Genomic DNA, 142,413 nt, shown 5'->3' with positions numbered 1-142,413 from the left:
CCTTCCAAAACAAGCAGGAAGAGGTGGGCTTCCATCTGCCACCCTAAGCACGGAAGCCTACACACATTGCCACTAGTCACTGCAGAAGTGTACTGTAAGGGCAGAAAAGTGCTCCTGCATCTGTCCATGATTGTCCACTCCTCTTCCAGACCCTGAGTCAACCAATCCAGTGTGTCTCTCCCCTCTGAGTCCCCTACTTATTTTTGGTTTACAAATTTTATCTGTTATTTTTTCTCATAATAAAGCAAGTACAGGTGTACAAGTATACAAGTACATGTCCACTCAATTCATTTTAGATCCCGTTCAGGAAGGCCCCACTCTGAATGCAGGTGCGCACACATTGCCTTGATACTGCTGCCCAGAACAAAACTCATTCTGCACAGAAATGAAAAAAATTCGAGGAACCACTGTGTTGGACTACAACACCCATCATTCCCAGCCACAATGGCCATTGCTGAGGATGATGGGCATTGAAGTCCAACATCACCTGGGGACCCAAGGTTGAGAACTCCTGCGTTGTAGGTTTCCATTTAATGTTTTTGCACGCTGCTCTTATACTTTAAAAATCACTTTTATTATAAGAAAAAGGAAGGGGCAGAATGAGAGTGAGTGAGAGAGAGAGAGAAACAATGGGAGAAGCCAAGCATTAATTCCCAGAGATAAACACTGTTGCAGCCTTCATCCTCCACCAGCCTTTCTTAACAGCAGTCAAGCAGTAAAAGGAAGGGCAGCGTTCAGAACAAAGTTTAGTATTGGAGCATTGTGAGGCTTTTATTCTGATAGCCTGAAGGGCAACCTACAGGAAGAGAGGAGCTCCTCCCTCCAGCTCAGACAGCTACTCCACAGGCTACTGCCCAGGGAAGGAGGCAGTGCTTGCATGCCCCATGCATGCAAGAGGGAGGAGGGAGTCACTCTCTCTCCTCCCACTCCCCTGTCCAGCCAGTTCTTCTTTGTGTTGAGCCTGAGGCAAGCCGCTAGGTGCTGAGACCTAGATCAGAGATGGAGAGTCACGTAGTCCTGTGATTATTACACACAATAGCTGTGTATTGTGGCTGCAGCAGCCAGCAGAGACACGGGGGAGTGGTGGAGGAGACCCCCCTCCGTCTGGACTCCACCTCTGCTTTCCATCAGTGTAGACAACCAGTGCGGTACAGTGGTTAGAGTGTTGGACTAGGAGGGAAAGGAAAGGTTGTGCCATTGAGTCGGTGTTGACTCCTGGCAACCATAGAGCCATGTGGTGGGTGTGTTCTCCATAGGGATTTGGTGGAGGCGCCTTGAGCTGGCAGGCAGATGTGGTGAGCGGGTGGGGGGCGGCAGAGCCCTCTGGCCCTCTGAATTGGCTTGTTATCTACTCCATCCATGTCTGACAGTCAGTGTCGGGGTGGCAGGCATGTTCTAGGTTCCCCCCCCCGCCCATCATTGCCTCCCTCACTGAACCTCCACATTTACTCCATCCCTTAATTGTAATGGAGTAGGAGGTAGTACTTTTTCTATACTCCCAGAAAAAGTACAGTTAACCCTCCTTGAAAAAAATAAGCCTCTGAAAAAATAGCATGGAGGCAAAGCCATAGCAAAGAAACCAAAAATAAAGATTGAGGGGTGAGATACTAAAAAACAGTAAGCTGCCCACCTCCCAAATTTCACACCGTGGCAAGTCAAATGTATGAAGTGATTACAAAAAGGAGGGACGTTTCAACACAAAACAAGTCCTGTGGGCCAAAAACATACCAGATGTAACAAGGATTTGCTGGTGATTAATGTCTTGAGAAAATGGAAGAGAGATTTTGTTGTGCATTAGAAAGCATGAAAAGGGTTCATTCTTTCATGGGGTTCATGCTCTCTAAATGAAAGCATGAAAATGGGTAGTGGGGAGGCTGTGGAGCCTGTGCCAGTCCCTGGATTATTTGAGTACGTGACAATGCCCCTGACTGCCTCTGTTTCCTGTCTGTGCTGTTTTGGGTGCAGGGTTATCAGAAGCTGCTCCTACTTTTTTCCAGACAGATTGGGTCGCATTGGACCACGGTCACTGCCCACTCTAAGGGGGATTGTGCAGGAGGGCGACCAAAGTACCCATGGGAATAATCTCCACTTATCCACGATGAAGGAAGGCATCAGAAATCCTTGCCCTGAATCTTTCTCTATTTCTCTCGCTTTATTTCAGCCTCTCACACATCTTTCTCTAACTTTTGTGTCCTTTGCAGGAATTATGTTGGCACTGCATTCTCAGCTATTTCTTCTTTGTGTCGAAGTCAGTATGTGCAGGGTTTGTTTGTTGGGGGAAGAAGACCTGGGGCAGGCAGGTTTCCTCTCTTCCTGGAACATCCCCCTAGGCCTGAAGGAATCTCCCTTTGCTTTGGCTTCGGTCAAAGCTACCCATTAGGAAGGCTGTGAAGGCCGCTCATGCAGGTGTGATTCTTGCTAACTGAGCCTTTGAAAGTGTCAGATCTCAAATATTGAGCAGGGGGAGATCAACTGCGCCTCTTCATCCCAGCATAGTATCTTTTTTTCTGGTAGCTATTGCTGCTATCTCCATTGCTCCCTTTTCTCCTGCTCCCCTCACACCATCTTGCCTTAACTATTGTTTGGATTTATCTTAGAATGGAGAAAACCATGAGGGAGGAAATGTTTTCTTCCTTTTCAGGCTCTGTTGACCTTTCAGGAGGTGGCTGTGTGCATTTCACAGAGGAGGAGTGGGCTCTGCTGGATCAGGGCCAAAGAGCCCTGCACAGGGAAGTTATGGAGGAGAACTTTGCTGTGCTGCCCTCCCTGGGTAAGGCTCCCTCTTTTTCCCTTAAAAGTGAGAGCGAGATCAGTCTGGCTCATTCAGTACCTGAGAGGATGGTGCATGTAATGCCAAGCCTTTTAGTTTGATCCACATAGGCAACATGATGCACAGTGGCTTGATCCACAAGACATATTTTGGGAAAGATGCATTGGGGGAAGCATCGGAGGATGCATCTCCAGAGCAAACGTGTCTGAGTGCAAACACTTGACAACACCTCCACTGTGCTTCTGTTTAGTCCTGATGAGCATCCATCTAAGGAGAAAATTCCATTTCCCAGATGAGCAAAGAGAAAGGAATGAATGTGGAAAATAGCTTCCAGCTCCTTCCACCACTTCTGCAAAGTGGCTTCTGGGCTTCTCTCCCAAACCCATGAGTGGGATCAGGGGGCCCCTGATCTGGGATCTAGTGAGTCCTCAATGTATCTGGGGCTGCAATGGAGGAGAAATGCCACCCCCAGAAAAATGTGGGTGGGAAAAGGAAGGAGGGAAGGAAAAATTCCATCTGGGGGAGTGGGGTCCATCTTTAACATAGTTTTCTGCAGGGAAGGGCAAGTGCAGGGGGAGGAATTATTTGGGGCAGAGGTCAGGGAAGGCAATTCCATTGTGTGACCACCACCCACAGACCGAAGGACTTGGCCTAAGTGGCGCTTCGGTGAAGGGAACTAACCCCTCTCCTGTATGTTCCCCTGAAGTTATAGCATTTGCTTGTCTTTCCTGTAAGTTGTGTTTGCTTTAAAAAATAATCATCCAGGAGGAAGAGAAATACAATTCTTTCCCCCACAGGGCTTTGCCCGTCTAAATCCTCTGCTAATCTTTTACCCGATTCCTGTCTGGCATCTTCTGTGCTGCTTCAGGTGCAGGCACCAATGGAAGCAGCCACTCATTTCCCTCAAGCAGAGGAGGCTTGAATTCGACGCCAGTCAGAGCCCGTGTTGAGGGGCATCTTGCAGGAGGGTGACTGAAGGACCCTTGCCCTGCTTTTATGTTTCCCTGAGCTTTGATTCTCTGTAAATGTCATATTCCTAAATCTTCCCACCATTTTGCATCCTTTGCAGGTGCTGGAATTATGTTGGCAATGCATTCTCGGCCATCTCTTCTTTCTGTTGTGGAAGAAGCATCCGCACGACCAGATCAGGTAGGGGAGGGACCATTGGGGACGGAGGATGCCTGCTAACAGGCAGTCTCTCTCCCCTCCATGTCCTGCTGGGCCTGAAAGAATCTCTTCTTTCCTTTGGCTTTGGTCAAAGCTGCTTGCTCAGAATGCCGTCCAGGCCTCACGTGAAGGCCTGAATCTTGTTAACTTGGCAAGGAAGCACCTTTGAAAGTGCAGGCCCTCAGATATTTAGCAAGAGGAGAGCAAGGGTTGACAGCACAGCATCTTTTCCACTTCGTATCAGCACAACATCTTTTCCACTGGCTGTTGCTGGTGTCTTCCTGTGTCTTGAAAGAACTGGATCTCCTTTGGGACAAGGAACTATCACCCACATCCGTTTCTTTTGGTTTCTAAACCACTTTGAATTATATACAAATATACTTAGCAATCCTGGGGGGAATATCCCCGATCCTTCTTGCACCACCTCACCTTATCAACCCTTCTGGATTTTGCTTAGAAGGGAAAGCCCCGTTATGTGACCCATGAAGGAGAAATCGTTTTCTTCTTGTTTCAGGCTCCGGTTACCTTTGGGGAGGTGGCTGTGCATTTCAGCGAGGAGGAGTGGGCTCTGCTGGATCTGGACCAAAGAGCCCTGTACAGGGAAGTTATGGAGGAGAATTTTTGGAATGTTGTCTCTCTGGGTAAGAGCCCTTATTTTAGCAGTATAGTTGTTAATGTTAAACTTGGAGCAGGAAGATCCTGCTTCAAATATCCCTTCAGTGATGAAGTTCATTGGGTGGCTTTGGACCAGTAATCTCTCTGCGTACCTCATAGGGTTGTTGTGAACATAAAAGGGCGGGTGCATAATGGAGGAAGGGTGGGATATAAAAACAAGAAATAAAGCAGAACCCCAAAGAGGCTCTTTCTGAACATATAAAACTGCCTTTTCGGGATTCTTCTAGTTCAGCCTTCTCTACATTGTCTGGCAGCGCCTCTCCAGAATTTTGGAGAAATATTTCCCCAGGTCTACCTGGAGTTTCTACCAGAGGATGGAAACTGAGACTCTTTGCATGGAAAGCAGGTGCTCAGTGATTGAGCTGCAGCCCCTCCCGAGGAATCTGACATTCTAGAGGGAGGGGCATCTCAATAATAATAATAATAATTATTATTAATAAAAATGTTATTTGTTAGCCACCCCTTAACAAATTGTTCTTTGGGCGGCTCACAACACAGGATTAGAACATGCAATAAAAACACATAATACATAAGGGGTGGGGGGTGGGGCAAAAATACAAAATACAATACAAAGCAGTTTTAAAACTTTTAAAAATAATTAAAAATCATATTTGAAGATCAAAAAAGTGTTGTTTTTTTAAAGCCTGAGTTAACAAAAAGGTCTTTACTTGGCATCTTACAAAACAAAGAAATGAAGCCAGACAAACTTCACTGGGGTGGCTATTCCATAAACGGGGTGCCACCACCAAAAAGGCCCTCTCCCTAGCAGCCACCCACCTTGCCTCATTTGGCAGGGGCACCTGGAGCAGGGCCTTCAAAGAAGATCTTAAGGCCTGGGTTGGGACATATGGGGAAGGCGCTCTCTCAGGTCCCAAGCCATTTATTTTATTATTTTTTTATTCTATTTAACATATTTTTATGCCACCCAAAACTTACAAAGATTAAAAAGTAAAACATTAATTAAAAACAAAAACAAAAAATTTAAAAGCAAGCAATTTAAAACACAATTTAAAATTTTAAAACAATATTCTAAAAACAACATTAAAACAATCAAAACAATATCAGTTAAAAGCCTGGGTGAACAGATGTGTCTTTAAAGACTTTTTAAAAGTTGTCAGAGGGGGTCATTTAGGGGTTTAAAGGTTAAAACCAGCACTTTGAATTGGGCCTGGAAACTGGGAGCCAGTGCAGCTGATGACACACTGGCACAATATGCTCAAACTGTCCAGTCCTGGTTTATAATCTTGCAGCCCTGTTTTGTACCAGCTGCAGTTCCCAGACCATTTTCAAAGGCAGCCCCACATACAATGCATTGCAGTAATCTAAGGGAGAGGTTGCCAAAGCATGAGTAACTGTGGCCAAGATATCTCTGTCCGGGTAAGGTTGCAGTTGGCGTATCAGCTGAAGCTGATAAAAGGCTCTCCGAGCCACAGCTTGAGCCTCTATTGACAATGCCAGATCAATGAGCACCCCCAGACTGTGAACCTGGTTCTTCAGGGGGAGTGCAACCCCATCTAGAATAGTCTGAACATCATTCACCCAGGCAGAGAAACCACCAACCAGTAGTACTTCTGTCTTGTCTGGATTGAGTCTTAACTTGTTCACCCTCATTCAGGCACTGATTCAGGGCAGTCACCACCTCAGCTGCATCTGATGAAAAAGAGGGATACAGTATCTGCATCCTGATCCAATTCTCCAGCTGACCTCTCCCAGCAGTTTCATGTAGATGTTAAAAAGCGTAGAGGAAAGAATGTAACCCCCTAGCGCCACCTTTGGGAACGAGCCTCAAGGTAGGAGCAGAACCACCTCCAAACAGTGCCTCCCACACCCAACTCGGCCAGCCTATCCAAAAAGATACCATGGGCAATGGTATCAAAAGCCACTGAGAGATCCAAGAGAATTAACAGCGTTGTACGCCCTCCCTGTCTGCATAGGTCATCCCACAGGGCAACGAAAGCAGTTTCTGTTCCAAAGCCAGGCCTGATTGAAATGGATCTGGGACCACTGTCTCTCTCAGTGAAGCATTTAGAACCTGCTGGACCCAGCTAAAAATTCCCTCCCTACTAGATTTAGTAAGCCATGAAGGGCAAGGGTCAAGTATGCATGTGGTTGGCCAATCTCGACTGAACACCTTGTCCACATCCTCGGGGAGCAATAATTGACACTCCTCCGGCAAAACTAGACCAGGGTTTTCTCTGGGTACCTCTCCCAATGATCCTGCATCAGCCATAATGTCCGACTTATGGTGAATGTGAGCAACTTTACTTTCAAAGTTCTGTGCAAATGTGTCACGGCATGCTAGTGAGGGTTCTAATACATCTTGCCCAGGGCCAGATTTCAGAAGGCCCTGCATCCCCCAGAAAAGCCCTGCTGGACGACATTGAGAGGACGCAGTGGTGGATGGAAAAAAATGTTCCTTCTGTTCCATCACTGCCACAGAATAGACTCAACAATCTGTGTTCACCCAGATTCACCCCAAGTTTTCCTCTACCTACGTTCCAGCCATCTCCCAACTTGCTTCATTGCCCTCGGCCCAGGTGTTTACCAAGGCGCTGCTCAGGCTCTGCTTTGTGGGAGAGGGCACTTGGGAGTGATTGTGTCAACAAACCCAAGTCATCTCTCCATTCCAGAGAGCAACTAAAGTTTCAACAGGAGCACCTGCCATACCAGCCAGAAAATCCCCCAGAGCCCTTGGGAATCCATTGACGTCCATCATTTTTGGGGGGGCAGACCATCTTAATAGATCCCCCACCCTCGCAGAGTACTATAGCCATGGAAACTCTAAACCTCAGAAGGAAGTGATCTGACCATGACAAGGGCACAGATGACACATCCCGCCCTACACCACTTTCAAATCACCACCCTCCTGCCCAGTCAAAAAAACTAGATCCAGAGTGTGCCGCAGTTCATGTGTTGGGCAAACAACGTGTTGGGACAGCCCCGTGCTTGTCATGGTGGCCATGAAGTCTTGAGCTGCCTCGGACAAGGCAGCCTCAGGATGGATGTTGAAGTCATCTAGAACAATCATCCTAGGAGTCCTCAACACCAAATCAGAGACTACTTCCATGAGCTCAGGTAGGGAGACAGCTGGGCAGTGGGGTGTGCAGAACACCAACATAATCTTCACCCTGTCCTGAGCGCCCAACTCCAGGTACAAACAAGCATTCACATGGACTGAGGCCTAGAGAAGAAAACAGAGCTTTTATAAATTACAGAGACCCCACCACTCCAGCCTATGCTGATGCTGCACTAATACCCAGGGGGACAGAGCCGGGAAAAGACCAATCTCCCCCAGCTCCCCTACCCAGGTCTCTGTAATATAAACCAGGTCAGCCCCTTCATAAGAACAGCCCTGCTGGATCAGGCCCAAGGCCCATCTAGTCCAGCATCGTGTTTTGCACAGTGGCCCACCAGATGCTGCTGGAAGCCACAGGCAGGAGTGGAGGGCATGCCCTCTCTCCTGCTATTACTCCCCTGCAACTGGTACTCAGAGGCATCCTGCCTTTGAGGCTGGAGGTGGCCCACAGCCCTCCAACTGGTAGCCGTTGATAGACCTCCATGAAGTTATCCAAACCCCTCTTAAAGCCTTCCAGGTTGTTGGCTGTCACCACATCTTGTGGCAGAGAATTCCACAAGTTGATTATGCATTGTGTGAAAAAATACTTCCATTTGCTGGTTCTAGATTTCCTGGCAATCAATTTCATGGGATGAACACTGGTTCTAGTTTTAGGTGAGAGGGAGCAGAATTTCTCTCTCTCTGCTTTCTCCACAACATGCATCATTTTATAGACCTCTATCATGTCTCCCCACAGTCATCTTTTTTCTAAACTAAAAAGCCCCAGGTGTTGTAGCCTTGCCTCATAAGAAAGGTGCTCTAGGCCCATGATGATGGTGATGATTCTACATTTATATCCCGCTCTTCCTCCAAGGAGCCCAGATTGGTGTACTACATACTTGAGTTTCTGTTTCACAACAACCCTGTGAAGTAGGTTAGGCTGAGAGAGAAGTGACTGGCCCAGACTCACCCAACTCGTTTCATGGCTGAATGGGGATTTGAACTCGGGTCTCCCCGGTCCTAGTCCAGCACTCTAACCACTACACCACGCTGGCTCCTTTCTTCTCATCATCTTCGTTGCCCTCTTCTGCACTTCCTCCAGTTCAACAATGTCCTTTTTTAGATGTGGTGACCAGAATTGTACGCAGTACTCCAAGTGTGGCTGCACCATAGTTTTGTATAAGGGCATTATAATATTAGCCGTTTCATTTTCAATCCCCTTCCTAATGATCCCTAGCATACAATTGGCCTTTTTCACAGCTGCTGCACATTGAGTCGACACTTTCAACGAGGAGTCCACCACGACCCCAAGTTCCCTCTCCTGGTCAGTCACCGACACCTCAGATCCCATCAGCATATACTTGAAGCTGGGGTTTTTCGTCCCAATGTGCATCACTTTACACTTGCCAACACTGAACTGCATTTGCCATTTTGTCACCCACTCCCCCAGTTTGGAGAGATCCTTTTGGAGCTCCTCACAATCTGTTTTGGATTTCACTACCCAAAAGACTTTGGTATCATCTGCAAATTTGGCCACCTCGCTACTTACCCTGCTTCTAGATCATTGATGAATAAAGCACCGGTCCCAGTACAGATCCCTGGGGGACCCCACTTCTTACTTCCCTCCATTGTGAAAAAACTCCATTTATACCTACCCTCTGTTTCTTGTCTTTCAACCAGTTAGCAATCCACACATGTACTTGTCCCCTTATCCCATGACTGCTAAGTTTCCTCAGGAGTCTTTGATGAGGAACAGCCTCCACAATTAAATCACGGATGATAAAGATTTTATTCTGGACTGACCTGGCATTAAACAGCAGCACCAGCAGGCCAAAGGAGAGTCTGATAAAGCAGCCAGGAACCCTCCCATTATGGGAACAGCCAGAAGAAGGGATAAGAATATGATGTTAAGCCACTCTTCCCCTCTCCTGGTGTACAGGGTCCTATGCCATACCTTCCCCTACCCATAACCCCTCAGCCATATACTGAGTCAGACCATTAGGTCCATCTAACTTAGTATTGTCTACATAGACTGGCAGTGACTTCTCCAAGGTTGTAGGCAGGAATCTCTCTTAGCCCTATCTTGGAGATGCCAGGGAGGGAATTTGGAAACTTCTGCCCTTCCCAGAGCAGCTCCATCCCCTACGGGGAATATCTTATAGTGCTCATACATGTAGTCTCCCATTCAAATGCAACTAGAGCAGACCCTGCTTAGGTAAGGAGACAAGTCATGCTTGCTACCACAAGACCCGCTCTCCTCTCCATGGACACTGACTCCACCTGCAAGCCAGTACATTGATACGTTCAGCACATTCCCTGTATAAAGAATGGAGACAATGTCTGTAGCAAATTCCAACATTCCCCTTTTCATTGTCTTGTTCTTTAAATCATGACTCTCATTGTCTCTCACAGATTCTGAAATTGTTCTCTGGCTAGAGGCTTTGTAGAGGCTTTGTCTGCCACTATTTCCTCCGAGGCACAGTACTTTAGCTGGATCAAATTTCTCTCTTGCAAGATTCTCACCTAAGTGGTACTTAGTGTTGATATGTTTGCTCCTTTGCGTAGTTTTGTCATTTGTGAGAGGAGACTAGCTCTGGTTATCCTCAAACATGGTAATTAGCTTTGGCTCCCTTATCTCAAAGTCCAGTAGGAGGCTATGCAACCATACAACTTCTTGACCAGCCTGTGCTGCTGATACATGTTCTGCCTCAGTTGGAGAGAAAGCAACAATGGACTGTTTCTTACTCATCCATGAAACCACTCCTCCTTCAAAAAAGAAAACATTCCCACTGGTTGGTTTTCTATCCTCCTTGTCCTCAGCCCAGTTGGCATCCATCTAACCTACCAGCCTAGGTTCTTTACTGGTAGGTAGCAGTAATTCTAAACCTGCATGCCTTTTAGATATTGTCCAGTCCTTTTAACAGCAGTGCACTCTCTTTGTTGTTGAGTTCACTTTTCTGCACAATATCCCAATCACTGCTGCAATGTCTGGTCATTTTATTTATATATCCTGTATTTATATATCCTGTTTTTCCAATGATTCACTGTGTCCTTTTCCTTTCATAAAGCCCCTTTCAATTGGGGTATTTACTTTATTTGCTTCTGTCAAACCAAGACATTCTATTTAGTCTGCGATCTTTTGTTTATTATTTTGGGTAAAACTCCCATCTTCTCACCTTTTTACTAGAATTCCTAAATAATAGATTTCTCCCCATTCTTTGATTTCTAGTTCTTAAACTTTTCACTAACTTGTAGCAGTCACAGACAGGTGCAGATGTTTCTTCATAATCTTCTCCATATTTTTGTGCATAACCTTTGACAACCAATCTTGCTTTATAGCGCTGAAGAGCACTTATAGCGCTTCTGCATCACATTTAGTTGTAAAAACCCATTTGTATAATATGGCTTTTCTACCCTCAGGTAGTTACAAGAGTCCGTATTTTGTTCTTACAAAGTAATGCAATCTCTTCTTTGCTGCCTGCAACCATTTATCTGTCTCTGAATCAAGCATGCCTTCACTTTTGTGCCAGTCTGTAAGTTCTGGCATTTTCTCTTCTCTGACTGCCCATGACAAACTCTTAGGTGGAATCCCTTTATTGATTCTGCTTGAGCATCTCACTTCTTGTTTTATCTCAGTCTCCCATTTTTGATTAGACCTCTCTATCATATCAAAGTTTCCAATATGTGAAGAGTCTATAAACAGCAACCACAGCAGCAAAATAAATAAGTAATCATACTTCTTTATTTTGCTGCTGTGGTTGCTGTTTATTCTCTTCACTTACTGGAAAATCCAGGTCACAGTAAAACATCACATTGGCATTTGACTTTTGCCTCTCTTCAAAACATGCAACACTGCACAGTTTAACAGTCTCTGTTATGGGATCCAACTATTCTGTAGCTTTTGCTATTCAGTGCATAACCTATGAATATTCCTCCTTCACTTCTGCAATCTAATTTTTTTCTTATTCTTTAGGAATATATGCACCCCATTTATGGAATAGCCTCCCCAGTGAGGTTCGCCTAGCTTCATCACGTTATTTTAGATGCCAGGTAAAGACCTTTTTGTTCACTCAGGCCTTTATATTTTGATTTTTAAATTTGATTTTTAAAGAGTTTTTAACTTGCTTTGTATTGTGTGTTTTTTTTTAAAAAAAAATCTCCCCTCCCCCCCCCCTTTTTTGGTCTGTTATGATATCCCTAGTATTTGTTGTGTAGTGTGTTTTTATTTGGTGTTTTACTGTTTTCCAGACCTTAGTCTGGAAATGTCTAGAAGCATACTTCCAAGCATTTCAATCAAAGTTCTGTTTTTTCTCTCTGCCACTCCATTTTGCTCTGGAATATAAGGTATTGTTCTCTCATATTTAATTCCTTGTTCTTTTAAGTATGCTCAATATCCTTCCCAATATATTCCCCACCATTATCAGTGTGCAAAGTCTTAAGTCTTATTCCAAATTTGTTGCTTACTCTGACCACATATTCTTTTTAGCAACACTTCCCTTTTCTCCTTTAGTAGGTAAGTTGTAAGTATAGCAAGAAAAATCATCTATGAAAGTCAGGAAATAGAGATTCTTTCCTGGTGTCTTTACTGGAAAGGGCCCACAAATATCACTGTGAATCAAATCCAAAACCTCACTGGATTGCCTTTCTGTGGTTGATGAACTTTGTGCCCCTTGTTGCTTTTGCTTTAACACATTCAGTGCATTTGACTTCAGATTTCCATGGTTACTTGCAGGTTTCTTGCCATTTGTTCTTTTACTAATTTTGAAATGTGTCCCTTGCTTGGATGCTCAAATGGGTGATGCCATAAACTCATGCAATCCTTGTGTGCACACTCACTTGCAGCAACAGCTTGTTCTCTTTTGCAATCTATTTCATACCGTTGATCTTCTTTCAACATGCCTTTCATCAGAAGTTTTCCTCTTTTGGAAATAAAGCAGTGGTCTGTTCTGAAAATAACTCTACATACATGCCTTGTAGTTGTTTTTACACTCATTAAACTGTTTTGCAAATTTGGAACACAGTATGCTTCTGGAATACACACTTCATTCTCTCTCTCTCTCTCTCTCTCTATCTCTCTCTCTCTCTCTCTCTCTCTCTCTGACTTTTATTACACAACTGCAGCATAAGAGGAACTTGAGTATTCATGGTTGTTTGTTGCAAAACCTTCAATCTTTCCCACATCTGTCTTGCTGTATTTTTGTCTGCTGTATGATTAACTGATCACTTACAGTCAGATGTGTATCCCATGGCTTTCTTGTTTTAAGAATCCCATTCTCGCTATTTCTCTTCATTATCTGTCAGACTATCTTTGTTCTGGAGGAACAAAGACCAAGTGTATTAACTCTGAAGGACAATTTTCTGTAGTTTGTTTCATTGAGCAGTTCAGTGCCTCTCCACAAATGCAATTTTGTCTAGCTTTCTTGCCTACAGCTCTTTATCACACAACCTATTGCTTCACAACTGGGCCCATAACCCAGTGTTGCAGAGTAATTACTTATCCTCTTGTAATTATTTATCCTCTTTAAGTAATTGAAAAAGAAGCCAACTTTAAATGAGAAACAAGAGTTTGATATTTATTACTAACTAAACATAATCTAAGAAAACGACAGACTAATAGTCTCTTATGCAGAGAGAGGGAGGGAGAAACTGTGACTCCACCCTCAAGCCAGTACATAGATACATTCAAATAGAGAAGCATGCCCTGTATAAAGAACTGAGATAATATCTGTAGTAAATCCTAACATTCCCTGGCACCTCCAAGATAAGCTGAGATAGACTCTTGCCTGTAACCTTGGAGAAGCCGACGCCAGTCAGTGTAGACAATACTGAACTAGATGGACCAATGGTCTGACTCAGTATATGGCAGCTTCCTATGTTCCTATGTACCTTGGTCTTTGACAGGTTTGGTCATCGGTCATACCAGATCTTGCTCCTGGTCAAAGGCAACACCTTGATTTCTTCAGTCTCATTCAGCATACACATACACCCTCATGCATGCTGATATACTTCTTAGGGGTATCTGATTCACCACTGCGCCCCTTAATGTGGAACAGTGTACGTACTATGTGCTTATCTGTTTCAGGCATATTTGAGAAAAACAACCTAAAAGCTGCTTCAGGTCACACAGCTGCAGAAACAGTGTTGGCAAGGCCACTGATGATTAAAACTTTCCATCAGAGTCCTGAATTCAAGCCAGGTGCTCTCTCAGCACCAAGACTCTGCCTGCTGCATCCACCTCTCTCTGTCATACACACAAGATGTCCCTTATTGTTCCATTAAGAGAACATATAATTGGGGGTTGTTCATTGATCTCAGGCTCCCTTTTTGTTCCTGGCTCTGAACATTTTTCTTTCTTCATTTCAGCAGGTGACAGGTGGGAAAGGGACAAGGAGGGGGAAGCCCATGGAAGATTGTTGGCAGGTACCAGACATAAAAATAGAGAGCTACAGAGAATGAAAATGGAAGCAAAGCGGAAGAGGAGGAATGGGCTTTCTGCTACTCAGCATGGTGACCTCCATAAAAACACAATCCAGAAAAAAGAGGAGGAAGTAAGAGAGAGAAGTCTGTGCCCTGTGTATAAGGAAAGCTTCAGTTTTGAACCAAGCCATCAATCTCAGTGGAAAATGCACAAAGAAGAGAAACCAAATAAATGGTTGGAATGTGGGCAAAGCTTCAGTGACAGTGAAAATCTTGGTATGAGTCAAATAATCCATACTGAAGAGAAACCTTTAGAATTATTGGAGTGTGGAAAGAGCTTCCATCAGTCGGACTCCCTTACTAAGCATCAAAGAACACACACCGGAGAGAAACCATATCACTGCTTGGAGTGTGGAAAGAGCTTCAGAATAAGTTCACACCTCACTTTACACCAAAGGGTTCACACAGGGGAGAAACGATATAGATGTCTGGAGTGTGGAAAGAGCTTTTGTGATAAGGGAAATCTTACTAATCATCAAAGAACCCATACTGGAGATAAACCATATATGTGCTTGGAATGTGGAAAGAGCTTCAGTGTGAGTTCACGTCTCGCTTCACATAAAAGTATTCACACAGGGGAGAAACCATATAAATGTTTGGAGTGTGGAAAGAGCTTCTGTGAGAAGGGAAATCTTACTAAACATCAAAGAACACACACTGGAGATAAACCATATAAATGCTTGGAGTGTGGAAAGAGTTTCTATGAATCGGACTGCCTTACTAAACATCAAAGAACACACACTGGGGAGAAACCATATCACTGCTTGGAGTGTGGAAAAAGCTTCACTGTGAGTTCACACCTCATTTCACATCAAAGGATTCACACTGGGGAGAAACCATATAATTGCTTGGAGTGTGGAAAGAGCTTCAGGGGCAAGGGAAGTCTTACAGAACATCAAAGAACGCACACTGGGGAGCAGCCATATAAATGCTTAGAGTGTGGAAAGAGCTTCCATCGAGGACAGTCCTTTTCTAGACATCAAAGAACCCACACTGGGGAGAAACCATATAAGTGCTTGGAGTGTGGAAAGAGCTTCAGCAACAAGGGATCTCTTACTAAACATCAAAGAACGCACACTGGAGATAAACCATATAAATGCTTGGTGTGTGGAAAGAGCTTCCATGAATTGAACTCCCTTACCAAACATCAAATAATGCATACCAGGGAGAAACCATATCCTTGCTTGGAGTGTGGAAAGAGCTTCACTGTGAGTTCATACCTCATTTCACATCAAAGGATTCACACTGGGGAGAAACCATATATATGTCTGGAATGTGGAAAGAGCTTCAGGGTCAAGGCAGGTCTTACAGAACATCAAAGAACACACACTGGGGAGAAGCCATATAAATGCTTGGAGTGTGGAAAGAGCTTCCGTCAGAGCTCACACCTCACTTCACATCGAAGGATTCACACTGGAGAAAACCCATGTAATGGCTTATAGTGTAGAAAGAACTTCTGTCACAGGAAGTTGCTTATCTCACCTCAAATAATCTCTTGATGAGTGATGTAACTAAATCCCAGGAGAAGTGCCACATCATGCTGTGGCAAAAACAGCAAAGAAAGTGTTTCAAGAAGATTGCAAGCCTCACTTCATTGTAACGCTTTCAGTTATGGGGGGAGCAACTGAATCTGTCCCTGGAGTGTGAAAAGAGCTTTGATCAGAGGCACTCCCTTACTCCTCACCAGAGAACCCTCTCCTATGATTTCGATTGTAAAGGAACTCACTTTAGAAAGGACTAGAGCTACTTTAATCTGCTCTGGTTAAAGCAAGAACAACACATACCTTTAAAACTTGTTCTTTTATTTCGGCATGAGCTTCTATGTGTGTATTTGACAAAAGAGGTGTCTTGCCTGTGAATGATAATGCCTTCCTCTCCATCTTGATGGTGAAGCACCATCCAGCTTCCTTCACTTTAAAAATGGTGCAGAGTATCAGCGTTATCCAGTGGCCCCGCATACTGTAAGATTTTACTTTAATGATGTTTTTCATGCCTCTTCCCATAGCAGACCACACATCTGTTCCATTTTCTTTTAAAATAAGAGTCTGGCCTCCAGAAAGGGTAGTTCCCCTCTCTCCATTACAAGGTGGTGGGCTTGTGCTCCATGTTGGTACCCTTATGTCTAAATGGCAATACTTTCCACAGGCACTGTCTGCTCCTCTGGTCTATGATATGTTTCAGCCTCTGTGGCTTGAGTTTAAACTAGCATTTGGGCAGTGTGTAGAGGAGTGGTACAGAAGAATTCTCCAGTCAGACAAAAAGTTCCCTGATCCTCCAGGAGAGGTAGAAAGACATCTGCAGTCACACAAAGGCTGGTAGGCTGGGTAGCCCATACCAATTTTAAGAAAAAGATCTTGGGGGTGTGATGGATAGTGAAAATGTGGGCAGCAGCTGTGAAAAAATGGAATTCTACACCCAAAATTTACCACCATCCCACCCAGATGGCTCTTGGTGGTTCACATAAATGAAACCAATACAACCCATTGAAAACGCAAAATAAAAAACAGCTTAACCCTATTTAAAAAACACTATAAAGGCCAGGCTAAAAAGATGTGTTTTTCAGGTTCTTTTAAAGGCTTGTAAGATTCTTAAGGCTCTGATATCTCTGGGGAGTTCATTTTACACCCAGGAGTAGCTATTGATCCTGATTTGCCACTAGGCAACCTGGTGGCAGGCAGAGACGGGCCTCTATCAATGACCTTAATGTGCGATGGGGCTCATGCTGAAGAAGGTGCTTTCCCAGGTAACCTAGTCCTGAGCCATTTAAGGCTATAAAGGTAATTTCAGACAGAAAAACCTAGCCAAAAAGTGAAACAGGAGACAAAATCTCAAGGTGCTATGGGAAATTCATTGGATCCTGATCATGCTGACCACTGAAGATGGTGTCCGCGCATGCTCAGATGCCATTTCCGTGCCAACCCTGCCCCCACAGGCTACTGGGAGCATCCCTGCATCCACATGGTGGTGTGTTTAATCCAGATAGTGCCACAATGGGGCAGAGGAAGGGCCTTGGAGGAGCAGGTCTTCTCCTCTTGAAGCACTCATTCGTCCCCGCTGAAAGGTTTTGGTGGGGGAAGCTCGAAGTATTTCAGTGCCTCAAACAGAGGCACCGAACTGCTCCGTGCACATCCCTACTGCAAGAGTGGTGGCCCAAAGGTTTGGAAAACCCTGGCACAAAGTTCAGTGTATCACACACTTTATATATTTACTCCTGACTAGTATATCTTTCAAATTGTTGATTCTCTTAAAGGAAAGGACTGGCTTTTCCTAGCATCCTGATATAAAATGTGCCAATGGTGTTTGATTTTCTTTTTTAAATTATTCATAATGTAGTTAAATGTTAAGCTACAATGTACAGAAGCTGAAGATCTCTTCTTTGATGGCTGCAGAAGTTCGTCCCTTGGGACTGCTATAAATTTTCTCAAACTGGCTCAGGATAACCTCTCTCCAGAAACTTGTTTGATCACCCTAGATTCCATTCTAATCAGTGGAATTGTTATTCAGTGGAATAATGAGTTTTATTCTCAAAAATTGCCCAAATGGTATATTTTCCCTGAGGCACTTAGAATGAGAACTGTCAAAGATAAGGTTCCTATCTGTAGGTTTCCTATACAAAGATGTATGCAAATAGCCATTTTCATCCCTGATCGACAGATCCAGAAAATAGATTTCTTCTCTGTTAAAATTAACATTAAGGTCATATGAAGAGGTCTGTCTCCAGTTACCAACGGTATGTCTGGTGGCAACTCAGAGGCTGGCCTTCCCTGTAGCTGCTTCTGGGCTATGGAATCCACTCCTGGCAGAAATCCATTGCTTGAGTTCATTGTTGGCCTTCGGGAGAGCCATTAAAACCTATCTGTTTGGCCTGGACTTCCAGGGTTTTAGAACTGTTTTAAATGTTTTAATAGTCACGGGTTTTATTTTTGTTGCTGTGCACTGCCCAAGGCCATTTGGATGGGGCAGTATATAAACGTATTAAATAAATACTAAAATGTGTATTGTGTTGGATGTTCTGATCCCTGTAATTAACACAGCCAAAAAAAGATTGTAATTCTAGTGTACTACGCCTCCAAAATTTAAAAATATATATACATCAATAAACCTGTACCAAATAACCGAATTAAAATTAAAATGGTTATCAGAGGAAAAAGTGTGTATGTCCATAAGCATCCATGTACAGATTTGCTATTTCAGGTGCCATAGGACACTGCATGGCTACTTCCTGCACCTGCCAAAAAAAACAGGCCATTGAAGTGGAAATACTTTTTCTATATATATTTCCACTAAGTTGACAAGAAAATGGAGGGGTGGGATTTGAACACCGGCTGCCATATACTGAGTCAGACCATTGGTCCATCTAACTCAGTCTTGTCTACACAGACTGGCAGCAGCTTCTCCATCAGAAAGATTGTCAAACTAGTCTCCTGGATCATGTGGATAGTAATCAGTTTGTCTGATCTCCTGTTGTCCCTTTGGAACAAAATGCCTTGTTTCCTTTTTCCCTTAAAAAAAAAAAAAAAAAAGAGGAAGCCCAAGACAGTGTTATATTGGTATCACTGCTCTCCCCTGTATGTGACTCCCATTCATTGTTGGTCATCATCCTCTACTAGTAAAGATCATCCTCTACTAATAAACATGATCCTCTATTACAGATCATCCTCTACTAATAAAGATGCCTTTTTAGATTCCCTATATATCTAAGGATACATTTTATTAGACTCATAATCAGTCTCATCATGTAAGAATTTCTTATACTTGAATAGTTTTAATCATCTAAAAAGATCTTTATCTAATGAATTTTATGTTCTATTTCTTTATATTTACTCTGTTTTAACTTTTCCAGCTGTTCATCCAAAGTCTTTTGTAACTGCAAATTGACTTGTGTTGAGGTCTCAATAATAACATAAGGTCTTGTGAACACTTGGGGACAGGCCTTCTCCATTGCTGCTCTGAGGCTTTGGACTGCACTCCTGGCTGACATAAGAGCCTCCCCATCTCTGACAATGTTTTAAAAGGCAGTTGAGATGTATTTGTTCACCCAGGCTTTTATTTAGCTCCCCAGTTTTAAGTTTTGTGTTTAATTTTAGATTGTCTTAATTTGTACTGTTTTTATTTTAAACTACCCAGAGACATGCATTTTGGTTGGCTTATAAATTTGTTAATAAATAAATAAAATGGCATGCCACTTATTAATGGAATCCTCATTGTCCTCAAACATGCCAGATTTCTTTACAGTTCTTAAACCCCTGGTTATTCTTTTCACCTGACAATATTCCAGAAGGGTGAAAGCATGTAATTCACTCCTTTTTGTGTAGGGAGACAAATTCTTCCCCAGACCATCACAAAACTCTGACTTGTTTCTCAAAAAATGGAAGGTTGTTCGAATTGTTTATCCAAATAGCATAGCTGTAGATGTCCCGTTCCATGATCTCCCAAGATGCAAAAGCAAACAGGAGACAAAATCTTTAGGTGCTGTGAGAAATTTATTGCAGCCCAACATGTTTCAGCCAAAAGCTTTCTATATGGGCAATACTAAAATAACATTTAAAAATGCAGTTAAGCCACTCCATAAAATACATTTGAAACAAAATAAAAATGAAACAACTAATAATGCATCATGCTCATGGCTACCTACATGTGTAGTATTTCAAAGAGAACTTGGACACGTAGACCTTAACTTTCTCAGAAGCTTACAACATTGCAAACTAGAGAAGCAAATTTATACCATTGTCCATAGACCCAGCTGTGATTCATGAACTGTAAAGACATCAGATATTAAAAGAAATCCCACCCTTCATTTAAGCATAGCCAAAAAACCAAGTTCCTCATTTAATTCCTGGGAACCAAAGTGCTTCTCTGTTAAGTAGAACTTTATCATTTCCATGTGTAATTTTTTCAGTTGCCCAAAATGGTACATCCCTAAATGACTGTTTTTTCTCCAAAAAATGAGTTACCAAAAGGGACACCCAATTCCCCCCCCCCCCGCCCCCACACACACACCCACACACCATCACAGCACCTTGAAGTTATGTCTCCAGGTTCACTCATAAGAACATAGCCCTGCTGGATCAAGCCCAAGACCCATCTAGTCCAGCATCCTGTTTCATATAGTGGCCCACCAGATGCCGCTGGAAGCCTACAGGCAGGAGTTGAGAACATGCCCTCTCTCCTGCTGTTACTCCCCTGCAACTAGTACTCAGAGGCATCCTGCCTTTGAGGCTGGAGGTGGCCTATAGCCCTTTGACTAGCAGCCAATGATAGACCTCTTCTCCATGAAGTTACCCAAACCCCTCTTAAAGCCATCCTGGTTGTTGGCTGTCACCACATTTCATGGCAGAGAATTCCACAAGTTGATTATGCATTGTGTGAAAAAATACTTCCATTTGCTGGTCCTAAATTTCCTGGCAATCAATTTCATGAGATGACCCCTGGTTCTAGTGTTATGTGAGAGGGAGCAGAATTTCTCTGTCCACTTTCTCCACCCCATGCATGATTTTATAGATCTCTATCATGTCTCCCTGCAGTAGTCTTTTTTTCTAATTTAATAAGCCCGAGTGTTGTATCCTTGCCTCATAAGAAAGGTGCTCTAGGCCCCTGATCACTCTTTGAAGGTAATTAGCAGCACTTTGTATTTTGCCTAGAAACATATTTGCAGCCAATGCAGCTGTTTTGAAAGAGGCATAAGATGGTCTCTGTGAAACCCCAACCAATCTTACTACCACATTTTAAACTAACAACTTTCTGAACTACTAAATCGGCCCCTTGTAGAGCACATTGCAGCAGACAAGCCTTGAGGTTACTAGTGAGTGTATCATAAGTTTTGAGATCATTATCTTCAAGGAACAAACTCAGCTCTTGTATCAACTGAAGCTGATAGAGATCCATTGATGCAGACCTATTGAAATGGATCCAAATCCATCAATTCGGTGCAGAGCCACCAAAATGTGGCTCTGATACAGCAGTTGAAATATCACTCCTAAAACTGTGACTCCTGAGGATGTGGACAATTTGGAGTGGTGTTGCCTACCACCTGCCCTCCTGGTCAGTGCCTAACATGGCTTATACTATCAGGTAGGGAGGTTGTTGTAGAGGTTCTGGTAGAGATTATAAATGCTTCTCTGAGGGAGGGCAAGATGCCTCTTTGTCTCAAGGAGGCAATTATTAGACCACTTCTGAAGAAGCCTGCCTTGGATCCTTCAGAGTTTAGCAACTACAGACCTGTCTCTAACCTGTGGTTGGGCAAGGTGACTGAGAGGATAGTAGCCTCCCAGCTCCAGGCGGTCTTGGAGGAAACTGGGGGTGGGAGGCACTGCCTTGCAGTGGTTCTGCTGCTACTTCATGGACAGATTCCTGATGTTTTCTCTTGGAGATGATTATTCTTCAAAATCTGAACTTTCATATGGTGTCCCTCTTCCATATTGTCTCCAATGTTGTTTAATATCTACATGAAGCCACTGGGAGAGATCATCAGGAGATTTGGTGCAGGGTGTTATCAGTATGCTGACGACATCCAAATCTATTTTTCCATGTCAACCTCATCGGGAGAAGGCATAACCTCCCTAAATGCCTGCCTGGAGGCAGTAATGGGCTGGATGAGGGATAACAAATTGAGGCTGAATCCAGATAAGCAGTATTGTGCGAGGTTGGAACTCGGGAGATGATTTTGATCTGCCAGTTTTGGATAGGGTCACACTCCCCTGGAAGGAACAGGTACACAGCTTGGGGTGCTTCTGGATCCAAACCTCTCCCTGGTGACCCAGGTTGAGGTGGTGGCCAGAGGTGCTTTCTATCGGCTTTGGCTGATAAACCAGCTGTGTCCATTTCTTGAGATGAACGACCTCAGAATGGTGGTACATATGTTGGTAACCTCCAGGCTGGACTATGTGGGGCTGCAAATATTACAGAATGCAGTGGCCAGGTTGGTCTCTAGGTCATCTTAAAGAGACCATATTACTCCTGTGTTGAATGAGCTACACTGGCTGCCGATAGGTTTCCAGGCAAAATACAAGATGCTAGTTATTAGTACCTATAAAGCCCTAAACAGCTTGGGGGCCCTGGGTATTTAAGAGAACGTCTTCTTTGCCATGAGGTCCACTGCCCATTGAGATCATCTGGAGAGGTTCATCTACGGTTGCCACTGGCTCATCTGGTGGCTACTCGGGGACGGGCCTTCTCTTGCTGCCCCTTGGCTTTGGAATATGCTCCCTGTTGAAATAAGACCCTCCCCATCTCTGGCAACTTTTTAAAAGGCACTGAAGACCTGCTTGTTCACCCAGGCTTTTATTTACATTTATAGTTTTAATACTTTTAATGTTGAGTTTTAAATGATTTTAATGTTTGTTTTAAGGTTATTTTAATTGTAAAACTCCAAGAGACACGTTTTGGGCATTATAGAAATGTGTTAAATAAATAAAAGTTCAGGTATATGCTGCAACATAAACCTGTGTTTCAGTGGTGGGAGAGTGTTAGTCCAGTATTTCCAGAGTTTTGGCAGGACTGGGGCCAGTATGAGTCAGCAGTCCCACTGAATCACCTGCCCAGTCTAGCCAGCTCTGGGCTTATATAGGGACTCTGCCTGTGGTGGCAGGCCCACCACGAGTAGGTTTGCCACCAAAGGTGGAGTGGCTATGGTCTACAACATCTACCTTGCAAGGATCCATGTTGAAGTGACTGACCATATTGAATGTGTGTATTAAATGACTTGACTAGCAAGCCAGAGGCTGCCGGTTAGAATCCCCGCTGGTATGTTTCCCAGACTATGGGAAACACCTATATCAGGAAGCAGCGATATAGGAAGATGCTGAAAGGCATCATCTCATACTGTGCAGGAGGAGGCAGTGGTAAACCCCTCCTGTATTCTACCAAAGACAACCACACGGCTCTGTGGTTGCCAGGAGTCGACACTGACTCGACGGCACACTTTACCTTTACTATGTACAAAGGCAGCCCCACATAGAGCGCATTGCTGTAGTCAAATCTAGAGGTTACTTGCATATGTACCACTGTTTTGAGGTGGTTTATCTCAAGAAATGGATGCAGCTGTCGTATCAGCCAAATCTGATAGAAAGCACCATTGGCCACCTCCTCAATTTGGATCCAGAAGTACTCCCAGACTGTGTACCTGTTCCTTCTGGGGAAATGTGATTCCATCCAGAACAAGCAGATCAAAATAGCCTCCCAAATTCCAAACCCGCACAATAAGTGCCTCTGATTTATTTGGATTCAGACTCAGTTTGTTATCCCTCATCCAGCTCATCATCTCCTCCAGGCAGGCATTTAAGGAGGTTATTCCTTCTCCCAATGATGTTGATATGGAGAAATAGATTTGGGTGTCATCAGCATACTGATAACACCCTGCACCAGATCTCCTTATGATCTCCCAGCTGTTTCACATAGATGTTAAAAAACATTGGGGGGCAATATGGAAGTTCAGATTTTGAAGAGCAACAGTCTCCAGGGGACACTATCTGGAATCTTCCAGTGAGGTAGGAGCAGAACCATTGCAAAGCAGTGTCTCTCTCCCAGCCCACACCCCACCATTGCTCCAGAAGGATACTATGGCCAATGGTATCAAAAGCCACTGAGAGATCCAAAAGCACCAAAAAGGTCACACTCCCTCTGTCAATTCCCAATTGGAGATCATCCATCAGGCTGACCAAGGCAGTTTCCACCGCATAGCCCACTCAAAAGCCAATCTAAAATGGGTCTACATAATCGGGTTCTTCCCAGACTACTTGGGGCTGGGAGGCCACTACCCTCTCACTTACCTTGCCCAACTATGGGAGGTTGGAGACAGTCCTATAGATGCTTAACCCTGAGGGATCCAATGCAAGCATCTTCAGAAGAAGTCTAATAATTGCCTCCTTAAGTCAAGGAGGCACCCTGCCCTTCCTCAGAGAAGCATTTATGATATCTACTAGGCCTACAACAACCCCACTGCTGGATAGTATAAGTCATGTCGTATAAGGGTCAAGAGAACATGTGGAAGGTCTCACAGCACTGCTCCAAACAGCCTGTCCACATCAGGGGTCACTAACTGAAACTGATCCAACATAACCATATAAGAGGAGTCGCCAACACCTCCACATCAGATACTGCAATAATTGTGGAGTCTGAGTCGAAGTCAGCCCAAATACAAGATAATTTATCCACAAAGAATTCATTAAAAACATCACAGTGGTAATTGATGGTTCCAAATTCTGTTGCAAGGGAGGAGGGGCATACACTAGCCCTCTCAAAACCCTAAACAACTCTGCTGGGCATGAGCTTGTGGATATGATATGGGCAGAAAAGAATTGCTTCTTTGCTGCATGTATTGCCTAAGCATAGATCTTCAGATGCACTCTAGGTCACAATCTGTCAGATTCAAGTCTTTCTCTATTTGCGCTCTAGTCACCTACCTCACTGCTTCAGTCCCTGGTGTTCTTCTGTATACCAAAAAGCCAGTTTCAAAGCAGGTTGGAGAGGATGCTTAGGAGTGATCATGACTACTGCCCTGGTGAGTTTGCTGTTCCAGTTCTCCACCAGGTCATCAACAGGATCACCAGCAGAGAAAACACTAAATCCTTCCAAGGTTTTTTGGAATCCTACTGGATCCAATAACCTCCTTTGGGCAGACCATCCTAATAGGCTCCTCACCCTTGCAGAGATGGGTCGTGATTATGAATCCAACCTTAACCAGATAGTGGTCTGTGCATAACAATGGGGAAATCACAAAAGTCGCCACTTATGGAACAACATGTGTTGGTCCTGAGACAGCTTGGGATAGGCCCATAGATGTCATGGCTGCTAGAAACTCATGAGCCACCCCAGACAAATTGGTCCTGAAGTGAACATTGAAGACCCCCATCACAAGAAGCCTGGGAACTCCAATGCCAAGCCTGAGAGCAAGTCCATCAGCTCCATTTAGGGACTCTGTTGGAACACAGGGTGATCGGTACACCAACAGAAGTCCCAGTCTATCCCTGATCCCCAAACTTAAGTACACATATTCAATATGGTCAGACATCTCAGCATGGATCCTGGTAAGGTAGATGTTGTAGTAGGCCACAGCCACTCCACCTTTGTTGGACCTGCCACCACAGGCAGCATCCCTATATAAGCCCAGAGCTGGCTAGGCTGGGCAGGTGATTCAGAGGGACTGCTGACTCATCCCAGGCCCCAGTCCTGCACAAACTCCCCACAGGGTGATGGCAGGAGTGGCCACAGTCCTACGGGGCAAGCTGCAGGCAAAAATGGACAGGAAACAGACAGAAACACAAGCTCTCACTTTGGGAAGCGGCTGTCCCTCTTGCTCTCCTGCAGGGTGATGAAGGTGGGGCTTTACTAGTGAGTAAGAGTTATCCCTAATCATGAGCAGACAGCCTTCCTTAATGGTACCTGTAAGTGTTGGGTTTACTCATAAGGATGCAAGATCTACTCATAAAAATGGATGGTCTATTCATAAGTAGGTCCATGCACAAGAAAGAAAAAGAATGCAGGGTTTTCTCAGGAGTAAAGTTGTGGGTCTAGTCAAAAGGGCATGGGTGTATTTGCACATAAAGGTAAGTTTTACTTATATGCAGAAGTGGGGGTAAATGGAGTCTCATTTCTAAAGCAGCATAATATGCAAGTCTGCACCAGTCTACAGCTTATATAGTGCAGAGGTCAAGATGGGTACCTTAAAATCGTAATTCACTCGCCACCAATGCATACCTACTGAAAGTGCCCATTAAGGAAGGAACACAACCACTGCAAAACAGTGCTGCCACTACCCAACCTGAGCAGGCACTCCAGGATACCATGGTCGATTGGTATTGAAAGCCACTGAGATCTAAAAGGCCCAAGAGAGGGGCGCTACCCTCATCAAGGTCACAATACAAGTCATCAACCAGAGCGACCAATGCCGTTTCTGTGCTATGCCGTGGCCTGAAACCCAACTGACAAGGATCTAGAAAATCAGCTTCATCCAGAGCTCTCTCAAGCTGGGCACATACAACCTTCTCCAAAACCTTCACAAGGAAAGGAAGGTTGGAGACTGGTGAAGATTATAGTGAACGGGAAGTATGCAGAAAGATTAGTTCTTACAGTAACTTCTTATTCTTGCTCTTGCAGTTCTGCAAATGGGGTCATCCAATGAAGTGTTATTGGGAGGAGATTTAGGAGAGGCAGAAGTAGTGCATAGTTAAGATGTGGTCATGGACACAAATCAAGATGGGTTCCATAAATTTGTCTAACTCACTTTTAAAGCTAGACAATTTGGACAAGCCTTTTGGTGGCTACTAGTCTGTTTAGCTAAATTCCGCCTCCAGGATCAATATGCTGGCCTGCAGACCAGTTGCAGAGGAGTACTGGCGGAAGAGGGGGTTTTGCCTTTATCTCCTGTATGTGGGATTCCCAGAGGTATCTGGTGAGCTAATGTGGAAAACACACCAAAAAAATTGTATTGGATTTTGTATCTACTGGAACCCAAATAAAAACAACAACCCTCTTTTAAAGTATATTTCCAGATTTATAAATCAAATATAAACACTAATACCAATTTTTGAGAACTATCTATGCAGTCCCACTCAATAAATATTCATCCCCTAAATCCAAAAATACAGTCAATGTAATGCAATAGAGAATATGATGTAATAGAGAATGACAAATAGATTCTCCCTTGATAAAGCTGATTTTAAAATGTCTGAAGATCTTCTCATGCAAGTATAAGACCAAAGGTCAGTAGGAGTAAAGTTATGTAACAATAGTAGAAGCAGCTGCCAAACATGTTTCAGCCCAATCGGGTCTTCTTCAGTGGTACATCTTTCAAGTTCTAATGTCCTCACTGGATCTTCTTAAACCAGCCAAAGTCTAAAAATACCCCTAAATTAGAAACTTTTATTATCATCATTCAGGGAGAGAAAAATGTTAAAATCTTACATAAGCCATCATTCTCACAATAGGGAACTAACTAGATCTGTGACAATGGAACAACTATCATACATGGCTAAGATCAAGTGTAGATCGCTTCTCGGCCTTTTGGCTAAGAAAGCATTATCTACTAAAGTCATCTCTCCCTAAACAACAGGGCAGGGCGAGAAAGCAGCAGTGACAGATGACACTAGAAGACAGAAGAGAGACAACTAGCAAACACCATCCACATGCTGAGGATTCTCTCCGAAGAAGGAAGACCAGCAGGCTTGCATCCTGGGGAAGATCCTGGCGGCGGCGGCGGCAGCAGCAGCAGAGATGCTCCCCAGCATCCCCCTGCAAGTGCCCCCCTTGAGGAGTGCTCTGTGGAGGGAGCTCCAGCTGGAGTGGCCCCCAGGGGTAAGGGCCGGGGAGCAACCGACAGGCTCCCTGCAGCCCGACCCTCTGCACCCGCCGATGGGCCAGCAACACGCACAAGACGGGCCACATCTCGACCACCCTCAGACGCCCCCCCTGGACCTAGGAGGACAAGAGGAGGTTCCCAAGAAGGGGGAGAGCAGAGCACCCGCTGCCCCTACAGGCTCCCCGACTGCCGCAGGGGAGCAGCCAAAGCCCAACCCAGAGGTCCTGATCTACCCGCAGAAAGGACCCCTCAGCTGCTTGACCTGCAACCTCATCCAGAGATACACCCAGTACCACGGGCTGATACGACACATCCAGGACCACCATATACGCGACATACACTTCACCTGCGCTGCCTGCAATGCTGTCTTTAAATCCCTGAATCAGGTGAGATTGCACCACAGCACCTGCGACGCAAGACCAGGCTCCTGGGCCTCCCTGGTGAAGAGCAACGACCTTGCTCTACGCAAGATACAGGAAATGGCCAACTCGTCCCGACAGGAAGGCGACACCCCTAATGAGCGTAACCAGACCTGCAGATCGGCAACTCCCAGGGCCCAGACTGTAGCACCCTCCTGCTGGACTGGGAGCCCCACCAGCGCCGCCAAACAGAAGAGCTGCATTCTACAGAGAAAACGCTCGCCACCAGCTGTGCCCTCGCCAACCGCAAGCCACAGCTCAGCAACAGCCACGCCCCACCCTGACGGCAATCCAACTCGAAGGCTTGACAAACCCTCCTCCCTAGCAGACAAAAGGCAATCTACCACCGTCACTGCAAAGGGCCACAAGAACCAGCGCACCCCAAATGCTGGGCCCCAGGCTCCGACTTCTGCCTCGCCTGGTTCAGCAGCAGCTGGCAGCGTCACTCAGCCTGCCAAATCCACCAAGCCCGCACTTCCAACTGGTGGAGCCCGCACCAAGCCACGGAAGGACGGAGCCCCTCCAGGACAGAAACACAGTCGGCTGACGACTTCAGCTCCAGCAAGCGACCCACCCCAAGGACCAGCGGCCTCCAAACAACCTGACACCCATCAAGGCCCAGCAGAACCCGACACACCCCAGCGGCGGCAACACACAGTTGCAACCCAAGCAGCCCCAGAGGTCCCACAACCCAACTAGCAGGGGGAGCCACCAGCAGCAGATGGTGAGGATGAACAGCAACCACAAGCAGATCACCTGGCAACAGCTTGGCAGGCCGTTTGGATTGCAGGCTGCGGGAGGCCGACACCTTTGAGGACCTTGAGTGGGCTGTCCAGAGACTCACCGAAGAACTCTCGATGGCAGCCAGACCACAGGAGAGGCCGGGAGGCAGGCACACCCATGCTGCTCCCAGAGCCCCGCCGCCACCACAACCCCAGACCCGCGAGGGCAGGAGATGGCAGCAGAACGGAGCGTGCCACTATGACCCCCAAGCAGCATCACGCATCCAGAAGCTCTACCGCTTCAATAGAGCTAAGGCTGTAAGAGTGGTCCTTGAAGGCCCCTCCCCCTTCTGCACCATCCCCGGCGGAGACCTCCACCACTACTTCACCAACCTCTTCGACAGAGACGACTGAAGAGACACCCCATGTCCTGACAACCTGCCCCAGCTGCCTCGCCTTGAGACGCACGCCTCCCTGACCGGGGACTTCACCCCACAAGAGGTGAACGCCAGACTGCAAAGAGCCAAGAACACTGCCCCCGGAAAGGACGGCATCCACTACAGCCTGCTGAAGCAACGCGACCCAGGCTGCCTGGTGCTGGCCGCCATCTTTAATGGCTGTAAGCGCTTCCAACGCATGCCCACTGCCTGGAAGAAGGCCATGACTGTCCTGGCCCACAAGAAGGGCAACCCCGCCGACCCCAGCAACTGGCGCCCCATCTCTCTGTGCAGCACCCTCTACAAGATGTACGCCAGCTGCATCGCTGCCCGGGTAACCGACTGGGCCCTGGTGGGCAATGCCATCAGCTCACAACAGAAGGGCTTCATGAGCTGTGAAGGATACTACGAGCACAACTTCCTCCTCCAGACGGTGCTGGAAGCAGTGTGCTGTGGCCTGGCTGGACCTCGCCAATGCCTTTGGATCCATCCCACACCGCCACATCTTTGACACCCTGGTAGAGTTTGGCATGCCAGAGGAATTCCTGGGCCTGATCCGGGAGCTCTACGAGGGGTGCACCACCACCGTGCGAACAACAGAAGGGGAAACCCCAGACATCAGCTTGCGTTCAGGAGTCAAGCAAGGCTGCCCGCTCAGCCCCATCATCTTCAACCTGGCCATGGAGCCACTCCTCCGCCACATTGCCAACGGGCCGGGGGGCTTCTGTCTCTACAACAAGAAGGTCAGCGTGCTGGCCTATGCGGATGACCTAGTGCTCATTGCAGAAACTCCAGAGTTGCTTCAGGCCATGCTCGACGCCGCCTCTGCTGACGCTGACTGGATGGGCCTCAAATTCAACGCCAGGAAATGTGCCTCACTTCACATCAACGGGAGTCTCTGAAACAGAGTCCTGCCAACCCGCTTCACCATCCAGGAAGACAGCATGGCCAGCCTCACGGATGGAGAAACGTACCGCCACTTAGGGATGCCCACTGGCTTCCGAGCAAAGCAGACCCCCGAAGCCATCATCCAGGCCATCGTTGCAGACGCCAACAAGCTCGACACCTCACTGTTCGCTCCCTGGCAGAAGATCGACGCACTGAACACCTTCCTGCTCCCAAGAATCTCCTTCGTCCTGAGAGGCTCAGCTATCGCCAAGGTACCCCTCAACAGGGCCGACTGGGCCATCACAGCCATGCTGAAGAAGTGGCTCAGCCTCCCAAAGAGGGCCACCAACGACATCCTCCGTGTGCCCCAGAAACAAGGAGGCACTGGAGCACCTAGAATGGGGGACCTCTGTGACCTGTCTGTTGTCACCCACACCTTCCGCCTGCTGACCTGCCCCAATGGCACTGTCAGGTCTGTGGCCTTCGGTGCCCTCAGCACTGTAGCACAAAAGAGACTAGCCAGAGATCCGAGGAAGACCTGGACACATATCTGAGCGGATGCCTGGAGGGAGAGTTTGGCTGTGATGGAGGAGACTTTGCCACCCTCTGGACCCACGCCAGAAATGCTACCAGGAGGCTGCACAAACACATCGGCTGCCAGTGGGCCTGGGATCGAGGAGAGAGAGAGCTGAAGGTGGCGCTGATCCGTGGAGACCCCCCAGAACTGAAGTTGTTTGCCGCCCAGGACAGGAGGTACCTGGAGAGCACCCTCAGATCGACAATCCATGAAAAATATTGCAATGACCTGAAGTGGAAACCAGACCAGGGTAAGGTGTTCGAAGTCACCTCGCAGTGGGACGCCAGCAACCATTTCATGCCCCGCGGTGACTTCACGCGCTTTGCAGACTGGCGCTTTGTACATCACACCCGCCTCAACATGGTCCCCCTGAACGGAGCAGTCAAGACAAAAGGCACAAGAGACAAGCGCTGCCGCCGCTGCGGCCACCCCAATGAGACTCTACCCCATGTGCTGTGCTGCTGCCCACCCCACTCAGCTGCTTGGCAGCACCGGCACAACGCAGTGCTGTACCGCCTGGCCAAGGCCATCCCCGCCTCCAAAGGCACACTTTCTGTCAACCGAGCCATGCCCGGGACAGGCAGCCAGCTGCGGCCTGACATTGTGGTCTGCAATGAGGAGAAGAAGAAAATCATCATGGTTGATGTCACCATCCCGCTTGAAAACTGGAAAGCAGCCATGACGGAGGCCAGAGAGAAGAAGCACCAGAAGTATGCCCCACTCGCACAGGCACTCAGGGAGCGAGGCTATGAGGTCTCTGTCCACGCCCTGCTGGTCGGGGCCCTGGGGGGCTGGGACCCCGCCAACGAGCCAGTTCTGAGAGCCTGCGGTGTGGGAAAGCACTACGCCAAGCTCATGCGCAAACTGATGGTGTCTGATGCCATCCAGTGGTCCTGAGACATCTGCATAGAACACATCTTGGGACACCGCCAGTACCAGGAGCCAGCTCACCCCCCTAACGTCCCGGGGGGGGTGCCGGACCAGCCCGCTCCCCTAACCCAAGAGGGGAGGGGCCACTGAGCGCTGAAAGGAACGGCTTGCCCTCCTAAACCCAGAGGAAGGAAGTCACCCACGGCTTGTCCCGCTAGGCCCACAGGGGGCAAGCCAAGCCACCACATCCCACAGGGAAACAGCTCACCCTCCTAAAAACCCTGAGGAGGGGAGCCACCTACGGCTTGCCCTGCTATGCCCAAGGGGGGCAAGCCACCACACACTCCACCCTACCTTGGTAGAGAGGAGCTCCACCAGAGCTGCGGACAAGCCCAGTGAGGTTTCTTTTTTCCCCTGCAGAAGGATGCCAGACCACCTGGAAACCCCCAGAGGACACCCCGGACGATATGCCACCTCCCACCCACAAGTTGAGACCAGGTTTCCCGCTCTCCTGGTTTGGACTCTATCCTGGACTCTGTCCAGATTCACATACGCGTGGAACCGAAGGAGGACTTGCATACATTGGCTATACCTTGCAGCTCGCGACTAACTCAGATGGACACTTATTTTCTTATGGTTGTCTTGACCTGCATGTATGTGTGTACGTATGTATGTAACCTCCCGCCTCGGGAACGTGATCTATAATTTATCTGCATGCTAAATGAACCATGCCAGCACAGTGGCTGACCACGCCAGGAACTCCTGCTGACAACACCCCTGGAGGACCCCCTGGACCTGGAGAAGACCCTCCGCCGTCAAGGACCCACTCCCAGAGGGTGCAATTGGCAGAAGAAGACTGGCATGGCGCTGCCGGCCACACACAAGGTGAGGCTGGGATCTGTCCCTCCCTTGGACCTTTTGGACATTCCTCTCACAGAACTCTTTTAACCGGACTCTACCCAAACCCGTGGGAACTTGCGTACAGTGCTATATTATCTCTACCACTGCAAACACACATTCGTTAGTACGCGGCCGTGTTTTATCGGGAAATTCTATTCACTGTTGCTTTTGTAAACCGTATGTTAAACATTCTCTAATAAAAGTCAACCTGGAGAAGATGATTAAGATCATGTGTAGTACCTGGAGAAGATCCTGGCAAAGATCCTCCTCCGTCAAAGACCCACGCCCAGAGGCTGCAATTGGCAGAAGAAGACTGGTACGGCCCTGCTGGCCACACACAAGGTGAGGCTGAGATCTAACCCTCCCTTGGACCTTTTGGACATTCCTCTCACTGAACTCTTTTAACCGGACTGTACCCAAACCCGTAGGAACTTGCGTACAGTGCTATATTCTTGCTACCATTGCAACCACACATTCGTTAGTACGCGGCTGTGCTTTATTGGGAAATGCTATTCACTGTTGCTTTTGTAAACCATATGTTAAACATTCTCTAATAAAAGTCAATCTCTCCCCTAAACAACAATACTGTCCAGCAACCAGGGCTTATATACTGTTCCTACATCTGCCACCAGTTACAATGCAGACTGAATTTACCTGGAGACCTAAGTGGGACTGATTCAGTCAAAACTTAAAAATAGATACAATACCCATCAGGCACATCCAAGCCAAAATCAATTATACCATTCTAAAATGACCAAGGATAAAAAGTACTGATGACACAGTCAGTAACAAAATATTATTTGTACCTACACCATGCCATAATTCCTATAATATGATGTTGGGACTGCAGCAAATGCATGAGACCTGATATCCAGTCTGAGATATTGTAGGCTTACAAATCATAAGCATGGCAACACAATTTGGCCAGGTCCTCCATGCTCCAATCCATCACCTATGTAGGTAACAGCACTCACCATACACTCAAAGGCACGTGTTACCAAATACTTCTTAAGCAGTGTTGTCACACTGATTAGTGCACATATTTTTATGTTGCCATCAGCCTACACAGAGGGTGGATTGGAGCATGGCGTCCCTAGCCAAATTGTGCTTCCACTCTTATGATTTTGTACGCCGGTACAATATCTCAAATTGGACAGCAGATCTCATGCCTCCATGGCGTGAACATCATGGGCCCTTGACCCCGCTGCTTTTTAGAGCTCAGTTGGAGCTGCCACACCCATAATTATCCTGTAAACCAAAGGAGTTTGTTGCTCTAATTGAACTGCCCTGCAGTTTAAAATGTAGGGCGCTACAGTGGCATAAAAAGGTCAGAGGAGGGACCTGTGTTCAGTAAATGAACATTCTCCCCCCCCCCTCCATTTTTCCCGCCCGTTCCAGCAAGGAAAGAGGCCATTCTGCTCCTTGACAACTGGCTGGGGAGTGGGGTGTTGGTGGCAGCCTGGAGCAGTGCTCAAGCAGGGCCAGTGGCCAGAGTTGGGCTAGAGCAGGGCTGGCAGTGGAAGTGGTCTGGTGGCTGTGCCCGGAACAGGGCCAGGGCTGTGGCAACGGCCGCCAAAGCAGGGCTGACAGTGCTGGCCAGAGTAGGGCTGGGAGCAGGGCTGGAGTGGCTGCCAAACAGCTGAAGTACAGGCAGAATTTCAACAGGTGCTTCTTGTGCCTTCATATGCTAGCCAAAGATGCACCTGTTAAGTTGCTGCCTGTCACACAACTGTTAAATGTCCTGGTCCCTCAGGCCCATAGAAGGAACTTGGCAGGCCTTCCCCCTTAGGAGGAACAAGGTTGGAAGGAGGGGTAACAGCTGCCCTGGAGCACTGAGGCCCACCAGTTTTCTTGAGGTCACAGGGCCCCCGTGGTTCTTAATTTGTAGAAATTCAAAACATTTATTTCAACAAATGGATGAAAGTGTGTCGTATGGAAGACAGACCATCTAAAGAGACCTTTCCCAAAGCAAATGAGTCAGTCTGTGCTTCCCTAGTTGGATGCAAAAAAAAATAAAATAAAAAATAAAAATCCATTATAAAGATACAGGGGTGGTGGTGGTGTGGGGTGGTCTTGAGGTTTAAGGCCTGCTATTCAATGTTTACTCCTCATAACTTAGCCATTTTTGTCCATTGATTTGATTTTTAAAAACCAGATACAGTTGTTGAGCAGGCATTTCTGAGGGTAATAATGCCCCTTCTAGCACAAATAGTGCAAACAGAAAGTTTGGAGAAGCCACAGGAGGTTGGGTTGGGTGGTCAGGTGAAATAACATGATGGGACGCTGTTCTACCTCTCCACCCGGCAAGGAGAGCTGGTCTTGTGGTAGCAAGCATGACTCGTCCTCTTAGCTAAGCAGGGTCTGCCCTGGTTGCATATGAAAGGGAGACTAGAAGTATGAGCACTGTAAGATATTCCCCTCAGGAGATGGAGCCGCTCTGGGAAGAGCAGAAGGTTCCAAGTTCCCTCTCTGGCAGCATCTCCAAGATAGGGCTAAGAGAGATTCCTGCCTGCAATCTTGGAGAAGCCACTGCCAGTCTGTGAAGACAATACTGAGCTAGATAGACCAATGGTCTGACTCAGTATATGGCAGCTTCCTATGTTCCTAAGTTCCAACCATAATACACAAGCACTCCCATGCCTATGTGATTAGACCTCTAGTTTATAAAAATAGGAATGGTGTCCCACGAAAGATAACTACCAATGATGATTAAAAGCAAGAAACCTTTAGCCAAAGCAGATCATAAGACATTAAGGCACAGTGCTAGTGTAAATTCTGCCACAAATCATGCTGAGGGCCTTCCTTTCCCCCCCTCCCAGTGATCTATAGGTATCCCCAGTTCAGATGAGGCCTCTGTTGGATATAGATCAGTCCAGAGGTCTAATATGTGCCAGCAAGGCACTCTGTGACAAAGAAAAGAATTTGATCACATCCTGTAAGGCTTTATTTAACTAATTTATTTATTATTTATTTATTTTACATATTTTTATACCGTCTCAAACCCACGTCTCTGGGCAATTTACAAGAAGATTTTTTTTAAAAAGTAAAACATTAGTTAAAACCCAAAACAAGAAATTTAAAACACAACAATTTAAAAATTTTAAAACAATATTCTAAAAACAACATTAAAAACAATCAAAACTGTATCAGTTAAAAGCCTGGGTGAACAGATGCATCATTAAAGACTTTTAAAAAGCTGTCAGAGATGGGGAGGCTCTTATTTCACTAGGGAACACATTCCAAAGCCTTGGGGCAGCAATGGAGAAGGCCCGTCCCTGAACAGCCACCAGATGAGCTGGTGGCAAATGCAGACGGACCTTTCCTGATTATCTCAATGGGCGGTGGGGTTCATAACGAAGAAGACATTCTCTTAAATACCCCGGGCCCAAGCTGTTTAGGGCTTTATAGGTTATGATTAACACCTTGTATTTTGCCTGGAAACATATCAGCAGCCAGTGTAACTCCTTCAATACAGGAGTAATATGGTCTCTCCTAGATGACCCAGAGACCAGACTGGCTGCCGCATTCTGGACAACTGTAGTTTCCGGACTACATACAAAGGCATCCCCACATAGAGCGCATTACAGTAATCCAGTCTGGAGGTTACCAGCAGATGTACCACTGTTTTGAGGTCATCTATCTCAAGAAACTGACACAGCTGGGGTATCAGCCGAAGCTGATAGAAGGCACCTCTGGCTACTGCCTCAACCTAGGACACCAGGGAGAGACTTGGATCCAGAAGCACCCCCAGACTGCGTACCTGTTCCTTCTGGGGAAGTGTGGCCCCATCCAGAACAGGCACATCAAAATTGTCTCGCAAGTTCTGACCCCGCACAATGAGTACCTCCATCTTATCTGGATTCAGTCTCAGTTTGTTGTCCCTCATTACCGACTCCAGGCATGCACTTAGGGAGGTTATACCCTCTCCCAATATTGCTGTCATGGAGAAATAGATTTGGGTGTCATCAGCATACTGTTAACACCCTGCACCAAATCTCCTGATTATCTCTCCCAGCGGTTTCATGTAGATGTTAAACAACATCGGAGACAATATGGAGCCCTGAGGGACACCATACAAAAGTTCAGATTTTGAAGCACAACAGTCTCCAAGGGGCACCATCTGGAGCCTGCCTGAGAGGTAGGAGTGGAACCACCGCAGAGCAGTGCCTCTCACTCCCAACCCCCTCAGACGCTCCAGAAGGATACTATAGTTGATAGTATCGAAAGCCGCTGAGAGGTCCAAAAAGACCAACAGAGTCACACTTCCTCTGTCAATTTCCAGTTGGAGATCATCCATCAGGCCAACCAAGGGAGAGTCTACCCCATAGCCAGCCCGGAAGCCAGTCTGAAATGGGTCTAGACAATCAGTTTCCTCCAAGACTGTCTGGAGCTGTGAGGCCACCACCCTCTCAATTACCTTGCCCAGCCACGGAGAACAGGCCTGTAGTTACTCAGCCCTGAAGAATCCAAGGTAGGCATCTTCAGAAGCAGACGAATAATTGACTCCTTAAGACTAGGAGGCATCTTACCTTCCCTCAGAGATGCATTTATAATCTCTACCAGGCCTGGTATAATCTCTTTATTATTTATAATCTCTACCAGGCTTTACCATTAGACGGGGAAAATTCTTATCATACACGATACGAATTTGTTACAGAAGAGATTACTTGCTTCAAGACATGAACAAGTTACTGTGGAAAACTTAGCCACACAAGCAGAAGCTCTGGATCTAGCAAGTGCAGACACTCTGTTTCCCTGCAGGCAATAGGCACTTGTCTCCTCTAATTACCAGGAACATGATGCATCTCCTACACATTGTAAGGACTATTTTTTCACTAAACCAACCGAGATCAATACCACTTCAGAAGTATTGTACTAAGAGAGGTTTCAAACTTCTTAATCGGATGCATTATGCAGTCCCCTGCTTGATGCTTCTTGCAGTGTACTGGAAATGGTTTATCAGTGCCATCAGGTTATTTTTGGACCAGAGACTAGTATTCTGGTCCTAAATTTACCAAGGTAATAACTAGGAAAACATGAGCAGGTACTATATTGTCAAATAGAGATTGTATGTGAGGGGACAGTTTTGATCATCATAGAAAAAAATATTACACCAAGAATGTCTCCCTTGACTTCCTTTTCGGCCTGCTTCCTGGAAGGAAGGCTGTCCACGTGTAACTATCCACACATGCCCATGTGTGTCACACTGTCCGTGTGTGTCTCCAATGATTTCTGCATTGACAGTTCCAAACCATACAAACCAAGTTCACAATACCTGGGAGAGAAGCCAAGGGCACCCCAATGGGAGTAATTTTTATTTTATTTATGCCATATATATATATAATGTAAACTGTTCCTCTATGTAAACTGCTTTGGAAATGTTTGATGAAAAGCGGTATATCAATTGTTGTTTGTGTGTGTGTGTGTGTGTGTGTGTGTATGTATATGTGTGTGTGTGTGTATATATATATATATATATATATATATATATATATATATATATATATATGCAAACAACAACAATTGATATACCACTTTTCTTCAAACATTTCCAAAGCAGTATACATAGAGGAATAACAAACACACGCAAGAACCCTTCAATGTGAGTCATTTCCCACTGTGCTAACCTCCACATAGGCCTGCACTTTTCTCAATGCTTCAGGAGGACCCTTTCAGAGAGACAGAGAGCTCTCCTAAGAGCTCTAGGAAGAAAGCCCTGGGAAGGGCTACACCTCCCAGCATTCTGTGGATCGTTCCAAGATGGTGCAGGGGCTCGAAGGCTCAATTCCCTTACAGGAGCCCCACTAGTCCTGGGCAAAGCCCAACACTGCATGGTTGGAATGGCCATGCACAGTGCCAGGGGGTCAGCACAGAGGACTTGGCTTTAGCTGAAGATTCACCCAGGCCCCAAAGACAAGGGGTCAGGGAACCGCACTTAGGGTTGCTGGGGGCTGCCACTGGCCCCCAGGCCTTACAGTGAGGCGTGTTCTCCTTGTCTCCCTGTATCCGAAAGCAAATGGCCTAGCTAGGGTTCATGCCCTTTATTAGTAAGAAAAAAGCATGAAATGGATGTTCTGTCCACAAGACAAAAAGGAGGTACATCATCAGACTAAAGGTTCATAGAGTGTGCAGCTTCGGGCCATTGGATAACAGTGCTGCTTTGTCCCACTTTTAAATGCGGGGGGGAGGAGATGAGGGGGCTGGATGGGAGCTCCAGTCCTGGGACTGAACAGGGTCTGGGGTGGAATCACTTTTCATAGGATGAGCCTCCTCTACCAAACATGGCCCACAAAAGCACACGACAGAATAAATGTACGAATTTTAAAGGGTGCATTGAGTGTCTTTCTACTCTTTGGAAACTGCAGGATAATCTTACCCCTTTCCTGGAATTCATTTACACACTTGGTCTTCTTCACTGTGTCTTCTGGGCTCATTTCTTTCCCTTCCGAGACGTAGTGATATTCAAGATGGCTAACAATGTAATCAAGAATTAAAATGATACAGCAACAGTATTTTTTCATATGTCAGCCCCACAGAAAGGCTGTTCTCACACGCAGCCTAACCCAGGCTGGGGAGGCCCAGCCTGGGTTAGGTTGTGCATGAGAACCGCAAGCATCAGGCCTGATCAGGCGGGAAGAGCCGCCTAGCCCAGCTCCTAGTCGGGGTTAAAGGAGCGAGCACTCCCTTAAGCCAGGCGTCCTGGTCGTGTGCCTCCTTCGGCTGTGTTCAGATCAAAGAGACACAAAGATGAGTGCCTAGAGTGCCCGTCCCTTGGGCGGAATTCCCCAATGCACCACACTCAAGATTGTGGTGCATTGTGGGATAACCAGAGATGCATCGTCCCAGTTTTCCAAAGATGGATCATGTGGGAGTGCAGACAAAATTCCCAGCAACATTTCATCAATCATCTGGAGCAGGGTTTCTTAACCTTGGGCCCCCCAAATGTTGTTGGACTACAATTCCCATCATCCTCAGCCTAAAAGGCCATGTCTGGGGATGATGGGAGTTGTAGTCCTAAAACATCTGGGGGCCCAAGGTTAAGAAACCGTGATCTGGAGGGAAGGTGAGTGAAACAAAGCCTTCCCCCCATCCGCCCCACCACCCAGTCATGTGAACGACCTCACAGAGTGCATGAAAGGAATCTAAGCAGAAATTCAGCCAGGTGTGAGTGGCAAAACCCAGTCCGGTTCCTTGAGGATAGGGTGCAGCTGGTGCAGCAGCCAAAGCTGGTAAAAGGCATTCCTATTTCCCCTTTCCATTTGACCATCCAGGAACAGGATTAAATTAAATCCAGGGATGTTCTCTAACATCCTATGTTCCTTGCACTTCTATGCTTTTCCCTCTCTTTCATTGATGTGAGGTGTGCACTCAGATCAAACCTCTTTCCACATTCTGAGCAGCTATATGATCCCCCTAGTATAGATTTTTTAATAGGTTATGGGTTTGGGGCTCACACTGAAACTCTTTCCATATTCAAAAGCTGCTTATTGTTTATCTCCTGTATGATATCTTTGGTCTTTCTCAAAGCTTGCTTTACCACAAAAACTCTTGCTGCAGTCTAACAGTGATCGGATTTCTTCCTGTGTGGATTCTTCAATGCGATGTGAGGCTTGAATTCTAACTGAAGCTAATTCCACATTCCTAGCACTGACATGGCTTCTCTCCTATGTAGATTATTTGATGGAATGCAAGAGCTGTGCTCACATTGAAGGTCTTCCCACATTCCAGGCCTTTAAATGGTTTCTACTTTCTGTGGATTCTTTGATGTGATTTGACATGGTCAGCTCGACTGAAGCTCTTTCCACATTCCAAGCACATATATGGTTTCTCCCTACTGTGGGTTCTTTGATGTATAGTAAGTATAGTACTCTGACTGAAGCTCTTCCCACATTCCAAGCATTTATAAGGCTTCTCCCCTGTGTGAATCCTTTGATGTGTAGTGAGTTGTGTGCTCTGGTTGAAGCTCTTTCCACACTCAAAACATTTGTAAGGTTTCTCCCCTGTGTGTATTCTTTGATGCGATCTTACGCTTGCACTCCTACTGAAGCTTTTTCCACACTCAAAGCACTGATATGGCTTCTCGCCTGTATGGATCCTTTGATGTAATGTGAGCCCTTTATTCTCACTGAAACTCTTTCCACATTGCATGCATGCATATGGTTTCTCTCCTGTGTGGGTTCTTTGATGTAATGTGAGGTTTGCGTTCCGACTAAAGCTGTTTCCACACTCTAAGCATTTATATGGTTTCTCTCCTGTGTGAATCCTTTTATGTGATGTGAGGCCTGAGTTCTGACTGAAGCTTTTTCCACACTCCAAGCACTGATATGGCTTTTCCCCTGTGTGGATTCTTTGATGCAGTGTGAGGCCTGCATTCTGTCTGAAGCTCTTTCCACACTCCAAGCACTGATATGGCTTCTCCCCTGTATGAATTCTTTGGTGTATGGTTAGTTCTGTGTTCCGACGGAAGAATTTTCCACACTCCAAGCACTGACATGGCTTCTCCCCTTTATGGATTATTTGATGTACTGTTAAGCCTGTGCTCCGACTGAAGCTCCTTCCACACTCCAAGCACTGATATGGCTTCTCCCCTCTATGCAATCTTTGATGTACTGTTAGCACTGAGCTCTGCCTGAAACACTTTCCACACTCCAAGCATTTAAATGGTTTCTCTCCTGTGTGGATTCTTTGATGCACTGTGAGGTAGTCAGCTCGAGTGAAGCTTTTTTTACACAACAAGCATTGATATGGTTTCTCTCCAGTATGCGTTCTTTGATGTCTAGTTAATGCCATATTCCTAATGAAACTCTTTCCACATTCCAAACATTTATAAGGTTTTTCCCCTCTGTGAATCTGTTTATGTGAAGTAAGATGTGTACTCACATTGAAACTTTTTCCACATTCCAAACATCTGTATGGCCTCTCCCCTGTGTGGATTCTTTGATGCGTTGTGAGGCCCGAGTGCTGCCTGAAGCTCTTTCCACACTCCAAGCATTGATATGGCTTCTCCCCTGTGTGGATTCTTTGATGCAATGTCAGGCCTGAATTCATCCTAAAGCTTTTTCCACACTCCAAGCATTGATATGGTTTCTCCCCTGTGTGGATTCTTTGATGTTCAATTAGAGTGTCACCGCGACAGAACTTCTTTTCACAGTCCAAACATTTAAATGGTTTCTCTCCTGTGTGAGTTCTTTGGTGTTTCCTAAGCTTTGATTTTGTAAAAAATCTCATGTTGCAGTCAAAGCATTCATAGGGCTTCTCCTCTGTGAGGATTCTCTGATGCGATATCAGGATTCTGCTCATTCTGAAGCTCATTCCTCACACCAAGCATGGATATGTTTTCTGTCCTGTGTGGATTTTCCAATGAGCTTTAAAGATTAATTTACCAGTGAATGTCCCCCCACCCCCACAGTGCAATTAATTCTTTTCTTTACTTCCTCTATTTTTTCTTGGATTGGGATTTCATATGGAGGACACCATCGTGAGAAGCTGAGGATTCAATTCGCCCCTTCTGTTTTGCTTCCACTTTCTTTTTCTGCTGCCCTCCCTCTTTGCATCTGGTAGTTTTGAAGAAGCATCCAGCATGGCTCTCCCTCACTCTCCTTCTCATCATCTCCTGGAAAGAAGAAAGAAAAAGCAGTAAAAGCTGAGGAGAGCAAAGCAGCTGGGAAGCCAAGAAAGAAACCCAATAAATGACTGGTGTAACAGGAAAGAGTTAATAGGTGGTAGGATCTGACACATTCTTAAGCAGAACTTGATTGGCAGTAAGTGGCTGCTGGTGTAATGTAAAGCTGGACTGGGACTGCAGAGATGGAAGTTCAGTTCACAACTCTGCCATGTAGTAGGTTGGGCAGCCTTGAGCTAGTCAGTCAGTAACTGGGGAGGAGCCATCGCTCAGTGGAAGAGCACCTGCACTGTGTGTTCAAGCGTGTACAAGTGTACCTCATTATCTGCGGGGATTCCATTCCCACAGTTGACAGCAGATAACAAAACCGTGGATAGCTAGGCATTGAGTCCTATGGGGAGTGGTGAGCTAGGTTCTTGCAGGACAAAAAAAGGCACCAGAAAAAGCAAAAAATGACATAAACTGAAGCAAAAAAGTGCCATACTGTGCTTTGAAGGTCTCCAGTTGTCCATTGATGCCCCACCCAACCCCAATTTTGGGGATTCCTTTTTTTAAAGTTGCGGGTGGGGGGGGAGGTGTACAGAAGGTGGGGGGGGTTGTACAGAAGAGCCACTAAATGGCTCCTTTAACCAAAATGGTGGCTGCAAATGACCTCTGTGGAGGAACGAGGCCTAGACCTCTTGGTTTTTGTAAATGAGCCCTTATATTGTAATTGTATTATATTATGAATTGAAATGATATTCCTAAAACTCTTCTTTTTTGTAAATAGGATTGTATGTGTAACTTGATTTGCAAAGAAAACTGGCAGGGTCAAGAGTTCATACCTGTTGTACTTTAGTTTCATTTTGAGAATGATCAGTTTGACAGTTTGGTTTTGGAGGGAAGGGAAGTTTTGAAAAATGGAGGGAACTTTGAGTTATACTGATTGGGTGGTTTAAAAAAACTGTTGGAGTAAGTGTGTGTGTGTGTGTGTGTGTGTGTGTAGATAGATAGATAGCTAGATAGATATAAGGGTTGTTCAGTGAGATATGTTAGTTGAAGTTGAGAGTTGGTTGGGGAGAGTTAGAGTCCTGGAGAAAATCATAAGAAGAAGAAGAATGCCTTGTAGAATCAGAGAAGAGTTCAGCTTGCAGTAAAAACAGAAGACTTGGAGAAAGACAATCTGAGAGAGACTGCAGAACTGAACTGAAGAATTGCTGGCACAGAGCTGTGGGAGTAGATAGAGCTGTTTAATCACTAGCAGAGTGGTGGAATATCTGCAGAGAGAAAATCACTAAGAACTGGCAAGAACAAGACCTGAGGCTGAACTAAGAGTTGCTAAAGGTGATCATCAAGGACTCTTAGGGCTCAGTGAGTCAGGTTAGTGGATGTGTTTTTGACCACATTTCATTTGTTCCTTATGCTCTTTTGGTTGACGGTTGTTTTTTTTGTTCTGAACTTGTGAAACGACTTTTAATTGAGCTGATTGTAAAGTAAAATTTATTGTTCATTGTAAGGCTTCAAGGGGGAGGAGGTGTGTTCCTTGCTTTTCTTGAACCCAGAATCGCAGGATGGGGACAGGGTCAGCCTCAGAGTAGGCCAGGGGAGAAGATTACTTCATCACCTCAGCCGCCCTCCTGGCTTGCTGCATCCAGTTGGTTTCCTCTCCAGAGGAGCTTCCATGCTCAAGAGCAGCCCTAATCATCAGCTGCCTTGGCTTTAAATGCCTCAGTACAGAGATGAAGTGGCACAGCAGGGAAATGCTTGACTAACAAGCAGAAGGTTGCCGGTTCAAATCCCTGCTGGTACTATATCGAGCAACAGCAATATAAGAAGATGCTGAAAGGCATCATCTCATACTGCGCGGGAGGAGGCAATAGTAAACCCCTCCTGTATTCTACCAAAGAAAACCACAGGGCTCTGTGGGTGCCAGGAGTCTGAATTGACTTGATGGCACACTTCACCTTTTACAGAGCTGATAGGGCTTAAAGCCTACTCCAAGCCTCACCCCTGCCTTGGTCTCGCTTCCTGCCATGCCCAACATGGCTGCCCCACTGGAGTTGTTCCCTGCAGCTCTCCGTGCCTTGCCTGCTCAAACCCACCAGGACCAGACCTGCCTGGAACCATTTCACCCCTGTTCCCTTCGGGGGAAGACAGAAGCCCCAAAGGAGGGATTCCATGCTCTCTGCTGGACTCCACAGGTCATAGGAACATAGGAAGCTGCCATATACTTACTGAGTCAGACCATTGTTCTAACTAGCTCAGTATTGTCTTCACAGACTGGCAGTGGTTTCTCCAAGCAGGCAGGAATCTCTCTCAGCCCTATCTTGGAGAAGCCAGGGAGGGAACCTGGAACCTTCTGCTCTTCCCAGAGCGGCTCCATCCCCTGAGGGGAAGATCTTGCAGTGCTCACACATCAAGTCTCCCTTTCATATGCAGCCAGGGCAGACCCTGCTTAGCTATGGGGACAAGTCATGCTTGCTACCACAAGACCAGCTCTCCTCCCCCACACAAGCAACCAGGTAAGGTGGCATCCCAACATTTACATCTAAAGGAAAATTGTAGCTTCTGTTTTCTCCACCCCACGCCTATAGGCCTTACCACTTTATCAAAGTTTGTTTTTGCAACAGAAGCTTGAAAGGCTGTTGTGGTAGACTTGGCCCTGAGCACAAAAGTCTACTTGGTGGCAGCGGTTAAACTAGTAATTGTCAGAGATCTGTGTCACATGTTAGCAATAGTGCGGATCTGCCTCACATGGTGGTAGAGGTGAGATCGGTAAGGATCCTTCACACGTGGTTCCTCTACATGCGATGGCAGCGAGGGGATAAGTAACACGTTCCTCCACATGCTCGGTCACTTCTGGCCATCTTGCAACTGCGGATACACTGGTATTGACCCTTTGTATACCCACGAATGTAGAGGCTGGGTGGCTGTTTATGGACTACAGATACATGAAACCACAAATAGCAGAACTGTGTAAAGTGAGGTCAACCTGTAGTGAAAACCCATCAGGTTGCATCTTGGATGCCTCTTTTTTTCTCTATTATATAAAATCAATATTTGGTGTGTGGTGTTGTTGTTGTTTTTTAAAAAAATCTGTCCTCTAATGTTTTATTGCACACTGAAGATTTTTAAAAAAGAATTGTATAGTTTTATTGTATTACTGTATTATTTATGGATGTTGTTAAGTGCTGTGCCAGACAGAGGCTGTAGGTCTCAGTCCTGTCTAAAACATGGCTCTGCTTATGTTAAGAAACTGCATACGGGAAGAGCACACATTGGAATTAGACTTTTGCCCTGCTTAAGTTGTTTTACAGTAGATGATGTCGTTAACTGGTGTTCTGTGTCATAGTGACCTGTCAAAAAGTAAGAAATCAATGTACTGCATAACGGGAAACATCTGTGTGCATGACAGAATGAATGGGAATGAAGGGTAGTTAGGGTAAATTCTGAGTATAAGGCTGAAAAGCTGTATGGCGAGGATGAGTTGTGACAGCCTGGGTCTACCACGATGGTGTGGAGACAGTCTCCTGAGCATCCTGAGGTCAGAGTGACCTGAACAGATGAACCTTGACTGTCAGTTCAGGCAGATACTCATATTTACTCAAATAGAAGACGACTCTGAAATTAAGACTTAAATAGCCCTTAAAAATAGAGATTAAGTACAGCGTATACTGTATTTACACAAATGAAACGGAACTCCGAATTTAGGACGATCCTCCGGTTTCTAACATCAAAGAACTTGGAAGAAACCTAGTCTTGGATCCAGGTAAATACAGTAAGCAACTCTGTGTCAAAATTATGTTCAGTATTTGGATGTATCTTTGTTTGTTGGTTACTTATAGCTAGGAATGTGCGAGCCAGTTCGATTCGAACCGCGGTTCAAATGAGATCGGCCTGGTTCAAGTGGTTCGAGTTCAAATCGGGCCAACCCCTAGTTCTAAGAACCAGTTCGCAGCTGGTTCGAGGGGTATACTTGTAAAGGGGGCATCTGGTGAGGATTCCCCTTTACAAATACAGGGCATTCTCTATAGTAACATGGGGGGCAGGGGGATAAGGTACTTTTAACCTTTTAATTTATAGCCAGCGTGGATGGAGGAGGTGGTGGCAGTGGAGACATCAGCAGTGGCGCAGGCTCCTCCAATCTCCCCCACCCCCAGTCTCCTGAAGAGCAGCTCCAGCCAACTGCAGCCCAATTTGGGCCTCCACTCGTACATGGAGGTCCGAACAGGGCTACAGCCGGCCAGGGCTCTGTCTGGGAGGCCAGCAGGGAGTTTGGAGGAGCCCCCACCACTGCTGATGTCTCCACCACTGCCGCGACCACCTCCACCATCCCCGCTGGCTATAAATTAAACATTAAAAGTATCTCATCTCTCACCCACTCCCCATCTTACTATAGTGAATGCCCTGTACTTGTAAAGGGGAATCCTTGCCAAATTCCCCTTTACAAGTATACACCACAAACCAGTTTGTCCCAGTCCAATAGCCGAACCGGTCTTACAGTCAGCTCGCACATCCATATTAATAGCTTTGTCTGACATCGCATTTAATTTTGTTTGCTTCTAATATGTAAATATTCTGTGTTATTCATTGAATTGAGTTTTTCTGCCTTTCACCCGAACCATTATTAAAAGTTACATACACTGTGGTTAATCAAAATTCTGGTCTACAGCCTCTCTGACCCTCCAAAAGAATCCTGAACTATACAGAAATGGCCCTTTTGCCATAATATTAGCTGCCTAGGGGGTGATATGCCAACAGACAACATAAACATTTAATAAGCTAATATTTAGTTGCATGCCTTCAAAAGTTCCTAAATTGTCAGTGAATGTTGGTGGGGGGGGGATCTCTTGAAGAGGAAGCACCTCTGGGTGCTGGGATGTGGCCACTGCTTGCCCAGCTTGGTTTGAAAGGGCAACTAAGAAAGCTATCTTGGAAAAGAAGCCAACTGTTGACTTCTCGGCTGTAACTCAGCAACAGGGAACAACGAAAGCTGTAACCAGGCGTGAACCACAGCCGCTTTAGAGCATCCCAAAGCAACGAAGGAGCTGGCCTCTGACATCATCCCTTGTGTCTTAGAGAATGGACCACCAGCTAAGGGCTCCCCTCGCTGCAAAGAGAGACTCCACAATCCTGCCAGCCTGGAACACCAGGGGCTGAAAGGCAAGTGGTTAGAGTGCTGGACTAGGACCGGGGAGACCCGAGTTCAAATCCCCATTCAGCCATGAAACAAGCTGGGTGACTCTGGGCCCGTCACTTCTCTCTCAGCCTAACCTACTTCACAGGGTTGTTGTGAGGAGAAACTCAAGTATGTAGTACACTGCTCTGGGCTCATTGAAGGAAGAGCGGGATATAAATGTAATAATAATAATAATAACAATAACAACAACACTAAAACATTTGTCCCCGCTTCTGTATTTGGATTTATCCATTCAAAGGAAAGAGGGAATCTTACCAAGAGAGGCCCCATTCTCAAAATTCTCCTCCATGACTTCTCTCTGCAGGGCTCTTTGGTTCCAATCCAACAGAATTCACTCTTCCTTGGGACTGTGTCAAAAGTCACCAGACCCGGCAATAAATAATTAAATAAAATGATGATGATGATGATGATGTTTGAATGACAATGGTTGTGGAGAATCTGACTTGAATGAGCCTTTATAGAGTTTGTTTTTAAGTCTGTGTCAGGCAGGCCTGTCAGTGGCAGGGATACCATATTGGGAAAAGCACCTGCATGCTTGCATGCAGCAGGTTCCAAGTTCCCTTCCTGCATCTCCAAGATAGGGCTGAGAGAGATTCCTCCCTGCAACCTTGGAGAAGCCGCTGCCAGTCTATGCAGGCAATACTGAGCTAGATAGACCAATGGTCTGACTCGGTATATGGGAGCTTCCTATGTTCCTATGACAATCAGCTGGTGTGGAGGGGAAATGAAGGAGAGAATTTCTGGGGAAAACCAGCGAAGGAATGTGCAGTGACAGAGAAGCATCAGCATACAGGAGGAGGAGTTGAAATCCACTGTGGGTGCCAGGATGCACTGTAACAAGGATTCCCAGATGTTGTTGGCTACAACTCGCATCATCTCCAGCTGCAGTGGCCTTTAGCTGGGGATTATGGGAGTTGTAGCCAACAACATCTGGGAATCCCTGTTACAGGGAATGCTGGGCAGGAAGGCAGCAGAGTTCAAGGTAGCCTGGGGAGAAGTGGAGCCTTACCCCAGGTGGAAGCTGTGCCAAGAGCATGGAGATGAAGCCCAGCAAGAACCCTGTTGTGTGGGGAGACACAAAGAGGGGCTGGCAATCCCTCAGAGATCAATCTTCCTAAACCTGAGAAGTGTGAGCCTATTGCCACCTGCAAGATCTGAGCCCCATCTGGTGGTTGTGAATAAAAGTCAGAATTGAAACAATCTTAGTAGTAGAGAAATTTAGATCTGGGAAGGGGCATAAAGATTTTTGGCATGTATCTGCAAATGGGCTATTATTTATTTTATATCCCGCTCTTCCTCCAAGGAGCCCAGAGCAGTGTACTACATACTGAAGTACTCACAACAACCCTGTGAAGTAGGTCAGGCTGAGAGAGAAGTGACTGGCCCAGAGTCACCCAGCAAGTATCATGGCTGAATAGGGATTTGAACTCGGGTCTCCCCAGCTCTGTTGAGAGATTTGGCTTTTTTAAAACCAAATTTTGGGTTACAGCCCATTTGACTCACGAATATACCCCTTAGGTTCTGGCCACACTGCCGGAGTCCCCGGTCCTAGTCCAGCACTCTAACCCCTACACCAATCTGGCCTGTGTTTTAATCAGGGATTGGCAATCTAGCCTGAGAAACCCCCCATCATTCTGAGAAACTGTAACAAGCAAGCATGCACAAGCAAACCATAACATATCATCTATTTATGCTTTATTACACTTTAAAGACAAATATCTTATTTTACTCTATGACTTCTGTTCCTGATTGTGCCATCCTTACTCTCATGACTACTATTCTCCGCTAACAGGGACAAAGAAACAGTGAAAGGGAAGAAGAACTTTGCTAGGTTTCTTTTCCTGAAGGAATAGTCCGGATTAGGTTTTTGGTGGTGGAGGTCGAGGATTGAGAGGAAAGGAGATATTTGGTGAGTGCAAGGTTTGGGGCCATTAAAGGGGATTAAGCCAGGTGCTGCTCACCTGATTCTTCCCAAGGATAACCTTACAATGACAACTTTATTTATATAAAGTGTACCGTCAAGTCGATTTTGACTCCTGATACTCACAGAGCCCTGTGGTTTTCTTTGATTACAGGAGGTTAGAATACAGGAGGGGTTTCCCATTCATTGCCTCCTCCTGCGCAGTGTGAGATGATGCCTTTCAGCATCTTCCTATATCGCTGCTGCCCGATATAGGTCTGGGAAACACACCAGCGGGTATTCAAACCGGCAGCCTTCTGCTTGTTAGTCAAGCATTTCCCCGCTGTGCCATTAGGTGACTAGCCCATAGCTGGCCCATAACAAGTGTTCTCTGGGCAGCTCACAATGCACCAACTATTCCCCTAAAAGCATACCCAGAAAAGATATTTAAGATGAGGTGGTTAGTCTTGTCCTGTAGGATCTTCTAAGCATTTCCAGCCTTCCTGTGGGCAACTCTGACAGAAAAGGGAGAAACAGAGTTCTAAGCAGAACGAAGGACTCCCATTTCAGTTACACCCTGAAATCAAGCTAAGGCTTTAGAATGAAATCCATTCCACTATTCCCACCTGCAATTCCTTTTTAAAGGGGAGGTGCTTATGATATCTGTGACCAGGATTTGTTTTCAAAGTGGCGGATGAAAGAGAGTACCCCTATCAGGATACCCAAGGACCTGTACATAGTCTGGATTTGGTTTGTCAACACAAAAGTTATTGAGACATGCATTGCATACACATTTTCGTGCATTGCACATGCATCTCTGCACGTGTGTGTGTGTGTGTGTGTGTGTGTGCGCGCGCGCGCACACACACACACACACACACACCATTGGTGATCTCATAAGCTTTCTTCCTTTTTGAAGGTAGGCTGAAACTCAGTCTCTTTCCCACCTAGCAAGCAGCTGCCTATTGCTGTTGCATGGAGGACTCACATCTCTGAGTGGGAGAGGGGGAGGGGTTGATGCCTTGGGCAAAATCCTTCTCCAGAGCCATTAAGAAACCTCAAGTTGGCGTCATTGTTGTCTAGCTAACAAAAGAAGTAGCTAGCCAGTATTTACCTGAAATTGCCTTAAAAGAGCCCAAAGGGAAAGGAGCTCTTGGCTTCGCAAAGGGGGTGGGCATGCAGGGAAGACAGGTGCTGCAGAGAAATCTGCACAGAGAAAAAATAATTGAGGGGGTGCACAGAAGGGAGAAAGTGTATTTAAGGATGGGCAAGCTGTGTCCCACATATTATATTTCTAAAACAGAAATGGAGCAGGGAGGGAGGCAGTGGGCAAGCCACTTGTCTGGGGGACCCTTGCACCCCGTGCCCCCCCAGCTGCCCTTGGAAGGGGGGCAGGGTAGGGGTATGTCTTTTTAAAAAAAACATTGATTTTCTGCTCTTCCTCCAAGGAGCCCAGAGTACTACATACTTAGGTTTCTCCTCACAACAACCCTGTGAAGTAGGTTAGGCTGAGAAAGACGTGACTGGCCCAGAGTCACCCAGCAAGTGTCATGGCTGAATGAGGATTTTCAACTCGGGTCTCCCCGGTCACTTGCCCACTTGGCCTTTCCCGCCAACCCTCCACTGGAGCTAGCTGGGTCTCACCAGATCTTCTGAGTGGGAAAGACCAGAGCAGATCCCTCCCCGCTCTCCAAAGCGGAGTGTCTCTTTATTATTCAGGGGATTTCACCGCCGGCTCCCTAAAGGGCGGGAACGTTTATGCTCCTCCGCGGCAATCGACCTCCTCCAGCTCCTCCTCTCCAAGGAACTGCGCGCAAGGCAGGAGGGAGAAGTGCGTTTGCTCTGCAAGAGCTTCCCCCCGCCGCGGCCTCACGCCAATTCCCTGCCTCCCGTCCCCTCCTAAAAGTGCAGGCACTGGCAGCATAAGCCTCTCTCCGAGCCCCGATCTGAAGCCGACTTCCCTGGAAAGAAGAAGCTTTATCCACAGTATGATAGATTCACTCCTGAGAAAACATGCAGAGGGCACCTACCATTATTTATTTATTACATTTATAGACCGCTCCATCCAGAGGCTCTGGGCGGTGTCTATATATCTATATCCTCTCCTTCCCCGCCCCTCATAGCGAAGTTCACCAGCAGACGAAGTGGCCCGCAGTTCCCCCTTGAACTCCTCTGAGCACAGCGATGTAGAAAACCAGGATCAGGATGGAAAAGGAAAGCTACTGCAGCGCCATCCTTCCCTGGGGAGCGAAATCAAAAGCAGAATAACTCGTTTTCCTTTTCCACCGCGCTCCTCCCAAGCAGTTGTTGCCTTTCCTCTCCATTCACAAACTGAGCTGCTCTCCCGCTCAGGGTCCCTCCCTTCTTTCTTCTCACTTGCCGCCTGCCTTACATTTCTCCCCCTCTGCAGCCCTGGGACTCCCCTTCACCCAAACAAGCATTGGACTCACCAGATCCTAGAGGAGGAGGACCCCTGGTCCCGCGCGCGTAGGTGGAAGAGGCCACTTCGAAGAGGGAGGAGGAGGAGCAGGAAATGGCTTTCCCCACACATTCATTCTTTTCTTCCTCTTTGCCCTTCTAGGTGTTGAGATTCCTTTTCTTTAACCCTTAGATGGACTTTCATCAGAAAACATTGAGGACTAGCCACTTTATCCCTTGCCCTGTGGAGAAGATCAACACAGCTGCTTAAAAGTACTTGCACCCCACAAATATGTGGCCACATTTGAAGTACTGCGTAAAGTTCTGGTCACCGCACCTAAAGAAGGACATTGTAGAACTGGAAAAGGTGCACAGGAGGGCAACCAAGATGATCAGAGGTCTAGAACACCTTCTTGATGAGGCAAGCCTACAGCATCTGGGACTCTTTAGTTTAGAAAAGAGGCGACTATGGGGAGACATGATAGAGGTGTATAAAATTATTCATGGAGTAGAGAGAGTGGACAGAGATAATTTTTTATCCCTCTCTCACAACACTAGAAACGGGTCCTCCCATGAAACTGAAGGCTGGAAATTTAGGACCAACAAGAGGAAGTACTTTTCACACAGCACATAGTTAATCTATGGAATTCTCTGCCAGAAGATGTGGTGACAGTCACCAGCCTGGATGGCTTTAAAAGTGGCTTAGACAATTTCATGGAGGACAGGTCTATCAATGGCTACTAGTCTGGTGGCCACCTCCAGCCTCAGAGTCCTGATGCCTCTGAATACCAGTTGTAGGGGAGCAACAGCAAGAGAAAGGGCATGCCCTTACCTCTAGCCTGTGGGCTTCTCAGGGCCATCTGGTAGGCCACTGTGCGAAACAGGATGCTGGACTAGATGGGCCCTGGGCTTGATCCAGCAGGGCAGTTCTTATGTTCTCATTCCAAGGCAGAATACAGAGGTGTGCCTGGAAGTTTTCCATACCCAACCTTTAGCCCACATCTCCTCCGGAATGGAGCAGGCGCATTCACATATTGGGCAGATTTACCCTGAAGTCCCTGCAAGCTATCAGGGAGCACTTCACACATGATTTGGGTTTTTCACTGTAACGAGCAGTGAGTTAAACCTGTTTAGGGAGGTTCGAAGTTTTTTAAAAAAAAAAATTAGTCAACTTACCCCCTCCGGGGGGGCGGTTCTCTAAGCCCTCGGGTGGGTCTCTGGAGGTTCCCCCTCCCCCGCTGGCCTCCATTACTTCCAAAATCACCCGATTTGGGTGGGCTTCAGCCCGCTCCGGGCCTGCTCTCTGTCACGGTGGCCCAATAGGCCTCTGTGTGGGTATTCTACCTGAAATTTGTGTGTGATTCTGTCAAGAAATAAAGAATGGGAAGGAATGCTGGTGGTTTCTTATTATGGTCTAGAAAATCATTTTAGTGAAGGATTGTTTTATCACTTACAATCTTGTGGTTTATCCCTAAATTCTCTCCCCAGACTGTTACAGTCTGGGGTTTTGTGCTCATTCATAAAAAAAGCCCTGCTGGATCCAGCCAAAGGCCAATCCAGTCCAGCATCTTGCCTCACAAGTGGCCAACCAGGTGCACCTGGGAGACTCACAAGTGGGGGAAAGAGAGGAACTGCTTCCTCCTATTGTTTCCTAGCATCTGGTGTTGAGGGGCATGCCCCCTGAATACAATGGCTAGTAGCCACTGGTAGCCCTATCCTCCAACCATCTCCATTGTGGGTGATCATGTTGGAAATGAAGTTCCAATGCATCGACCTTTTGCACCAACTGTCCTAATGACCACTAGGGGCATTGGGAGTAGAGACAGTCAGTCAGGGTCTCCCTATCTGTCCCTACTCTATGACCCCTGAACTGACTCTGCAGCACTTCCTGTGCTGAGTCACAATACTTCCTTTCCTCCTAGAGAGCAGATGGAAACATCTCTCTCTCTCCTTACCTATCCACTATGTAAGGGTGGTACAGAAATCAAATAAATAAATAATAATAATAAAATAAATAAATATGGTGCATTTGGTGCATTTCTTTGGTGCAAAAAATTGTACATTTTCTTTTCATTTTCAAGGGGGAGGGACACCACCACAGAACCCTTTCCACACAGTTCAAATACCAATAACCTATGGATCACAGAATCCCATGGGGCAAATGGTGCGTTTTAATTTCATTCTGGTATGTTGTGGGGGGTGGAGCACACATCAGTTTCCTGACCAGGGTGCTTTCCAGATTAACCCTTACCACAGTGTCACTTTTGATTGATTAAATGCCGTCAAGTCAGTATTGACTCTTAGCGACCACATAGATGGATTCTCTCCAGGGTGATCTGTCGTCAACTTCGCCTTTAAGGTCTCTCAGTGGTGCATTCACTGCTGTCATAATCCAGTCCACCCACTTTGTTGCTGGTCATCCTCTTCTTCTCTTTCCTTCAACTTTCCCCAGCATTAGGGACTTCTCAAGGGAGCTGGGTTTTCGTATAATATTTCCGAAGTATGATAGATTGAGCCTGGTCATTTGTGCCTCGAGTGAAAATTCTGGATTGATTTGTTCTATGACCCATTTGTTGGTTTTCCTGGCTGTCCATGATTTCCTCAAAAGCCTTCTCTACGGATCTGCAAAGTGTGCTTCCGTGACACAGCAGTCCCTGCGCTGACCGCAAGGTGCTGTTCACATTTCCAATGCCTTACTTCAGATTTTATCTTTGTGACTTAGAGCTACAACATTGCAAATCCCTTGCAGAAAAAAAGCTGCATTATCCTGTTGTAGGAGTTTGATATTCTGGGGATCATTTTTAATATGATCCTGCCAAGCCAAATCATTTTACTGCTGTTCTAGGGGTGTAATCAGCAGAGACACAAATGTTACACATGAGTAAGCCCAATATTTCACTCAGTGGTAACAGCCACTGAGTGAGTTGAGCCACTTGTCATTAGCAGCAGGATCACTGGAATTACTAAAAACCTCTCCAGCACAGAAATCATGGCAAATCTGGGGTAAAAGTCTACATCTGAGAACACTAGTGAGAACGGAATTATTATTATTATTTTACACAGTCAGACAGGTGTTATTGACTGGTTTGTTTTATCCAGACATCAAGTCCTTCCCAAGGACCTAGGATGGCTGAATTTTATTGTCAATGTTGTTGCTGTTGTTATAGATATCATCGCAGAATATAGGCTGTTCCCAGGAAAGCTGCTTTTTGTAACTGGCTGATGGCGATTTCTGTGGCCCCTATGGTGTTGAGGTGCTCTTCAAGGTCTTTTGGAACTGCACCCAGGGCGCCAATTACCACTGGGATTATTTGGGTCTTTTTCTGCCACAGCCTTTCAATTTCAATTTGTAGATCTTTGTATTTGGTGATTTTTTTCTATTTCTTTTTCTTCTATTCTACTATCCCCTGGTATTGCTATGTCGATTATTTTGACTTGTTTTTCTTTCTTCTCGACTACAGTTATATCTGGTGTATTATTATTATTATTATTATTATTATTATTATTATTAAGACAGTGGAGCAGTGGAGACAGTGGGAAGCATAATGGAAGAACAGACAATGAACTGGCAGTGTTCCACCCCTTAGAGCAGATAGAAAATAGTACACATAAATACAAAGAAGAAACCTGCAATTGCAGGCAGGAAGCTCCACTTCTCTTCTGAATACAGTTCAATAAGCTCCCACCCCATCCCACCTTCCGTCTAACATCTGCTTTACACTCAAAAGAAAGAGATAACAATTTGCTAGTTTGTACACGAGAGTGATGTAATAAATGATGTGCTACCAAAACCAGAGATGGGCACTTTAGTTGGATTTTCTTCCAACATTCAGGTGTATGTGTTGGAGAGAAAGGCATAGGTAACATTTTTAGTATGTATGTATGTATGTATGTCTTTTACATACATTTGTATACTGAAAACTCATGTCTCTAGGCAGTTCACACAATAAAATACAACATAAAATTAAAACAAATTTTGTACTTTAATTCTTTGTACTAGTTAAAACAGCCTCATATGTAGAAACTATAAGCTGTAAAACAAATTGAAAACAGAGAAAACTAGGAAGATTGATTAACAAAGAAGGCTACATGGAAATAAAACATTCTTGGCTGTTTGGATTACAGTTTTCCACCCAGGATTCTCAACTGCCTGAGGTTTTTTCTTGCTAGGAACTTCAGTTCCCAGCAAGCCTTGCAAATCCCATAGAAATTACAAACAGCTGGCTCCCTTTAACCTGTACAAAGTGGGAAGGGTGGAGGCATTTAATTCAGTGACTGCTCTTTTGCAGGTTCTTCTCTTCTGCTTTGGAGTGGCTGATGCATTTTTCTGGGGGCTGCACTCTGGTTATTCCATGATCCTTAGCTTTGTGGAATTTGGGTGAGTGGAAAGGAAAATATTTGATATCTTAGAGAAACAAATAGAGAAATTTCTACTTGAAAAGTGTGAATATAGTCAAAAGGCAAGTAAATGGAGAGGGACATTTACCCCATGGCAGGGCTTTGGGGAAGCAGCACCTTGGTAGTCCAAAGGGGGTATGGTGAGATTTGCAATGTGTTTATTCATGCCTTACTCTTCTAGTTCATCATGGAACTCAAAGTAGTCTATACATTCTTCTACACAAGGTCACTAAGTATGTGGCTAAGAATGATCCACCTGACATTATATACTTGGCCTTTTTAGCAGCGGCGGGGGGGGGGGGGGAATGACCCTTTTGACAAAGTCTGAAACCAAAGGCTCCTGAGCAAGCTTAGCACCCACAGGGTAAGAGAACGGGCCCTTTTCTGGATTAAGAAGTGGCATCTCCTGGCTCAGAGAGGGAGTACTGCTGAATACTAGTTTCTGGGCAAGAAGATGGAGAGAGGGAAGGTGCTTTCAACTCTCTGGTTTTGGCCTTCCTAGAGGCATCTTGTTGGCCACTGTAGGAAGCAGAAGTTTGGACTATCCTTCATTTGATCCCACAAGTCCCTTCTTGGACTGCTGTTTCAGCAGTCCTCCTGAACCCAGACTGTTTTATCTTCATCTAAACTGCTGCCATCAGCTTTAGTACATAAGTGCATACTAGCATGGATTTATAGCAAGTGGTGATTTCAAAGGGACTGTATGTTTGGGGATGGATCTCAGAGAATTCCTTGTTGAAGAAATCAGAGGGGCTGGTCACCCTTCCACTTGATTAATCCTCCAGATTGATATAGCTGAACCTAAGAAAGGGATCTCTTTCATTTGTCAGGTACAGAAGCCCCACGATGGGAGATCCAGGTAGCTGATTTTCATACATCAATTAACTCCACCTAACCTTCTTGGTCCTGCCTCTGCTGCTGGTCCCAGGGAACAGCAGCTCTCCTGGGTTTTGGATGCACGTTGCTGTGATATGCATCCAAAATGTGCTATAGAGGTTTGTCCCATAGAAATGTGCCATATGAGTTCCTGACATGTCATTTTTAGGCTGTAAAATAAGAGAACCTGCAATCCTATGAACTGAAATCAATGGGATTTATTTATTTGAGTAACAAACATGTTAGTATTCTTCTAAGAGCTGTCCAGCAAATGAATGCAAAAACCTGGAACTTCGATCAGGAAGCAAAAGGCATTAAAGCAGTTCCATTCACGGGAGTGAATCTCCCACCAGCAAGAGATCCTCTTTGGCTGAGAAAAGTGAATCTGAAGAGAATCGAAAGTCAAAATGTGAGGCCAAGATGGAGATAGGGCTCTTCTATTCCTTCCCTTGGAACTAGGTTTTTTTAGTACATGAACTGTATTTTATTGTTAAATTTGTATACCGCCTTTCATTACAACAATCCCAAGGGGTTCACACAAAAATTAAAACAAGACTATAAAAATTACACAGTTGAAATATTAAGCTAAAATAGAAAAATATAGATCTGACTAAAAAGATTCAAAATACAAGCATAAGGTGAAGGTAAAGTTGTGTTAGAATCTGCTTTGCATATGTTTAAGATACATCCAAGCAGGGCTGGATGAAGGGATTTGGGGGCCTACTTCAAAATGAGGTGCCCCCTGTCTTTTTCACCAGCCCCACAGGCACAACCAAAATTTGAAGGGGGGGTGACACTTTCTGTAACTCTACCCACCCAGGAACAGCAAGCAGCTCCCAGAGCCCCACTTGCCCTGACAGCCATGCCCCCTAGCCATGTACACCCCAACAGCCACACCTAGGTGTCTTAGTGGATGAGCTGAATATGAGCCAGCAGTGTGATGCAGCAGCTCAAAAGGTGAATGCAGTCGTAGGCTGCATGAACAGAAGCAAAGTGTCCAGATCATGAGAAGAGGCCATAGTCCCACTCTATTCTGCGTTGGCCAGGCCTCATTTAGAATACAGTATCCATTTATTAAGTGCCATCAAGTCAGTGCTGACTCTTGGCGACCATATAGATTCTCTCCAGGACGATCTGTCTTCAACTTGGCCTTTAAGGTCTCTCAGTGGTGCATTCATTGCTGTCGTCATAGAGTCCATCCACCTTGCTGCTGGTCGTCCTCTTCTTCTCTTTCCTCCAACTTTCCCCAGCATTATGGACTTCTCAAGGGAGATGGGTCTTCGCATAATGTGTCCGAAATATGAGAGTTTGAGCCTGGTCATTTGTGCCTCAAGTGAAAATTCTGGATTGATTTGTTCTATGATCCATTTGTTTGTTTTCCTGGCTGTCCATAGTATCCTCCAAAAGTCTTCTTCAGCATCAAAGTTCAAAAGCATCAATGCTTCCTCTATCTTGCTTCTTCAAAATCCAGCTTTCAAATCCATAGAGTGTCATGGAAAAATCCATTGTCAGAACGGTTCTAAGCTTTGTAGGTGTGGACACGTCACGGCATCTAAATATCCTTTCCAAGGCCTTCATTGCAACCCTACCAAGAGCTAGTCTGTGACTTATTTCTTGACTGCTGGATCCTTTACTGTTGATGGTCGATCCTAAAAGGCAGAAGCTATCCACCACTTCAATGTCTTCATTATCAATTCTGAGGCTGGTTGTTGTACTCATTGTCATTAGTCTTCTTTACATGTAGTCATAGTCCCATTTTTTTCACTGTGCTCCTTGACTTTCATTACTAGAGCTTGCAGATCATCCACATTCTCAGCTATCAGAGTGGTGTCATCAGTGTAGCGCAGGTTATTGATGTTTCTTCTTCCAACTTTAAAACCACGCTCATCTTCTTCAAATTCAGCTTCTCTCAGTATACGTTTAGCATATAAATTGAATAAAGAGGGAGAAAGTATACAGCCTTGTCTTACTCCTTTGCCGATCTGCAACCAGTCTGTTTCACCATGTTCCGTCTGGGCTGTGGCTTCCTGTCCTGGGTATTGGTTTCTCATGAGAACAATGAGATGTTCTGGGACACCCATTTTCCTAAGGGCATTCACAACTTGAAATGGTCGACTCAATCGAAGGCTTTTCTGTAGTCAATAAAGCACATATTGACTCCTTTCTGGTATTCTTTGGCTTTTTCAATTATCCAGCGTGCATCAGCAATCGTTCCTCAGCCTTTTCTGAAACCAGCTTGAACATCCAGCATTTCCCTTTCCACGTACGGCTATAATCTGCATTGGATGATCCTGAGCATTGTTTATAAGACCCCACATTCTAAGAAGGCACATGAGCAGCTCAAGAAACTTTGCTGCCTGAGGCAAAGAAGGGGATGACCACAATGACTTCATGAGCCTATTCACACACACATGCAGAACCGGGCTAAGGAAGCCCAGCCCAGTTTTGCACATATGTCTGCTGGGATCGGGCCAATCCTGGTGGCTACACGGTGGTAAGCCCGCCTATTTAGCCACCCCTTAAAATGAGGTTAAGGGAGCAACCTTAAGACACGCAGAGTGGACGTGGGGGTAGAATTAAATGGAGAAGAGGACATTGCTCTGAGACAGAAAATTGGAGTCAGTGTTTGTACAGCAGAAAGGCAAAAACCACTGAGTCAATGCTGCGAGATACAGGAGCTGCCATTTTTGTCTAGACCAAGGTTTCCCAACGTGTGGGTCCCCAGATGTTATTGGACTTCAACTCCCATGATCCCCAGCCTCAGGGGCCTTTGGTTGGGAATTATGGGAGTTGAAGTCCAATTATATCTGGGGACCCACATGTTGAGAATCACTGGTCTAGACAGCTTAGGCCCAATCCACCAAGCAGCTCCCCAGAACACTTTTTTGCTCGTGTCAACAGCCGAGGCTGACACACTTGGGGAGGGGGGATTCCCGTAATGCACTGCACACTCATGCGGTGCATTATTGGGGCTCCAGGGGGTGGGAAGATGCACGGTGGCGCATCCTGGCACCCCTGCTGGGTGTGCGGGTGGTCGGCTCACCCATGGAAGTAAGGATGATTTCTGCAGGGAGGGTAAGTGTAACCCGCTCTCCCCGCAGACCACCCCAAAGCCCTTCTCTCAGATTGTGAGAAGAGGCTCCATATTTACTTTATTCAGCAGAATCAAGTGGCAAACCTTTTTCTAGACCACACTACTTAAATGTTTCCCCCATATAAAAACATTCCCGCAAGCAGAAAAGTAACATGTCAGAGAGAAGAGTTCAACCCAGCATTCTTTTTGACGCACTCTATTTTTATGTGCAAGGAAGAAGCTTTTCTAATTTTTTGTATTTGGGTTTGTGGGGGCAGCAGGGGAGAATGTTCAAATGCACAACCCTACCCTAGCTTGAAATAGTGCAATTCATTAAAGGTGTTACTACACTTTGGGTTGCTAGGCTTCTTCAATAATTTTTTGTTATTGTTGGAAGATGGAAATTAACAAATCAAACTTGCCAATACATAGGAAGACAACTTCCTGCATTGAATACCCTTCAACACTGCTGAAAGTAGAGACAGTACGTAACATAAGAACAGCCCTGCTGGATCAGGCCAAAGGCCCATCTAGTCCAGCATCCTGTTTCACACAATGGCCCACCAGATGCCTCTGAGAAGCCCACAGGCAAGAGGTGAGGGCATGCCCTCTCTCCTGCTGTTGCTCGCATGCAACTGGTATTGCAGCCTGGAGGTGGCCTATAGCCATTCCAGGTGCCTGATGGTTCCAGGCACTCAATCTTCCAAATCCTGACTTGGACTTCGACCAAGGAAATCTGTAGATGGATGGAGGGAAAGTTGTAAGCAAGCACAGTTTGTGACATTGCACATCATAACTGATCATGTGGCACAACTTGGCATCAGCCCTAGGCTCCACTTTTCCAACTTTGTGCAGCTTGAGCCAAAGTGAGATCGCCTTAACTCTGGTCTTAAACTGACAAAGGTTTTTTGTTTTTACCATAAAATATAGGGCTATGGGGCAGGGGCTGCCAAATCTGTTAGAGGTTGTTGATTTTTACCCACAGTAGGTAAAACAGCAGAGCACTAAGGAATGAGCACACACTCCAGTTACACAGTAGGTAGCAGAGGATGGTTTGGATATTGCAGCTATTTAGAGAAAACACATGGAGATCCTTGTATGACTAAACATCTATTGGTTAAATACACTTAGACAGGAAAGACCTATATCTAATCTAAACTACTACATAGTGGATAGGTAAGGAGAGAGAGAGATGTTTCCATCTGCTCTCTAGCAGGAAAGGAAGTATTGTGACTCAGCACAGGAAGTGCTGCAGAGTCAGTTCAGGGGTCATAGGGTAGGGACAGATAGGGAGACCCTGACTGACTGTCTCTACTCCCAATGCCCCTAGTGGTCATTAGGACAGTTGGTGCAAAAGGTTGATGCACTGGAAGTTCATCTCCAACAAAATCAAGGTGGTGAACAGAATTGGGCTCTTTCCTCAGGCCCTCCTGGTAGATCTGAAACCCTAATCTGAAAGGGCTCCTCAGAGTTATTCCAGGAGATGAAAGGAGGATGGCCACAGATAATGGGGAGAAATGTGTGCTGGAGGATTCCGATCTTGTGGGACTCAGTGTGACATCAATGAAGCAAGAAGAGGAGACTCATTCTGAGCACTGTGAGCAGAGAAGGGCCTCCCCAAGTCAGGAAAGAGAAGAAGGTCCACAGGAAACCCACACAATGGAGGAAGCAGCAGAATCGGTTCCTAGTGTTGGAGGATTCGGGATTGCCAGGGAAAGCACAGTGCTGGCAGGAACCGAACCAGGTAAGCAACAGAATGTCTGATAATTCCAGGAAAAGCTTAGTCAAGACTTCAGCAACCCAAAGAGCATTGAGTCTGGTAGAGAATACTGTCTTTGTAGACTGAAGCTCATTCTCTGTCTAAGAATGCACACTGGGGAGATTGTCCTTTAAATGCTTTTCCCATGGGAGGAGAATCATTTGCCATTCAAATCTTCTTCAGCATCAGAGAATCCACCCTAAAGAGTGGGGCCAGTGTTCTGTATAGCTAGGATGGGTTGATCCATAGGGAGCTGCATACACCTATGGCACATCTTTTTGTCATAGGGCTGAAAAAAAGCTATGCCCTACTTCAATCCACAGCCTGAGGCATAGATTTATCTAGTACCAGGCCTTTGGAGGCTGAGTGTGACATGCATGCATGGCAGATGCCTTGCAAATGGTTTCCAAGATGATAAGAGGCTGTCAGCAAGCAGTTTTCTCTCCTCAGCCCCCCCCCCCCAATTCCCTTGAAAAATGTTTTGCAGAGGGAGTGAAGAAAAGTGGCATTTTCTGCATCTCCACACTTGCTCAGACTGAATGGCTTTTCCCCGCATTAAAAGGAAACAAACAACCTCCTCCACCCCTACCCTGCTCACTTGTTTATGGCATTCTCAGCCTTCACTTTCTTGAGTTTTGGCTTCTCTGGTGGTTAAAGGTCTATAGGGAAACTGGGAATCACACTGCAGCAGGCATGAATCACACAGATAACCTCCAGCAATTGGGGAGATGCAACTTTTCCCTTTATGAAAAACCCCACTGAGTCTGGACTCATTTACGGTAGGTGGGGCTTAGTGAGTCATTTGTGACTTCAGGCACTGGAACTGGGGGAGTAGGGGAGACATTGTCCAAATCTGAACTGAGAATGCAAGCAGGGAAAGGAGAGATGGAAAGAACCCACAGCTTGAACTCAAGGGGAACTGACCAGGGAAACATTTTGAGAGGCCCCTAACTATTGAATGTAGATGTCTATCATTTTAGGTGGGTCTGTGTTTCTCCCTTTGGACTTGGATCAGTTTCTCTCTCTCTCTCTCCTGAAAGGTGACATGCAGGAGAGTGAGGATTGGGGAGATCCAAGAGGGAGACCATCATCAGGAGGAGTGGCACATGAAGAATGGGAAGAGAACCTTTGGAATCAGGATGGTCCAGGGAGGCAGGAGGGAAAGCGCACTGAGGAAAAGAAGGATGAGAAAACCAAAGAAGAAAACCCAACAGAAAGAGAGAACAAGCAGTTTAATGCTCGGTTGACAACCCACACAGAGGAGAAACAAAACACAGACACGGAGAATGTTGGTCAGAGCAAAAATCTTTCTGGATATCTAAAGTTCTACAGAGTAGAGGGACCCTATAAATGCTTGGTGTGTGGAAAGGCCTTCAACTGGAGCTCAGGTCTTATTAGACATCAAAAAACCCACACAGGAGAAAAACCACATAAATGCCTGGAATGTGGAAAGAGCTTTTATCAGAAACCTCACCTTACTTTACATCAAAGAATGCACACTGGAGAGAAGCCCTACAAATGCTCTCACTGTGACAAAAGCTTTAGTGATCAAACAACCTTTATTAGGCATGAAAGAATGCACATAGGAGAGAGGCCATACAAATGCTCACGCTGTGACAAAAGCTTCACTCGGAAAGCTAACCTTACTAAGCATGAAGAAACCCACACAGCGCCCATACTGTATAAATGTTCACACTGTGGCAAAAAGTTCCTTAAGAAATTTCATCTTCTTCAACATCAAATGACCCACAAAAAGAAGAAACCATAGACATGCTTGGAAAATGGGGAGAGTTTCCATCACATATCAACTCCTTGTGCATGATAAAGAAGCCCTAGCACAAAGACATTGAACAAATGCTCACATTGCAGTGAGAGCTTTGGTGATTAATCAATCCTGCCTTAATGAACTCAGGAGAACACACACAAGAGATGAAACTACATGACTGCTTGGGTTAGGGAAAGGTCTCTGTTGCAGCAATTGGTCTGTATCACAACAAGGGTCCCACAAAGCGGCAACATTCTGTCTGTGTATGTAAATACAATTGCATGATCAGGTGGAAAGTTGTTCTGAGTAGCCTGCACTTCTAAGCCTTGGGAAGTTCAGGGTATAGAACAGGACCTTGTTGGTGGTTGCTCTGTTATGTAACCCTCAATAGGCATTTCTGGTTTTTTGATAGCTTCAGTAGTATACTTTAGAGTGCTGGGTTCAATGTTGCCAGTGCTTTGTTTGATTAAAAAAATGGCGAGAAATGTAATGTGGTGATTTCCCCATTGATTGCATAACTGCAGCCATCCTCTTCTGATAGATCTGGGTTTCCTCCCAATGGAGAGGGCTCATTCACCCTTGAATGGTACTGAAGACTTTTCTGACAAGTGGCCAATTCTCAATCTGATCATAAACCAGATTTTGTACCTGAAATGTGAATTCATGAAAGAGGAGGAAGAGAAATGTCAGGGAAATTGCTCTCTTTCTAGCGTTTAATGTGACAAATAGTTGCTGCTTTTTAATTATGTTTAATGTCTGTATGGGAACGTATTTGCTCTGCTTACTAATAAAGTTGAATGTGTTTCTCAGTTTCTATTAAAGTGGTCTGAGTACCCCTGAATCCTGTTTCAAAACATGGCCAGCTGGACGCAGCCAAGAGGCCCCTAATTAGGGCGTGGCGGCCATGACTCTGTTATATGGTTTCCCCACCCCAGCACCTGGCATTGGTAGGCAAACTATCTCTGAACATGGAGGCTCCATTTAGGTATTATAAGTCTAGGTTAATGGGGAGACAGACAAAATCTGTTTCACCATTATTTCCAGAATTTGGCAGGAGAAGTGATTGACTTTGAAGCTTGGCAGTGTAGGAAAGGTGGGTTTGTGGGAGAACTATGCTGATTTTATTTATTGTTAAATTTATATACCACCTTTCATTAAAACAATCCCAAGGTGGTTTACAGCAGAATTTAAAAACAAGATTATAAAAATGACACAATTAAAATATTAAGCTAAAAATAGAAAACCCATTTTGAGGTAGAAGGGATAGGAAGTGTCTCCTTAGAGTAGTTGGAACTCTGACAAGTTACTCCAGCAGACTTGCATAAGTTTATCTTCTCCCCACCGCTCACGCATGAATTTGTTAGACAATTTGTTCAGTTCTGCTGTGACTTTTGGGAATGTCTTTTGTGTTGGACCAAGGGGAATATTTTATTTTTCCCCCGAATTCAATTTTTATTAATTTTAACAATAGTATCCATAACAAACATAATAGACAAAAATGAACTTCCCGCGCACCTCTCTTCATGAAACATCAACTGTAAAATTTACCCTTGCTATAATAATAATACAAAACACAAATTTGAACCCTTAAAAAGAAGGAAATATTTAGTACATACTTGGTTTTAAAGGCAGATGTTTTTGCTGCTTATTACAAATGCAATTAACTGGCTTATCTCAGCTCACTGTGTGGAAAGGAAGGGACCAGTGCTGCCTAATAAGAGAATGGTGCTGCCTAGACACTTTTTATAGTGGGTGGTATACAAATATGCTAAATAATAATACCTTCACCCATACAGAACATAGGGAGCTGCCATATACTGAGTCAGACCATTGGTCCATCTAGCTCAGTATTGTCTACACCAGGGATTCTCAACATTGGGTCCCCAGATGTTATTAGACTTCAGTTCCCATAATCCCCAGCCAAAGGCCACTGGGGCTGGGGATTATGGGAGTTGAAGTCCAATAACATCCGGGGACCCAACGTTGAGAATCCCTAGTCTTCACAGACTGGCAGTGGCTTCTCCAAGGTTGCAGGCAGTCTCTCTCAGCCCTATCTTGGAGAAGCCAGGGAGCGAACTTGGAACCTTCTGCTCTTCCCAGAGAGGCTCATCCTCCATGTCAAGGTGGCTGAACCAAAAAAAAGTGTGGGAATGTTGGATCTCTTTCATTTGTCAGAGTCAGAAGTCCCACAAGGGAGATAAAGGTAGTTGAAATTCACAGGTCAGTTTGCTGGAATTACTAACAACTCCACCTAACCTTGCTCCTGCCTCTGCTATTGGTCCCAGGACGGCTGCTCTCTTGGGTTCTGGATGCATGTTGCTCTGAAATGAAATCTGCTGTGCAAAGTGGCAGAACATAAGAACAGCCCTGCTGGATCAGGCCAACATCCTGTTTCGCACAGTGGCCCACCAGATGCCACTGGAAGCCACAGGCAGGAGTTGGAGGAGGTGCAATAGAAGTTCCCGACCTCTCATCTTTAGACTGTAGAGTAAGAGAACCTTTAACCCTAGGAACTGAAATCAATGGGGAATATTTTTTTGAGTAAAAATCATGGTTAGTATTGATCCAAGAGCTGCTAAGCAAATGAATGCAAAGGCCTGAAACTTAGAGATAGGAAGTCTGAACCTATAGCACTGAACTATAGGCACTGAACTGAAGTCAGCTGCAGGAAGGAAAAGGCATGACCCCCAGCAAGAGATCCTCTTTGCCTGAGAAGAATGAAGTGAGTCTGAAGAGGATCCAAAGCCAAAATATGGGTTCAGGATGCAAATAGGCCTCTTCTGTTCCTTCTTTGCGAAATGTTTTTCTCACTAGATGAAAATGTAGTGATGGCATGTAGTGAGATATGTAGACCATAGGGGGCTATGTAGTGATGGTGTGAATATGTAGCGATGGGGAATAGTGGTTTTTCCCCCCATTACTTGAATGTGTTTGCATATATTTATATTCTCTGATTTCTTTTTTAAGGCTAGTTACTGCCTTTTATAATGACAGTTGATTGCTTACGGGGATTCATTCTCTCCCATTCCTCTTTTCATCACGGTTCTGCAGGCAGAAGCTCAGCCCCTGGATGTAGACCACTTTCATTGATCTTGGTGCTTTCTCTAGTGTGATGCTGTTCTCTGTGAGGTGCCCCATGGAGCCCTAACTCCCCAAAGACCACCCCATCAAGCAAGCGTTCCGAAGGAACAGGAAAGAGCCCTCTTGCCCTCCAGGCGGGGAGTATGGGGGAAACCCCACTATGGCGACCGTGGGAACAGGTTAGCAAAGAACAGAATGGGGAACAATCTCACAGACACGAAGCCCAACAGACAAAGTTCCTCAAGGAGACAGGTGCTGGCAGAAGCTGCATGCTGTGAGGACACACCAGCACTGTTCCCCTCCTGTCGGGATGTTGAAGCATGCTAGTGGGCTAGAAAAGTGTCTGTGTGAGGCACACGAAAAACATGGAGAAGCAGACCCTTCTGCCAGCAGATACCTGCCTCTTGATCAGGGAACCTGGCCCCCTGGCCTGCTCCCCAGCAGTGGGTCTGGCTGAGGCTTCCCTGATGAGGCAACAAGAGTCTCGATGGCAGAAACCCTAGGTGAGACTGTTCCATATTCTTCTTCCCATCTGCCACAGAGCCAGTGATGGAGCCCTGGTTGAGATCTCTGCCCATCTTCAAAGGGGAGCTGCAAACTATAGTGGCCAGGATAATCTGGATGCTCCCATGTCTTATCATTAAGCCTCAGGGAGGGAGTCTGGTATTCATTCCTGAATAGTCTGGGGCGACTGCTAAACCAACCTTTAGACCATGGGCAGAATCTTTTGAGATGAATAATACTGCCTTATGAAGCATCTGATAATGTATTCCCACAAGTGTTCTGAGTTGACATCTGTCTGTTGCTCACATATCATTAGGTGGTAGGACAGTTTTAATTAATAGGAAAGGATCTTCTAGCACCTTTAATCATCTTTAAGAACATAATATAAGAAAGCTCTGCTGAATCAGGGCCCAAGGCCCATGTAGTCCAGCATCCTGTTTCACATAGTGGCCCACCAGATGCCATTGGTAAGCCACAAGCAGGAGCTGAGGGCATGCCCTCTCTCCTGCTGTTACTCCCCTGCAACTGGTATTCAGAAGCATCCTGCCTCCGAGGCTGGAGGCAGCCTATAGCCCTCTAACTAGTAGCTGACTGTTGACAGACTTCTCCACCATGAAGTTATCCAAACCCCTCTTAAAGCCATACAGGTTGTTGGCTGCTGTCACCACATCTTGTGGCAGAGAATTCCACAAGTGGATTGTGCGTTGTGTGAAAAAGTACTTCGGTTTGTTGGTCCTAGATTTCCTGGCAATCAATTTCATGGGATGACCCCTGGTTCTAGTGTTATGTGAGAGGGAGAAGAATTTCTCTCTGTCCACTTTCTCCACCCCATGCATGATTTTATAGACCTCTATCATGTCTCCCCACTGTCTTTTTTTTCTAAACTAAAAAGCCCCTTCTGTGATTCCCAATAATTGTCAGCATTTTGATCCAAAGAGCGATAGCACATCCCCAGAAGTACATTTCCTTTCAGACTGTGCATTGTCACCACAAGGTTTCTGTGGAGGACTCCAGTCCTCCTAGGTTCTCTAGCTTGTTAGATACAATCCCCTCTTTAGCATACAGTGCTACTCCACCTCCAAGGCGCCCCTCCCTGTCCTTTCTATAGAGTTTATATCCAGGGATAACAGTGTCCCACTGGTGCTCACTGTTCCACCATCTTTCTGTTATGCCCACTATATCTATTTCTGTGTTATCAACCAAGCACTCCAGCTTGCCCAACTTGGCTCAGAGGCTTCTGGCACTGGCATATAAGCACCTATATGCTGAATCTCTTACCTGTCTTGTGCTATCTTTCTTTTGGCTCTTTGATCTCTTCAACCAGCTATTACAGCCTTCTGTCTGCTCTTTATGTGGTTCTACCCTGTTTTATCTTAATCTTTTACACCCTCGCACCTTAAGAGATGGCATTTGCCAAACCGGATAGTGCCCAGCTACTGTCGACTATTTAAAAGCTGGTCTGCAACCTTCTTTATTTTAATTGCCAGCAGTCTGGTTCCATCTTGGTTCAAGTGCAGCCCGTCCCTTTTGTACAGGCCTTGCTTGCCCCAAAATGTATCCCAGTGCCTAAACCCCTCCTCCTGGCGTCAATGTCTCATCCCTGCATTGAGACCCCTCAGCTCTGTGTGTCTCCCTGACCCTGTGCGTGGAACAGGTTACATTTCTGAGAATGCTACCTTGGGGGTCCTGGACTTCAATACACTACCTATCGGTCTAGGTTTGGCTTCCAGGACCTCCCAACTACATTTTCCCCCATTGTTGGTACTGATTGTGCACCACGACAGCTGGGTCCTCGCCAGCACTGCCTAACAGCCTATCTAGATGCCTCGTGATGTCCTCAACCTATGCACTAGGCAGGCAAGAAACCTGTGTGGTATGTACGCGGGTCACAGACCCCTCTCTCTCTACCTCTAATTATTGAATTGCCCACTACAAGGAGGCCCCCACCCTCCAGAGGCTCATCATCCACAGAAGGGGTCCATTCTAAAAAAGCATTTCCCTCTTCCTCAGACTGATGTCTTCCTTCCCTGAGACCTTCATTCTCCCTGACAGCTGAGGAGTTATCATCCTTGGAGTGGGATGCCTCTACCACGTCCCTGAATGTCTCATCTCCATGCCTCTCTGGACTTCTCCAGATCCACCACCTTGGTCTCAAGGGAACGAACTTGTTCCCTGAGAGCCAGGAGCTCCTTGCCCCAAGCGCACACCTATTTATTTAATTTATTTATTAACATTTTTAATACCACCCAAAACTTACATCTCTGGGACGATTACTTCTGCCCATGGAACAAATTGTCATACATGCCACTCTGTGAAACACCCCCTTCTCTGCTGGCTTTCTATCTTCATAGCTGGTTTTGTTGGCAGTTGACAGTATGTAGAGATAGTTTATTAGAAAGATAGTTCTTGGCTCTATTGGTCAGCTATTTAACTGTCCAAACATTCTTTCTCAAAAATATGAAGGAGGGAGTGGTACTTACCTTCTCTTCCCACTGGGTTCCTTGTGATCAAGGAGACTTATTTCAGGCTCAATAAGTTCTATGCAAAACTCAAATGCCCGGTTTGCTATCTCTGTTCACTAAACTCTCAGGCCTTCAACTCTTATTTTATTTATTTATTTGTTTGTTTGTTTTATTTTATTACATTTGTACACCGCCCCAAACTTTTGTCTCCAACCGCCCAGAGACAAACGTTTGGGGCAGTATACAAATGTAAGCAAGCAAGTAAATAAAAAATTTAGTCTTAACAATTACTATTACTAAATTGTTTTTAGTAATTTAGTAATAGTAATTGTTAAAACTAAATTTATTTATTTATTTATTTAACTAGTATAAAACAAGTTAAAATATATATACAAAAACTTAAAACAATTTAACAATTTAAAAATCATCCATGAATTAAAACCTTGAAATTTTATAGAGAGTGTGGACTTCAAACTGAAACAGGAATGTGGCTCATGGGAATGTGGCCCCTCCCACCAAGTATGACTCACTACAGCCCTAGCTGACTTCTCCCTCTGTACCTCTCCAGGCAGAGAGAAACAACAACTAAATGCCACAGAGCCCCCAAAGCAAGCCCTGGCAAATGCTAGCCCTGGCAAATGCTAGCCCCGGCAAGAAACAAGCGCAGACACAATGGGACTTCTCCCTTAAAGAGAAACCCGCCCCTCCTCCTGTTAGTTTATTTGAAGTGAAAAGAGGGGGGGGTTGTTGTTGTTATAGAAAATCTTGCTTATCTCCCCAAATCTGCTTCTGCTCTTCTCAGAGTAGGCTTCAAACATATCCTGACTCCAGACAGAATAGGGATGAAGGAGGTTTTATGGAGCACTGTAGTAAATGCTGAATGACAATATTATCTCCAGTTTCTCCCAGCCCAGGGGCTAAGATCTTGTCAGTAGCTTGCCTCCCTTGTCTTTGGGACCATCAACTCAGAAGATGCTAAGAAGTGTAGAATTTCCTATAATTTGTGTTCCCATGGACTATGGAAGAGTCATGAATGACTTTTATATGGTCCATATTTGTATTCTGTTTTCAAAGCCCAGCCAGCATGCTGAATGATGTGAGAGTTTGCGTTTCTTACTCTGGATCTGGGATACAACATCATTAGCTTTCCTGTAGTGAGATAGTAGCGCTCAGATGCCTCATAAGGCACGACAGGAGCAGGACAAAGTGGGGTATCTTTGCTGCTGCCGCCAGGCACTCCATCCTCCCCATTACTGACTTGGACTTCAGAGACCATAGAAAACTGTGGCTTCATGGAGGGCAGGTTGTAAGCAGGCACACTTTGTGACATTGTACAACATCATGACTGATCACGTGGCACGCCTGTTAAGGCATCAACCTTCCAATTTTCCCATTTTCTGCAGCTTGAGCCAACAGGAGATTGCTTTAAACCCCGTCTTAAACTGACAAGCTTTATTTAACGATAAATTACAAGGCAATGTCTTTCAGCAGGAAAGTGCCTCAGCAAGTCGGGAAAGAGAAGAAGGTCCCCAGGAAACCCACTCAGTGGAGGAAGCTGCAGAATCTGTTCCTAGTGTTGGAGGTTGCAGGATTTCCAGGGAAAGCGCAATGCTGGCAAGAACCGACACAGGTAAGCAACAGAATGCCCATGCTAAATCCAGGAAAACCTTTGGCAACCCTAAGAGCATAGAGACTGATAGAGAATATTTGCTTTGTAGGACATAAGTTATACTCATGAATCGTTCTCTGTCAAAGAATTCACACTGGCAAAAGCCCTTTAAATGCTTTTCAAGTGGGAGGAGAGTAATTTGCTATTCAAATCTTCAGCATCCGGGAATCCATCCTAAGGAGTGGAGCTGATGGATCCCACAAGTTCTGCTATAGCTGGGATAGGCTGATCCATAAGGATCTGAGTATCACCTTGGGGCATCTGTTGTCATGGGGTTGGGGGAATTTCTGCCTCACTTCAAACCACAGTCTAAGGCTCAGGCAATCTTATGAAAGATGTCCTAAGGTAGATTTGCTTATTGTAGTTAGGGGTGAATCAGTTCTTGGTGACTTCTTGAACTGGAGCTGGAAAACCAAGACCAATCCAAGAAGGGAAAGGAGAGATGGTTGGTATCCACAACTTGCTCTCAAGGGGATCTGCCCAGGGAATTTTTTAAAATATATATATCTGGAGACCTTTGACCAGGAAAGGCTATTGAATGTAGATGGCTATCATCTTAGGAGGGTCTTATTTGGGTGATGGGGGTGGTTTCTCCCTTGGACTCTGATCCCATTTCTCCTTCTCTCCTGGAAGGTGACCTGCAGGAGATTGAGAATTGGAGGGATCCAAGTGGGAGATCCTCGGAACAAACTGAACAAGAAGAACAGAAAGAGAACCTCTGGAATCAAGAAGGCCCAGAGAGGCAGGCAGAAAAGCACAAAGAGGAGAAGAGGGCTGAGAAAACCACGGCAGAAAACCAAACACAAAGGGAGGAGAATGAGCAGCTTGAGGCTCAGTTGACTACCCACACAGAGGGGAAACCAAACAAAGACTTGGAGAATGTCTGTCAGAGCAAAACCCTTTCTGGAGATAAACAGCTCCATGGAGAAGAGAGGCCCTATAAATGCTTGGTGTGTGGAAAGGCCTTCAGTTCCAAACCAGGGTTGAGTAGACATGGCAGAATGCACACTGGAAAGAAACCACATAAATGCTTGGAATGTGGAAAGAGCTTTTTTCAGAAACATCACCTTACTATACATCAAAGATCCCACACAGGGGAGAAGCCATACAAATGCTCTGATTGTGACAAAAGCTTTCGTCGTCAACAAACTCTCATTAATCATAAAGTAATTCACACAGGAGAGAGGCCATACAAATGCTCATACTGTGACAAAAGCTTTAATCAGGGTACACACCTTACTGTGCATCAAAGAATTCACACAGGAGAGAGGCCATACAAATGCTCATATTGTGACAAAAGCTTTAGTCGTTCACAAGCTCTTATTAAGCATAAAAGAATTCACACAGGAGAGAGGCCATACAAATGCTCATACTGTGACAAAAGATTTAGGCAGCGAACAAACCTTATCGTGCATGAAAGAATTCACACAGGAGAAAGACCATATAAATGCCCACACTGTGAAAAAACCTTCACTCAAAAAATTCAACTTGCTAAGCATGAAACAACCCACACAGTGAAGGAATCATATCAATGCTCCCACTGTGGAAAAAGGTTACCTAATAAATCTGATCTTCTTCTACATCAAAGGACTCACAAAGAGAAGAAACCATAGACCTGCTTGGAAGATAGGGAGAGTTTCCATCACACAACTCCTTGTGCATGCCAAAGAAGCCACAGAAAGAGACACTGTTCAAATGATCACATTGGGCTTTTAAAGTGCTGGGTTTAATGCAGCCAGTTCTTTGTTTGATTAAAAATGGGGAGAAATGTGATGAATGAAGATTTTCCTATTGATTTCACATCTAGCAGCTGCCTTCTTCTGAGAGATCTGGGCTTCCTCCCAGCGGAGAAAACTGATTCACCCTTGCATAGGTTTCCAGTAACTAGCCAATTCTCCATATGATCATAAACCAGATTCTACATCGGGTTAACTGCAATGTGAACTTATGACTGAGGAAGAAGAGAATTGTTGGGGAAATCCCTCTCTCTTTCCAGCATTTAGTGGAACAAACAGCTGCTGCTCTTTAGATGTTTTTAATGTCCAAATGGGAACATATTTGTTCTGCTTATGAATAAAGTCAAATATATTTTTCTCAGTTTGTTTTCCATTTATCTTTAGAGCCCTAAACAAGCTTAGGACCAGGTTACCTAGGAGAGCACCTTCTTCTGCTCAACCCCCACCACACGCTGAGATCACCGAGAGAGGTTCCTCTCTGATTGCTGCCAGCTCGTCTGGCGGTGACTCTAGAGTAGCCCTTCTCTGTAGTCGCTCCTGTGCTGTGGAAGGTGCTTCCTCTCTTCATTTGTGGTTCAACATCTTTGCCAGCCTTTGAAAGAGCCATTAAGACACATTTTGTTTAAGCCAGGCTTTTAGTAAACTGAATGTTTTAAACTTTTACATTGCTGGTTTTAACAGGGTTTTTTTCTTTGTTTTCCTTGTATTTATTTTTGTGAACTGCCTAGAGTCCTTGGAGTCGGGCAGTATATAAATAGAAAACATGGCCTGAATAACCCAGCAATCCTGTTTTCATCTGTGGCCAGCCAGATGCTGCCAGGATACTCCTAATCAGGGCATGGTGCCCATAGCTCGTTTCTGACGTTTCCTTGTTAGTACTCCACCATCTGTTGTTTTGTAGGCAAAAACCTGTTTCATTATTAATTATTATATTTATTGTTATTTATTATATTTATTATGCTATTTACACACAGTCTACCAGATGTTGTTGACTGGATTTGGTACTTTAATTATCTGGCCTTTTCCAAGGGTCTAGGATAACAAAAGAAAAATTAAATATAGCATTGTAGTATTCGTGCTTTCCCGAGTAATGTGGCCTTCTATAGCTGATGTAATGTAATTTTATTGATGCCCAAGGTGTCAAGATTATGTTCAAGCTCTTTTGGTACTGCACCAAGGGTACGAACAACTATTGGCACCACTATTGTTTTCTTTTTATTACTTTATTTTATTTTACTATTGGCAGGATAGGGGATTGATATTTCTCCTTCTCACATAACACTAGAACTAGGGGTCATCCCATGAAAATGATTTCTAAGAATTCTAGGACCAACAAACGGAAGTACTTTTTCACACAACACATAATCGACTTGTGGAATTCTCTGCCACAAGATGTGGTGACAGCCAATAACCTGGATGGCTTTAAGAAGGGTTTGGATAACTTCATGTAGGAGAGGTCTATCAACGGCTACTAGTCGGAGGGCTATAGGCCACTTCCAGCCTCAGAAGCAGGATGCTCCCCACTTGCAGGGGAATAACAGCAGGAGAGGGGGCATGCTCTCAACTCCCGCCTGTGGACATCCAGCGGCATGTGGTGGGCCACTGTGTGCAACGGGTTGCTGGTGTTGTGGGATAATCCTCTGGAACCTTACTCCTCGTGTTTAATTCAGTCCCTTGCTTTCATCCTTCCATCAGATTTGATAGAGAATGGGGTGTCTTACTGAACCAAAAAGGATTAGACCAGGTTCCCAAAACTGAACTCGTTGCCTGACAGAATTGAGTCAAATACAATGATGGGTGTATGCTCAAAACAGCTTTTTCATTCATGATCATGAAGGCACAGTACCAGTCAAAAAAAGGCTGACAAGCACTCCAGCCCAAGGGTACGCAGCGGCTAGCATATATAGATTAAAAACAGCAAGCAAATCAGTAAATCCTACAATACATGCCTTTGTGAATAAACAGATGTTTTCCTGAGGTGCCAATTAGCCTTGGACATGAGCTACTGTTCGGCCTAACCACCCTCCCTACTCCTTATGGGCATCTTCTGGTCCCAGCTATGTTTCTTTTTCTGCTGAGTGGGGAATTTGTCTCATGATCTTGGCTACATGCAGTATCTTTTGTCAGGCTCTGGTATTGGCTACCTCTTGACCGAGGGCCTCACATTCCTGACTCGAACAATTCATTCGGACCTACTGGCCTTACATTCTGTTTAGAAGCCTGAACCAAACCTTTATACACTTAGAATCCTGAACCAAACTTTTATATACTTATTTGTAGGTCTGGATTAAACATTGTGTTATCACTGGACTAGATGGGCCTTGGGCCTGATCCACCAGGGCTGTTCTTATGTTCTTATGATTTTGAAACTGGGCAGTGTAGCAGTAAGAGAGGTGGATCTCTGGGTGATCCATGCTGCTTTTGCGGTTAAAAGGTTACAGAGTAGTCTGCTTATAGGATTTGGGTTACTCCCACAGACATACATAAATTTGTTTCCCCAACCCACCCACCTACATCCTCAGACTTTGAGTTGGAATTTATTAGACAACTTCTTCATTTGTGCTGTGTCTTTGGGGAGTGTGTGTGTGTTGGGTCATTGGGAACATTTTGTACATACCTGGTTTCAAGAGTAGTGTTAAATGTTTCTGCTTCTTGTTAAAAATGCAATTAAGTGGTTCTTTTAGTCAATTGTGAGAAAAGATTCCAGCCACTCCTTTCCTCCTGCTGCCTCACCCCTTTTGAGAAGCACCAGGAAAAGGAGGGCCATTGGTGGGTCGGAGGAGAGGCGTGGCCAGAGCAGCCATTAGTGGCACGCCTCTCTCTTCGTCTCATTTGCCGTGAGACAGATTCTGCTTTAGCTCCTCCTGGGCCAGGCTTTAGTGGGGCTTTGCCCCAGTGTGGCAACAGTTTGCACAGATAGTGTTAGCGCCTTGCTGGAGGGCCCTTTAGAGGTGGTGGCTTCAGCAGCACCAGGCGCTCGCAGCAGGGTGGCAGCAGCAGCAACTGAGGATAGGGTGGCAGTTTCCCACCTCATGGCATTGAGTCTCACAGAACATTCCCTTTTAGTCCCCACCTCTGCTTTCTTTGCCTTGATATTTTCTCCTGCTTCTCATAGCTTCGTGGGGGCATTGGGTTGGCATAGGATAGGCCAGTTTTCAGTTCTACAGGTGAAACTCAAAAAATTAGAATATCGTGCAAAAGTTCATTAATTTCAGTAATGCAAATTAAAAGGTGAAACTGATATATGAGATAGACTCATTACATGCAAAGCGAGATAAGTCAAGCCTTAATTTGTTATCATTGTGATGATCATGGCATACAGCTCATGAAAACCCCAAATCCACAATCCCAGAAAATTAGAATATTACATGAAACCAATAAAACAAGGATTGTAAATAGAATAATATCGGACCTCTGAAAAGTATAAGCATGCATATGTATTCAGTATTTGGTTTGGGCCCCTTTTGCAGCAATTACTTTAAGGGCTAAAACCATCATTGACACCCTCCATAAGGAGGGAAAGCCTCAAAAGGTAATTGCAAAAGAAGTTGGATGTTCCTAAAGTGCTGTATCAAAGCACATTAATAGAAAGTTATGTGGAAGGGGAAAGTGTGGAAGAAAAAGGTGCACAAGCAGCAGGGATGACCGCAGCCTGGAGAGGATTGTCAGGAAAAGGCCATTCAAAGGTGTTGGGGACTTTCACAAGGAGTGGACTGAGGCTGGAGTTAGTGCATCAAGAGCCACCACACACAGACGGATCCTGGACATGGGCTTCAAATGTCGTATTCCTCTTGTCAAGCCGCTCCTGAACAACAAACAACGTCAGAAGCGTCTTACCTGGGCTCAAGAAAAAAAGAACTGGTCTGTTGCTTAGTGGTCCAAAGTCCTCTTTTCTGATGAGAGCAACTTTTGCATCTCATTTGGAAACCAAGGACCCAGAGTCTGGAGGAAGAATGGAGAGGCACACAATGCAAGATGCTTGAAGTCCAGTGTGAAGTTTCCACAGTCTGTGTTGATTTGGGGAGCCATGTCATCTGCTGGTGTTGGTCCACTGTGCTTCATTAAGTCCAGGGTCAACGCAGCCGTCTATCAGGAGATTTTGGAGCACTTCATGCTTCCTTCCGCAGACGAGCTGTATGGGGATGCTGACTTCATTTTCCAGAAGGACTTGGCACCTGCCCACACTGCCAAAAGTACCAAAACCTGGTTCAATGACCATGGGATTACTGTGCTTGATTGGCCAGCAAACTCGCCTGACCTGAACCCTAGGGATGTGCATAAAACCGGTTCTCCCGGTTCGGTTCGGGTCCGAACCGGGTCCGAACGAGACCGGGGTGGTTCGGTTTTGGTTTTGCCGGAACCCCCCCGCTCCGGTTCGGATCACAAAAAGTGGCTGGTTTTGAAGGGGACCTTGTGTTCTACCTGCCACCCAAATTTCAAGTCGATTGGACCTTCCTCTGATTTTTTACAATTTTTTTTTTAAAATTAATTTTTGCCCATAACTCACAATGTGGAGCACTTAGGGGCAAAAAAGCTGGGGTGGGTGGTAGCCACCCATGGGTGACCTCCACCCCAAAAATCCCAAGGCAATTGGTGGCTCCTAGTATTATTGGTGAATTTTTGAATTTTTGAAGAAAATTTTTTTTCCATTGGCTAGAATGGGGGTTTGGGGCTGCCCCAGACCCACCTCTGTGGGGTGGCATCAACCCCATAGTGGGTCCAGGGCCATGGCAAAAATGCCCTCAGTCCCTCCCAGCAATCCCCGGAGAGATAGGAGTGATGGTTCTGTTGTTTCTGAGGTGTTCTGAGTGAGTGTGGATTCTGTGATAGCAAATGAGAGTGGATTCATGGTGTCTCATTGGAAACCTCATTAGCTATCATAGAATCCACACTCAGAATACCTCAGAAAAACAACAGAACCATCACTCCTATCTCTCCGGGGATTGCTGGGAGGGACTGAGGGCATTTTTGCCATGGCCCCGGACCCACTTTGGGGGTGCTGCCACCCCACAGAGGTGGGTCTGGGGCAGCCCCAAACCCCCATTCTAGCCAATGGAAAAAAAAAATTTTCTTCAAAAATTCACCAATAATACTAGGAGCAACCCAACAATTGCCACCCCGTCTTTTTTGCCCCTCTCTCTGGGCGCCCTAACACGTAACACCTAGTCAGTCCATCTTAATGCCTACCTACTACCACCACTCCTATCCAAGCAAGTAAGAGGAGGACACTCAGAGAGACAACACCCACTCTCTGATCTAACAAAAAGGCCACTGCTGTGCTGCCTGCCAGCACAGCAGCAGCAGCGGAGCAGCACACTAAGCACAAGAGCAGCACACACAGAGAAGAAGCAGGAGGCGGAGCAGCAGAGCAGCAGACCTGCCGCTCTTCATGATGGGTGATGTGATGCCCAAAGAAACCACCGCCTCACTCAGTGCCTGCCACTGACTAGGCCCGACAGACAGAAGCCAGCCAACCTGCTCTGCTCTGCTCTGATGCTCCCCATGGATGATGCACACACACCCTACATCTGCATCCAAATTACCAGACCAGACCAAGTGCGCAGAGTCAGCACAGGCCAGCAGCCACCAGCCCAGCAACAACAACTACTACTTTTGCTACCACCACAACCAGTGCTGCTGCTACACTAACATTCCCATTCCAGTCACGCGCGCCACAGCCTGAGCCTAGCACACAGCCAACAGCTGCTGCCAGCCAGTGCCTAGCAAGCCCAGCCAACATGAGGAGGAGAGAGCTAAGTAGACGGCGCACGCACATCACCAACCCATCACGACGGTGCAACTGCAAGGGGAGAGGGCACAATTACAGGCAGCAGGAGGAGGAGGAGGCGAGGCAATCCTTGCACAGATTTGAAAGTTTAAAATCCACCAGGACTTCTAGAATCTAGACTTCTGTTTTTTCTACCACCAGCTGCAGTGTCTAGTTAGTCAGTGCTGTGCAGCTGAGCTGAGCTAAGCTGAGCTGCGTGTGAGGAAGGATGATAGTAGCTAGTTCTTTAGTTTCAGCAGACTGAGCATTGAGCATGGGCAGTGGCCTTGGGAAGCAACACAATTACACGACACTCACCTGCTGCTGGTTCTAGAAGTTGCCTCCTCTTCTCGTCTTTTCACCTCTTCTTTGTGTGTGTGTGTGTGTGTGTGTGTGTGTGCGTGCAGTGAGTGCATGCCTTTTGCCTTGCTGGAAAGAAATGCTTCTCTGGTCCACCACCACATATTTGCTCAAGGACACAGAGGCCCAAGGCAGAGGTGGTGGCACCAGTGTGAGTGCATGTGTGCTGGTGGTGTTTGCCACCACAGGTGTTTTGTGTATGTGTATGTGTGCGCTGCTAGCTAGGAGGGGGGAGGGAGGGAGGGAGGGAGGAGGAAAGGGGAGGGGGAGAGGGATGTATAGGGATTGAAGGGGGGGAGGGTCCGGCTCAGAGTTGGTCAGCCACATATTTGTGCACACACGTGCTCACGTGTGTGCTTCGGTGGGAGAGACCAGACTCTCATCATCTGCCAGACCGGGGTTGGGGGCAGGTGAGGCGGTGGTGGGCTGGAAGGGAGGGAGGATGGAAGGTGGTGAAGAGGAAGGGGGGAGGATGAGAGGGGAGGGATGGAGGGAGGCATGGGGGGGAGGGAGTTGGAGGGGGGAGGAAAAAAACATGTAGACAGACACACAGCACACTACACACAGAAAGCATCCACACACAGAGACAGTGCTAGGCATCCATTCACACAGACAGACAGACACACAACAGGAAGAGACAGACTGAGCCTGCACCACACACACACACACACACACACACACACACACACAGACCCAATTCCCCCCCTGCACAGTTATCAATCAATATGTTGTGTTGGCAGCCAGTTCATTGCTATTCTGATGGTTTTGGGTTTATTGCCATCAGCCAACATCAACAGTGAGACCACAATCAAGATGAACATAAGATGATAATAATTCATTCGTTTCATTACAAAAAATCATCCAATTACTTTCTCCATGTAAACCAAGCCCCCCACACATGATTTCTGGTAACATGTCATTTTCAATAAAATCAATTCATTTAGCATTCATCATTTTGTAATCCCTTTGTCACCTTTTTTTCTTTCTTTTGCATAATTTTGAGGCTTGATTTTAACATGGGGTTTTTAAAGAAAAATTTATTTACATGTTTATTTACATACAGTATTTACATATTTACACTGCATTTTAGAACGTATACCCACCGCAGCCACTAAGTCTAGTACTCTGTGGGCTGTGCTACTTTGGGGGGGTGTGCCGTGCCCACGCCAGGTCCCCAAATGCTGACAGGTGGATAGATAAAGGGCCTGTGCTGGTCAGCATTGGGTTTGTTTTTAGGTGGGCGTGGGCATTGTAAGCATCTGGCCAGTCGCAGCACTACAACTACTACTACCACTGCATCTCTGTGTGGGCACACTACACGCTGCGACTGGCTGGCACGGCTCAGCATCTGTCACGTCAGCTCAGCTAGAGGTGGAAGGGGGGAGGGGAGGGATAAGCACAGAGGTCGAGCCAGGCAGGTGACCAACCATGGGGCAACCCACGGTAATCACTCGCCCGTCTCAAACTGCAGCTTGGGGTAGCCCAACAGGGGGAGGTTCACCTTAAGGAAGACCAGCTGCTCCACCAGACCAGGGTCCAAGCGGGAGCGAGAGGGTGTCACCACATCCCCGGCACGTGAAAACACCCGCTCGCTCTGGACACTGGTTGGGGGGCAGGAGAGGAGGCGCACAGCCACCACCGCCAGGTCCAGCCAGACTTGGCGGCGGCTCGCCCAGAACTGTGCGCAGTCCACGCCGTCTCCCTCCACAGGCTCCTCCAAGTACTGCTCAACGCATTGCTCAGCACTGGAGGGGGGCCTGGCAGGTCGAGCCTCCCGCATACCAGGCATGGCGCCATAGCAGAACCGCTGAAACCACTGGGCGGATCTCGAGTCGGTAGCAAGTGGCTGCTGCGATGGCGCCGCCTGGGATGCCGCGCTGCTGCACTGGGAAGAGGGAGGGGAAGGGGAAGCTGACGCCGGCTGGCCGCCCATGCTGCTGCTGGGTGCGGGTTGGGCCGCGAGGGCTGCCCCCGCACCACTACCAACACCCTGGTCTCTGCGGGCCCTAGTGGCCTCCTCCTCCCTAACCTTCTCGACCAGGATGCCCCTCCACCTGGGCAATTTGTTGGCACTCACGGCATTGCCCTTGAGGGCTGGGTGACAGAGACAAGCGAGGACATACTCCTCCCTGTCTCCCAGCACATCAACGAGCTGCTTGTCAACCCCAGACCTCAGCCTCCCAGCCAGAGCACAACCCTCTGGCGTGGTCAGAGAGATATGGAGTCCACCCACCAGCTTCTCTAGACCAACAGCTGTGGGCAGCGCCTGGCTCAAGGGAGTGGTGTCGCCACACAAGCCCTTCGTGGCAAGCTGGAAGGGCTCGAGTGCCGACACCGCCTCGGACATCTGCTTCCACTCTGCGTTCGAGAAGTCGCAGACATCCAAGGACTCGTCCCTCGCCAGGGCGACAAGGGCTCTCTCCTGCTCCAACAGGCGCTGGAACAGGAGGAAGGTGGAGTTCCACCGCGTCTCCACATCCGTAGGGATGAGATGGCGAGGAAGGCCAAGGTCATCCTGCTTCTGGCGAAGCAGTCTCCTGGACTTCTCGCTGCGGTGGAAGTGGGCGGCCAGCTTGCGAGACTTATCCACAAGCGTGGCCGTGGCAGCAACAGCAGCTGGGATGGGGCGGGCCCCCTTCTCCTGGGACGCCTTCAGCTCCTTAAGGCCAAGGGCGTCCCTGACGGTCAGATGGAGCGTGTGTGCCATACACCGTATGTTCACACAGTCCATGACTGTCTCGACAGCGGCGGTAACGTTGGCTCCATTGTCGGTGACAATGAAGCCGCGGGAGAGGTGTGGACACCCGCCAATCCACTCCTCTATCTGGCGGTCGAGTACGGCCGCCACCTCCTCCGCGGTGTGCCTCGTGTCCATCGTCTCCACGTGCAGGACGGCCCACCTGTGCCGTAGTGCAGTGGGAGCCGCGCCAGACCCGGAAGCATCGCCTGCGGAGGTCCCCTCACTCTCCAGTCCCCACCAGTGGGCAGTGAGGGCCAGGAAAGAAGCGTGCATCCCACTGACACTGGTCCAGAGGTCAGTCGTGAAATGAACGCTTGCCCCGGCCGGAGCTGCACGCAGCTCGGCCGACACGAGCTCCCTGCACCGGCGGTACAGGGAGGGGACCACGTTCCGGCTGAACGTGGTCCTTGAGGGGATGACGTATTCGGGAGCCAGGTATTGGAGAATCCGGCGGAAGCCGTTGTTCTCGACCACCTGAAACGGCTGGTCATCGGTGGAAATCATCTCCCCTATGAGGCGGGTGAGGTGATGATGGTCCACGCGAACAATACGCTGGCTGCCCGAGGACTGCGTCCACCGCTGGACGGGCAGTGTAGCCTGCCTGCTGGCTGGCACACTGCCGCTGCCCGCCCTAGTGGCAGATGCACAAGGCGCACTAGCTCTGCCAGCCTGTCCCCTGAGACCTGGGTGATGACGCTCTATGTGTCTCCACATAGGCGTCGTACCCAGGTGCGCAGGATCCCTTCCACGGCTGACAAGCATCCTGCAGTGGACACAGCGGGCGTGGAATGGGGCATCTTGAGGGACCTCAAAATGCACCCATACACCACTGCCCTTGGCCTCCTGCGCCCTGGGCGCCGTCCTAGGCCATTTCTCGCGGGGTGGCTGCAGTCCTGGGGGGGGGGGCGGCCGCCGCTGCCTGCCCACTGCTGCCACCCAACCCGCCCCTTCTGCCCTCCACAGCGGAGGAAGGGCCCGGCTCAACTGGCATCGGAGAGGCAGGCCTCTTCTCCACCACCTCGCCAGACCGCTCCCCACCAGAGTGTCGGGCTTCACGAGGGGGGGCCCCACTGAGCGGCGAAAGGATAGGGGGAAGGGGCCCCAGAGGGAGGGAGAACCTGGCTGCATCGCTGCCAGCCGCACGGTCCTCACCACCCTCTACCTGCTCTTCCAACTCCACAGTCTCCTCCACCAAAACAACTGGTGGTACCTCAGCAGCACCTGGTGCCGCCGGCGAGGAGGGACCCGCCACAGCCCTAACGGTGCCTCTACCTCTGCCGCGATTGGCGGCAGCAGGCGGGGGGAACTGAGTCCTGCGCACCAAAGATGGGGCCGGAGCGAAGAATTCTCCAATGGGGAGAACTGGGGTGTCCTCAGGCTCCCCGCGTCCTCTCCCTCCCCGTGCCACAGGCACACCCCGCACCTGGCCTCTCCCACCTCTGCCTGCCAACCTTGAGCGAGCCCTGCCCGCCACACGGCGCTCAGACATGCTGCTAGGTCAGAAGGAGGGAGACTTTAGGAGGAAGGCCAGACAGGGTCAAAAAAATAATTTGGAGGGGCTTAGGGGCCAAAAAAAAGTCAGCTGATTTGGAGACGGCGGGGGGGGGGGTTGTTTTTAAAAAAAGGAAGCCAATTGGGGGGAATGGAAGACTTTTGGATATGGGGGGGAAGCCAATTGAAGTGAGGGGGAGGGTGTCCTTTTAGAATTTGGGAGTCGAACCAAGCCAATTGGGGAGATGGGTCTGGAAGGGTTTTTTTAAAAAAATAGGGGGTTGAAGGGTGGAGCCCTGGTGTGGGTGGCATGGGCAGTTGGGTGGAGTAGTTGTGGTGTGGGTGGCAAGTTTTTAACTTTTTTTGGGGGGGAGAGTGGATGGGGGGAGGGCACAGCACCTACCGGGGGTGGGGGAGGGATGCAGTCAACGCTTGGGAACCTGCAGATCAAAGGAGGAAACCCTTATTTAGTGGACTGGAACACAAAGTGTGGGTTCTGGGGGGTGGTTCTCAAGTAATGCTCCTGTGGGGGGAGCATCAAACTCAATGCAGCCTATTTAGTGACTCTAAATTGCACACAACCAAAACCAGAACCCAGTTGCACCTACACAGAGGTTGAACCCACCCACTCTGTGACTCTGCCCGCCCAATGCCATGGCAAGCAAGCAGCAGCAAACACTTGATGGCAGCATCATGGATTGAACATCATCATCATATGTGTGTATTGGCCAAGCATGTAGTGGCAGCATCAGAACCCAGGACCCCACTCAGACTGCCCCAGAGGCAAGGAAGCACTCTGGCATGGCATTGGCCCAGCATGTAGTGGCAGCATAGGAACCCAGGACCCCACTCAGACTGCCCCAGAGGCAAGGAAGCACTCTGGCATGGCATTGGCCCAGCATGTAGTGGCAGCATCCGATCCCCTGACCCCACTCAGACTGCCCCAGAGGCAAGGAAACACTCTGGAAGAAGGCACCTGTTCAAAAACCACCTGCAAGACGCATGCAATGCAACGCAACGCACAGCAGCTATTTCTTTATTGGGCATGAAGACACAAGTTACAACTACATCTCCTCTCCCTCCTCCCCACACCCAAATGCATTTCAAGATAGGGGTGTCCCTATTTAAAACCGCCAGCTAGGGAGAGAAAGGGGGCAACAAAAGGTGCACAATTGCACACGCACTAACCCCTCTTCTTCCGGTCCTTCTCCTGCCGCTCACTGCTGGTCACGGATGCGCCGCCGCCAGCCAACCCCCTGGGCTGGGACACAACAGGGTGGCCGCACGAGGCACAGGCAACCTGGGTAGTTCAACGATGGAGGGGCAGAAGTGAGGAGACAACACTATTTATGTGTTGTTGCTCAACTCACCCCCAAGCAGAGACAAATGAAATAAAACAACTTTCAAAAGAAAAAAAACCGATGGCGGGGACCTCCAGGTGAGGTCGGAGGTAGGATACTGTGTGGCTGCAGCTGTGGGAGGAAGAAGAAGTGAAGGGATGAGAGAGAAAGAGAGAGAGAGAGGAAGAAGAGAGGAGGAGCTGTAATGTAGCAGCAGGGAGGGGGATTCGGGTGTGGGAGGACAGCAGCAGCAGTGGTGACGGTCCCAAGAGGGGGAGAGACCAACAGAGGGTGTTTGGGGGGTGGAGTGTGTTTCAGGGGGTCTGGGGTATGTAGCAGGGAGTCAGGGGGGCAAGAGGGGGAGAGACCAACAGAGGGTGTTTGGGGGGTGGAGTGTGTTTCAGGGGGTCTGGGGTATGTAGCAGGGAGTCAGGGGGGCAAGAGGGGGAGAGACCAACAGAGGGTGTTTGGGGGGTGGAGTGTGTTTCAGAGGGTCTGGGGTATGTAGCAGGGAGTCAGGGGGGCAAGAGGGGGAGAGACCAGAGGGCAGGGTGTGTTTTGGGGGGATTAGTATGCGTCAAGGGGGATGAATCTGGGTGGGAGGGGGCAGGCAGGGCAGGAGTGGAGGAGGAGGAGGTGGCAGTGGGGGGGAGTGGGTTTCTGGAGGGGAGGGGGGGAAGCTGGGAGCAGAGGGCCACACAGAGAGGGGAACAATCAATGAATCAATCAAAGCAAACCAAACAATATGAAAAAAAGTCCAAAAAAGAAAACCTGGGACCCAGAGGCGTAACTAGGGAAAACGGCGCCCGGGGCAAGCACTGAAATGGCGCCCCCCCCCCCACTGCGCCCCCCCCCCAACATACTACATTATACTTAGGTTTTTCCTCACAAGCGCCCGCCGCCGCCAAGTCAGGCCACTGACTGGCCGCCAGGCGCTAGCAAAGCAATGGGGGGGCGCAGGCGGCGCGGAAGGGACCGCTCGTGGGGAAGGGGGCACCGATGTGCTCCCTTGACTGCTGCAGCGCTGCTGCACTGAGCAGGAAACATTTGTATTAACAAAAAATTTTAAAAAAAAATTTAAAAAAATTGGTCATGGCGGCGCCCCCCACGTGACCAGAAAAGATGGCGCCCGGGGCATGTGCCCCCCCTGCCCCCCCTATAGTTACGCCTCTGCTGGGACCAATGGGCAGAAAGTCTTGGGGGGGGGAGGAACCAACAACAACCAGCAGGGAGGAATGGGACACACACACACACACAGCAAAACCAGAACCAAAAGAAGCTAATTGATTTCACACAAAAATCCAACTAAGACAGGACTCAACAGACAGCAGCAGCACCAGGGAGGATGGGGAACAACACTCAGTCTGGGTGGGAGGGGGCAGGCAGGGCAGGAGTGGATGAGGAGGAGGTGGCAGTGGGGGGAGTGGCTTTCTGGAGGGGAGGGAGGGGGGAAGCTAGGAGCAGGACCACACAGGGGAACAATCAAATTTGAATCAAAACAATCTATACACAAAGTTAAAAAAAGGAAACCAAAGGGCAGCCAGAAAGTCTCAGGGTGGGGGTGGGTAACAACTACCAGGGGGAGGGACTGGGGGAGTGGGTGGGACACACACAGGGAGCAAAACCAAAACCAGAACCTAATTCCACAAAGAAATCCAAAGAATGCAAGATTCAACGGGCAGCAGCACAGGAGGGAAACAATCTTATCTGGGTGGGAGGAAGGGGGGGGGAGCTAGGAGCAGGGCCAGAGGGGAACAAATTAACAATCAAAATCAGAACACAAGGAATCAAATTGCAGCAATAATATAAACTAAATCCTCAGAAACACAACTCAGACAGGCAGCCAGCAATAACAATAGCAGAAGTTATTAATTAAAAACCAAAATCAGCAAATATATAAATTTAAACAGAAGCAATAATTGAATGAAACTCAAAAAGTGGAACAAAAGTCTGGCAAGGCACAAAAACAGGAAAGCAATGCAGAAGATGGGTGGGGGGTGGGTGGGGGGGAGGAGGGCAAGCCAAAACTTTGGGAGAAGGGTTGAGAGAGAAAGGGTGAAGACTAGAGAACAGAAAACACAACAGGAAAAGTTGGGAAAAGTTGAGGGGAAAGTATTAAAGAGGTTTGGACAGAGACAGACAGAGGGCAGATGGACAAGGTGGCACACAACAACACACAGAGAGAGCAGAGAGACAGACACACACTAATGTGACACACAGTCAGGGACTCACAGCAGACACCAGCAGCAAAAGAGCAAGCAAGGTCTCAGAGATGATCCCACAACTGCAGCCAAGAGAAGTTTCCAGAGAAGAGGCTTGGGTTTATATAGGTTTGAAATTCCCTCCTTTGGGAGCCCCCACCTTTGCACTCCCCCCACGGCCAACAGGGTGCCAGCTCTCAACAGTGCAACAGCCAAGCAGCCTACCAGACCAAAGGACTCATTCTGGCCAATCAAGGATCAATAGCGCAGCCAATACAATGCCTGGAAATAGCATCACAAAATGGATGCAAGGAGGAGCAAAAGTTTCGGGAAGGAGACACAAAATGGAGGACACACTTGAAACTTTAAAGGGACACTCCAGACACTCAATCGCACTCCCGAACCGGTTCGGGAAACCCGAGCCGGTTCGGTACCGAACCGGCTCGGATTCGGTCCGGGATCAAACCGCCGGATCCGGATCGGTTTGGGACGAACCGGTCCGGATCCGGACCGAACCGCACATCATTACTGAACCCCATAGAGAATCTATGGGGCATTGCCAGGAGAAGGATGAGAGACATGAGACCAAACAATGCAGAAGAGCTGAAGGCCGCTATTGAAGCATCCTGGTCTTCCATAACACCTCAGCAGTGCCACAGGCTGATAGTATCCATGCCACGCCGCATTGAGGCAGTAATTGCTGCAAAAGGGGCCCAAACCAAGTTCATTTGTTCATACTGTGACAAAAGCCTTAGGCAGCAAGCACACCTTATTGTGCATGAAAGAATTCACACAGGAGACAGACAACATAAATGCCCACACTGTGACAAAACCTTCACTTTAAAAATTCAACTTACTGAGCATGAAAAAACCCAAAAAAGTGGAGGTATCATATCAATGCTCACACTTTCGAGAAAGTTTCCCTAATGAATCAGATCTTCTTCTACATCAGAGGACTCACAAAGTGGAGAAACCATAGACCTGCTTGGAAGATTGGGAGAGTTTTCATCACACGTCAACTCCTTGTGCATGCCAAAGAAGCCACAGAAAGAGACATTGTTCAAATGCCTCTCTCTCTCTCCAGCATTTAGTGGAACAAGCAGCTGCTGCTTTATAGATGTTTTTAATGTCCATATGGGAACATATTTTGCTTATAAATAAAGTCGAATGTATTTTTCTCGGTTTGTTCTCCATTTATCAGACTAGTGAGTCAGAGGGCTAGAGGGTCATAGGAACGTAGGAAGCTGCCATAGACTTAATCAGACCATTAGTCTATCTAGCTCAGTATTGCCTTCACAGACTGGCAGCGGCTTCTCCAAGGTTGCAGGCAGGAATCTCTCTCAGCCCTATCTTGGAGAAGCCAGGGAGGGAACTTGAAACCTTCTGCTCTTCCCAGAGTGGCTTCATCCCCTGAGGGGAATATCTTGCAGTGCTCACACATCAAGTCTCCCATTCATATGCAACCAGGGCAGACTCTGCTTAGCTATGGGGACAAGTCATGCTTGTTACCACAAGACCAGCTCTCCTCTCTATAGGTCATCCCTTCTCTACTGCTCTGACACTATCCCTTTGGATATGTAGATTGCTAATTTCAGGGACTAACTTCCTTCCAGCCACTTCCTCCTTCTTCTCTCTTTTCCCTACCTGTCCTTCTACCTTGCAACATGGCAAGCTCCTCTCCCTGCACCATGTGTGCAGAGAAGATGCAGAATCCATCTGCATCCAGCTAGATAGATAGATTAGAGATCCTAACTCCTCACTTTCCTATCTAGAATGGAGTTCCTTAATAAATGCCTTATATATTGATTTGAAACTATGAATTGGCTCCAAGTTACTTTACTCTCAGCACACACGCATGCCTAAGTAAATTCCGCTGTGTTGTGCCTCTGTGCACTCTGCTATAATGAAAAAGGATTCTCTTACCACAGATAATTTCCAAAAGGTTATGGGAGCCCAGTATTTTGAGCTGCGTGTACTGCAACTAGAGAGTTAGGTTTGTTCCAGGAGATCCAGTGAGATCTAGCGTGGACACTTTTAATTGCTAATCTACAGCAACTGCCTTTTTTGGAGCCAGTGAGGATGGCTACTTATCTAGAGGGAAAGCTCAGGCTCACTATCCTGAACACAGACAACTATTTGGAATGGAAAACCCGACTGAGGCTTGCATTGCACGCTGAAGGACTCGAGAAAGATACTGAGGAAGACACATGCACACACACACACACACACACACACACACACACACCCCGCAGATGGAACCACAGCTGCTGAGAATACTGAAAGAGAAAAATGGCTACTCAAGGATTCTAAAGCTGGAGTTTTGATCACAGCTTCTGTGAGTAAAAATTACCTTTACACCACATGTGATCTTGGAACCTCAAGGGAAATGCTAAGCAAGCTAGATTCCTTGTATATGAAAAAGGGGTGGGCATACACCTTTAACTTGAGAAAGAAAATGCAGGATCTCCAGTATAAAGATGGGGACTGTTTTGCCACACATGTTGGACTACTTTGGGACTTTTTCTTTCAATTTAAAGCTGCAGGGGAGGAATTTGCAGAGAGTCAGAAGTTGGAAGCTCTGTTCCTAAGCATGCCCCCCAGCTATAGCAATATAATCAGCCAATTAGTAGCCCACACCACTCTAAGCTTTGAGGAAGCAGTGCAAACGATATCTTCTGAGGCAAACAGAAGAAAAGTTTTGAATTCTCGCTATGAAAGTGAATTGGCAAGTAACTTTGCTCTTAAAGCAACAATTGGTCATTCCAGAGGAAACCCAAGGTGGGTGGGAATGCTGCAAGAGGAAACTGCATGGGGCCTTCACATTTGCATACAAAGAGATCTGGCTTCGTTGCCAAGGAAACTCAGTCCAGAGAGAGAGGTCACATGACCGCCAGCAGGGAGACTGCTCCTGAAATGAGGCCAACTGGGACTAATGCCTTTAGATGTTTTCTGTGTAACCAATTTGGCCATAAGGTGGCGAACTGTCCCAAGAATGAGACAAAGGAAAGTAACTTTACAGAAAGGTATTCAAACAAGAATTTTAATGTTTGCCTGATGCAAAGCAATGAAAAGTTCATTTTTGATACTGGTTCTTCAGTTCATATATCAAATAATTTGGATTTCTATACTGAACTGTTTGATATTCCTGAAGAGACTGTTCATTTGGGCAATAATACTACAATTAAAGCCAAGAAGAAAGGCAAAGGAATTTTGTATTGCAAGTTACTGGATGGATCTGTTAAACCATTTTTTCTTAAAGATGTTTTGTATATCCCTGACTTCTCAAGCTCCTTGCTTTCAATATCCAAGCTAGAGAAACAAAGCTGTGAACTTTATATTAAAAATAGACAATGTGTTGTTACCCAAAATGGAGAAGTTTGCCTTGTAGGCTCTAAATGCAAAGGCCTATACGGTGTGCAGGAGCAACCTGTATCAAAGACAGACAGAGAAAGACCAGCCCAGTCCAAACCTGAGGCATACCAGCCTAATGAAGTGAACCTTGCTAAGTCATGCCTGCATGAAAACTGCTTGCAACTGTGGCATAGACACCTAGGACACAGGAGCTATGAGTCAATCCAGAACATGAAGGAAAAGGGATTAGCTAATGGCATTGATTTTGTACCATGTGACATTGTAACTAACTGTGTTTGTTGTCTTGACTCCAAAGCAGTTAACAAGCCATTTCCTAAGCAGAGTGAAAGGAAGACCAGAAGACCCCTGAAGTTGATCCACAGCGATATATCTGGACCACTACCAGCAACCATAGGTAATCAAAAATATTTTCTAACAATAACAGATGATTTCTCACGATACATGTGTGTGTTTCTACTAAAAGAGATATCACAGATGCTGGAGAAACTACAGGACTATGTGGCCATGGCAAGCAACAAATTTGGCTGGAAGCCAAAGATCCTATGCACAGACAATGTCCAACGCCACACAGCAGTTCCTGAGAGAACATGGAATCGTGCATCAAACCACAGTAGCTTACTGCCCGTCCCAAAATGGAATCTCAGAAAGAAAGAATAGAACTCTACTGGACATGGTAAGATGCATGCTTGCTGACGCGTACCACAAAAGCAGCCTTCAAAATTATCACCATCTTTTCAGAACGGCGTTCAGCCTGGGCAGTACAGTTTATCACGTCCACCATGAAAGCCAAAAACTTTTCCTTAGCAGGGAAACGGCAAGCTTCTCCACCAACCGTCGCCGTGGAGGAAAAAGGAACAGGGGAAGAAGAAGGAGAATTCTCAGCCTCCTCCACCGCCCCACCAACCTCCCTATATCGTTTAACAGCCGCAGAATAAGAAATGCCCTACTCTACTCTAAGCGCTTGAACCTCCCAGGCTTGTTTAGAAACCGCACAGCCACGATATCCCGGGGTATGGGCGCCACCACAGTTGCAACATTTCACAGGCAGAGAACTCTCACATTGCTTCATGGAATGCGCACCACCACACTTCCCACAGCGAACCTGACTGCGACAGACCACAGCCACGTGGCCAAAACGCTGGCAGTTATAACAGCGCAAAGGAGGAGGAATAAATGGGCGAACCTTAAAGACTTGATAGCCTATAACCACCTGTTTGGGCAACTCCGAACCCCCAAACAGAGCAAAAACCGTAAAAGAGGGGAGAGCTTTGCCCTCCCGCTTAGAGGACAGGCGTTTCACTTCAGAAACAACATCACCCCCTAAATACTTTTGAATATCATCTTCCAAGATACTAAGAGGAACGCCCAAAATAACACCCTTCCTCAAAGCCTGATACCTGGGAGCCTGAAAAGAAACCTTAATTTTACCCAGAGACGTCAAGCGAAGGAGTTTGTCTAATTGTTCTTTATGAACACACTCCACCAGCAAGTCGCCAGACTGAAGGCGCCTAGCCCTGGAAACATCTCCCAAGGCTTTCCGCAGCCACTCCGCCAACTTAATATGGCTGGTATCTCCAATCTTCACATCTTTATTGATTGCCTTCACCACAGCTGCGAGCAATAACTCGCCACCCTCCCACCTTCCCAAAACCCCAGCCTGGTAGTCCACGAAGCCACTGCGCTTCTTTTTGGCACGAGCCTCTTCAGGAGGGGGACCACCCTCCATATCCCCCCCCAAATGGCATCCATTCCCCTTCCCTTGTACCACCCCCTCAGCCTCCATCCCTTCCTCCATCAGCTCAGCCAGCAAGCAAAAACTCTCCCCTACTGCCGACAATCAAGAAACCCCTCCAAACAAAGATAAGAGCCAACTCAGAGAAAAACCTCCCCCGCCTAGGAACCAAAACCACCACACCAAAAAAGAACAGAGAAAGAACAACCTCCCCCCATCCACCACCACTCACGACCGACTGACTTTGGGTGAATAAATGTGTCTTCAGTGCCTTTTTAAAAGTTGCCAGAGGCTCATGTTCCTTTCCCATTTGCTGAGTAAAAGAAAAATAGTATCTCTCCCCGCCCCACCAGAACTTGTGTTTGAGTGGGAATGTTTTGTTGTGGGTCTCTTATGTGGGTGGTGGTGCAGTTGCTGTTAGATGAAGCAGGGGCATAGCTGGGGGAGAAGGGGTCCACGTTTACCCCTCTCCCCGACGGTCCCAGAGTGAGGGAGATAGTGAAGACAATAGGGAGGGGTGGAACTAGAAGGCCCAGGTTCTTTGAACCCATCCACTCAATTATAGCTACACCCCTGAGATGAAGGGCTTGCATAGCATTTAAAGGGATGTAAATGCCCTTTCCCCACGGAGGACAGGCACATCATTTTTTATTTTTTTTAAAGGCACGATTGTGCGTGGCACTCACTCCTCCTTGAAGATCGTGCCTAATGGCTGCCATGCTGCAGACATTCTAACAGCTTACCCCACTGTTTGGCAATGCAAGCACAACAGAGCTTGCTGGGATGTGGACACAAATGGAACAGGGAGAGGCTCTCTTGTCCTGTCAATGGAGATTGCTGGGCTGCAGTTAGACGGACATCTGCAATGTGAGTCAAGGTTAGAAACATTAACGCTTGTTTCAGCAACATCCAGTTTCAAGTTACGTGTGAATGTGGCCAGAAAAAAACTTTTGCATAGACACAAAAACCAGGAAACTAAATCAAGAGGGACTGCTGAAGAAAAAGAAAAATATGAAAGTGTTTGTGTGAATTAATACTTCAAATGTTGGCATCTGCTTTAGTGGTGAATTCAGTCAAGTAAACTGCAATAGAGTAATTGAGCAGTTGTAAAATTTGTGACAGTCTGGTAGAGCAATTCAAGCGGCTTGGTGTGGGTTTAGTACATTACACTGCCGTGAAGTTGATTTACATCTGACCGTCAGCTATGCCTTGTGTGGCTGCCATCTTGAAACAAGATGGTGGCTCATCAAAACCAACACCAGAAATCAGTATCCAAGGACCCCCTCCCATGTACTGTAAATTTCTTTGTGGTGGTGATGATCTCATAAACCACCAGAAAATTAGCTAAGAACCATGTGCTCCTGGAGATGAGCTTGAGAAGGCTGCCCTTTTTGCAGGAGGGGGTAGGTGGTAAAATTACAATGAAGTAAATCGCATATCAGTAATTTCCTTCATGAGTCTGCTGGACATCTGGTTGTGGTCTTGCAGACCACCTCACAGATGCTGGTGTGGGCTCATAACCTTTTGCATCCCTTTTCTCTTCTTCCATTCCTCGCAGTTCTGGCGTTCCACAGGTATGCTGCTGCATGTATCATTGTTCGGAACAGTTAGATAAGTTGCGTCACTCCCAAGTAATTGCTGCTTTTCCTCTTTTTTCTTATTCTAGGATTTTTAATTGGTTTTTAAAAAATCAAATCTCCTATTTGGTAGTGCTGGGGTAAGCAATATGAGGTTTTCATTTATTCTTCCTATTAAAGAGCTAAAGACTTCTATGAAAGCACAGAGTTTTCGTTTTGGCTACTATCTCTCAAGTTAGAAAACAAGGACTGGGCACGTAGCTATCACAAGGTTAGGCAGGGCGGCTGCACATGGGACACCAGTGCTGCTGACCTGCCTCCCCTTGCTGACCTGCAATGTGGACTGATGACACTTCCTCCCTTCCCCCTGTCCTTGCTGGGAAGGGGCAGTGTGCTTGTGTAGGCACGCCCTGTGGCCCAGCAAAGGGAGGCTGGTGGCAGTGGCGGAAAAGTAGGTCACTTGCTAAAACTCATGCCAGGGCCACCCTCAGCATTGCTCCAACACTGGCAAGGGTGAAGATTCTTTGGATGACTGAGGCCATGGGCTTCAATTACAGTTAACAGTTAAAATCAAAACTAAATCAATTAAACAATTAAAATCATTTAAAACTAGCATTAAAAATGTAAAACCATAAATCCAATTAAAACCATACATGTGTCTTCAGTGCCTTTTAAAAAGTTGCCAGAGAGAGGGAGTTTCTTTTTTCAACAGGGAGCGCATTCCAAAGTCCAGGGGCAGCAAGAGAGAAGGCCCATTCCCAAGTAGCCGCAAAACCCATGGGCAGCAACTGCAGGTGAACCTCTCTAGATGATCTCAACAGGCGGTGGGGCTCATTCTTACATTCTTGTGAGTTCAGTGGCTGTTTGTCCTGTCAAAAACCTGCATGTTAAAAATACTCTGTGCGTGTGTGTGTGTGTGTGTATGTGGGGGGGGGGGACTCCGGAAAATACTCCCTGTTTAAATAAGAGCATCTCCTTCTCTGCTTGCTTTTAGGATGACCCTTAAGACATACCTGTTTTCTCAGGCTTTGAACTGAAATTTTAAATTCTGAACATGCTTATATCTGCTAAGATTTTTATTTATTTATTTATTTACTTTATGTGCGTTTTTGTTATGTTTTAACTCTCTACACTGCCCAGAGATAGATATATCAGGCAGTATAGAAATAGGATGGATGGATGGATCATCCTCTTTTGAAGGCAGGTCATTAGTCTTCCACTTCTGTGCATATATTATTCTGGCTGCCATAGAAGCATACATAAAAAATATTAAGTTAGTTGTAGAAATTACACCTTGTGTTACCCCAGCAGGAAGGATTCTGGCTTCTTAGGAAATGTCATTTTAAATATTTTCTTTAACTCATTATATATCATATCCCAATAGGCTTTAGCCTTCCCACAGGTCCACCACATATGAAAAAAAAGTGCCTTCAGAGTGTCCACACTTCCAACATTTGTTTGAAACATTTTTATACATTAATGCCATTTTTTTTGTGTCAGATACCATCTATACATCATTTTATAATAATTTTCTTTTAAAGCATAACATGCAGTAAATTTTAAATCAGTTTTCCATAATTTTTCCCAGGCTGCCATTTCTATATTATGACCCACATCTTGACCCCACTTTATCATGGTGGTTTTAACCACTTCCTCTCTTGTCTCTTCCAAAAGTAGAAGTTTATACATTTTAGAAACTAATTCTTCATCATTTTCACATAATTCCTTCTCAAAGCTCAAAATCTGATCCTCAAATCCAACTTTAAAATCCTTCTTACATGCCTGGAATGGACTTTAAGATAACCGGCCTGTAATTTCCCGGATCACCCCTGGATCCCTTTTTGAAAATTGGTGTTACATTTGCTACTTTCCAGTCCTCTGGTACAGAGCCTGATTGCAGAGATAAGTTATATATTTTGGCAAGGAGGTCGGCAATTTCATGTTTGAGTTCTTTGAGGACTCTTGGGTGGATGCCATCTGACTCTGGCGATTTGTTAGTTTTCAGTTTTTCCAGACAGTTTAGAACATCACCTCTTGTCACATCTATCTGACTCAGTTCTTTAGCCTCCATCCCTGAAAAGTCTGGTTCAGGAACAGGTATATGGTCTGCATCCTCTGCCATGAAGATGGACACAAAGAACTCATTGAGCTTCTCTGAAACCTCCATATCCTCCTTAATAATCCCTTTCACTCCTTCATTGTCTAATGGTCCAACAGCCTCCCTGGCAGGTTTCCTGCTTCTGATGTATTTAAAGAAATTTTTATTATTCCCCTTTATACTTTTAGCTAAATAGTCCTCAAACTAGGGATGTGTGTTTCGTTTCGGATACAAAACGTTTTGTGAACAAAACAGGCAATTTAGGCTGTTTTGTAGCCAAAACAAAACACCCGATGCTCAAAACAGAAAATTTTGTAGACAAAACAAAACGTCCCTGTTTCGGATACAAAATGTTTTGTTGTTTCGGCTGTTTTGGAGCTCCATTTTGCATTCGCAGAAAGTCTTTCTCCTTCAGTCTCCATTTTGAGTTTTGACATCTGTTTGAATTTCGAGCCCTTCTAGCCTGCAGATTGGCCAGCGAAAGCATGGGCTGATCTGCTGGCAATTGCCTCCTTATTCCTTTTAAGCAAATTTAAGGGTAAATTTTACCCTCATTGGCCAGTGGGGCGGAATGCATTTCATTGTTGTTGTTTCACACTGTTGTGTGTAGATCAATTGCATCTCAGGCTGGGGGGGGTGTGTGGATGTGCATGACCTTTGGAAATATACCTGATTTTTTCCAAAGCTCTGCTGTTGTTGGTGTGTGATGTTGATGTTATTTGGGGTGGATTTGGGGGCAGAAAGGGGGCTTTAGGGGCAGGAGAGTGTTTCAGGTGGTAGTGCCCCAATGGGTGCCTGCTGCCACCCAGATTCCAAAGGAATAGGGCAAAGGGCTGATTTCTTAGGAATTGTTGGAAGTTTACGCTTCTTTAAGGTCCCCCCCCCCAGGGAATAATGGAGGTTTCAGCAGATGCATAACTCCACCTGGGGGGCACTGGGGTGGCTGGGAGTGAGTGGTGGTGTAGTGCACATAGGGTGCCAACCGCCCCCATGGGTTGCTAACCCATGGGGTGCTGGGTTCTGTTGTTTCTGAGGTGTTCTGAGTGTAGATTCTCTGGTAGCATATGAGATTTTCCATGACAAACCATGAATCCACTTTCATATGCTGCCAGAGAATCTGAATCTACATTCAAAACATCTCAGAAACAACAGAACCCAGTACCCCATGGGTTAGCAACCCATGGGGGTGGCTGGCACCCTTTGTGGTCTACACCACCACTCACTCTGGGCCACCCTGGTGCCTCCCAAGTGCAGTTATGGGGCAGGAATTATGGAGGTCCATCATTCCCTATGGGGAAGAACTTTACAGACATGCAAACTCCATTACATCTTTAAAAATCAGCCTTCTGCCCAATTCCTTTGAAATAATTCTGGCAGCTTCCTTGCCCCCACAAGGCACTACCACCCACCCTACTCTGCTCTGGGCCACCCCTTTCTCCCCAACATGAAGCTATACTATTTCCCTAAGGGAAAAATCCTATACTTCAAAATTTCACCAAAATCCAGCCCTTTGCCCAATTCCTCTGAAATTTGGGTGGTAGTTTCCACCCATTGGGCACTACCACCCCCACCCACTAGTTTTTCCCTGGGGCCATTTTTTAAAATCCAAAACGTTTCAGATTCGGATTTTGCAATTTCGAACAAAGAACAAAATTGTGGTGTTTCAGATTGGCTGGTTTCGAACAAAGAACAAAACAGGGGTATTTCGGATTCGGGCCAAAAACAAAACAGGAAAAAAAACCAAAAACACACAACCCTACCTCAAACTCTATTTTCGCATTACTTATTGTTACCTTGCATTCCTTTTGCCACCTTGCATTTCACTGCCACACTCAACTTTAGTTGATTTTTTTTGTAATTGTTTTTATCTGCCGTGTTTGACTTTACTCTGCATTGTTAAAAAAGCGTTTTCTTTGGCTCATTGAGCGACTAATGTTTTGAGAAACTACTAAACTATGTATCTGAAGTAAAAAGTCATTGATTTGTGAAAGATTACTGTAAAGAGCAGTAGAAAATATTGATAAAACTTCAAGGAAAAGATGGTCATATGTTATGATGTCTGATCTTGAAGATGAAATATTTTTCTCATTAATTCCTTCTGTTGCAGGTATTTATAAGAAATTATAGGCAGTAGAACTGTTTTGTTTTACCTTACAAAATCTAGAAGAAAACTTTTTAAAAATTTAAATAAATATTAAGGTATAAGTAAATAATCTGCTTGAGTCTTAATGTCTTGTCAGTTAAGCAATGGAGTGGGGGCACCATTGTTGGGCTGTGCTTAGGGCATCAGTTGCCCTTAATCTGGCCCTGGGTAAAGGCACTGAAATGGCAATCTTCCGCCCCCAAGTGCAGATGGAAAACAATGTGCATTTATACAAAGATGAAACTCACATGAAGCACTACAAAGAAGAAACTCACACGAAGCACTACGAGAGCCAGCGTGGTGTAGTGGTTAGAGTGCTGGACTAGGACCGGGGAGACCCGAGTTCAAATCCCCATTCAGCCATAAAACTAGCTGGGTGACTCTGGGCCAGTCACTTCTCTCTCAGCCTAACCTACTTCACAGGGTTGTTGTGAAAGAGAAACTCAAGTATGTAGTACACCACTCTGGGCTCCTTGGAGGAAGAGCGGGATATAAATGTAAAAATACATACAAATACATACATGCATGGGGAAGCTTCATTTCTCTTCTGCATGCAGTTCAGTAAGGCAAAGTCCTCTGACTAAAAGGGCCTTACAACTCAACAGAAAGACGTGGTGGTCTGTTGGTTTGTACAACAGGATGATGTGACCAAGGATGCAGCTCCCCAAAAGCAGAAGATGGGCACTTTAGCTGGATTTTCTCCCAACATTCAAGTACCTGTATGCATTCGGTGCTGCATGTAAATGAATAGGAAATATTTATAGTATGTGTTTTACACATGTGTATACCGCTCCAAATTCATTTCTCTCCACAGTTTACACAATAAAATACAGCATAAAAATTAAAACAAACACTGTCGTTTAATTGGTGACTAGTAGAAACAACCTCATATGTAGAAAAAAATGAAAGCTGCAACATAAATTGAATACACAGAATACCAGGAAGGCTGATGAAAGAAAACGATTGAATGGTGCGGGGGTGGGGGGGATATTCTTGGCTGGTTTGATTTCAGTTTTCTGACCAGGATTCCTACCTGACTGAGGTTTTATTTATTTATGTGTTTATTTGCTGTGAACTACAATTCCCATCAAGCCTTGCTTGCAAATCCCATGGAAATGGCAAACAGCTGGCTCCTTATCACCTGTGCAAGGTGTGGAGGATGGAGTCATTTAGTCCCTGGCTGCTCTTTGGCATGTTCTTTTCTCCTGCTCTGAAGTAGCTGCTGCTTCTTTCCTGGGTCTGGGTCATTCCACTTTTCTTAGTTCTGTAGAGTTTGGGTGAGTGAGAAGGAAAATATTTCACTTCCAAAGAGGAACCAGCAGGGAAATCCTTGCCTGTAGAGGGGGGATATAATCAGGAATGAAGGCAGATGGAGCGGGACATACTGTATTACATGGCAGAGTGAAAGGAAGGAGATTTTGTCACTTTCTCTATTCACAATCAGGGAGAGTAAATTTCCTGTGAAAAGTGGCAGAAGATCCTGAGCTGTCTTTGTTAGGCAGCTGAGTAAGAGAACCTGCAATCCAAAACCATAGGGATATATTATTTGAGTAATAAACAGGGTTACAAGTCACCTTAAGTGGTGCAGCAGGGAAATGCTTAATTAACAAGCAGAAGGTTGCCAGTTTCAATCCTCGCTGGTACTATATCAGGGCAGCAGTGATATAGGAAGATGCTGAAAGGCAACATCACATATTGCACGGGAGGAGGCAATGGTAAACCCCTCCTGTATTCTACCAAAGAAAACCACAGGGCTCTGTGGGTGCCAGGAGTCTACATCGACTCAAAAGAACACTTTAGCTTTTTACAAACGTGGTTAGTATTGATTAAGAGCTGCTAAGCAAATGAATGCAAAGGCCTGAGATTTTAGAGATAGGGAGCACAAGGCATTAAAGCAGTCCATTCACAAGACTGAACCTACCTCAGCAAGAGATGGCTGAGGAAAATGAAGTGAGCTGGAAGAGGGCCCAAAGCCAAAATGTAGGGTCAGGATAGGTTATTCAGTCCCTTCTCTGGGAGCTGGGTTTTTCCCCACTACACAAATATGTTTCCATATATTTATGATACTCTTGGATTGTATATTTAAAAAGAGAGACAAATGTCTGCCTATTACAAAGAAAGTTGACTGCTTCCTGGGATTCATTCTCTTCCCATTCCTCTTTTCATCACTATTCTGCAGGCAGAAGTTCAGCAACCTCATCTGGACTACTTTCATTTACCTTGGTGCTCTCTAGAGTGTAATGCTGTTTTTGTGAGGTGCCCTATGGAGCAAGAAAACCCCAATGGCCCCCCATCAAGCAAGGGTTCAGAAGGAACAGGAAACGGCCCTCATGCCCTCCCGGCAGGGAGTACGGGAAATTCCCCGCTATGGCGACCATGGGAACAGGTTAGCAAAGAACAGACTGGGGAACAATCTCGCACACGGGAAGCCCAACAGACAGAGTTCCCCAAGAGAGTGATGCCTCCATGGGTGCTGGCAGAGGCTGCGTGGGGTGATGACACTCCAGCACTGTCGCCCTCCTTCCGTCAAGATGCCGAAGCATGCCAGAGGTCTAGGAAAGTGTCTGCTGAGAGGCACACAAGGGAGCTGGAGAAGCAGACCCTTCTGCCAGAGGACACCCACCTCTTGATCAGGGAGCCTGGCCCACAGACCTGCTCCCCAGGAGTGGGTCTGGCTGAGGCTTCCCTGATGAGACAGCAGGAGTGCCAAAGGCAGAAACACCAGGTGAGACTCTTTTTATTATGACCTTCCTATTGGCCACAGGCAGAGATGGGCAAAATACTTCTTTAAAGTATTCTAGATATAAAATACCCGGTAAACAACCAATAAAAATACAAAATGTTGAGATAAGAGCCTCCCCATCTCCGGCAACTTTTTAAAAGGCACTGAAGACACTTTTGTTCACCCAGACTTGTAATCAGGCTTTTAATTAGATTTATAGTTTTAATACTTTCAATGTTGGGTTTTAATTATTTTAATGTGAATGATTTTAATATTTAAATCATTTTAATTGTAAACTGCTCAGACTCAAGTTTTGGGCGGTATAGAATTATGTTAAATAATACAAAAATATAAATAAATAAATAGTATTTCAAAATACATGTTAAAATACAAAATACAATGCCTGAAAAAAGGAAATAATTTTGAGATGTTTGTTACTTATCTGAACTTGTTTCTATTTAATTTAATTTAAACAATACAAGTTTTTCAAAGAATTAATCACTCATCATTTCTCCCAGGGGATGTTCTACAGGAGCAGGATAACTGTTCCACAGAACCAGTTGATGTTAGACTTGTATTATATCTTTAAAAATAGCCATTGGACAATGGGATACCCATACAACATAATAATGAGCTTAGAGTTGTCCTGTAAAGCTGCAGCTGGAGTATTTACAACTTTTTACATGCTCAATCAGATCAATAATTCCAAATCAACCTGTTTCTTTTGGCTATGTTTGCTTTTTTCTCCATTCTTGCCACCCTCCAAGGGCATCTGCACGCTTTTTTTGGAGGGAGGGAGAAATATACACCAAGAATGTCAATAGAAAACAAAACACAACAGGCTGTATCCAATGTTAATCCTGCTTAGAGTAACATAGGAAAATGCCATATACTGAGTCAGACCATTGGTCTATCTAGCTCAGTATTGTCTTCACAGACTGGCAGTGGCTTCTCCAAGGTTGCAGGCAGGAATCTCTCTCAGCCCTATCTTGGAGATGCTGCCAGGGAGGGAACTTGGAACCTTCTGCTCTTCCCAGAGCGGCTCCATCCCCTGAGGGGAATATCTTACAGTGCTCACACTTCTAGTCTCCCATTCATATGCAACCAGGGCAGACCCTGCTTAGCTATGGGGACAAGTCATGCGTGCTTCCACAAGACCAGCTCTCCTGAAATAACTGAAAGTTAGTCATGAGAAAGGCTGCAATCCTATAGCTGTGACATAGTCAAATGAGCAACAAGTTGTATTTATGGTGAAGCAATCATATAGCCTAATCATATGGGGAGGAGAACAATTCCTTTTGCCCCAATTAATCTATTCCTCCCTTAAAATAAAGAAGATCCTAACTGCCCCAGAAGTCAATGTGGTGAAGTGATTAGGTTGTTGGGTGAGGATTGGGAGACCCAGATTGAAGCCCTCACTCAGATAGATCACTGGGTGATGTTGGCCACTCACTATTTCTCAGCCTAGCCTACCTCATAGGAATGTTGTGAGGATAATAGGGGGGGGGGGGCTTGGGATAGTCTATATGGAGTCATTTGCTCCTGTGAGGCTTGCTCGCCCTCCCTCTGTCACAATGTGACCAACTTTATAGGCTGTTGTGATGGGAAAATGGCTTTTAGAACATTAGAAGCTTTTAATCCAGTCTAAGCAAATACAGCTCTTGATTTCCTGTATTGTTCTGTGTGTTCCACAGTGATTCTGAGGCTGTTCTCATGCGCAGGCTAACCCAGGCTAGGGAAGCCCAAGCCTGAGTTAGGCTGGCCGTGTGAAGTGCTGGGATCCTCGCAGATCCCAATGCTCCCATGTAGCCTGACCCCCTTAATAAACCCGCCCGTTAGCCGAGGTTAAAGGTACAGGCGCACCCTTAACCCACCTTCTGGGCATTGTGTTTCTCCTCAGGCAGCATGAAACATATGGCACACACACACCCATGCACTGCACATGGTGCATTGTGGGATACATGGTGGTCGGAACAACTAGTTCCAGCACCATGTAACATCACACTTCCCCCATGCAGTGCTGCTCATCTGGGCATGCAGGAACTTGCTGAAGATCTGGAGCTTGGTCATCTATGGGGAAGGTGAATTAAAAGTGGATTTCCCCTCCTTCTGCATAGTCCCTGCCTGCTTCCAGTGTTTGTGAAAATTGCCTCAATGTGTCCCACTCCCACCACAGCCAGGTAACCTGGAAAGCCAGCTAGGCACTCTGCATGCCCTCCAGCAATCTGACCACAAAGCTCTCTAAAGGTAAACTTCAGACAGAGAATATGCTGATGCTTGACTTCCCAGAGAGGAAAGAAATGGACATTAGTCAGTCACAGCAAACAAGAGGGGACATGGCTGGGGAGATATTTGTAAATTACTCTGCAAAACAGCTTGCCTAAGCCATAGGCAAGTTGCAAATTGACACAGAGACTGGACCAGAAGAACTCCAGCCTCCTCAGGTCATGTTTCTAGTTGCAGCATTGCAGCTAGAGGGACAGAGAAACTTTAAAGCAAGCAAACTGTGAGGAAAGGAGTTCTGTTGCATCCAAAATCAGGAGGTGGAGTGGGATCTGCTCCCTCTTGCCCTCCCCATGGACTCTCATGCCACCCCCACCCTTCATTTCCCATTTTACTCACAGGGACAGTCTCTCTCTCTCCCCTTTGATTTTCACATTTGGCTAGCTGACCAGTCAGCAGCAGAGTAAAACTATTCAAGCTTCAGTGGGCAGAGAGGGAGGAACAGAGCACACACACAAGGATGCTTGGAAACCAATGGATAGCCTGTTATGATTAAAAAAAAAAAAAGCAGCTCCTGAAGTTAGAAAGCAAAGCAGTGATGGGCTAAGATGTATTTTGGTTTTGGCAATGTATTTTAAAAATACAAAATACCTGAGCAAGTGTATTTTAGATAAAAATATAAAAGTATTGAAAATAAATATTTTAAATACTTGTATTTTAGAAACTGCCCATCTCTGGCCACAGGGACAGTTATCGAGCTGTAGTTGAGATCTCTGCCCATTTCCAAAGGGGAGCTACAGGCTGTTATGGCCTGGATATTCTGGAGGCTCCCATGTCTTATCTTTAGGCCTCAGTGTAGTGAGCAGCCTGCCTGATCTAATAGAGTTAACAGGAAGTGAACCCTTGTCCTTGGGTGACAGACGGGCAACCCTCGGTCCTAACCAATCGGTCAACCAGGTGGGTGGGACTTGAGGGCTGCTGAAAGGAAGGAACTAGAGAGTGCCAGGGAAGAGAGGAGGAATGGAGTCTCTCACATGGTGAGTTCACAAGAAATTTCTGAGGGTCAGAGATTTGCAGGGGTTTGATCTTGCCAGGGTTTGGGTGAACTTCAAGGCAGAATAAAACAAAAGTTTTGTGGCTTCAGAAGTTAGTGCCGGAGAAGGTATTTCTAGTAAGACTGTGTTAGAACTTATTTCACTTTCTGTGTTTTGCTTTGCATCCCTAAATATCTGTTTCTTGTGGGAATGAGCCGACTCTCTGCAGCCGACTCTCTGCGGGACACCTCAGCGTGAATCTCCAAAAAACACTTCAAAGCAGTTCCCGGCAATTTCATTGCAAACAAACCTGATAGTGCCCCGCACTTCAAAACGGTTCCCTGCTCTCTCCATATGGGGATTGGAAGTGAGCGAAGGAGGCACAGAACAGCCCACCCCACACTTCAAGTGACCCACACTTCAAAACAGTTCCCTGCTCTCTCTGTAGGGATGGGAAGTGCACTCCTGTCAGGATATGCAGCTAAGCTTGGCTCTAAGCCGCCTTGATTTGAATTTCTGCATTAAGACAAAAAGGACTTTGGAGAAGTGAGCCAGGTGCAGCTTTGGATATGCCAGTATTCATGCAGCTTGGCTCTGCATATTGAAAGCAGGCATATCTCCTAGCATCCTTCCTTAAGATTCCTCCTCACCAACTTTGCCCACTTCTCATCCCTATAGAGCAGGGATTCTCAAACATGGGTCCTCAGGTGTTATTGGACTTCAACTCCCATAATCCCCAGCCTCAGTGGCCTTTGCTTGAGGATTATGGGAGTTGTAGTCCAATAACACCTGAGGACCCAAGTTTGAGAATCACTGCTATAGAGAGAGCAGGGAACTGTTTTGAAGTGTGGGGTGGGCTGTTTGTTTGTGAAGAGAGAGCAGGGAGCTTCTTTGAAGTGTTTGTGGGAGACTCACTTTGAGTTGTTCCTGCAGTGTTGTGGTGTCCCACAGAGAGTTGGCCACAGAGAGTTGTCCTAGACCCATTTCTTGTAACCTAGTAAGTAATTAGTTAATCTAATTACATGCCGCCTAGAAAAGATCTGGGTGTTTTGAATTTTCTTGTAACCAAGGTAAGAGTTTAAGTGCAACCAAAAGGCTGAAATCTCACCCCAACTGGTTTGTAGCTATGTAATAAAAGGTTTTTCTCTGTTTTTACAAAGCTTCATAGAGTGATTGATTAACCCTCAGTAGAAGGAGGGGGAGAAGCCTCTAGGGCAAAAGGTCTTCAAAAGAGCTGAGCCAGCGTTCGCTAGCCCTGTCCACATGCAGCCCTACACATTGGGAAGCAATTGTTTTTATGTTTTTGCCCAATACAAAGTTTAAAGAGAGACCCTGAGCTAAAGCACTCTAGTCTAAGCGGTCCGATCTCTAAATGTTTGGAGTGTTTGGTGGCAGCAACTTAAACTACCAGAGTTTTCCTTTTCCTTTCTTTAACTTCTTAAAAATCTCAGTCAGCTGCATAGCTGAAAGAGAGGGGTGATTCAGCAAAACCTCCCTCATTAGTTAACTGGGACAGGGTCATTACACTCAGTTAGGTAAACTGGTATTCATTCCTGAATGGTCTGGAGTGACTGCAAAACACACATTTGGAGCATGCGCAGAGTCTTTGGAGATGAATTGTTACTGCCATATGAAGCATCTGAATCTTAATGTATTGCCAGAAGAGTTGTCCTATGTGTTGACATATAAGAACAGCCCTGCTGGATCAGGCCCAAGGCCCATCTAGTCGAGCATCCTGTTTCGCACAGTAGCGCACCAGATGCTGCTGGAAGCCACAGGCAGGGGTTGAGGGCATGCCCTCTCTCCTGCCATTACTCCCCTGCAACTGGTACTCAGGAGCATACTGCCTCTGAGGCTGGAGGCGGCCCACAGCCTTCTAACTGGTAGCCATTGATAGACCTCTCCTCCATGAAGTCATCCAAACCCCTCCTAAAGCTATCCAGGTTGTTGGTTCCACAAGTGGATCACACGTTGTATGAAAAAGTACTTCCGTTTGTTGGTCCTAGACCTCCTGGCAATCAATTTCATGGAGTGACCCCTGGTTCTAGTTTTGTGTGAGAGAAAGAAGAATCTCTCTCTCTCTACTTTCTCCACACCATGCATAGTTTTATAGTCCTCTATCATGTCTCCCCGCAGTTGTCTTTTTTCTAAAACTAAGTAGCCCCAGGTTCTGTAGTCTTGCTTCATAAGGAAGATGCTCCAGGCCCCTGATCATCTTGGTTGTCCTCTTCTGCACCTTTTCCAGTTCTACAATGTCCTTTTTAAGATGTGGTCACCAGAATTGTATGCAGAACTCCAAGTGTGGTCACACCATAGTTTTGTATAAGGGCATTATAATGTTAGCCGTTTTATTTTCAATCCCCCTCCTAATGATCCCTAGCATGGAATTTGCCTTTTTCACAGCTGCCGCACATTGAATAGACACTTTCAACGAGCTGTCAACCACAACCCCAAGATCCCTTTCCTGGTCCGTCACCGACAGCTCAGATCCCATCAGCATATACTTGAAGTTGGGGTTTTTCGTCCCAATGTGCATCACTTTACACTTGCTAACACTGAACCGCATTTACCATTTTGTAGCCCACTCCTCACAATCCATTTTGGATTTCACTACCTAAAAGAGTTTGGTATCATCTGCAAATTTGGCCATCTTGCTGCTTACCCCTACTTCTAGATAATTTTTTTTAAAAAAAAATTCTAAACCGCCCTGAGCCATTTTGGAAGGGCGGTATATAAATCAAATAAATAAATAAATCAAATAAAATTTATGAATAAGTTAAAAAACACCGGTCCCAATATAGATCCCGGGGGGACCACACTTCTTACTTCTCTCCATTGTGAAAACTCTTACTTCAAAGATCAAGGAAAACTATAGATTCTTGGAGGGAAAGTTGTAAGCAGGCACACTTGGTGACATTGCACAATATCATGACTGATCACGTGGCATGCCTGTTAAGGCATCAGACTTAGGCTCCAGTTTTCCAACTTTCTGCAGCTTGAGCCAAAATGAGATCACCTTATCTCTGGTCATAAACTGACAAGGTGTTTTTTGTTTTTGTTTTTTTATCATGATATACATGGTAATGGGGCTGCCAAAACAAAGTGCTGAACAGGACCGGGCACTTCCCGCAAGCCCTCATCTTGATAGGTCTGCAACCCTAATCTGAAAGGGCTCCTCTCTGTTATTGCAGGTGGCATTGGAGGCGGCTCCTCTAAGTTCCCCTGCAGCATCTCAGGCTCCTTCTGACACTGAGCAGGGACAGGTATTAACCGAGACCAAGAAGGAAGATGATGATTGTGATGCCAGCCTCTCAGGTAAGGAGAGGGGAGAGTCTTTTGGGGTCACAGTTCAGGCGGATGCCATGAACCTCCGTCCTCCATCAGCCTGGTCACTCTTGTGGCTCCTTCTCTCCCTTCAGGCAGCTCAAAGACTCCTCAGTCTCCAGGAGATGAAAGGAGGACGGCCACAGGTGATGGGGGGAAGTGTGTGCTGGAACATGCAGAACTTGAGGAACACAGTGTGAGGCTAGAAGAGGAGACTCATTCTGAGCACTGTCAGCAGGAAAGTGCCTCAGCAACTCAGGAAAGCGAAGAAGTTCCACATAAAACCCACCCAGTGGAGGAAGCCACAGAATCTGTTCCTGGAGTTGGAGGTTGCAGGATTGCCAGGGAAAGCACAGTGCTGGCAGGAACTGATACAGGTAAGCAACAGATGCCTGTGATAAATCCAGGAACACCTTTGGCAAGACTTCAGCAACCCTCAGAGCATTCAGACTGATAGAATACTTTCTTTGTAGAAAGTAAGTTATACTCAGGACTCATCCTCTGTCAAAGAATCTACACTGACGAAAGCCTTTTAAATGCTTTTTGAGTGGGAGAAGGTAATTTGACATTAAATGTAATAATAAAAAATGTAGCTGGTGGATCCTTCAAGTTCTGCTATAGCTGGGATAGGCTATATCCCATAGGGATCTGAGTATCCCTTTGAGGCATCTGATGTTATAGGGCTGGGGGTTGTGGGAAGCTCTGCCTCACTTTGAACCACAGTCGGAAACTCAAGAGATCTAATGAAAGGTTAACTGAGCCGGGATTTGCTTACTATGGTTGGGGATTAGTCAGTACTTGATGACTTCTTGAGCTGGAGCTGGAAAACCAAGACCATTAATCTGAAATGTGAATGCAAGACAGGAAAGGAGAGATGGTTGGAATCCACAACTTGCTCTCAAGGGGATCTGCCCAGGGAAATCTTTTTGAAAATCTCTGGGGATCTTTGACCAGGAAAGGCTACTGAATGTAGATGCTTACCATCTTAGGAGGGTCTTATTTGGGGGATGGGGGTTGTTTCTCCCTTGGACTCTGATCCTGTTTCTTTTTCTATCCCGGAAGGTGACCTGCAGGAGAGTGAGAATTGGGGGGTTCCAAGTGGGAGATCCTCGGAACACACTGAACAAGAAGAACAGAGAGAGAACCTCTGGAATCAAGAAGGCCCAGAGAGGCAGGCGGAAAAGCACAAAGAGGAGAAGAGGGCTGAGAAATCCACAGAAGATAACCGAACAGAAAGGGAGGAGAATGAGCAGCTTGAGCCTCAGTTGACTACCCATACAGAGGGGAAACCAAAGGAAGACTTGGAGAATGTCAGTCAGAGCAAAACCCTTTCTGGAGATAAACAGTTCCATGGAAAAGAGAGGCCCTATAAATGCTTGGTGTGTGGAAAGGTCTTCAGTTACAAATCATGGTTGAGAAGACATGTCAGAATCCACACAGGAAAGAAACCACATACATGCTTGGAATGTGGAAAGAGCTTTAGTCAGAAATGTAACCTTACTATACATCTAAGATCCCACAGAGGAGAGAAGCCATACAAATGCTCTGATTGTGACAAAAGCTTTAGGAGTTTACAAAGCCTTATTAGTCATAAAAGAATTCACACAGGAGAGAGGCCATACAAATGCTCATACTGTGAAAAAAGCTTTACTCATCCACACATTCTTATTCAGCATGAAAGAATTCACACAGGAGAGAGGCCATACAAATGCTCACACTGTGACAAAAGCTTTAGGCAGCGAATAAACTTAATTATGCATGAAAGAATTCACACAGGAGACAGACCATATAAATGCCCACACTGTGAAAAAACCTTCACTCGTAAAATTCAACTTACTAAGCATGAAAAAACCCACACAGTGGAGGAATCATATCAATGCTCCCACTGTGGAGAAAGGTTCCCTAATAAATCAGATCTTCTTCTACATCAAAGGACTCACAAAGTGGAGAAACCATAGACCTGCTTGGAAGATGGGGAGAGTTTCCATCACACATCAACTCCTTGTGCATGCCAGAGAAGCCACAGAAAGAGACATTGTTCAAATGCTCACATTGTACTTTTAAAGTGTTGGATTTAATGCAGCCAGTTCTTTGTTTGATTAAAAATGGGGAGACATTTGATGAATGAAGATTTTCCTATTGATTTCACATCTAGCAGATGTCCTCTTCTGAGAGATCTGGGCTTCCTCCCAATGGAGAAGACTGGTTCACCCTCAGGTGGTGGTGAAGACGTTTCCAGTAACTAGCCAATTCTCCATCTGATCATAAACCAGATTCTGCAATGTGAACTTATGACTGAGGAGGAAGAAAACTGTTGGTGAAATCTCTCTCTCTCTCCAGCATTTAGTGGAACAAGCAGCAGCTGCATTTTAGATGTTTTAGATGGGAACATGTTTGTTCTTGTTATGAATAAAGTTGAATGTATTTTTTTCGGTTTGTTCTCCATTTATCTTTAGAGCCCTAAAAAGCTTAGCGCTGGGTTACCTAGGAGAGCACCTTCTTCTGCACGACCCCTACCACACACTGGGATCACCAAGAGAGGTCCCTCTCTGTATGCTGCCAGCTCATCTGCTGGTGACTCAAGAGCAGGCCTTCTCTGTAGTCTGTGCTGTGGAATGTGCTCCCTCTCTTCATTTGTGGTTCAACATCTTTGCCAGCCTTCAAAAGAGCCCTTAAGACACATCTTGTTTAAGCCCGGCTTTTAATAATCTGGACGTTTTAAACTTTTACATTGCCTGTTTTAACAGTATATTGTACTTTGTTTTTCTTGTTTTGTATGAAATGATGCCTTTGTCTTTGTCACTGAAGTGATCAGTATAGCACATATCCTTCCTCTCGCTTCTAGGGGTTCCTTCTATGGAGATCAAGATAGTTGAATTTCATAAGTCAGTTTGTTGGAATCACTAATTATTAAGTAATTAATAATTACTAATAACTCCTGCCTATACTGTTGGTCCCAGGATTTGCTGCTCTCTTGGGTTTGGGATGCATGTTGCTCTGAGATGAAATTTCCTGTGAAATATGGCAGAAGACATTGAGCTGTCATTTTTAGGCAGCTGAGTAAGCTATAAAAAGATACACAGCTAAGGTAAGTTAACTTTCGTGTAAAATAAAAATACAAAAACCACTATATTAAAACCTTTGGGGACAATAAAGTAAAACCACCACTTGACAATCCCCCCCATTCCAATGTATCCTCTTAAGATTTGACCAAAAAACTGAATTCCAATGCATTCTTCAATGCTAAACAAAAGGAAGGATATAGGGAGGTTATAAATCTTCTAATTTATTGTCCCAACTTAGCTGAGTAACAAATGGAAGATTTCACGTAAAATCAAACCAAGGTCTCCATGCTGAATGCTGTTTAAACGCAGAACCCTCCACTTTCGAACTTCCGCTGGAAAAGTAAGCCAGTGGCATTTTAAAATCCTTATTCCAAAAGAAAAGAAGCACAGAAAAACTTCTACTTTCAAACTTACCCAGCAAAGGTAATAAGTTCTGTCCAGTTTCATTTATCTCTCCAGTCTAAGCTCCAGGCGATTGGTAAAAGTTCTAAAGTAAAGGATAATTATTCAGCCATTTAAAAAGAAATTAGTCAGTAATGCAAGCAACAGATACAATAAACATCCTTCAAAGCAGATCTTTCTAAGCTGAGTTCAAAAGTTACAGTGTTCTTCCATGTTAAGTGAAAGAAAAAATATTGGGAGGTCATAAATCTTCTAATCTTTGTCGTCCCAGCTCAACTGAATAGCAAATGCAGGATTACAGGCAGATTCAATCAAGGTCTCAATGCTGAATACTGTTTGCAAATAAGTACAGATAAGTACAAATTCCATCGATGGTGCTAAACAGTGTTCATCCACTGGTACTATATCAGGCAAAAAAGAGGAAAGGAAGGGAGGGAAATCCCACCGTGACTGTGGCAAACATATATACAAATGATATAAAGCAACCAAACTATGGAAATATATATTGAGAAACAATAAACGAATAGTCTGCCTCATCAAGTACAACCTTAATCAAGGCCATGATCTTATGAGTGGGGTCATGGTCCAACGGTACATAATTAGTTCTATCAGCCAATTGCCTCTCAACATCATGAATGCAATCCCTCTTATTCATAAGTACAATGGCTCCCCCTTTATCCGCCTGCTTGATTACCAAATCGGGATCCTGTTGTAAAGATTTGAGAAGTGCCGCATCAGTTCGAGACAAGTTGGAATGGTGATGGGATGTGTCTAGAAACTGTTGCTCAATCCTCCCAATGTCCCTCTCGACCAACTTTTGAAAAGTGGCAATGGTTGGAGAGTCAACAGCCCGAATAAAGGTGGATTTAGGTCTGAACTGAACAAGACCTGAATCCTGCCTATCCCCAAAAATGACTTCTGAGTTTAATTGTTCTTATTAACTTATACAAGTCAACCCAAGTTCTAAACGTCTTGTACGTAGGCGTAGGCACAAAACTCAAACCAAGCTGTAAAACACTCCATTGTTGGGGGGAGATATGTTTGGAACTCAAATTGACCACTAGGGTCTCATGCGCCCCCTGGTTCTTCGGTTCCCGCGAAAAAAATCAGAACTGTGTTCAAACCTGGTTTTTGCTGCCCTGTCTGAGCATGTCCTTCTAACCAACGATGACCTGTCAGAGTCAGATGTAGCAGACTTCTCTGACTCAGAACGTTCAGAAGAGCTAATGGGTTGCTTCCAAGTGACTGCTTTATTTGATTGATTTCTTTTAATTGATTCCGTGATGGCCCTTGTTTGTGTTTTGGGTACTATATAGGGCAGCAGTGATATAGGAAGAAGCTGAAAGTCATCGTCTCATTCTGCGCAGGAGGAGGCAAGGGTAAACCCGTCCTATATTCTACCAAAGAAAACCACAGGGCTCTGAGGGCGCCAGGAGTCAGAATCGACTCAACGGAACACTTTACCTTTAATAAACATGGTTAGTATTGCTCAAAGAGCTGCTAAGCAAATGAATGCAAAGGCCTGAGATTTTAGAGATGGGGAGCAAAAGACATTAAAGCAGCTCTATCCACAAGACTGAACCAACCTCAGCAAGAGATGGCTGAGGAAAATGAAGTGAGCTAGAAGAGGACCCAAAGCCAAAATGTTGGGTCAGGACAGGCTATTCTCTCCCATCTCTGGGAGCTGGGATTTTCCACCACTACACGCATATGTTTCCATATATTTATGATATTCTTGGATTGCTTTTTTTAAAAGAGAGAAATTTCTGCCTATTATAAAGAAAGTTGACTGCTTACTGGGATTCATTCTCTTCCCTTTCCTTTTTCATCACTATTCTGCAGGCAGAAGTTCAGCAACCTCATCTGGACCACTTTCATTTACCTTGGTGCTTTCTAGAGTGTAATGCTTTTTTTTTGTGAGGTGCCCTATGGAGCATGAAAACCCCAAAGGCCCCCCATCAAGCAAGGGTTCAGAAGGAACAGGAAACGGCCCTCATGCCCTCCAGGCGGGGAGTACGGGGAAATCCCCACTATGGCAACCATGGGAACAGGTTAGCGAAGAACAGACTGGGGAACAATCTCACACACGGGAAGCCCAACAGACAGAGTTCCCCAAGAGAGTGATGCCTTCATGGGTGCTGGCAGAGGCTGCGTGCGGTGATGACACTGCAGCACTGTCACCCTCCTTCCGTCAAGATGCGGAAGCATGCCAGAGGTCTAGGAAAGTGTCTGTTGTGAGGAACACAAGGGAGCTGGAGAAGCAGACCCTTCTGCCAGAGGACACCCCACCTCTTGATCAGGGAACCTGGCCCACAGACCAGCTCCCCAGGAGTGGGTCTGGCTGAGGTTCCCTGAGAAGACAGCAGGAGTGCTGAAGGCAGAACCACCAGGAGAGACTCTTTTTATTAGGATCTTCTCAGGGATGTGCATGAATCAGTTTTTTTGTTCAGATTTATACCCAAATTGAAACGCCCTCGATTTGTTGTGAGCCCAAATCTGACCCCCACCCCCAGCATCACCCCAGATTCAATTTGCAACCAAAATTCTCCAAATCCAAATCAATTTGGATTTTTAAAAAGGTCCCCGGGCCAAAAAGAGTGGGGGTAGTGGTAGTGCCCAATGGGTGGAAGCTACCTACCAATAATGGGGGTTTCAGCAGCCTTAGTTAGAACACCCCAGGGGAGTGGCACCGGGGTGACACAGTGTGGGTTGTGGTGGGTGGTAGTGCCCAATGGGTACAAGGAAGCACGGCCTCAGAATACTATGTGCCCTCTAAGTCTGCATGAAAGACATTTGTGAGGGCACCAGCAGCAAGCTCATCCTTGGCCACGGCTGGGGGAGGGGGTAGGTGGGTGCATGTGTGTATGTGCTGCTGCTTCAGTCACAGTCTTTCCATGGGTGGGGAAAAAACAAAGCAAAGTCTCAGATAACAAACATTAAAGAGGCAAGTGGAAGCAAGCCACATTATAAAACAGAAATGCATGAACAACTCATCATCATCATCATCAAAGCATCAGCAAGCATCATATATTTATCACATTGACGTTCATCATTTTTATTTCAGCATCAATTCAAAATAGTCAATGAAAGCAATTCTTTCATATCACCATGCATCTTCAAAAACCCTCCCTCCTGCCTCCCCGCCCCCCGCCGCCACCAACCACAGCCTCTGTGGAAGGGTGGTGGTGCTGATGCTGGTGCTGGGCCATAGTTTTGCCATGCCACGACGCACCAACCACCTCCATCATGGGCCTCATGGTGTCATGCATGGTTGAAACAAATCAAACACTATTCAACATAAAGGGAAACGAAGAAAACCCTTGGTGACAGTGTGGTGTGTGTGTGTGTGTGTGTGTGTGTGTGTGTGTGTGTGGTTCAACGTAAGCATGTGTGAGACACAGCATCCCAGAAACATTCCTGTGCCTGCACATGCAGTAGCCTGCCTCTGTGATGGATAGTGTGGTGCTTTTGCCTTCTGGCCCTCAGGACTGGGCAAGTGGGTGCTCCTGCAAGAGGGAGGGATCTACAGATGTATGCTGCTGAGAATGACTACAACTCCCATTGTCCCTAGTCTTGATGGTGGCCAGCCATTGCAACAGTGGGGGGTGGTAGTTGTAGTCTCTCTCAGCAACATCTGGGAGAATCCCTCCCTGATGCAGGGAGCACTCACTTGCCCTAGACCTGAGTGCCAGCACAGCAGCAGTGCCCCATCTCAGCATTCTCGGGCTGGCAGTGCGGCGGTGCCTGTGTGTGTGTCTGGATGTGTCAGCCTCTTGGTCAGGAAGCTGCCGTGGTATGGGAGGCACTGCATAAGGGGGTGATGCAAGTTACTCACCCTCCACGGCCAGCTCGGGGTAGCCCAGCAGGGGGAGGGTGGCCTTCAAGAAGACCAGCTGCTCGACCAACACTGCATACAGACGTGAGCGTAGAGGGGTCACCATGTTCCCAGCCATGGAGAACAACCTCTCGCTCGAGACACTGGTTGGCGGGCATGAGAAGAACTGGCCAGCAACGGCTGCCAAGTCCGGCCAGAAATGGGAACGTGTTGCCCAAAACTGGCATGGCTCCATCTCCGGGCCTTCTGCCAGCTCCTGCAGGTAGAGCAGAACAGAATGCTCAGCATGGCTGCAGGGAGGGGCAGGCTGCTTCTGTCCCCTGGGCAAGGCACCAAAGAAGCCCTTTTTGAAAGATCGGGTGGTGGAACACGGAGGTGACACTGGCCACTCTTCTGTGCCACTGCCCAAGAAACCACGCTGCTGCACTGGGAAGACATGATGGTGGTGGCAGTGCTGCTGGGGGTGGAAAGCTCACTGCCAGGCTGCGCACCAACCCCCTCCTAATGGTCGTTGTCTGCACTTCAGCGAGGTGGCCACATTTGCAGATGATACCAAACTCTTTTAGGTAGTGAAATCCAAAACAGACTGTGAGGAGCTCCAAAAGGATCTCTCCAAACTGGGGGAGTGGGCAACAAAATGGTAAATGCACTTCCATGTTGGCAAGTGTAAAGTGATGCACTTTGGGATGAAAAACCCCAGCCAAGTATACGTTGATGGGATCTGAACTCTCGGTGACTGATCAAGAGAGGGATCTTGGGGTTGGTGCTGGACAGCTCGTTGAAAGTTACAACTCAATGTCCGGCAGCTGTGAAAAAGGCCAATTCCATGCTAGGAATCATTAGGAAGGGGATTCAGGGGCATATCTAGGGTAGGGCAGGCAGGGCACGTGCCCCGGGCACCACTTGATGGGGGGTGCCATTTTTAAAAATTATCTTTTTAAAAAATGGCCACTGAAATGCCATGCCAGGCCTCACAGAGGCCATTTGAGCATGCATGGTGGCCATTTTGTGGCCACCACACATGTTCAAATGGGCCCTGTGAGGCCCTAGTGGCCAGCAAGGAGAGGGGGAACCTTTGAAGACCCCCCACAGCCTTTAGGAAGCCCCCTGAAGGGGCTACAGGTAAATAATTTTTTTTGAAAAAATTAGTATAAGTCACTGTACACATATTCAGATTGGCACTATGTACAGAGAATCAGGGCTTGTGAATACTGAGCTGAAGCTTATGAGCTAGGATTGTATTCATTTGCTCTTACTTTGCTTCTTGTGATTAGTGAGTTAAATATGATGTCTTAATAATATAGCTATTAATGGTGAGTTTGTCTTTGAATCACTGTGAGATCCTTAGGATTAAGGCCCACTGGGAGTTTCTTGCTCTCTTTCTCTCATTTTAATTCTCTTTCTGAAATACTAGAATATATTCCAAGCAGTGACACAGTATGCTCTGCATATCCTTTAATTATTTACAGAGTATCTGGGAAAAGTCAAATTCTCCATTTATTTTTAAAACGTATGTAATAGTGATGCTACAATGCATAGTAGAGAATTAGACAGGCACTTCTGTTTAGTTTTCCAAGTACACCTCCACATAGTATTTGGGTATTTCATGAGCCCCAGCATACTGAAATTTGTAGTTTTCCAGCATTTTTTTGGTCTGGCTATGTCCACTGCTAAATAGTTTTTGAAAGATTAAAAGATGAACGAGCTTGACTTGTATTTTTGAGCTGATATAATGGTAGTTATCTGAAAGCTTGGTGTCAGGTGCTTGGACAGGGGGCGCAATTTCAGTGCTTGCCCTAGGCGCTATTTTCCCTCAATACGCCTCTGAGGGGATTGAAAATAAAACGGCTAATTTTATAATGCCCTTATACAAAACTATGGTGCCTGGAGTACTGTGTACCTGGAGTACTGTGTACAGTACTGTGTACAGTCTACAGTCCAGGTGTACTGTACTGTGTACAGTACACCCAGAGTACTATGTACAGTTCTGGTTACCAAATCTAAACAAGGAGATTATAGAACTGGAAAACATGCAGAAGAGGGCAACCAAGATGATCAGAGGCCAAGAGCACCTTTCTTATGAGGCAAGGTTACAACACTTGGGGCTACTTAGTTTAGAAAAAAGATGACTGCGGGGAGACATGACAGAGGTCTATAAAATCATGCATGGAGTGGAGAAAGTGGATAGAGAGAAAGTCTCCTCCCTCTCACATAACACTACAACCAGGGGTCATCCCATGAAATGGATAGCCAAGAAATTTAGGACCAGCAAATGGATGTATTTTTTCACACAATGCATAATCAGCTTGTGGAATTCTCTGCCAGAAGATGTGGTGACAGCCAACAGCCTGGATGGCTTTAAGAGGGGCTTGGATAATTTCATGGAGGAGAGGTCTATCAATGGTTACTAGTCAGGGTGCTATAGGCCACCTCCAGCCTCAAAGGCAGGATGCCTCTGAGTACCAGTTGCAGGGGAGTAACAGCAGGAGAGAGGGCATGCCCTGCAACTCCTGCTGTAGGCTTCCAGTGGGCCACTGTGTGAAACATGATGCTGGACTAGATGGGCCTTCTTGGGCCTGATCCAGCAGGGCTGTTCTTATGTTCTTAATAATATTTTTTTAAATGAGGGGTGGGGGGAATCAAATGGCATTAAGAGCAGCCTCAACTGCACAATGTGTGCATGTTTATTTAGAAGTAGGTCTCATATTCAATGGTCCTTCCTCCCATGAAAGTATGCGTAGGTTTATATCCAAATTATTGAAGGGAAATGATGAGGTGGGAACACAGCACTGGCTGATCTAACTCCCAAATGGGACCACACAGCCCTGTTTCGGACCTAAATCATCAATATGGGGAGGTGTTGGTGCCACGAGGTGTGGCCTCTGAGGGGTGGCGGCCCGGGTTCTTTGAACCCGTCTGCTCAGTGGTGGCTCCGCCCCGATCATGTGCTAGCCCCGATCTCTTAGGATGGTGGCACAGCAGCCAACCCACATCGTGTACCCAGCTTTATATCAAGGAAAAGTGCATCCTGATCTGATCCCTCTCCTCCTTCCTGGATGTTGACAACACACAGCCATTTCTCAGGAACCTGCATACATGGGGCTTGGAGCCTGGCAGGACGCTCCAACCCAGCTCTTGGTTGTTGAGAACCAGGCTCTGTTTCCTTCCAAACTCTGGGCAACTCTCAGCAGAATGGGGAAGTAGAGAGAGTAAATCAGAAGTTTGTGAGAACAGAATTTGTCTAAAATGGCCTTATCATTCAACAGAAAGAGATGATGGTATTTTACACATTTGTAAAGTTGTGCCATTGAGTTGGAGTCGATTCCTGGCAACCACACAGCCCTGTGGTTTTCTTTGGTAGAATACAGGAGGGGTTTACCATTGCCATCTCCCCTGCAGTGTGCGATGATCCCCTTCAGCAACTTTCTATATCACTGCTGCACATAGTCTTTCCCATACTTTGGGCTACATATCAGCGGGAATTCGAACCAGCAACCTCTTGATCCCTAGGTAAGTTACTTCTCCACTGTGCTGGGTTACACATTTGTACACCAGCATGTACAATTCACGTCTCTGAGCGGTTTACATGATAAAGTGCAGCATAACAATTAGAACAGTCAAAAATTGTAATTTCATTGGTATTGCTAGTATAAGCAATCTCATATGCAGAAAAATGTGAAAGCTGCAACATAAACTGTATACACAGAAAACCACGAAGGTTGATTAAAGAAGAAGATTAAACCGACAGAAACCTTCTTAACTGCTTTGATTTCACATTTCTGACCAGGAATCCTATCTGACTGATGTTTTTTCTTGTTGTAAACTTCAATTCCCAGCAAGCCTTGCAAATCCCATAGAAATGGCAAACAGCTGGCTCCTTGTAACCTGTGCAAAGTGTGGAGTTTGGAGGCATTTAAGTCCCTGGCTTGAACATAATTCTCATCTCCTGCCTTGGAAGCACCTGCTGTTTGTTTGCTGGGGCTGGATTGTGGTCATTCTACTTTCTTTACCTCTGTGGAGTGAAAAGGAAAACATTTTATTTCCAAAGGGAAACAAACAGGGAAATTCCTGCCTGGAGAGGGAAAATATAAACAGGGAAACAGGTAGATGGAGAGGGAACATGTCCCATGGCAGGTTGAGAAGAAGGAGAATTTGTTACTTTCTCCTTTCAAATTCTGGGGGTTGGGGTGCTCCTGTTGCAGCCTCCTCTAAGGCAGGGAAAAAGAGAGGCTCATCACTCCTCCAATGAGTTTAATCTGAGGACGCTGCCATATCCTGAGTCAGACCATTGGTCTATCTTGCTCAGTAGGGTCTTCACAGACTGGCAGCGGCTTCTCCAAGGTTGCAGGCAGGAATTTATCTCAGCAGAAGGTGCCATAGAAGTTCCCAACATGTCATCTTTAGACAGTAGAGTAAGAGAACCTTCAATCCTAGGAACTGAAATCAATGGGAAATATTTTTGGAGTAAAAATCATGGTTAGTATTAATCCAAGAGCTGCTAAGCAAATGAATGCAAAGGCCTGAACCTTAGAGACAGGAAACCTGAACCTATAGCACTGATCAATAGGCACTGAACCTATAGGAAGCCTATACCATAGGCACTGAACCGAAGTCAGCTGCAGGAAGCAAAAGGGACTGAACCTGGAAGCAAAAGGCACAACCTCCAACAAGAGATCCTCTTTGCCTGAGAAAAATGAAGTAAGCCTGAAGAGGTTCCAAAGCCAAAATGTGGGATCAGGATGCAAATAGGCCTCTTCTGTTCCTTCTCTGGGAAATGTTTTTCTCACTAGATGAATATGTAGTGATGGCATGGAATAAGATATGTAGACCATAGGGGGCTATGTAGTGGTGGTGTGAATATGTAGTGATGGGGAATAGTGTTCCCCGCCCCCACTACATGAATGTGTTCGCATATTTTTATATTCTCTGATTTATTTATTTCTTTTTTAAAGACTAGTTACTGCCTTTTATAATGACAGTTGATTGCTTACTGGGATTCATTCTCTCCCATTCCTCTTTTCATCACTGTTCTGCAGGCAGAAGTTCAGCCCCCGGCTCTGGACCACTTTCATTGATCTTGGTGCTTTCTCTAGTGTGATGCTGTTCTCTGTGAGGTGCCCCATGGAGCCCTAACTCCCCAAAGACCACCCCATCAAACAAGGGTTCCGAAGGAAGAGGAAAGAGCCCTCTTGTCCACCAGATGGGGAGTATGGGGGAAACCCCACTATGGCGACCATGGGAACAGGTTAGCAAAGAACAGAATGGGGAACATTCTTTGATCTCTTCGACCAGCTAGTACAGCCTTCTGTCTGCTCTTTAAGCGGTTCTAGTCTGTTTTCTCTGAATCTTTTACACCCTTGCTCCTTAAGAGATGACATTTGCCGAACCGGATAGTGCCCAGCTCCTGTCGGCTATTCCCCAGGCGTCATTTTAAAAGCTGCTCTGCAACCTTCTTTATTTTAAGTGCCAGTAGTCTGGTTCCATCTTGTTTCAAGTGCAGCCCATCTCTTTTGTACAGGCCTTGCTTGCCCCAAAATGTATACCAGTGCCTAAACCCCTCCTCCCAGCACCGTCTCATCCATGCAGTGAGACCCTTGAGCAATGCCTGTCTCGCTGACCCTGCACGTGGAACAGATAACATTTCTGAGAATGCTACCTTGGGGATCCTGGACCTCAATATGCTACCTATCGGCCTTGGTTTAGCTGCCAGGACCTCCCGACTACATTTCTCCCCCATTGTTGGTGCTGATTGTGCACCACGGCAGCTGGGTCCTCCCCAGAACTGCCAAACAGCCTATCTAAATGCCATGTGATATCCACAACCATTGCACCAGGCAAGCAACTCACCTTGTGGTATACACACGGGTCACAGACCCATATTTCTCTACCTCTATTGAATGAATCGCCCACTACAAGGAAGCTCCCACCCCTGAAGGAGTATCCCCTGTGCGAGAGGATATAGGTGTTGGAAATTCTCTATGGTGAGAGAATCCCTTTCTCATTATAGCAGAGTGCACAGAGGCACAACACAGCGGAATTTACTTAGGCATGCGGGTATGCTGAGAGTAAAGTAACTTGGAGCCAATTCATAGTTTCAAATCAATATATAAGGCATTTATTAAGAAACTCCATTCTAGATAGGAAAGTGAGGAGTTAGGATCTCTAATCTATCTATCTAGCTGGATGCAGATGGATTCTGCATCTTCTCTGCACACATGGTGCAGGGAGAGGAGCTTGCCATGTTGCAAGGTAGAAGGACAGGTAGGGAAGAGAAGAGAGGAAGGAAGTTAATCCCTAAGAGTACCAATCTACATTTCAAAGGGATAGTGTCAGAGCAATGGAGAAGGGGTGACCAATGTCTTGACCCTCTAGCCCTCTGACTCACTAGTCTGTCCTCCACTGTCTTTTGAGACAAGAGACAGTGCAAAGTCCTTTAACTTCCAACACCCCCTCTCGATGTCTCGTGACTCAGTTCACAAGATTCATTTTCTCTCTCAGCTTTTCAAAGCGGGGTCTTGGTAGTGGCTTAGTGAGTATGTCTACAAGCATTTCATTTGTTGGGCAGTAGATCAGCTTGATTAGTCCATCTTTCTGCAGACTTCTCACTACATAGTACTTCACATCAATATGTTTGGTACGCCCCTTTACATCTTCTTGTTTGGAGAGTTGAATGCAGCTTTGGTTGTCTTTATACACTGGTATGGGCTGTGATTCATTTGTACCTAGGTCCTTCAGTAGTTGACACAGCCATTGTATCTCGTGACTGCCCTGTGCAGCTGATACATATTCTGCTTCAGTGGTTGATGATGCTACTATGTCTTGCTTTGTTCTTGACCAGCTTATGGCTCCATCTCCATAGAAAATTATGTGACCGCTGGTGGATTTCCTTTCTGTTAGGTCTCCACCCCAGTCTGCATCTATGTTTGCTTCTAGTTTTGGTTGACTGTTAGCTGGTAGCTTGAGCTTAAAGTGTGCAGTACCTTTTAGGTACCTAACAAGTCTCTTAATTGCATTCGCCAGCCGATCGCAGCCGCTCTAGGCTGCGCGGCTTGTTTGCCCTCAGCCCCACCCCCTGGAGCACGTGGCACTGGGAGCTAGCTCCCATTGGCCCGGCTCCGTCTCGGAGGCGGGGCTAGCAGCAGTGAACCGGCAGCAGGCCTGTGCCGGCTCAGTCCTTCCCTGACCAAGCAGAAGGAAGGACGTGCTGCTGCTCGGCTTCGGGGCCTCCACGTGGCCGGCTGGGTACCCGAATCGGAAGCCGGAGCAGGAGGCCCACGGGAGCGGAACGTCGGGGAGCAGTGCAGCGGCCCTTCGAGCGAGCAGCGGATTGGAGCGGCTCGGCGGCCAGGGCCTCTGTAGCCCGGCTGCCTGTGGTAACGGGCTCTGGGGGGATCACAGGAGAGGCTTTTAAGTCCTCCTCGGAACGGCCTTTGATCTTCGGGCCTCTCCACACAAGGGCTTCTAGGCCCCGGCAGGCCCAAGCTGCCCGGCATCGAGTGAGGGCAGCAGGCCGCCCCAGGCCCTCAGTAGGCCGTGCCAGGCCTTCAGCGGGGGGGCAGTTGACTAACCCGGTCATCTGGGGGGAGGGTTGATTGGACGTTGGGGGTGTTGGCTTGAACTGTGTGAACCCCTTCAACCCAGGGCCCGTTTAGGCCTTCTGCTAAGGGCGGCCTTTGCCTTTATTGTCGGGCCTGTAGGGCCTAACCCCCCACACACACCCATTTTGGGGGCCTGCATTGACTAGGCCTCCCTGGTGGGCTCGTGGGCCTCCCCAGCCGGGCCTAAGCTCCATTTGGGGGCCTTTCAGTGGGGCTGGGCCTTACCACGGCTAGGTGGGGCAGGCGCTGTGACTCATAGGCCTTCCTTGCCAGCGTAGGCCTCAGTCAGGCCTTGCGCCGGCCAGGTCACTCGTTTACGCACTTGAGGGCAGGGTACAGGCCCATAAGCTTCATCCTTTGGGACATGGGCCCTAAGAAAGCCCCAGTTAAGAAAGCCCCAGTTAAAAAGGGTGGGAAGGCTCCAGCCAAGAAGGGTGGCAAGCCAACGCGGCCACCTAAGAGGCCAAACGCACCCGCCGAATCCTCCTCCGACGATGAGGGCGATTTGGAACTGGGCGCCATCAGGGCGTTTATAGCACGGCTGCAGGCCCTTGAGAGGCAGCGCACCACTCTAGAGGGCGACGAGGCGGGCGGGGGGCCTTCGGGGGTGCCCCCACATGCAAAAAAGTCAAACAGGGCGGAAAAGAAGGCAAAACTAATGCAGGGCTTTGCTGACCGTCTAGCAGCTTTGGAGGCGGCGGCGGGAACTGCCCACAAGGAACCAGCGGGGATCACGACACAACCGGCGGACTCAGGACCGGGAGACGGCAGGGACGACAATGGTGAGTCCCCACAGGGGGCCTGGCCGTGGGGACTGCCCTTTAGCACCCCCTACGGACCATACGGGTGGTTCCCAGGGCCAGTTAACTGGGCATCTCCACACGCCACCTGTAATCAGGTCTGGCAAGGGGGGAGCGCTGCTTTGCCCACCCAGGGGCCAACGGCGCAGTTCAGCTCTGCTTGGCATACTGGGGATGGGCCCGTACCCTTGGGGGACCACCTCCTTCCAGCAGTTAAGGAACGGATTTGGAAAGGAGAGTGCATTGACGTGTTCCAATTGCTCTTCAAGGAGCCGGAGCCACTGGAGAAGGAGGGGTCCCAGGGGAAGGACAAGGAGAGGACAAAGCGGAAGCCCATTGAGCATAATTGGGCAAATTGGGTTTCGGGGTACACAATCTACATGGGTGTTCTGATGCAGAAATATCCAGAGCGGGGCCCCGCTCTCGTTAAGTATTTTGATATTATACACAGAGCCTTCATGGACTTTGCTGGTAATGCCTGGGAGCGCTACGACCAAGCGTTCCGCGAGCGCGCCTCCAGCAATGCGGGTATATCCTGGGAAAGGCAGCACCCCGAGTTATGGCTTCAGATTATGACACCCGCGAGGCCCTTGGTTGGCGAGCGCGCCGACAGCGGGCACCTCATTTCCAAAACACTGGCAGCGTCAGCGGCTTCGGCCTCAGGCGCACAGGGGGTTCAAGGTCCCCTGGTGTGCTGGGAATTTAACAAGAACGGGAAGTGTGCCCGCTCCCCGTGCAAGTACCGGCATGACTGTGGCTTCTGCGGTGGGCGGCACGCCAGTATCTACTGCCAGCGGGCCAAAGCCCTTAGGGGAAAAGGGGGATACCAAGGCCCGGGAGGGGCAAAGGGCCCAGCAGCCACGGCTGGAAAAGGGCCCCAGCCCAATTAAAATCCCGTTGCTCCGGAGGCTGCTGCGTGACTACCCCAACAGGGAGCGCGCACGCTATATTGAGGACGGTTTTGTGAAGGGGTTTAGGATTCTGTGCCAATCCAGGCGGGTCCATAGTTTTGCACGCAACCTAAAATCGGTTAGGGGGATGGAACACATAGTAGCGAAAAAGATAGCCAAGGAGGTGTCTCTGGGGAGGGTGCTGGGCCCCTTTGACAGGCTGCCACTGCCAACATTGCGGGTATCCCCTTTGGGCGTGGTCCCTAAGAAGGCGCCGGGAGAGTATAGGCTTATCCACCACCTGTCCTACCCAAGGGGCGACTTGGTTAACGATGGGATACCGGCGGACCTTTGCTCAGTACGGTATACATCGTTTGATGAGGCTGTGGCCATGATCAGGGGCTGCGGGCCTCGGGCACTGATGGCGAAGTGCGACATTGAATCCGCCTTCCGCCTCCTGCCCGTGCACCCTGATGACTTTGACCTTTTGGGCTTCGCATTTAAAGGGGGATTTTACATCGACAGAGCCCTCCCCATGGGATGCTCGGTCTCCTGTGCGGCCTTTGAGGCTTTCAGCTCTATGCTGGAATGGGCACTGCGCCGGAGGGCGGGGCTACGCTCCTCCGCTCACTATTTAGATGACTTTATTTTCGGAGGAAGGGAGGGCTCTGGCCAATGCCTACACTTACTGCGCTCATTCAGGGCACTCTGCGGGGATCTGGGGGTGCCACTGGCTAAGGACAAGACAGAGGGCCCGACCACGAAGCTTACATTTCTGGGGATAGAGCTGGACACGGTGGGACAGCTCTCACGCCTCCCCGGGGACAAGCTCGGCATCATGAGGGAATTGCTCAGGGAATGCAGAGAGGCTAGGAAGGTAACGCTACGCAAATTGCAATCGCTGGTTGGCCACCTGAACTTCGCTTGCAGGGTGGTGGCTCCAGGCCGCCCCTTTCTAAGGCGCCTGTGTGACGCCATGGTGGGGTGTAATCGACCCCATTTCCTCATTAGGGTGTCTACTGCCATGAGGGAGGATATGGGGCTCTGGCTCAGGTTCCTGGAGTCCTTTAATGGGGTGTCATTCTGGCGTTCTTCCCAGCTGCTCGAGGCCGACTTCCAGGTTCAGTCAGACGCCGCGGGCGGCCTTGGGTTCGGCCTGTACCTGAGAGGGCGCTGGTGCACGGAACGATGGCCGGGCAGCTGGTCGGAACGGGGAATCACAAGGGATCTCACCTTCCTCGAACTCTTCCCCATTGTGGTGGCGGTGCACATTTGGGCCGAGTCCTTCAAGGACTCGGTCGTGCGTTTCTGGTGCGATAATTTGGCCGTGGTTCAGATTATTAATAGCCAGACTTCCAAATCACAGAGGGTGATGGGGCTGGTGCGGGCCCTGGTTCTAACATGCCTTCGCCATAACACGCTCTTCACCGCCCAGCATGTTCCAGGGGTGCAGAACGAGGTGGCAGATGCCCTGTCTCGCTTCCAGATGCAGCGCTTCCGGAAGCTGGCACCTGGAGCCGCCAAGGAGCCCGAGCAGGTGCCCGAATGGTTGTGGAACCTTGGGATGTAGAGGCGTTTAGGGCCATCCAAGCCTCCATAGCGCCCAGGACACGGGTTGCCTACGACAAAAGGGTCAGGGCCTTTCTGCAGTTTAGAGCTCAGGTAGGATTGGTCCATGTGTGGCCTGTGCCGCCGGAACAGCTGATGCAGTACCTGGTGCACCTCCGTGCCCAGGGGCTGGCGGTGAGCACCATGGCCGGCCATTTGGCTGCGCTGGCTTTCTTTGGGAAAGCAAGGGGCCTCCCCGACCATTCTGGGGACTTCAGGGTCCGGCGCATGCTGGAGGGCTGGGCGAGGGAGACGCCCGTGCAACCTGACCGACGTAGGCCGGTCACCCCAGAGGCACTGCAGCTGGCACTGCGGCAACTTGCCGGGGTTTGTGCGTCTCCTTATGAGGAGGTCCTGTTCAGGGCGGCAGCCTTGGTTGCTTTCTTCGGGGCCTTTAGGGTTGGAGAGATGTTCCCCAGGAGCAGGCGCGGCCCCACGAGTAGGGTACTTCAATTCAGTGACCTCACCGTGGGTGCTTCCCGGGTGGTACTGCACCTTAGGTTTTCAAAAACAGATCAGAGAGGCAAGGGGCAGAGTGTCGCGCTGCATGCCGCTGGCGACCCGGGCTTGTGCCCAGTCCGTGCACTGGAGGACTACACGGAGGCCAGGGGTTCAGCTATGGGGTGCCTCTTTATCCACGCTAATGGGCGCCACGTGACCCAATTCCAGTTTTGGGCGGTGATGAGGAGAGCCTTTGTGGCGGCGGGGGTGCCTACCCAGGATCTGGCCCCCCACTCCTTTCGGATTGGGGCGGCTTCCATGGCTGCTCGGATGGGTTATTCGGGCCCGGAAATCCGGCGGCTGGGCAGGTGGCGGTCAGCGGCTTACCGCCGATACGTGCGGTAGATGGGCGCATAAATTCTGCCCCACCCCACCCCCACCCACGAACCATTTATTTGTGCCACTCCTAACGCTTTCTCCTCTTGCGCAGGGCCTCAGTCGGCTGGGCCGAGGGCGGCCGGGCAGCGCGCAAGAGTCCTCATACTGGGCCATTCCTTCATTTTCTGGGCACGCAAGTGGGCGCAGAGCGCCGACCCTGGAACCCAGCTTGGTTTGGGGCGTTGGGCCACTGTGGAGTGGCTTGGCCGGCGGGGCATGCGGAGGGCCCAGTTCCTGCCGATGCTGCACGAGTTCCTGGAAGGGAATCCTGTCCCGGATGTCCTGCTGCTGCATTTTGGAGGCAACGACCTGGTGGACCAGTCTGGCATTTCGCTCTCAAGACAGATTGCCCAGGACCTGGTGGTCGCCCTCTCCTGGTGCCCGGGGCTGGTGGTCATCTGGTCTGACATCACTCAGCGGCGAGTCTGGAGGGGGGCGGTGAAGCAGAACAAGGTAGATAGGGCTAGGCGCGGGGTGAACGCGGCCATGGCGCGCTTCATCGCCTCAAAGGGGGGTGGGTGCATCCCACACAACGACATTGCGTTCTCGCTCCCCCAGTTATTCAGGGGTGATGGGGTGCACTTGTCCCCCCTTGGTATGAGGTATTTCTTAGACGATCTGCGGCTGGGGTTGGCAACAGTGCTGTTAGGCCTGTGGGGTGGCGGGGCGTCAAGCTAGGCTGACGCCCGCTGTGGCGGGCACAGTGCGGAGGTGAGCGGTTGATGCGGTGCGGCACCTTAGGTAAGCTTTAGCTGTAAGGTGGAGGGGCAGATCCCTTGAGGCTTTACAGATCAGGGATGCTGCCTTGCTCCCACCTCCCTGCAACCGACACCCTTCCGTATGGCTTTACAGCGTCGGACAGGTGATGTAAATTGCAGGGTCCTGACCTTAGGTCGGCAACGAAGGGCGCCCCCTTCTGGAAGGTGGGCCGCCTGGAGCCGAGGTGTCTGTGCCATGAGATTCTAGGGCGGGGGTGGCCACGTGGTGGCCCCCCCCCATCCGAGCCCGCACTGTTGCTGCTCTGAATGCCAACCCCAGCTGCCATGCCTGTGCAGGCACTGTCTTAAAACCTTGTACCCCTAATAAAGTGACCAGTTCCTCCATAATACTTCTGTGTCCGTGTCTCCTTGGGTCTGGGTGCAAGCCAGCCGATCGCAGCCGCTCTAGGCTGCGCGGCTTGTTTGCCCTCAGCCCCACCCCCTGGAGCACGTGGCACTGGGAGCTAGCTCCCATTGGCCCGGCTCCGTCTCGGAGGCGGGGCTAGCAGCAGTGAACCGGCAGCAGGCCTGTGCCGGCTCAGTCCTTCCCTGACCGAGCACCCTCCCTCCCTCCCTCTGGCATAGGTTGGGCTTTGCTGGTCGCCGTTTGGGGCCGGGCAGGAATTTTTTGGGTATACGCTTGATTGGCCTTAGCGTGCACCTTTTTTCGCCTGCCTCAACCTATACCAGTTAGTAGCAAGGTTGCTTAGCGGGACTGATTAGTTAGCCAGGGAATAGCTTGTGGTCACTTTTACCACGGGGTTGGCGGGCACAGTGCGGAGGTGAGCGGCTGATGCGGTGCGGCACCTTAGGTAAGCTTTAGCTGTAAGGTGGAGGGGCAGATCCCTTGAGGCTTTACAGATCAGGGATGCTGCCTTGCTCCCACCTCCCTGCAACCGACACCCTTCCGTATGGCTTTACAGCGTCGGACAGGTGATGTAAATTGCAGGGTCCTGACCTTAGGTCGGCAACGAAGGGCGCCCCCTTCTGGAAGGTGGGCCGCCTGGAGCCGAGGTGTCTGTGCCATGAGATTCACCCCAGCTGCCGTGCCTGTGCAGGCACTGTCTTAAAACCTTGTACCCCTAATAAAGTGACCAGTTCCTCCATAATACTTCTGTGTCCGTGTCTCCTTGGGTCTGGGTGCAACAGTCCTTGACTGTTGGTGATGCAGTCTTTCTGCAAAGTAAGCCAACTGCTGTGCTAATATCTGGCCTAGTGAGTGTACTAATGTATAAAAGCTTACCCAATGCTTCACGATATCTATGGTTGTCAGATAGTGGCTCAGTTTGATCTTCTTGCTTTATGTAGTTCATTTCCATTGGAGTTGGTGTAGGATTCACATTTTCCAGTCTGAGCAGGTTTATCAAGTCTTTGATTTTCTGTTCTTGGTTGATGAGGAAACTTCCATCTTTCTCTCTTTGTACTTGAATGCCCAAGTAATGTGCAATGTTGCCAAGTCGCTTGACTTCCACATCTCTGTTCAGATAATGCATTATTTCCTTGCTGTCATCTGGATTTTCATAGGCAAGAATCAAATCATCAACATACGCCAAAATGTAGGTCCACTTGCCATCTATGCACCTCGTGTATAGGCAGGGATCCATGTTGCTTCTTTTGAAGTTTGCTTGAAGCAGCATATCATTTAGTTTTATGTTCCATGCTCTGGCAGCCTGTATTAAACCATAAATGCTCTTTTGCAGTTTGCATACAGAGTCCTCTTTGCCTTTCTCTAAGAAACCTGGTGGTTGTTGCATGTAAATGTCCTCTTCCAGTTTACCATGCAAGAATGCAGTTTTCACATCTAGGTGTTCAACATGCATTTCTTTGCTAGCAGCAATAAACAGAGTCCTTACTGTGGTATGTTTAACCACTGGTGCAAAGGTTTCATCATAATGTTCTCCATATTTCTGTGAGTATCCTTTTGCTACTAATCTGGCTTTGTAGTGCTGAATCTCACCATCAGCATCATGTTTGAGTCTGAAAACCCATTTGCAGCCTATAACTTTCCTTCCTTGAGGTAACTTAGTAAGAGTCCAGGTTTTGTTTTTCTGTAGAGCCTCAAGCTCTTCAATTGCAGCTTGTTTCCACTTCGGGGCTTCTGGTTGTGGTAGCTGGGATATTTCCTCCCATGATGAAGGTTCTGGTTGTTCCGCCATTCTTGCGAGGTAGGACAGTCTTGGAGCTGGAACACCTCTGTTTGAGTGCGTTGATTGCCTCACTTCACCCTCTGTGGTCTCTCCCATTACCTCGGGTGTGTCTTGTGGATCGCTGGGGGTCTCTGTGTCGAGTGTGGTTGGATCTGGATCTGCTGTCTCCTCCTCCTCAGTTCCTCTGAGATCAGGAAGCATAATCCAGTTATCAGGGTGTTTGGTCTGGTTGCTTGCTTCGGTGTAGGCCCCCTCTGAAGGTGTAGCTCTTTCATTCTCATCAAAATACACCGCTCTGTTTATGGTTATCTTGTTGGTGTCAGGATCCATAATTCTGTAGCCTTTGGATTGTGCTGAGTAGCCTACAAAAATCCCTTTTGTGGCCCTAGCCCTTAACTTAGTCCTTTTTTCCTTTGGGATGTATGAGTAAGCCGTGCTTCCAAAGACACGCAGATGCATCATGGACGGCTTATGACCATGCCAAAGTTCATATGGTGTTGTTCCTATAGGCTTTGTGTGCATTCTGTTTTGTATGTATGCAGCAGTCATGATGCCTTCTCCCCAGAATTTCTGTGGGAGGTGTGCGTCAGCAAGCATGCATCTTACCATATCCAATAGACTTCTGTTCTTTCTTTCTGAGATTCCATTTTGGGATGGGCAATAAGCTACCGTGGTTTGATGCACGATTCCATGTTCTCTCAGGAACTGCTGTGTGGCGTTGGACATATATTCTCCTCCATTGTCTGTGTGTAGGATCTTTGGCTTCCAGCCAAATTTGTTGCTTGCCATGGCCACATAGTCCTGTAGTTTCTCCAGCATCTGTGATATCTCTTTTAGTAGAAACACACACGTGTATCATGAGAAATCATCTGTTATTGTTAGAAAATATTTTTGATTACCTATGGTTGCTGGTAGTGGTCCAGATATATCGCTGTGGATCAGCTCTAGGGGTCTTCCGGTCTTCCTTTCACTCTGCTTAGGAAATGGCTTGTTAACTGCTTTGGACTCAAGACAACAAACACAGTTAGTTACAATGTTACATGGTACAAAATCAATGCCATTAGCTAATCCCTTTTCCTTCATGTTCTGGATTGACTCATAGCTCCTGTGTCCTAGGCGTCTATGCCACAGTTGCAAGCAGTTTTCATGCAGGCATGACTTAGCAAGGTTCACTTCATTAGGCTGGTATGCCTCAGGTTTGGACTGGGCTGGTCTTTCTCTGTCTGTCTTCAATACAGATTGCTCCTCTATACGATAAAGGGCTTTGGATTTAGAGCCTACAAGGCAAACTTCTCCATTCTGGGTAACAACACATTGTCCATCTTTAATATACAGTTCACAGCCTTGTTTCTCTAGCTTGGATATTGAAATCAAGGAACTTGAGAAGTCAGGGATATTCAAAACACCTTTAAGAAAAAAATGGTTTAACAGATCCATCCAGTAACTTACAATACAAAACTCCTTCACCTTTCTTCTTGGCTTTAATTGTAGTATGATTGCCCAAATAAACAGTCTCTTCAGGAATATCAAACAGTTCAGTATAGAAATCCAAATTATTTGACGTATGAACAGAAGAACCAGTATCCCAAAAAATGAACCTTCTATCGCTTTGCATCAAGCAAACATTAAAGCTTTTGTTCAAATATCTTTCTGTAAACTTAAAATCCTGATTTACATTCCTCTTAGTAAAATCAGTCCTTCTTGTCTGATTCTTGGGACAGTTTGCCACCTTGTGGCCAAATTGGTTACACAGAAAACATCTAAAGGCATTAGTCCCAGTTGGCCTCATTTCAGGAGCAGTCTCTCTGCTGGCAGTCATGTGACCTCTCTCTCTGGACAGATTTTCCTTGGCAATGAAGCCAGATCTCTTTGTATGTAAATGTGGGGGGCCCATGCGGTTTCCTCTTGCAGCATTCCCGCCCCACCTTGGTTTTCCACTGGAATGACCAATTGTTGCTTTAAGAGCAAAGTTACTTGCCAATTCACTTTCATAGCGTGAATTCAAAACTTTCCTTCTGTTTCCTTCAGAAGATAATGTTTGTACTGCTTCCTCAAAGCTTAGATTGGTGTGGGTTTCCAATTGGCCGGTTATACTGCTAAGGCTGGGGGGCATGCTTTGGAACAGAGCTTCCAGCTTCTGACTCTCTGTAAATTCCTCCCCTGCCGCTTTTAACTGAAAAAAGAAATCTTCTAGAAATCCCATATATGAAGCAAAACAGTCCCATCTTCATACTGGAAATCCTGCATTTTCTTAAGTTAAAGGTGTATTCCCACCCCTTCTTCATATGCAAGGAATCTAGCTTGCTTAGCATTTCCTTTGAGGTTCCAAGATCACATATCGTGTAAAGATAATTTTTACTCACAGAAGCTGCGAACAAAGCTCCAGCTTTCGCATCCTTGATCAGCCAATTTTCTTTGGCAGTTTTCTCAGCAGCTGTGATTCCATCTGCGGGGGGGGGGGGGTCTTCCTCAGTAACTTTTTGGAGTCCTATTGCTTTCAGTGCAAGCCTCAAGCGAGTTTTCCATTCTAAATAATTGTCTGCGTTCAAGATAGTCAGCCTGAGTTTTCCCTCTAGGTAAGTAGCCATCCTCACTGGCTCCAAAAGGCAGTTGCTGCAAGTTAGCAATTCAAAGTGTCCACACTAGATCTCACTGGATCTCCTGGAACAAACCTAACTCTCTGGTTGCAGTACACGCAGTTCAAAATACTGGGCCCATAACCTGTTGGAAATTCTCTGTGGTGAGAGAATCCCTTTCTCATTATAGCAGAGTGCACAGAGGCACAACACAGCAGAATTTACTTAGGCATGCGGGTATGCTGAGAGTAAAGTAACTTGGAGCCAATTCATAGTTTCAAATCAATATATAAGGCATTTATTAAGAAACTCCATTCTAGATAGGAAAGTGAGGAGTTAGGATCTCTAATCTATCTATCTAGCTGTATGCAGATGGATTCTGCATCTTCTCTGCACACATGGTGCAGGGAGAGGAGCTTGCCATGTTGCAAGGTAGAAGGACAGGTAGGGAAGAGAAGAGAGGAAGGAAGTTAATCCCTAAGAGTACCAATCCACATTTCAAAGGGATAGTGTCAGAGCAATGGAGAAGGGGTGACCAATGTCTTGACCCTCTAGCCCTCTGACTCACTAGTCTGTCCTCCACTGTCTGAGATAAGAGACAGTGCAAAGTCCTTTAACTTCCAACATCATCATCCACAGAAGGGGTCCATTCTAAAGAAGCATTTCCCTCTTCCTCAGACTGATGTCCTCCTTCCCTGAGACCTTCATTCTCCCTGACGGCTGAGGAGTTATCATCCTTGGAGTGGGATGCCTCTACCACGTCCCTGAATGTCTCATCTCCATGTCTCTCTGGCCTTCTCCAGATCCACCACCTTGGTCTCGAGGGAATGAACTTGTACCCTGAGAGCCAGGAGCTCTTTGCACCGAGGGCACACCTATTACTTCTGTCCATGGAGCAAATAGACATACATGCCACTCTGTGCAACACCCCCTTCCCTGCTGGCTTTCTATCTTCATCGCTGGTTTTGTTGGCAGTTGACAGTATGTAGAGATAGTTTATTAGAAAGATAGTTCTTGGCTGTATTGGTCAGGTATTTAATTGTCCAAACATTCTTTCTCAAAAATTGAAGGAGGAAGTGGTACTTACCTTCTCTTCCCACTGGGTTCCCTGTGATCAAGGGGACTTATTTCAGGCTGCCCCGCATACTTCCCCACTAAGTTCTATGCAAAACTCAAATGACCAGTTTGCTATCTCTGTTCACTAAGCTCTCGGGCATTCACCTCTTATCGAGAGAATGGACTTCAAACTGAAACAGGAATGTGGCTCATGGGAATGTGGCCCCTCCCACCAAGTGTGACTCACTACAGCCCTAACTGACTGCTCCCTCTGTCCCTCTCCTGGCAGAGAGAAACAACAACTAAATGCCAGCCCTTAGCCAGACACAATGGGACTTCTTCCTTCACAGAGAAACCAGCCCCTCAGAATCTCCCCTCCTCCTCTAGGTTTGTTTGAAGGGAAAGGGAGTGGTGGTTGTTTATATAGAAAAGCTTGCTTGCCTCCCCAAATCTGCTTCTGCTCTTCTCAGAGTAGGCTTCAAACATATCCTGACTCCAGACAGAGTAGGGATGATGGAGGTTTTATGGAACACTGCAGTAAATGCTGAATGACAATACTCTCTCCAGTTTCTCCCAACCCAGGGGCTAAGATCTTAGCAGTAGCTTGCCTCCCTTGTCTTTGGGACCATCAACTCAGAAGATGCTAAGAAGTGTAGAATTTCCTATAATTTGTGTTCCCATGGACTATGGGCGAGTCATGAATGACTTTTCCACGGTCCATATTTGTGTTATGTTTTTACAGCCCAGCCAGCATGCTGAATGATGGGAGAGTCCGTGTTTCTTACTCTGTATCTGGGACTACAACATCATTAGCTTTCCTGTAGTGAGATAGTAGCACTCAGATGCCTCATAAGGCATGTCAGGAGCAGGAAAAGGTGGGGCATGTTTGCTGCTGCAAACCAAAATGTGAGTTCAGGATGCAAATAGGGCTATTCTGTTCCTTCTCTGGGAATTGGGTTTTGTTTTTTTGTTTTTAATTAGTACATGGATATTCTTTGCATGTGTTTAGGATATCGCCCTCTCTCTCACCCTCTCTCTCTCTCTCTCTTTTAAACATGCCTATTAAACTGGCAGTTGGCTACCTACTTGAATTAATTCTCTCCCATTCCTCTTTTCATCAATGTTCTGCAGGCAGAAGTTCAGCAACACGAACTGGGCCCCACTAATTTTATCCTGGAACTTTCTATAGTGCAACACTGTTTTTGTGAGGTGCCCCATGAAGGACCAAAAACCCAAAGTCCACTCATCACTGCCAAACAAGGGTTCAGAACTCTTGGAGATGCCTGAGGCAGGCTTGGAATAATAAACTGTATGGCTGCCCCATAGCAATTGTTTTTCTGCATGGAAAAGGGGAGAATTGGAAAGAATACACGCAAAAAAATCCATTTTTAAACTGTGTGCATCTGGTATTAGAACAGCCTCACGTGATCAAGCTCAAGGCCCATCTAGTCCAGCAACCTGCTTCCCAAAGTGGCCCACAAGATGCCTCTGGGAAGCCCACAGGCAAGAAATGAAGGCAAGCCCTCTCTCTTGCTGTTTCTCCCCTGCAACTGGTATTCGGTGCCTTCCTGCCTTTGAGCATGGAGGTTACTATGTCTGTTCTTTACATGAGAACCCTAGAGGCATACTTGCACGGTGGGCAAATATGTAGATGGACTTTACTGCAGCTTGGAGGTGGAGTGGTGTCCTGCATGGTGAGTGACAGTCCAAAAACAGCCAGAGGACCCAAATTGTGTAGCCCTGGTGATTTCTTACTATATGCTACAGATTCACTTTCGTGAAGGATTATGTGACCACTATTACTCTTTTGTGGTGTAACACTAATTCCGCCCCCCCACTGTTACAGCCTTGTGCTATATATTCTGCATTTTTATCCTACTGAAGAACCACAGTTGTTTTAAAAAGGCATTAATAGCTGTCTCAACAGCATGTGTGCATTTTTACTCAGAAGTAAGTCTTGTTATATTCAGTGGGGCTCCTGAGTCATTGAAGGGAAATGATGGGGTGGGGATTTCAGGAACTGGTTAATTAGCAAGCAGACATCATGACCAAGGGCCACTAAAAACCACATGAAACACTGGACTTCTTCGCATGACAATCAGATGGGTAGGAGAAACGTCCAGCTAGTCTCCAAGCTGCACGTGTGTGTCTGAGAAACAGCCCCTTGTCAACAAAAATGGGGTTAGGAGGAGGGGGAAAGTGATCGTGTGCTAGCCCCAATCTGGATATGATGGTGGCATGGCAGCCAACCCACATTGTGTACACTACACTGGATCAAGGGAGGAGGAAAAGTACCTCATGCCCATCCTGCCTAGATCGCGGATAGCACACAATCACAATCTTCTCCTTCCCAGCTGCTGACAGCACACGACTGTTTCTCGGGAGTCTGCATGGATGGGGCTTGGAGCCTGGCAGGACGCTCTTCCTCATCTCTTGGTTGTGAGAGCCAGTCCCATGTTTGTTCCATTCCAAGCTCTATGCAAGTCTCAGCATACGGGGGTGGTTCAGCGAAGCAGAAGTTTGTGAGGTCAGAGGTTAAAATGGGGTGGGGAGAGACAATCTGGGTGCAGCAGTAGGGATGTGCATGGACCAGCAGGCTGCTGAACCAGCAGTTGGGGAGTTATCTTTAAGGTTCGAGGAGGGTGCTCTTACCCTCACCCCCACCCCGGCTGACCTTTCCACCACTGGCCGCATTTCCCCCACTGTCACTGTGTGCAAAATTGGTCCCACAGGGCGGCAGTGTACCTCCTTGCCGCCCCGGTGAGCATCAGACCGGAAGTGGCCGGTGTGTGGGTGTGACGTGTGCACATACAATGGCCCAGTCCAACGCTCACCGGGGCAGCAAGTAGGTACACTGCCACCCTATAGGACTTATTTTGCACACTGCACCAATGGGGAAAACATGGGGAGGGGGAAGAGCACCGTCTCCAATCCTTAACAGTAACACACACAGACACCCCCCATTCAGCTGAACGACCAGACCTCCAAACCAGTTCATGCACAACCCTATGGAGCAGTGAAGAAAGATGGACTGACTCTCTTAGTGGAGAGACAGCAGAAGGTACAGACATTGAAATGGCAATGTTCCATCTCCAAGTGCAGATGGAAAGTCATGCACATAAATACAAAGAAACTCAGAAGAACCACTACATAGGAAACTATGCATGCAATTCAGTAAGTAGCGGGGAGGGGGGGTTGTCGTCGGTCCAAAAGGGCCTTAACCTTCAACTTCCTGTGATGGTGGTCTGTTTGTTCACATGGCTGATGTGAGAAAGGATGCAACTTTCAAAAAGCAGAAAAGGGGCCCTTTAGCTGGATGTTCTTCCAACATTTAGATATGCAAAACCAGTGCTGAAGTGAAATGCATAGCCAACATTTATAGTATATATATTTTTATTTATTTAAAATATTTCTATACTGCCCAAAACATGTGTCTCTGGGCAGCTTACAATTAAAATTATTTAAAACATTAAATCAATTAATAATTAAAATCATTTAAAACCCAATATTAAAAATTTAAGCTACCGTATTTTACGGAGTATAAGACGCACTTTTTTCCTCAAAAAATATCCGCCCAAATTCAGGTGCGTCTTATACTCCGGAGCCGGGGAGAAGTTGGAAGTTTAGGGCTTGTCGGGAAAGAGAGGGGGGAGGAGGAGGAAGAGGAGGAGGAAGAAGGGCAAGCAGGGAGGATTCGCTTCCCACATCCCTTCCTCTCTCGCCGGGGCCTGCCGGGAGCAGCCTAGTCAGCCCGCCCACTGCCCCCCTCTCCGGGCTCCCCCCGGTTGCCGCCCCGATGCTGCTGCAGTGAGGGAGGCTGCTGCACCGCCGCCCTCTGAGGGGACGCGGGGCCTGACATGGAGACGAGCCCGCGCAGGCGAGTGCCAGCCCGCAGAAGCCGCCAGAGGCACAAGAGGAGGTGGAGAAGGAGGTCCCGAGTGGGCCCCGCCGGCAGCCGCGATGAGCAACAACCAGCAGCAGCCCCTGCCACCGCAGCGGGTCACCAATGTGGGCTCACTGCTGCTCACCCAGCAAGAGAACGAAAGCCTCTTCAGCTTCCTCGGCAAGAAATGTGTGACAATGTGTTCTGCAGTTATTCAGATTTATGCAGCAGATCGCAATGCCATGTGGTCAAAGAAGTGCTGTGGTGTAGCCTGCCTTGTAAAAGACAATCCACAAAGGTCTTATTTTATCAGAATATTTGAAATCAAGGATGGAAAGCAATTATAGGCATGCTTGGCAGCGGCCGCACTCACAGCGGAGCGGTCCACTTAAGCCGTTTGTGCCCTTGCTTTCTCTGTTCTGGGCCTAAGGCCCTGCAAACAAGGCACTCTGCTCTGCTCCATGGCAGAAGAAGGGAAAGGACAGAGCGGGGTGCTGTGGGAAGGCTTGGAGGGGATATGGAGGGGAGAGGAGAAGGAAAGCTTGAAAACTCTGAAAAACTGGATTAAAATTAAGGTGCGTCTTATAGTCCATAGCGTCTTATAGTCCGTAAAATATGGTATAAATCTAATTAAAAGTCTGGGTGAATAAATGTGTCTTCAGTGCCTTTTTAAAAGTTGCCAGGGATGGGGAGGCTCTTATTTCAACACGGAGCACATTCCAAACTCCGCAGCAGCAACAGAGGAGGCCCGTTCCTAGTAGCCGCCAAACTAGTTGGTGGCAATCACCAACGGACCTCTCCAGAATGATGATCTTAACAGGTGGTGAGGCTCATGGTGAAGAAGATGTTCTCTTAAATACCCAGGGCCTATGTTTAGGGCTTCATAGGTAATAACCAGCACTTTCTATTTTGCCCGGAAACGTATCAGCAGCCAGTGTAGTTCCTTCAACACAGGAATAATAGAGTCTCTCCTAGATGACCTAGAGATCAACCTGGCTGCCGCATTCTGAACCAACTGCAGTTCCCAGACTACGTACAAAGGCAGCCACACATAGAGCGCATTGCAGTAATCCAGCCTAGAGGTTACCAGCATATGTACCACCGTTTTGAGGTAGTTCATCTCAAGAAATGGACGCAGCTGGTGTATCAGCCGAAGCTGATAAACAGCACCTCTGGCCACCACCTCAACCTGGGACACCAGGGAGAGGTTTGGATCCAGAAGCACCCCCAGACTGTGTACCTGTTCCTTCTGGGGGAGCGTGACCCCATCCAGAACCAGCAGATCAAGATCGTCTCCTAATGTCCAAACTTGTACAATACGTACCTCCATCTTATCTGGATTCAGCCTCAGTTTGTTATCTCTCATCCAGCCCATTACTACCTCCAGGCAGGCATTTAGGGAGGTTATGCCTTCTCCTGATGATGTTGACATGGAGAATTAGATTTGGGTGTCATCAGCATACTGATCACACCCTGCACCAAATCTCCTGATGAGCTCTCCCAGTGGTTTCATGTAGATGTTAAACAACATCGGAGACAATATGGAGCCCTGAGGGACACCATAGGAAAGTTCAGATTTTGAAGAACAGCAGTCTCCAAGGGACACCCATCTGGAATCTGCCCAAGAGATAGGAGCGGAACCACTGCAAAGCAGTGCCTCCCACCTCCAACCCCCTCAGACGTTCCAGAAGGATACTATGGTTAATTTTATTTTATTTATTTATTTATTCAATTTCTATACCACCCTTCCAAAAATGGCTCAGGGTGGTTTACACAGAGAAATAATAAGTAAAAATATATGATGGATCCCTGTCCCAAAGGGCTCACCATCTAAAAAGAAACATAAGACAGACACCAGCAAACAGTCACTGGAGGTACTGTGCTGGGGGTAGATAGGGCCAGTTACTCTCCCCCTGCTAAATAAAGAGAATCAGCACATTAAAAGGTGCCTCTTTGCCAAGTCAGCAGGGGACAGCAATAGTATCGAAAGCTGCTGGGAGATCCAGAAGGACCAACAGAATCACACTTCCTCTGTCAATGGCCAATTGGAGCTCATCCATCAGGCCGACCAAGGCAGACTCCACCCCATAGCCCGCCCGAAAGCCAGTTTGAAATGGGTCTAGATAATCGGTTTCCTCCAAGACTGCCTGGAGCTGGAGGAAACTCATGTCTCTGGGCAGTTTACACAATAAAATACAGCATAAAAATTAAAACACATAAACACTGTAGTTTAATTGCTGTTACTAACAGCAACAACATATGTAGAAAAAAATTATAAAAGGTACAAGAAGGAGACCAGGAAGGCGATTAAAGAAGAAGATTGGATGGCAAGAAAATTCTTGGCTGCTTTGATTTCGGTTTTCTGGCCAGGATTACATAGAAAACATAGAGCCGCCATCTCCTGAGTCAGACCAGGTTCCTCTGAGGTTGCAGGCAGGAGTCTCTCCCAGGCCTATCTTGGAGATTCCTGGGAGGGAACTCGGAACCTTCTGCTCTTCCCAAAGCAGCCCCATCCCCTGAGGAGAGTATATTACAGTGCTCACACATGTAGTCTCCTGTTCATATGAATCAAGGCAGATCCTGCTTAGCAAAGGGGACAATTCATTGTTGCTAACACAAGACCAGCTTTCCTCCTTCCTGCCTGCTTGAAGGTTTTTCTTGCTGTGAACTACAATTCCCAGCATGCCTTGCAGATTCCATAGAAATGGCAAACAGCTGGTTCCTTGTAATCTGTGCAATGAGTGGAGGCTGGAGGCATTTAAGACCCTGGCTGCTCTTTTGCATGTGCTTCTCAGTCTTGGGGTAGCTGCTTCCTGGGCTTGGATCGTGGCCATTCCTCCTTCTTTAGCTTTGTGGAGTTTGGGTGAGTGGAAAGGAAAATATCTGACTTCCAAAGACCATCAAGCAGGGAAAATCCTGACTTCAGAGGGACAATTTAATCAGCAAGGCAGGTAAATGGAAGCAGACATGCTGTATCCCATAGCAGGGTGAGAAGAAGGAGAGTTCCTTACTCTCTAGGGTTGCCAACATTTCATTGCCAGAATGAGGGACACAAGGGGGGGGGGGGCTGGAGGGGCTGGGAGGTGTATCCAGTGGTAATCAAGAGCCTGAGTATTGTTGATGTATATGTAATTGAATTATAGCCTATTGAATAAATGAGGGACAAATGCAGTCCCTCTATGGACCAAAATTTCATCCTTGAAATGAGGCATGTCCTGTGGGACAGTTGTCAATGTGTAACTATAATAGGGCAATGGGAGACAGTTGTCTGGGGGCCCACTGCCTTGGGGGGGCCCCCAGCAGACAGTCACATGACTGACTCCCCCAGCCGTGCACCCACCCGGGCTTCCTTCAGTTGTATTCATGCTCCGAAACTGATGTGAGTGTTAAGACCTGGAGCTACCAGAACAGATTGTGTTTCTCTAGTACCATGAAATGACTTGCATCGTCCACAATTTACAAAACCTTTTAAAAAATAATTTAGGATGATGTTCTATTGTGGCACATAGGTGTTATATAATAAATTTTACTTGGCTTTTTGTTACCACTATTCAACCTCATTTAAGACTTCTTTACTTCATGAGCGGAGTTTGGGGGAGGGGGGCATTTTAAAATCTTGTCTCTGGGCCCACTACAACCTTGCTACACCCCTGGCTTTTGCCCTGAATCTCCTTCAGAAGTGAGCGTCTGCATTCACATACCAGCCAAACTGACCTTGAAGTCCCTTTGAGGTTTTTGGACCCACTCTACAAACTAACCAGGATTTGTAATGCAATTTCTAGCTTTTCTTGACATATGTCTGGGTTTTTTAAATGCTGGTTTTGAGCTACTTTTTCTGAAAAACACCAGGGCAAATGGGAGAGGCACTGACATAGAATCATTAGCATAATGAGAAGCTAGGATAGTCTCCTTACAAATGCAGAGCTATCTCTGCATGGAGGTCTTCCCCCCCCCCCTTTGCTAAAAGGGAAATACTGATGCTTGCCATGTGGACTGGTTTCAAAAGGGGTGGGGCTGCTTCCCTCAAGACCAGGAGTGTACTTGGAAGTGGCTTCGCTCAACGTTTACCCTGAAGCCAAGTGCCAATAACTCCCAGGCAGAGGGGAAGAGGATGAGTCCTCTTCGTGATTAGTAAATGGCACCTTCTGAGAGGAAATATTGCTGAACATGAGTTTCTGGGGAAGGGGAGGAAGAGAAGGCAGTTGCCCTCAAGCTTTGCTTTTGAGCTTCCTGGAGGCTTTTTGTTGGCTACTGTGGGAAGCAGGAGTTTAGACTAGCCTTGCTCAGTTCCCACAGGTCCTTCCTCTGGCTGTGGGGGTTCCTCCCCACACCCAAACTAGTTCATAGGATGCTGCCTTATACCTGCCCTGGTCCATCGAGCTCAGTATGGTTTACACCATTCTCGCTAAACATAGGGGGGCCCTCAGCTGTTTTTGAACAGCCCCCATAATCTCCATCCAGAGTGGCCAATAGCCAGAGATTATGGGAATTGTAGGCTAACATCTGCAGGAGTGCCAAGGTTGAGCAGCCCTGGTCTTCCGACTAGCAGTGGCTTCTCCAAGGTTGCAGGCAGGAGTCTATTTCAGTCCTATCTTGGAAACGCCAGGGAGGAAACTTGGAATCTTCTGCATGCAAACAGGCATATGCTTTTCCCAGAGTGGCCCCATCCCCTAAGAGGACTATCTTACAGTACTCACACATGAAGTCTCCCATTCAAATGCAAACCAGGGTGTACCCTGCTTAGCAAAGGGGAGCATTTATGATTGCTACCACAAGACCAGCTCTTCTCCCTCTTCATCGTCAGCAAAGCTGCTGCCTCATGGGCCCTCAGAGCTTAATTCTTCATGTCAGAGTGGCTAATTTTTTATTTATTTATTAACGTTCATTTTTCAGGGACAGAGGTCCCACAGTGGAGATCAAGGGAGTTGGTTTTCATACATCTGTTAACTCCACCTAAACATCTTGGTCCTGCCTCTGCTGTTGGTCTCAGGACTCCTTTTCCCCTGGGTGTGAATGCATGTTGCTCTGAAATGAAATTTCCTGTGCAAAGTGGCAGAAGATGCCATAGAAGTTCCTGATCTGCCATTTTTAGACAGCAGAGTAAGAGAACCAGCCATCCTAGGAACTGAAATCAAGGGGATATATTTATTTGACCAACAAACATGGTTAGCATTGAACTAAGTATTGCTAAGCAAATGAATCTAAAGGCCTGAAACTTAGGGGTCAGGAAGCAAAAGGCATTCAAGCAGCTCCAGTCACAGGACTGAACCTACCCCCCAGGAAGAGATCCTCTTTGGCTGAGAAATGTGAAGTTGAACTGAAGAGGACCCAAAGTCAAATTGTGAGGTCAGAATTCCAATAGCGCACTTCCCTTCCTTTCCTGGCATCTGGTTTTATTTTTAGTATGCTTTGCATAACTTTAGAATATGTCTGATTTCCCTTTTTAAAAATAAAAATTCTGCCCATTATATTGGTAGCTGGCTGCTTACTTGGATTCATTCTCTCCCATTCCTCTTTTCTTGACTTTTCTGCAGGCAGAAACTCAGCCCCCGGATCTGGACCACTTTCATTGATCTTGGAGCTTTCTATAGTGTACTGTTGTCTTTCTGAGGTGCCCCATGGAAAACCAAAACCAAAAAGGTCCCCCATCAAACAAGGGTTCAGAAGGAACAGGAGAGGACCTCCAGGCAGGGAGCGAGGGGGAATCCCGAAAATGGGTACTATGGGAACAGTTTAAAAAAGAAATGCTCGAGGAACAATCTCGCAGACGGGAAGCCAAACAGAAGAAATTCCCTCAGGGAGCAGTGTCTGCGCGGGTGTTGGCAGAGGCTGCGTGCGGTGATGACACTCCAGCACTGCCACCCTCCTTCCATCAAGATGCTGAAGCATGCCGGAGGTCTAGGAAAGTGTCTGTTGTGAGGCACACAAGGGACCTGGAGAAGCAGACCCTTCTGCCAGCAGACGCCTGCCTCCTGATCAGGGAACTGGGCCCACAGACTTGCTCCCCAGCTGTGGGTCTGGCTGAGGCTTCCCTGATGAGACAGCTGGAGTGCCAAAGGCAGAAACACCAGGTGAGACTCTTTTTATTATGATCTTCCT

At 46.8% G+C, this 142,413-nt stretch overlaps 6 protein-coding genes across 32 annotated transcripts in view; 5 read left to right on the top strand and 1 right to left on the bottom strand.

Annotated features, from left to right (window-relative positions):
* Positions 1-19,333, top strand: part of LOC128344819 (zinc finger protein 501-like) — a 20,850-nt gene extending 1,517 nt beyond the window's left edge. For 4 of the 20 annotated variants that reach the window (XM_053295736.1, XM_053295735.1, XM_053295744.1 and 1 more), the window contains exon 2: positions 14,031-19,333. In XM_053295736.1, the coding sequence (XP_053151711.1) occupies positions 14,031-15,586 (1,556 nt within the window). In that variant the 3' untranslated portion in view covers positions 15,587-19,333. Of the gene's footprint in view, positions 1-2,641; positions 2,771-2,846; positions 3,191-3,839; positions 3,920-4,451; positions 4,579-11,640; positions 11,718-14,030 lie in introns of those variants that run through there. The other 16 variants (XM_053295730.1, XM_053295732.1, XM_053295731.1 and 13 more) reach the window with 9 other exon arrangements.
* Positions 19,334-35,187: 15,854 nt separating this feature from the next.
* LOC128344824 (zinc finger protein 420-like) lies at positions 35,188-51,369 on the bottom strand. Its single transcript, XM_053295752.1, has 3 exons — positions 50,983-51,369; positions 49,387-49,467; positions 35,188-41,864 (listed from the first exon to the last, which is right to left on the bottom strand). Exon 3 carries the CDS (start codon positions 41,561-41,563, stop codon positions 39,995-39,997), a length of 1,569 nt encoding a protein of 522 aa, XP_053151727.1. The 5' UTR covers positions 41,564-41,864; positions 49,387-49,467; positions 50,983-51,369; the 3' UTR covers positions 35,188-39,994.
* Positions 51,370-55,616: 4,247 nt separating this feature from the next.
* LOC128344828 (zinc finger protein 239-like) lies at positions 55,617-73,054 on the top strand. Of its 5 annotated transcripts, none has more exons than XM_053295761.1 (4): positions 55,617-55,748; positions 66,293-66,501; positions 70,780-70,918; positions 71,591-73,054. In XM_053295761.1, exons 2-4 carry the CDS (start codon positions 66,466-66,468, stop codon positions 72,568-72,570), a joined length of 1,155 nt encoding a protein of 384 aa, XP_053151736.1. In that variant the 5' UTR covers positions 55,617-55,748; positions 66,293-66,465; the 3' UTR covers positions 72,571-73,054. The 5 variants fall into 5 exon arrangements, with proteins under 5 accessions (XP_053151736.1, XP_053151735.1, XP_053151738.1 ...); XM_053295760.1 differs by having other exon boundaries at positions 70,777-70,918; XM_053295763.1 differs by lacking the exon at positions 66,293-66,501.
* Positions 73,055-98,635: 25,581 nt separating this feature from the next.
* Positions 98,636-109,249, top strand: LOC128344822 (zinc finger protein 773-like). Its single transcript, XM_053295749.1, has 5 exons — positions 98,636-98,791; positions 99,694-100,239; positions 106,685-106,808; positions 106,913-107,194; positions 107,880-109,249. The coding sequence occupies exons 2-5, from the start codon at positions 99,778-99,780 to the stop codon at positions 108,773-108,775; spliced, it is 1,764 nt and encodes a 587-aa protein (XP_053151724.1). The 5' UTR covers positions 98,636-98,791; positions 99,694-99,777; the 3' UTR covers positions 108,776-109,249.
* Positions 109,250-122,505: 13,256 nt separating this feature from the next.
* LOC128344818 (uncharacterized) lies at positions 122,506-127,703 on the top strand. The gene is made up of 2 exons (XM_053295726.1): positions 122,506-124,944; positions 125,947-127,703. Exons 1-2 carry the CDS (start codon positions 123,265-123,267, stop codon positions 126,334-126,336), a joined length of 2,070 nt encoding a protein of 689 aa, XP_053151701.1. The 5' UTR covers positions 122,506-123,264; the 3' UTR covers positions 126,337-127,703.
* Positions 127,704-139,057: 11,354 nt separating this feature from the next.
* LOC128344827 (zinc finger protein 586-like) overlaps positions 139,058-142,413 on the top strand; it is a 16,253-nt gene continuing 12,897 nt past the window's right edge. Inside the window, exons 1-3 of one of the 4 annotated variants that reach the window (XM_053295758.1) lie at positions 139,109-139,177; positions 141,208-141,660; positions 141,849-142,385. In XM_053295758.1, the coding sequence (XP_053151733.1) occupies positions 141,933-142,385 (453 nt within the window). In that variant the 5' untranslated portion in view covers positions 139,109-139,177; positions 141,208-141,660; positions 141,849-141,932. Of the gene's footprint in view, positions 139,266-141,207; positions 141,661-141,848; positions 142,386-142,413 lie in introns of all 4 variants that reach the window. The other 3 variants (XM_053295759.1, XR_008316071.1, XM_053295757.1) reach the window with 3 other exon arrangements.

Source organism: Hemicordylus capensis, chromosome 2, assembly GCF_027244095.1.
Source record: "Hemicordylus capensis ecotype Gifberg chromosome 2, rHemCap1.1.pri, whole genome shotgun sequence".
NCBI lineage: Eukaryota > Metazoa > Chordata > Lepidosauria > Squamata > Cordylidae > Hemicordylus > Hemicordylus capensis.
This window is presented reverse-complemented; position numbering and strand designations above follow the sequence as displayed.

Coding starts and splice junctions, on each gene's coding strand:
- LOC128344824 (XM_053295752.1), bottom strand. CDS start 41,563: ATGAGCTTCAGAATGAGCAGAATCCTGATATCGCATCAGAGAATCCTC.
- LOC128344828 (XM_053295760.1), top strand. CDS start 66,466: ATGGGGGAAACCCCACTATGGCGACCGTGGGAACAG. Junction 66,502..70,776: donor TATGGCGACCGTGGGAACAG/GTTAGCAAAGAA, acceptor AATGTCTTTCAG/CAGGAAAGTGCCTCAGCAAG. Junction 70,919..71,590: donor GCTGGCAAGAACCGACACAG/GTAAGCAACAGA, acceptor CTCTCCTGGAAG/GTGACCTGCAGGAGATTGAG.
- LOC128344822 (XM_053295749.1), top strand. CDS start 99,778: ATGGAGCAAGAAAACCCCAATGGCCCCCCATCAAGCAAGGGTTCAGAA. Junction 106,809..106,912: donor TTGTGATGCCAGCCTCTCAG/GTAAGGAGAGGG, acceptor CTCTCCCTTCAG/GCAGCTCAAAGACTCCTCAG. Junction 107,195..107,879: donor GCTGGCAGGAACTGATACAG/GTAAGCAACAGA, acceptor CTATCCCGGAAG/GTGACCTGCAGGAGAGTGAG.
- LOC128344818 (XM_053295726.1), top strand. CDS start 123,265: ATGACTGTGGCTTCTGCGGTGGGCGGCACGCCAGTATCTACTGCCAGC. Junction 124,945..125,946: donor CCGCCAAGGAGCCCGAGCAG/GTGCCCGAATGG, acceptor CCTCTTGCGCAG/GGCCTCAGTCGGCTGGGCCG.